We start from the raw sequence: 121,896 nt of genomic DNA on the forward strand, positions 1-121,896 counted from the left end.
TAACATTAATGATGTCAATATTATTAAGACAGACAGCAATATTTTTTTCAATGTTAGGTTCATTAGTAGCATAAATGTAATCATCATGAGAGTTATTTTTTTTCCATATGATATTGCCAAGTAGTTGAATTTGCAAAAATATTTCTAGAAGTGACCCACCCTTGCATACTAAATTTTTTATGTAGTTGCCATTCTAATCAACGTTAAGCCTACTTGTAAGTGTGTTGGAAGAGATTATCTTCTCCTAAATAGCATAAAAGGCTTTAATTAGTATTGGAAAAGTGAAAAAAAAAGTGTATTTCCATGCTGCAGTTTTGCAAAGCTGTCCTGATTCTTTAGTGTCTTTCACTGTAAGTTGCAATACTCACAGCCCCAAAGAAAACAGTAATGAACATAAGCAGGGAGAGAATTACAGCAGGTATATTTTCCCCACAGATTTCTCAGGCCAAAACCACAATCCAAGAGTCTTCATAACTACTTTTCTCCTTCAGTGCTCTAACAAATACACTGGCATCAGCTCACAGCTACCTGTTCTAGAGCCCACTGATGTTATACAATTCATCCAAGTGATCGTAATTTACCCTTTGAGAAATTCTTTTCTTATCTGAAAGAGTAAGTAAGTAAGAAAATATAAATTGCATTCCCAGGAAAAAAGAAAGCTTTCAAAATATTCAGAAAGGATTAATTTTTTTTTTGGACAAGGTTTTAGATGTCAGTGACAATCAATAAATGACAATGATACCTGGAGAGAAATAAAAGCCAAGCCTGAATAGCCACAAATAGCTTGAAATAGAACTATAAAAGTCTAACACATATCCCACTGTAATTGCCTCTTACTTTTTATTTTCCTGTTTTTTTCTGGTCCTGAATCTTTCACATATGAACTGTTCTGTATATCCAGTTCAAAAAACCTTAACATTTCTCTTCTAGGTAGCAGAGGAACCAGAACTCAACCTTTATTTGTCTAATGTAAGATGAATTGAACTAATGAGGTAAAAGAAAAGTGAGTTAATACATTAATGTCTTTTCCATCAAAAGAAAACTAAGAAGTCCAGGTCCCCAGTATAGCTTTAACATTTACACGTCTGAAATAACTGCATAGAAGCTTTATTTTTACAGAACTTATTCCAAGCTCAATAACACAGGATATTAGAAAACTGTGCAAGACCTACACACATGAAACTATTCACATATGTAAATATTTATGTAACCAAGGATACATAATATATGATAAAGCCATATTGGTAAGAAAATGTTGCCTAATGCAACTCCTTATGAGACCAGTTTTATTTATTTATAATTTTCTTAAACCGATCAGACTGAAGCTTTCTACACCAGCTGGGATCCCAGATCTCAGATTGAAATAAGATTGTTTCTAACAATGCCTAGATTTTCTTCTTTCCGTGATCTTTGCTTTCCAAAGAGAAAATTCTGAAACAAAACTGTTTATAACAACTTGTTCAATTGTGGCTTGAAATGCTAATACTAGTTGATTAGCTTATTTTGTATTAACCTAAATGTCCTAGACAGGGATGTTATATATTGCCATTTTTTCTACCAAAAAGAATAACAATCATTCTTATTTGCCCCATGTTGAAACTTACTGAAATCCGAAGAGTAGATATATAATGAATCCCAGAAAGCTTTACCATTTTATTATGGAACCAGTGAGCCAAAAAAAGAATCTCCTGGACAGAACAAGGGACATATAAATTTACTCAGGAATTTATGCTCCAGAGACAAAAAAGGTTTGTTTTTTTTTTTTTTTTCCTGAATATGCTAATAGGGCATGCCTGCAAAAGAAACCGGTTTTTCCTCAGGGTTTTGGAACTGGAAATGGCAGTGTTTAACACATTTGTTGGTGACATGGACAGCAGGAGCAGGTGTACCCTCAACAAGTTTGCCAATGACACCAACCTGTGTGGTGCAGTTACAGGCTGGAGGGAAAAATGCCATCCAGAGAGACGTTGATGGGATTGAGGGGTAGGCCCATGTGAACCTTATAGAGCTTAACAAGGCCAAGTTCAAGATCCTGCACATAGGGCAGGACAATCACAAGCACAACTACAGGCTGGGCAGAGAATGGATAGTGAGCAGCCCTGAAGAGAATTGAGGTGTCGGTGAAAAAGATGCTTATGGTGGCCCAGAAAGGTGGCAGGTTCCTTTCTGCTCTAAGGAACCTGCTTTGGCAAGGGGGTTGGACTTTATTTCTTGAGGTCCCTTCCAAACCCTATAATTCTGTGATTCTTTGATTCTATGAAATGTGCACTTGCAGCCCAGAAACCCAACAGTATCCTATGCTGCGTCACAAACAGTGTGACCAGCCAGTCAAGGCAAGGATGATTCTTCCGGTCATGAGTTCTGCTCTGGTGACACCTCATCTGGAGTACTGTGTACAGCTCTGGGGTCTACCAGTACAAGAATGATACCAAGCTGTGCAAGTGAGTCAGAGGAGGGCCACAAAGATGATCAGAGGGCTGAAGCACCAATCCTGTGAAGACAGGTTGAGACAGTTCAGCCTGTTCAGCCTGGACAAAAGAAGGGCCTCGTGAAATCTTATAATGGTCCTTCAGTACCAGATGAGGCCTGTCATGGTTTTACTTCAGCTGGCAGCTATAGCCCCATGCAGCAACTCACACACTCACCCTTCAGCAGAACGGGAGAGAGAATTATAAAAGTATGAAAGTTCACTTTTGAGATAAAGTCAGTTTAATAGGTAATGCAAAAGCCATGTACACAAGCAAAGCAAGACAGGGAATTCATTCACCACTTCCCATGGGCTGGCGGGTATCCAGACATCCCCAGGAAAGCAGGGCTCCATTATTACTTGGGAAGACAAACACCATCACTCTCAATGTCACAGCCCTCCTTCCTTCCTTTTCCCCAAGCACCTTGTATGCTGAGTATGGCGTAACATGGTATGGAATATCCCTTTGGTTAGTTGGGGTAAGCTGTCCTGTCTGTGTCCTCCTTGTGCACCCCAATCTACTCACTGGTGGGGTGGGGCAAGAAGCAGAAAAGTCCGTGGCTCTGTGTAAGCACTGCTCACATATAACAAAAACATCTCTATATAACAAAAACATCTGTACCTTATTAACCATGTTTTCAGCACTAATCTGATACATAGCCTCATATTAGCTACTATGAAAAGCATTAACTTTACCTCAGCTGAGACCAGGACACAAGCCATTAAAAAAGCTGGAGAGGGACTGAGGAAATGAGTCTCCTAACAACAGACTGTATCAAACACCAAGTCTACACTGTATATATTAATATGATTTGCTTTAACATTATCACTATGAGCTTTTCTCTCACCTCTCCTCAATTTAGGCTGTTCCCTTACTTTATCTTTCTTCCAGCCTTCAAGCCAGGATCATGCTAGAATGTTGTAAACAGGTGTTTTAAGTTAATGTCAAAATCAGCTTATTAATCTCATCTTTCTATGATACTCTTTAGACTTTTCACGTCATCTCACAAAACAATTAATCAATGTGTCTGAAATCAGGAATTCAAAACTTTTAAATAATAAATAAACTTTCAAAAGTTTATTGCTGTAGTATGCCTAATTTTTCATTGACTTTAAAGATATGTAAACTTGCACTATTTGAAACCTTAAAGCTTATGGGCGGGAGGGGAAAGATAAATTCTCCCTGTGGGACTTGGATAGATCTTATATAAATTTGAAGAACAACCCATATAATTCCCACCCTACAACAATTACACAAATGCAATCCACTAACCTAACTGTTCCGGGAAAAGGCTGCTCTCAATCCCTATGAAATATTTTCCTGGCTGCATTTTGTGATCATCTATAGCAATGTTAGTCCTATGAGCTGAACACACTGAAAGTTATCATGATTCTTTGTCATACACCAGGAATATTTGACGTTTGGCTCCTGATATCCAAGTGTGAACATTCCAGTTTTTAGAATATGTGGGTTTTTTTCAGTTCAGGGAAAAAGAATGTCAGTAACTGCAAATTTTTTTCACAGTAACATATGTGGATTAAGAAATTCATGGCAAAACTAGTCCAAATAGATCCTCCACCCTTAGGTAAATGTCCTAGAAGCTGTGGTGTGGATCCATATCCAGTCCTGAAGTGGCACACACAAGGAAGGCCTTGGTTTGATCACTTTGCTTACCTGATTTCCCTTGATTTAGTATGCAGCAGACTAGACTAGGTCCATACAATCCCAACACACTAATCCTGGCAAAGAAACCGATCAAAAAGTTCCCATCTTTCTTTATCTAATCCCCATTTCTGCCCATTTGTTGCTGTTTGTGCCTTCTTTCCAGAAGGTTATCTTTGAGGTTAGAGATGCCCAGTGATTCACTTTCTACTGAAGTCAGGAAAAAAACCAGCACAGTCAAAGAGATCGTGAAATCTTGAAGTGAGGTGAGAATGAGCAGTAGGAGAAGCCCCTTCATAAATTACTTAGCAAACTACCTTTGCTGCTAAACCCAGCAAATCCTGATGTACAGCCAAATTAGAGTGCACAAGAGAAACAACATAGTAGCTAAGCAGTCCTAGCCTGGGTCATCAATCAGGTGTTAATTGTCTTTCTGGAGATAAGATATATGACATGTGAATGCAAAAATTAAGCAAGCACAACATTCTGGCATCCCAGTAGCTGAGTGAACAGATCAGGGACGTTACAGCTTTCTTAAGGAAGAAACTTTTTCAAGACAGCAGCCAAAACAGCAAATATGGGTAAAAAAAAATAAATTCCTAGTACAACTGAGGCCAAAAGCAACCTTCTACAGACCTCGGCAGAGGTGTTTAAATCTTTTGTAATTTAGATGAGACTGGTATACTTCACAGCCTGATTTCATAAAGCTCTTCTCTTCCTACCATTAGAACAGATTTTCATGGACTGCTGAGCCCAAAATGTGTAAGCTTACAGCAAAAGGTTTTCAGAAGGAGATGGCTGTTATTTTCTAAGCCCAAAAAGAATTGTTCAGTCTCCTTCCACCCCGTGCTGCTCACAGAGAATGGTACGGATCCTGCTGGGATATTCTCAATTCCAAAATTACAAAGTAAAAAAGCTAATACATCCAAACTACTACCACTTTTTATTTCACATTTTTAGATAATGAAAATGTTGCCTTGCTATGCAGTAAATCTTAATGGGAAGATAGAGCTGTCTACAAATTAATCAGCAATGACAGATGCCACAATCTAATTATAGCACTGAAATGTGCAAAGAACTGTAATGAAAACTGATTAGTATCCCCATAATTTCTACAATTTTAATTATAATAAATACTTTAAATGACTGATTATATAAGTATGTCACATTTGCCTACTGCGTTCCTCATTACAAAAATTCTACAGCAGTATGGTTGCTATGCTCTATATTTTTGTTCCATTGGTTTACTTATTCCGTGCAACCTATTTTAAACTGCTTTTTTCTGAATCAGAAAATTTAATTTACATATTACTTCTGTATGAAGATGCTTAAAGTAAACCAAAATATATCATCAGTCTTTAAGTCACAAATAATACAGAAAAAGAAACTTGTCAGTCTTATGTCTTTAAAGATGAAAACAGTAAATGAACAACCAAAGATAAACAGCTTGCACAAGCTTCTCTCTTTTAAAAACCCTAAGAAAACCTAACAAGCCCTGATAGATGTCCAGAAAGTCACCATGAAGTGCTGATTTCAGGCTGTGTGACCAAAAATAGAAGCAAATCAGAACTCAGTAAATCTTCAGAGAAAGTGATATGTCATCTGAGTAAGCAGCGTTTTCTGTGCTATCTTCAGCTAAATCATTTGAGGATGGTGACAGATCAACAGAGTGGGGCTATAGAGCCCTGAGAGCTCAGAAAACAGAAAGATGCATATAGAACTGAAGGGAAGTTTCCTCCTAAAAAAAAAGAATGTGATGAGTTCCCTCTTGAAGGGAGAACTTGAAGGGAGAGCTTGAAGAACAATAGTCACCTGGGCACTGAAGTTCATTCCAAGTTAAACTCTCCCATTACTAAAGTAGGACACTCAAGCAAAAAAAAAAAAAAAAAAAAAAAATTGGTGGAGTGATACACAAAGAATCTCTTGTGCAGTTTAGGGACTAAGCATACTAAATTTTAAGAGAGTTTTATGGTCATCATGGAGAAAATGACTAGATAGAATCTCAAAAGGGCACCGCGTCCTTCATTTGTCACAAAATTAATTTCAACAACACCAAATATAAATAAAAGCACTACTCCTAATACACAAAGTGCATGAGCAGCATGTGCAAGCAGTGCCTAGGGAGCATGCATGCACAAACACACCTAATTTTTATCAAATCGGAACACCCATGCACAGTCTTGGACAGGTGGCTTAGGAACAGCAGTTGCCTTTTCCACCCCTCCTCCAATTGCTGCTGCATCCTGGCTCTGCATACACACACCCTCACATGCAAGGATTTTGTGTGCACATGCTTAATTCAAGCCTATATAAAAAAATGCCATATGGTGGTGTTGCCTCCAGCCTTAAGAGGCTGGACCATAATGCTTTACCACTTGGCAAAACAATTTCTTTACAAAATAGGCTTTGCAACTAGGTGAATAACTCACTTTGTAAAAATCCATCCAAATTAACCTATATTCTGCATATGCCAACATTTGCTCTGCACTGTGGGACTGAACAACCGAAGGGTGTGTTCTGACAAGGCTGGGAAAAGGGCAGGGAAACATGCAAAATATTTAAAGAAAAAGTTTTGAAAATATAGAAATCTAAATTGACCCAGATGCTTAACTGCTCTGAGTGTCCCTGGGCATACAGCTTGTGCCTAATGAAGCAGTATTAGTATAGCCTTTGGATGTACACAGCACATTCAGTCCCCCTGACTCATCACTGAAAATAATTGGACCACAATAAAGGATACCACAAGTGCCAGAGATATGTGTCATTCAAGGTGTAAATGTCATAATTACATCAAATAGGAGAAGAAATACCCAAAATACAGTCCTGTAAAGGCTGACAACATAAAGAGTGTTCTTATTTTGAAGACAAAAGCATTTTAAAATTAAACCGTTTATTTCCTCCTCAGAGTTGCAGTGTTCCATGTTTTTATCCATAATTTACTGTCATTCATTACTTAATTCATTTTAATTTTGGTAAATTAGCTTTATTTTCTAATCCTCCTTAGCAAGTCAATGTGACAGATGGAAAACTATCGGTACTAAAGCTGATACTCTTCACCGTTGAGGGATTTTCATGGGGTTTCTAAACAAGAGTGAGTGGAATAATTGTCCTGCTTGTACAAGACAATGTTAGATCCAGAAAGGAGCAGCAGTCGTTTGACAGCAGTAAATAAATAAATACATGCATACATAAACAACCAAATAAATAAATAAATTCTGTAGGGTAAAATGACATCTCTTCAATTGCTGTTGAACTAGATGCAAGTTTTGTCACCAGACAAACCCCATAGTTTCAAAGCAACATGGTGCTTCACCTCTTAAGAACAAATTCTGTTTCCTCAGTGCTCTCTGCAGCCAGAGTAATCCTGCCTGCTGCTCTTAAGGACAGCAAGGAGCCTACTGTAGCCTTGGAACAAGCAGGTGGCTGATTAGTAAAACAAACAACATTAGTGTTTGATTGTTTCAGGTGAAAAAGGTCCAGATATGATCCTCCTAGATAGCCACATCCCTGTGCAACTATTGTCCTTCACTTTGATGCATGAAAGTAGTATGAGAGACAATGAGCATAAATTGAAACAAAGAGGTCAGACTAGAAGGAAGTAAGGAGGTTCCTTTTCCCCACTTCGTGTAGGCGATTGGATAGACTAGGGAATTCCTGAGGTCCTTCCCAATCCGAATCATGGCCCTGCATATGTAGAAGCTATAGGAATATGGTTATTTCTAGGACTGGCTTTGTGCATTTGCAAGAAACAATGCAGCAATGTGTGCTACAACGCCATCTGAATCAGAAGAGATTACCTTACTTTTTGCTAAATTTTCTGATAAAAGTTTTACTTTGTATCACATGGAATTTTTAAAGCTTTATATAAACCATTGATCTTTATAAAAATAAACTCACATTATACAGACTAAATAATATGCACTGCTTGTACAACTTGAATTGCACATTCATTTAGTATTTCTTCAATGTTCATAAAAGTCTCAGATTATTTGAAGAAAGGAGATGCCAGGAGATTCTGACCTTGATTTGGTTTCAAATGAAACAAAAAAAATCAGAGCAAAGAGTCATTTCAGGTGCTATGAATTGTTTGAATCTCAAAGATATTATTAGGGTTTTATTTTTTTCCTGATGTAGAAGTTCCTCTCTCCTACTATTGTTTCACTGATCTGAACCATCACTGAGGAAAACTGTTCCTGGAGAACCTGTCAATGTGCCACAAATGCATAATGAATTCAGAAGTGGTAAAAGATTAAGTATTTTCTTAATCTTGATTATTAAAAAAACATACTGCTACATGGGAAAAAAACAAACAAAACAAAACAAAACAAAAAAAAACCCAATCGTAGCTTCCCAAATATTTTTAATAACATTTAATGTCATCCTACTTGTTTTTCAAGCATTCTAAAGAATTTTATAAAATATACATTATTTTCTCAAAAGGAACTGCTGACTCAGATTCCCAGAAGCATTTCTTTTGGCATGAGTGCATACCTTCACTTCTCTGTAACATGTAGACCTTGGCTTGGCTAGGAGCTCACTTTCAGCACTTAGATTTCAGCTCGTGTTAGTAAAACATCAATCTGGCGGTTTCTGCTGCAGTCCTCAATGCTGATCAGGGGTGTAAGAGGCTGCAGTGTCAGTGTTGGAGCCAGAGCCCTTTGTCTTGTGCACACTGCTTAATGTGACAGCAGCAGATGCACTCTGTGGCACTGCAGAGGGCAAGGAGAAGACCCAGGTTCTGACCAAAAGCTGAGATGTCAGAGCCTGCAGCATTGCAGAAAGCACACATCAGGGAGCAAAACTCAGGCCTAGGGGTGGTGGATGGCAAGGAGAAGTGTTGAGAATTACTGCATGAAACTGCATTTGGGTTTCACGCAGTAATTCTCTTTTGAAGTCTCTTTTTTTTATCCTAGAGGGCATTTTGATACATGTTGGCACACTTCCAAAGAATAACCTGTGCACGGAGCATTCTTCAAGTATGGGTGAATACGTGGGAAAACATCACAAGCAGCAGCAAGCCCTCAAACTGTGTCTTCCACATATAAATCAAATTTTAGCATTTGGTGTTCCCTGACGGCACTCTGCTAAATCACTAGAACTGAACCATAGTGTTGTCAGAAGTGTCCAAGGTAGGCTAGGACACTGTCTCAAAGGAAAAAAAGTCAAAAGACTCAAACTGAAGATATGAGACGAAGATGAACAGTAGTACTAGGACAACTGAATTTTAAAAGGATATTTTACTAAGCTTTTGAAAAAACCCTGACATTTTGCCTCAATGAGAGATTTAAAATCTTCTCATGATGAAGAGTTCCTGACTAAAAAAAAACCCCACAAGTTGTGAAAGTCATTCCTGCTTAAATTTTCAAAAGGATCAAAGATCTCTTTGTCTTCTGCTTCATGCTCCTGGAATTGGTTTCAGATTTTAGCACTTTCTGTATGGCTCTGAAAAAGGGCAATCATTGTCAACACAAATTAAGCTGCTGAATTTTTTATTTCAATTCCATACGAGTGATCAAAACGCTTCTCCTCTTGACAGAGACTTCTCAAGAAAGAAGAATGAAGCATTTACATATTCCATCAGAGAAAGACAATCAAAGAGAAGGCCAAGCACCCAGTAGAGTGCTCTGAGGAAAGAGATGATGGAGAGCACACGCTTCCAATTCTAAATGCAGAAACAAATAAATAAAATCCCAGAAGTTTATTAACTGATGTTATTCTAAAGCATTTTCTTTTGACAGGTGGAACATCTTGCAGTCACAAACTGGTAGCTAATGAGAATCCCTGTCCTGGTGTGTAGTTCCTGCTTTGGTACTACAATAGTCAGGGCACCCTGAGAGTCCCCTTAAAACTACAGGATTGTGTGTGTGTGGTGGGGGTTTGATCATTATTCAGAGCAAGCTATTCCCAGTTTCACCATTTGCTATCTCGTGTTTAATATTTACATAAAGTTCACAGAAAAAATAATAATTATACACCCAGTAAAAACCACTATGAATAAATGTTCTTCATAAGACTTTTTTACTAGTTTCTTCTCAGAAGTCAGTAACAGAAGAGAGATGCCCGAAGCCAGAAATGTGTTAATTAAGGTGCACAGATATTAATCAAGAGACTTATGAAGAGAAAGGAAAGTAATTTTTTCCCTGTGTTGGAAGATGATAGCCTCGTGCTAATTCATAGGAAATGACGACCAAGGAATACACAGTAAAAAGAAATGCAGATAATTTCATTTGGGACTGAAGGAGAGAAGCTGTGCCCCAAAGCCTAACCCGAATGACTTCAGTAAACTCCCTCCAAAACATAAGCAGGAGAATTCCAAGAGGTGTTCCAATGCCTACATTACTTTTCTGGCTAGTTAGCCAGCTTTGAAGGCCAGCTTAGATGCTGAATCTGCTAGGGAAAGATCTTTATTGTTTTTAATATATTTTAATAATTTTAATGATTTTTTTAACCAGTCTGATTCATTTTTCTAAATCTATGGTCTTAAATCTATTTTAAGTCCTAATGCATGTAACATGACTGAACAAGCAAGGCATTCCTCCACATAGAGGTGGCAATTTCGTTATAAACATCCTGCAACATCTCCTGTTTCCCCCAAGTACAAAGTCATAACAAGTTTTTCTGCCTGTGAGCTGCAGAGCTAGGCTCTGTACAGATGCAGCCCTCCCCAGGGATGAAGGACAAGGAAGGAAAGCTGCTGCTTGCAACAAGGCATGCCAGGGGAGACAGGGATTTCCAAAATCTCGGTCTACAACAATTCAGTGTTAAAAGTGGTACCTCAGGGAAAACCTGAAGGGAAAAGTGGCTCTTTACTACCCCATAAAAGCACCTAACACATAAACACTCAAAGAATAAGATGGAGGCTAATAAATAAAATACTATAGAGATTCTGGCCTTTGCTACAGACGGCTGTGGGAACAGGTCAGGAACTACACTGTGCCTGACACAGAGCAGCACTGATGTTCTCCAGTTTAACTAGCAAAACTTCCTAATCTTCCTAAACTTCCGGGTACCTCTCATCTAATAAAATGGTTGTTCATGTAATTTTATACATCACTAATCCCTACTCACACAAGAGTCTTAGCTTTGATCTCTCATATCTCTGAACAAAGTGTAATTCTGTTAAAGTAAACAATTACAGCAGAGATGCTGAAATCATAAACGGGCCAATTGATGTGAGTTTCACATAACTTCCATCAAAGAACCAATCAAGTATTTCTAATGACTGCAGCCTCATTCTCCCATTTGTGTCATTTTCTTCCTCCCACCCCCCACAGTCTTTGTTATGTGCAATCCACTAATCACAACACACCTCTTAATCAGACTTCATCCTAAAAAATTACATTCTTCTGTGATACTCCTAAATACACTGCTAAAATGTTTGTAATAAATTCAAACACTTTACTTTCATTGGTGCAGGGTAGATACAAGTTCTGTCTTCTCCCTGCTGGTCTTAAAGATTCTCGGTATTGTCATGTAGCATCTCCTCCCAATCCACAGCCCACTATCTTTCAGTGGACATCTTCTAGGATGTCAGACAGAAAATGCTTTTCTTTTAAAACATAAAAAAAAATGATAGTTTCCTGGTATTGGACACAGGCTTAATGATCATGTACTTAACACAAACACTTAGAGCTGCATAATTCTTTTAATCATATTTGCCAGATAACTGATGTAAATGACTGAATTACATTTGAAGAATCAAGCTGAATATTTGTTTAGAGAAAAAAAAATCATTTTCTCAGCAGGAGGTTGGAACTTTCATTTACTCTTTTTATCTTAACAATCTTTTATTTTCATTTTTTTAAATTATGGAATAAAAGGCACACAGTCTCCATCTCATAACCTGGTTAATAAGGTAAACACACAGGAGATTTGAGTTTGAATCTTGTGACTAGGAGGAACTGCAGTTCTATCTTCTTTGTCCTGAATGCATGCTTGATACTCTGCCTCTATTTCAGGGGTGATATCTATCCCTAGTGACGACAATTCAAAGGAAAGAAGCTTCCATATTTAAATATTGTCCAAACTGATGCATTTGGCACACACTGGTAACACTTATTGGATCCATGACAGACAGAGACGTACCTAAGCTTAACCAGGCACAAAACTAATTTGAGGTGTTTGGTCTTACTGAAACTAAAGCTTTTCTGCGCATTTCCAGGCAAGTCTTTATTAAAAAATGCTGGAAGCTTAAGTCTCACAATCCAAGTGAAAAATCAACATTTTGAACTGATTGAAGCCACAGAAATCTTAATTTATGGGAAGGTTGGGATGATGGTTGAGGAATGACATAATTAAAATCTAATGTATTCTTTCACAAAGAAGGCTACTATGGATGAACAAGTAAGAATCCTTGATGTCAGAGACAATAAAATATAATTTATTTTAGAAAGTTTAAGGGTTTTCTTTAGCCATTTTGACTTATAATATATTCATATATTCTATATACAGAAGTTAAATAGTAATTTACAGAAAGCAGATTCAGTGTAGGATGCTGAGGCACACTTCAATTATAGAGCCAAGGAGTGTGGAAGGAAGGACTGGGGAGGGGGGGGGGGCAGGCATTGGAGGGGAATACTTTATGAAAGTCGGGATAATGATATTGATCCAAGAAAAGCTGAAGTTTGCTGTGCAGATTATGGCTCACTAAGAATGTTTCCTCTAGAGGTTTTCATGCTGTATTTGTTCTTAAGTCTGACATGCTCAGGCATCAAAATAGCCTCCAACCAGAAACATTAACTTTTTTTTCTGTATCTCCTGACTGAGGAGACAGAGCTCCTCCACAGGTACAGAGTATGATGCAGGACATTTTACCCTGTGAATGAGGAAGATACACAAGGTATACATGGCCTAAAAAGAAGGTATAAATCTCATAAATTAATGCAAGAGGAATAGATGAGAAATACTAATTATACTTCAGTATAATTTGAAAGTAGGTCCTAAAATAAATATGTTTCACAAATTTACAAATATTCTGGTGCATGTAACTCAGGTTGCAATTTGACAGAATAAGCCTGGTCTTCTAACAACAATTACTAAAATTTAGCAAGCAAATGCATTTAAGTTATCATGTTATTATGCTAATTATTTTAGAAAAGTAATTACCTTAGCCAAAGACAGACTATAGTTTCAAGGTAAGATCACAAGAAGGACTACATTCATAAATTCAAAAATAAATTCATCAGATAATCAGATTAAATCTGAGATTGGTGCTAGAGCGCAAAGGATCCTGCATGCTACTTTTTGCTTTTACAGAGTACGTTTTTCAATCTACTCCCCTTCAGGAACCACCTTTATAGTTTTGGATTAATCAAGTGTTTAAAAAAAATAACCCAAAACCAACCAAACAAAAACCACACACAAATTGAAATTTTCTTATGTCTTAAAGCCAGTTCTACTGAGAAGTTTAATTGTTTGGAAAAAAACAATTCATAGAATCATAAAATCATAGAATGGCATGGGTTGGAAGGGGCCCCAAGGACCAGAGAGCTCCAATCCCCCTGCCACAGGCAGGGCCACCAACCTCCAGGCCTGGATCTACACAAGGCTGCCCAGGACCCCATCCAACCTGGCCTTGAACACTTCCAGGGATGGGGCATCCACCACCTCTCTGGGCAGCCTATTCAAGCACCTCACCACTCTCTCTGTAAAAAATTTCCCCCTAATATCTAATCTAAACCTTCCTTTAGTTTTAATCCATTCCCCCTTGTCCTGCCATTATCTACCCTTTAAAAAAGTTGATTCCCCTCCTGTCTGTATGTTCCCTTCAGGTACTGGAAGCATCTATATATTAAGGAATCTTCTGAGACTAAAATATCTGAAACATATCTAAGGATACATTCTTGGGAGGCAGACACTTTCTAGCTGACTTCAGTGATTTGGAGTCAGCAGTAGTAGTTTGTTATTAAAAATACTTTTAATTAATGTATTTGCTCTGCTTTTGAACATGTCTGCTAATGCTAGTACTTTCAGCATTTCCTGACATGATTCGAATTACTGACTGATGAAAAACTAAGGCAAATAACAGCAACAAGTTCATTACTTCTCAGGATGGCATCTGTCCTGAAAATACAAGCTGCCTTTTATATTTTATCAAAAAGAAGTCTATGCATAAATAATTAAAGTTTTCCCAGGTTTAAATCATATTGGCCTGAAATCTCACAAGGGTATATATTAGTACTAGAGTGGCATATGGAATACTATCAGCACCTGGAAATTTTCAGAGAGAAAAAATTGTGAAAAGTACCCCTTTTATAATATATAAGATGGATGACATTCCCATCACAAGCAGAAACAAGCTGAACAGATGTCCACCCCAGAGAACCAACATCAAGAGATAGAGACATCAGGACATGCTTTAAAGAAAGTGCATTTCATGAGTCAAAAAAACTATGTATGATAGCTACAGATAAATCAGAGGCAAAAAAAAACCAAACCCAAAACAAAACAAACAAACAAACCCCCCATCCAAATCTAAAAAACAACCCACAACAAAACAATACCCTCAATACTACAAAAAACACCTAAACTATGACTGTATTTATTTGTCATTACATCTATCTCAAGTGTTTCAAGCTATTTCCAAGCCTTTAATTACCTTCTGGGGAAGGCTGTCTTTATCATATGAATATTTGGGGTGCCTAAAAAGCTACTTGAAACTATTTGTCCATTTGGCAAAACCAACATCAAACCTTTTATGCAATGTTTCGTATGTCAGATATAGACTTGTCTCCTAACAAAAGATATTAAAGATTTGCCATCTTACCATGTTTCCAGGTCAAAGAATAAGAATGCACAAAAATACTAAATAGAAATAAAAGAATCGTAAGACTATATATATATATATACATATATATGTATAGATAAAATTAGATTTTTCTGTAATGCTTTGGACAGATTATATGTCTTTGGTATTTTTCTTCCATGAGAAGACAATGGCAGCCAAAGTAGCTATCCAGCTACACACTGGATTTTAATATTATCAGCACATGAATTAAATAGTCTAAATATAAATAATTTACCACCCTTCCACTGGCCAGAGATTTCTTGACAAACAGGTGCCAGAACAATCTGGTTTTGAGGAACATCGAAGAGAAAACATTACTTTTATCATGAGTAACAATGAAATTCCACAAGCAAGTAACTGAGTTAGGGCAAATGTGACCTTGTCCCCGTGTACCAGACAGCTAGTTAAAACACCATAATGGAAGACAACCCTACCAATTTGTAGCCCATGGTACAGAGCAGAGCAGTCACCACTGATGGGACACCGGTGGTTCCAGCCATCCGAGCCCCCGCAATCTTGCTGTGCACAGAGCAAAAGAATCCAGTCACGAAGTATGAGTGCCTCCCTATCAGATGTACCTAACTGTGGCATAGGAAAAAACCTTGTTGAAAAGTCTTGTATTCGGACACCCCCTTCCCCATCTGTAGGGTTTCATAGCTTTTTCCACTCCAGAATTCTCTACACAGTCACTTCTGGTCAACCATACAGACTCTGCAATCTTGCAATCCCATGCAGTGGAAAAATGTTCACTCAGAATGATGGTCCTGCCAAGTAACACTAAGCACATGCCATCACTTCAAACAGCTCTGTGGGCACTCGTGAAATGCTCACAAAAGTTTGCAACAATTTACAACAACACTTGTCACAAATGGAAGACCAAATTTTAGATATATGGAGATAAATATATACTTTAAATTTACAAGAACAAGAATGAAGCTAAGTAAATTCACACTTCTCCATATATCTGACTTCAAATAGTCTGGCAGAGAGAAGCCTAGAACTGTTTAATTGAGCATGGTATAATATCACAGGGAATACCTGAAGCAGTACTGAAGTAGGATCAAAGGGATTACAAGGAGAAACATTTCATAAATGAAATGCAACATTTAAGAAGCAAGTTTCAGGAATGGAACTCATAAATCCAAATTAGAAGCCTAATTTCCCCATTGAATAAGAAGACTCAGACTCTTAAATACGGTTAACAAAACACATTATGCTAAACAAGATGACATTCCTTGAGATAACTGGAAACGTTGGAAAGCCATCCCAATTCTTCCTGCATATAGAAGAAAGTTTTCTTTTCATGTTTCAGCTGTCAGACCCCAGAGCTTGAACTAACAGAGAGGTGGCAGAAACATTTGAAGTGAAATTCATGTTCACTGAATTTAGAATGTATGGCTGATATATATATCTATTTATACAGGCTTATTGTATTCTTCCTGTTAAACCAGTAGAAAGAAACAAGCACTTACAAACATGATTCACTGGACTCATTTAAGTCATTCATACTAGCAACCAATCACCCATGCGTTAGAGGTAAATCTAGACAATTAGTTCTACTAGAAACATTTTAAGTTGGTTAAGTCAGATGAACCCTAAATCCACTATCAAAAGCAGAATGTGTACATCATACTGTCTATAACAAAATGAAGAAATTTAGGGAAGTAGCAAAAAACTAAGTCACGAGTAACATCATCAATATTCTGATTAGTAGATAGTTCTGAGATGACTCGTTTTACCAATTGTTGCCTTAGTTAGACTGCTGACAGTTCAGAAAGCCAGCAATTACATAGCCTGACAAGCCCTAGGAGGAACAAGTCAACCAAGGAGAACAGCTAGCAGGTTTTTTTAACCAATCTGTTGTGATATATAGGAGCATATTAATTGTCCATATCCTTACCAGGTGAAAAGCTGTGCTGGTTTTGGATGGGATGAAGTTAATTTTCTTCACAGTAGCTAGTGTGGGGCTGCGTGCTGAAAAGAATGTTGATAGCACAGGGATGTTTTTATTACTGCTGAGCAGGGCTTACACAGAGACAAGGACTTTTCTGCTTCTCACACCATGCCACCCGCAAGTAGGCTGGGGGTGCACAAGGAGGTAGGAGGGGACACAGCTGAGACACCTGACCCCAACTGACCAAAGGGATATTCCAAACCATATGATGTCATGCTCAGCATATTAAGGGCTTCGGGAAGAGGAAGGAAGGTAAGGTGTGGCATTGGGAGGGATGGTGTTTGTCTTCCCAAGTAACCATTATGTGTGATGGAGCCCTGCATCCCTGCGGATGGCTGAACACCTGCCTGCCCATGAGAAGTGATGAATGAATTGCTTGTCTTGCTTTACTTTGCACAGCTTTTCCTTACCAATTAAACTGGTTTTATCTCAAAATTGAGTTTTCTCACTTTTACTTTTCTGATTCTCTCCCCCATCCTGCTGTGGGGGAAGTGAGTGAGAAGTTGTGTGTTCCTTAGCTCCCAGCTGAGGCAAAACCACAACACAAGCTCAGGTTAGTTGTATTTTATTTAAATCCACTCTCGCCTGTGTCTTTCATGACAGGAAAAAATACTTCAGATGCAGTTTTGGGATAGAAGCCTTTTTATAACTTGCTGATGCTGAGTTACTATCTAAGTAGTGTATGTGTAAGTATCTATATGTAAAGTCATAACATTATATCTTGTAATCTATTTATTTCAATAAGATACTTGAAAGTACAATCTTACCTTTTGATTAGAAGAAAAAATATTGTGAAAGCACATTTTTTTATGTAACTGTTTTAGAGTAATTGCAGGAATTGACAGAGAAAGTTCATTGCAAGTATGCAACATTTTGGACATTTTGACACATAAAATTCTCAACCTTCTTTGCAGTTTTGACAAAATGGATCAATTATTTATCCTCTCTCCTGGCTATACACATTGAAATTCCTTAATTAAAAACAAACAAACATTCTTAATCTATAACAAACTTCCCGTTGATTGACTGTGGACATGAAATAATTACTGGGAAAAACCACTGCAACCTTTTACTCTATTCAGTTTTGGGCCCTTCCTTACAAGAAGGACATTGAGATGCTTGAGTGGGTACAGAAAAGGGCCACAAGGCTGGTGAAGGGTTTGGAAGGCAAATCTAATGAGGAGCAGCTGAAAGAGCTGGGATTGTTTACTCTAGAGAAAAAGAGACTTAGGGGAGACACATTGCTTTCTACAACTACCTGAAAGCAGGTTGTAGTGAGGTGGGGGTTGGTCTCTTCTCCCTGATAGCTAGTGACAGGACAAGAGGAAACGGTCTGAAGTTGCATTAGGGTAAGTTTAGTTGGATATTAGGAAAATATTCTTTACTGAGAGGGTTGTTAGATATTGGAACAGACTTCTCAGGGAGGTGGTTGAGTCACCATCCCTGGAGGTGTTTAAAAGAAGAGTAGATGTACTTGGTGATATGGTCTAGTGTTGGACCTAGCAGGGCTGGATAGATGGTTGGACTTGATGATCTTGAAGGTCTTTTCCAACTGTAACAATTCTATGATAATTTTGCTTGTATGCATTAAAAAAAACCCAAGCAACCAGACAAACAAAAACCTAAAAAAAAAGCACCATCTTTGTGGTTTTCAAGTTCCAATTTTTTATTGGCCTAATTAGATAAAACTTGACAGAGTGCTTCTCTCATCATGATACTCTAAGGCAGCAGATAAAGAAAACAGTAGAATTTGATCATGACAACGTAGAAAATTCAACACTTTTTTGCCACAAAATAATGGAATCCATCTTTTCAAATTTGTTGCCACTGCTGTGCATGGCAGTAGAGATCAAGATGGCATTTACAAATGATGGAAACCAGAATGCCAGTAGGCATTCATACTAAATTTTCACAGACATGCCTGACTAGAAAGATGAATTTGTAGCTAAGGATGCTTTTTCTGCGTTTGTTCTTCAAAGATAACTGCAAGATATAATATACATGAATAGTTGTCAGTAGAAGGATGAAGCTGTCTAAGCATTGTTTTAAAAACAAAATTGAAGTGTTTCATGGCAAAAGGCTTAAAATGTTTTATGTTCACTTAGAAGCTTTTCTAACATTATAAAAACAATGTACAAAGGAATTTTTTCTATCAGAAAAGGTATTACGAGATAAAGGCTCATTCATGATTTCTGAAGATACCTCATTTAAAGTCTCATAGTTTAGCCTAAATAGTAAAGATGCTAGTAAAAAAATAATAAAAAAAACAACCTGAAAAATGATTGAGCTACATTTCAATCTTACTACATTGTAACAGAGTGAAGTAACTGTCCTCATGTAGCTGAAAGATATGTTGAAAGATAAATTCTTTCTTGAAAAAGTTCTTTAGTGTAATGAATACCAGGTTTTAATGCATATGGTAATCATGTAGTTTAAGCATAATGAAAAACCCTTGGGACACAAAATTTTACTAGACCAATGAAGTCTCATTTGACATCTTAAAATTTGAATTATTTTAACTTATAAATTATTCATTGTGAATACTTTGCAGCTGTGTTAAGCTGTTGAAATTTAGGCAAAGGATTTGTTTTCTTTATGAGACTTCCTATGACAAGCACATAACCAATATTACCTTAAATAAATATGTTATAATCTGTTCTTTTTTATGGTATGGCCAGACCTTGCCGTAATGTCTCCAAAAGGATAAACTGCTCTTCCTTGCTGATATGCTTTTTTTGTTTTTAAATCAGAGAATAGAGTGATAATGTGGAAAAAAATAGAAATATTAGAGGGAAAAAAATACAGAAATTAAATTCTCTAGCAGATGTAGTGAATGGCCATAAAACCCCTCTATATCATGCATTGCACTCTGTGCCTATGAAATATTGTTATTGAACCATGGCACCCTTACTCACTAGAGCTGAGCCTGTGTGAGTTATACTCATGTAAACTAGGGTCAAAATGCAAATAAGGGGTGATGTTATTCCATACTGCTGACTTGGTAGACAGCTCTGCTGGTGGCACTTTTACACACACAGATGCGTGCACTCACACTCACACACACACACACTCACTTTGCCTTTCTTAGATTTGTACTATCTTCTTTATGAACTGCAGTGGGTCTCGATGATAAAAATACATATGTAAGAGGTTGATACTGAACTAGGAAGCATTTGAAATGCAAGGAAACAGGTCTTTGTTAGATTCTCTGCATTCAGACCATATGCCCAATGGGCTGTTTGTTGCCATATTTTCAAGATGGTATATGAATGTAAATTCTGTAGCCAGTATAATTTCCTCCAGGAACACAATAAAATTAAAACAGGAGAAATGTCCTGGGTACCAAAGATCGCTTGTCTGGCTACTCCTAACTTTGTGGATAGATAAATTTCCTTGACAATCTGAGAGAGACACAAAGAGAATTCAAAGTCCCAACAAAGAGCATGCGGGATAGACAGTCTACTCTTACTGACTAATGTATTCCACTACCTTATATCAACTCCCCACCATGTAAAATTCAGCCTGCTTTGTCACCTGCCAGGGAAAAAAAAAAAAAAAAACGAAAAGGTTGGACTTGTGCAAGTGTCTTGATTCAACATGTTTGTATGCTAGGACATTTCTGTGCTCCCAAAGAATTCCCATTGATCTATTAGTTTCCATCTGGAAGAATGAAATTACAATGAGGGAGTTAGGTTTTTTGGGTTTTCTTCCTTTTCTGTAGAAATGCAATAAATACATTTCCACAAATAAATAATTTAAAGGTACCATTCACAATTGCCTTTCAGCATGAAATAGAACGCATAAAACATTTTGGAACATTAGTCTGGTTTCATACAGTGCTTTTCAAATGCTGTGATACAAGGTCTTTTCAAAATAGAAGACTGTGTGATGGAAATGTATTGACTGAAGGCAAGATCTGCCTTTTTTTGTTATTCCATATGTCGTTACAGGCTTTTGACATTAGAACAAGTTTTATATAAATGATATACTCTGCAAGAACTGCCCTTACTCTAAGAAAAATATCAGAAGCCAGTCAAGATAGCAAGGCAAAAAGCAGTCTAATTTAAAATCTGTCAGAAATACAGAGCCTTCCTGGTGAGATTCTCTATGACAAGGTCTTAGATATGAGATCACATCCAAAGCCCAAGTTCTGTATAGAAGTTACAGCTTCAACTCAATTGCTTTTATAGCCCCTCACTTGTACTGGAATTGAATTATATCAACTAAAGAGCAAACTTTATCACTCTCTACAGCTGAAGAAGCAAGTGCTGCTGTATTGAATAGAGACTTACACAAGACAGTAAAGACAGTAACCAGGGCAATTCACTTATAAAGTGTTCATCTGGCGAAGACAGCAGAATACTGTAATCAGATTCAATAGGATTACATTAGCAATTAGCCCAGAGGTTTAGAGTCTCTGCCATACTATACTCTGTAGAGTTGTACATCTACAAAATGTCTACATGGGAGATTTTAAACAAGATCAGTATGGTAGCATTTTACATCCTTTTTTAGGCAAACCACAGTACTACAGAGACTGTATTCCCTTTTGTATAGCCTTTTTGGACACCTTACAAATATTACACACTTTTTTTTTAAACTAATATACAGAAATCTGGGTTTTATTTATTACATAACCTTCAAAGTATTTGAGGTTCATTAACGGGTATTGAGTCTTGCTACTCTTTCACATAGATCCCAGAGCCCAGAAGTTTCCTCTTTATTCTGCTGTTCAGCACAAGCATTTTTCCATTATAATGGAGAAAAGCAATCATTTCAATGGCACGCTAGAGACCACACACTGAATCAGCAGCAGAGAAAAGATGAGCTCTCCAGCATTCACAGAGCCACTTCTGTTTGACTGAAACCTCTGGAGACCCCCACCACAGTGTATGTTCCTCACATACACTAACCTCATTGCATCATCTCCCATGAGGATTACTAGGGTGCTCTAGAAGGACATCTTGTTTTTCAAGATCTTCAGAAGTATCTGGCAAAGCAGAAATGGGCCTTTAATCCCATGAACTGTCCTTCCTCAGATTTCTCATCTCATTTTCCTCTAAACTCAGAAATGGAATGGAAAGCATTCATATACTTGACAATTTTAGAATGGTTACTTCTTTATTCTTATATCCTAATCCTATTTTCAACAGAAGGAGCCTGATGCAGTAAATCATGGTTTAGATGTCTAGGTTTTGAGTGTCTAAACTGTAAGAACTCTCATGGTCAAGGTACTGTCACTCAGAAATAAGTTCCTCCAATAGTAGAATTCATTGTATCTAATAATATGCTTTGTCCCCAATACCACTTTAATGCTACTAATTTCATTGCTTCAAATGTGGAATATTTGAAGCCAGACTATGAGATGGCATATCAGTGAATTAACAGTTTACGAAAACAAAACCCAGTAATAAACCAGATTTCTTCCTTCCTTTCTTTAGCTGTTTCTGTGCCATTGTTGGCCTACAGATTTTTGAGCTCTGCTGTCCCAAAGAATCTGAAGACTTTAGTTCAGATGTTTCTTTAATCAAACAGTTTCACCAGCATGAGAACAGGTGACAAAAGCTCAAGTAAAGCCTTTACAACACCATAGAGCAATCTCACATTGTCATCACCGTCAATCATAGAATCATAGAATGGCATGTGTTGGAAGGGACCCCAAGGATGGTAGAGTTCCAACCCCCCTGCCACAGGTAGGACCACCAACCTTCAGGCCTGGATCTACACAAGGCTGCCCAGGACCCCATCCAACCTGGCCTTGAACACCTCCAGTGATGGGGCATCCACCACCTCTCTGGGCAGCCTGTTCCACCACCTCACCACTGTCTCTGTAAAAAACTTCCCCCTAATATCCAATTTAAACCTTCCTTCCTTTAGTTTTAATCTATTCCTCTTGTCCTGCCATTGTTTTCCCTTTTAAAAAATTTGATTCCTCACTGTCTGTCATGGCAGACAATGGGGGAAACAAGGACCTACTCTCCTCCATATCATAAATCTGTCCTGAAACTTAATAGCACAGGTACTGTCACTCACTAATTTTGAGACAGAATAAACCATAAACCAGAATTCTGGCACGGGCAAGAGGAGTAGAAGGGGATCTCAGTTTTGAACTAAGAACTCCCGCTTTCTTGTTCTGGATAAGAAGGTGGTGAGGCCTTTTATTTTCCTCCAAAACAATCACTGATTTTTATGGCAGAGCAAAGAAAATCAAAGAGGGGAACTTAGGAAAAAAGTATAACCCCACTGTACTACGACAACATTATTTTACCTTATTTTTATGAGACTTCTAGGTAAATAACTCAGAATTCAATTCCAAGAAATTACATAGGTGTTGAGAAGGCTCAAGCAACCTGCATGGCCATGTAATATTCCCGGTGCATGACAGGTACCCACCAAGCCGCTCTATCACTCTTCTCCTCAGAAGGACAGGAGGGGGGCAAAACAGATGGAAAAAACCATCATGGGTCAAGAAAAAGGAAGTTCAATAAAGCAAAAGTAAAGGTCATGCATGGAAAGAAAGGAAAAACAAAAGGTTTAGTGTCTAATTCCCATCAGCAGGTGATGTCCATCTGCTTCCCAGGAAGCAGGACTTCACTATGCACAGTGGTTGCTCTGAAAGACAAATGACATAAATAATGAATGTCCCTTCTTTCTTCTTTTTCTTAGATTTTATTGTTAGCAGACATTATATGGTATGGAATATCCCGTTGGTCATTTTTGGTCAGCTGTCCTGACTGTGTCCCCTCCCAAGATCTTGCCCACCTCCGGTCTACTGGCAATTGTGGTGGTGGGAAAAAGTTGGAGTGACAGCCTTGATGCTGTGCCAGCACTATAACAGCCAAAACCCATTGTGTTATCAACACCTTGCTGGCTACCAAAACACAGCACAGCACTGTGAGGGCTGCTCTGGGGAAAATTAACTCTATCTCAGCCAGACCCAATACAGAGCCCAGCAGGAACTCATAAGGCATTGCGCAGAGCAGAAACAACAATTATTCTTAACTGTAGACCCAGCTGGCTCCCAATCTTAAAGCAGCAAGAGTTTTGCTAATAACCATAGCAATAGAAGAAAAATAAATACTTTTGCTCAACACAATCATTATTTACTTCTATCTACCCCACTGGTGCAATTTAACATGGAGTCTTTATTCTGTCTGCTCTCTTCATGTCTCCCAAACCAGGTATCCGGAACATATGACACTAAAGTATATTTTGAATACATTCTCTTCTACTACACAGCAGAAGTGGAGCTAAGAGCACTGAATTAAAAGGACATTCATGAAAATGTGTACAAGTCCCTCAATTACCTTTCCTTATAGACTGAAAATATACTTGTGTATTGAGGTAAGGAATATCATCAGTGACGACAGCATTGAGTACTGTGATTTCTGTCAGGAAAGAAGATTTCAGAGCAGGTATCTAGAATTTAATTTTTATAACATGAATTAAATGAAACACAGTTTGCCAGTCACAACAGTAAAGTTTTCAAGGAAGGAGAGGAAAAAAACCTGAAATCTGAGTGCAACTGAGTCATGATGTGAAATGTGAATGTCTCCAGGCCGTTAATTCAGGAGAGTATAGACTGGCAATTGCTAGAAATTAAATGGAAAGTAAGTTGTGACATTCTGTCAAACTCCACCTGCAAGTGCAGAATATTTTAAAAAATAAACTCAGCTCAACCTTTCTGTTTCCACAAAGCATGAAAAATAGAAGATTGAGGTTATTTTCTCAGTGTAATAAAAATGAATCTGTTCAATACATCCAAACTGAAAAACATGTTTTGCAATTCTAACTAGTGTATTTATCACACTTACTATATTCAGAAATGTAGAGTAACATTTTCAAAAGTATCTAAGATTTTTCATTGGCCAGACTTGTGTTCCCTTGAAAACTTAGGGTTTATTTTAAATTAAATGTGCAGAAGAGCAGTTCCCAGCAGTCCCTGGTCCTTGGGTAACAACTCTGTGAAAGCAGTGTTTTGAAAGGAGCCCTGAATTGTATCCATCCCAATGTGCTAACCTTTCAGTTTCCTCTGACTGGTACATCACAGCAGCATACACAGCATTCCCCCACAAGCTACAGATTAGGAACTGATGCTCTAAAATAGCTTCAAGAGATAAAAAAACCCCAAAAATGTGTTAGATATGTTAGTTTTACTAAAAATATCTTAGACTACTAAAACTTTACCTTTTACTGTTTATATCAACTGTTCAAACCACAGTCCTGCAAGCTGATACATGCACATGGATTCTAGTTTTTAGTTTTATATTAAACCCCACTGATTTCTGTGAAGCTTTTTTCAAGCGTATAGTCATATGACTAACACAGACTTAGAGCTTTTAGCACCTCATTCTTTCTGAGGCAAAACCAGATAGTCAAATACCATTTGTCTCCATATTTGTTTTTTATTGGCTCTAACATAGCAACATTACCCTGAGATTCATTGTATTACCTTATGTTTGTTTACACACAAAAAATATATGTACTATAATGGAATTCTTTAAGATAATCACCAACATGTTTCTCTTCATATAACACTTCTTCAGCTCACTCTCAATACGCACTTTGTTGTTTTTTTTTTCTTTAGAGTTTTGCAATAACACTTCTTAAACTTTTTGGTATAATTATTTGGCAGAATACTCTTGTACTGACTTCTGCAGTCTGCGCAAGATCTTTGGAAAGTATTATATATTTCTGGAAAACAGAACTGACCTAGATGAGTGAAGGCCACTTGTTTGTTTGAAAGTAAAACATATTTAGAGAGGAAAAAATATCGCACTTTTTTTCCCACTCAGACTGGGGAGGAAGGGAGGACACACAAAGGATGTTTTAGAAATTTCCCTCAGATGTTATGCACTCTGCAGCCATTTCTGGTGAGATGTTAGTACACAAATTAATTATTCTCAGAGAAGCTTTGACCCTTTCTCTACCTAAGATTTTACTGGTACAATTTGCAGTTATAAGTAGTTTACTGATCAGAATATGGGCACATGTTATTCCATATATCTTGTATATAATTATATGCTTCTAATAATAGAGGAGAAACTGAGATAAGTGGTTCATTGCTTTACTTATTGCAACAACCTTAAATCAGCATAAATTTTCAGTGTATGCAACACCTTACCTGGCTTCAGCAATCACAACGTATCATGTAGGAATTTTTCACACCATGGTAGGAGCTAGACTGTTCTATACTCTTGCAAGCTCTGAGAAGATTTTGGGAAAACAGACTGAGAAAGTGCAGCAATAGGTGACACTTTACAAGCTAACAGCAGAACCCTTATTGAAAAGGACCAGTCAATCACAGTAGATTATACAGCTAAAATGCCCACAAATACTTTGGCTTTGGGTATAAGAAAAGTATAACCACCTTTCATTAAAAAAAAAAAAAAATTAAGATAACATTATAAGGGCTTCACCTGAAAATAAGACGTCTTTCATTTAATGTAGCTGTGCAGCATCTACATTCCTAAAGGACGGTTAGATCAAATGCCAGAGTAAAGTGATCTAAATCTCTGTAGATGATGCAGAAAGCCAGAATTACACTACTAAAATGGAAACATATCCTGAACATGCTAAATTTGTGAGAAATTAGGCAGGCAAACACCTGCCTTTATTCCATTTTTTGCAAATAGTCCATTAAACTGTTTGCAAATAGCATCCATCCTCTCTTCAGAAGGAAAATAAAAAATAAAAAAGTACATTAAAACTATCTAAAATAAGGAAATAACAGAATTAAGGTTGCCCTTGATAAGATACCCTGTGTATGATGGCCAAGACCAAAAAGTTGTTGTGAATGGAGTTTGTGTCCAGTCACACATGGTGTTCCCCCAGGGCTCAGTACTGGGGCCAGTTCTCTTTAATATGTTTTTCAGTGATCTGTATGAGAGGATGGAGTTCATCCTCAGAAAGTTTTCAAATGATATTACGTTGGGCAGGAGAGTTGATCTGCTGGAGGGTAGGAAGGCTCTATAGAGGGATCTGGGACAGGCTCGATCGATGGGTTGAGGCCACCTGGATGACATTCAGCAAGGCTTAGTGCTGAGTCCTGTACCTGGGTCACAACAACTCCACGCAACACTACAGGTTTGGAAAAGAGTGACTGAAAAGCTGCTGTCACAGTTTTGCTTAGTTGGGTTCTGGTGGAGATGGGAGGGCTGCAGGGGTGGCTGCTGCAAGAAACAGCTATAGGGTCTCTGCTGGCCCCAGAGAGAAAACATCTCTGATTCAAGGCCAGAGTCACTGTTGACCAAGGCCCAGCCAATCGGCAGTGGTCACAGCGCCTCTGGAAATCATATTTAGGAGAAAAAACAAACAAAAAATGCAAGCAGCTGCATTTTGCCACCAGAGAAAGGAGTGAGAAGATGTAAGAAACTCTGCAAACACCAAGGCTGGTGAAGGAGTGGAGGAGGTGCCCCAGGTGCTGCCCCTGCAGCCCATGGAGAAATCCATGGTGGAGCAGGTGTCCCCCCCACAGCCCATGGAAAAGGCTGTGACCCCACCTGCAGTCCATGGAGAGGCCCCACACTGGAGCAAGTGGAGACATACAGAAGATGCTGTGATCCACATTGGAGCAAGCCCCTGCCAGGACTTGCAGCCCATGGGGAGAGACAAAGATGCAGAGATGAGCGAGAGAGAGATCTGCTCCACAGCAGGTTTGCTGGGGGGAGGCTGGTGACTCCATGGAGGACTGGGACTGAGAGACATTGTGATTTATGACTGCCCACCATAGCAGTGACCCACGCCAGGGCAGCAGGTGAAGAGCTGAAGCCCTGTTGGAAAGGACTCATGCTGGAGAAGTTTGTGAAGGACTGTCTCCCACAGTGCAGCAGGGGAAGGGTGTGAGGAATACCACCCCCCACTCCCCTCTCCACCCCCACCCCGCTAAGAAGGAAAACATCTCATGAGGAACTGACTGAAACCCCCATTCCTGTCTCCCCCTGTGACACCTGGTGGGGAGGAAGGGAGAGAAATCATGACTAAAGTGAACTCTGCTAAGCAGGGAGGTGTGGGGGGAGGTGTATTAAGATCTGGTTGAGTTTCTCATTATCCAACTCTGTTTTCACAGGGTGTAGTGTAGTGTAATAAATTAGAGAGTTTTCTTTCCTTATTCTGTGTTGAGTCTGTTTTGCCCATGATACTGATTGTGGAATGATCTCTCCCTGTCCTTATCTCAACTCCTAAGCCTCTCAGTAGATATTTTCTCCCCTGTCCAGCTGAAAAGGGAGTGATAGACCGACTTTGGTGGGTATCTTGGCCTCCAGCCAGGATCAAACCACCACAATCCAGTTAAATATCATTCCTGTACAATTACTGACCCTCAGTGGTTTTGTTTTTCATAAAACTCTCATATATCTTCCGCTGAAAACAATTGACTTGTGTAAAAATTTAAAAGGATGCTGTCACACATTTAGATTCTACTGTTAAACACATAAAAATGGAAGAGGTTGATGTTGAGATTGTCATACACATAGGAAAAGGAGAAATACACATACACAATATATAGACCCCCTTCTAAAAAAAATATTTCAAATTATTTCCCAGCAAAACCTTAAGTACACAGTTCTTTGGATTTATTGCAATCCATGAAAATCAAAAACCAAAGAACAGTTTTGTTGTTTACAGTATACTTGAGTATTTGGAAAAATATAGTAATACTTCCATTGCTCAGGGTGTCTTGGCATTAGTAAGTATAACAAATTCCAAACCAGATAGTTTTTAAAGATGTAATAGTTTTAAATTGTGATTTTTACTTGCAAGCAGTTTGAATCAGAAAGATTCTACCATATGGCAATGAAAGTATATGAAACCATATGTATCCAGCACTGGGACTGTGTTCCTGAGAAAAACCAGTTTGCTATTTTTATACTGGCCAACAGGTGTCAATATCCCAAAGTGAAGAAGCTGCCCAGCAGCCAAATACGGTTAGAAAGTGTGAAGGCTGGAGCAGGGATTTTATGTACTTTTTAGATGTCTCACTTTGAAAGCTGACTTTGTGAAGTTCTTCTGTGCTGTATCACCACCAGGAAGGAAGCCATCTTCTGAGGGGAAAGGGAGAAGGGAACTTAATCAACCCTTCCATCCACAAAGAAGGTACCTCAGTTTCTTTTCCTAATGATTTTAGTAATAGTATTTTTATTCCTTGTTTACACAGCTACAAAGCTCTGTGGTCTTTGATTTCATCCTTCAAGCCCCTGTGTTTCCTAGACAGTCTGGGTGCATCCACCCAAACACTGAAAGGGGCTAAGAGTCGGACACATGACTCTTTTGATCAGTGCAAGGGACCCTAATCAAAGCTATCAGGTGCTATCACACCCTAACTTTTTTCTCCTAAAGGTGATATTCTAACACATACTAATGGATATTTTTCTATCTAAGATCATACTACCTGTCATCTGCTGAAGTGAAAAAATCTGAAGTGCATATTTTTTGACGACAATTCCAGCATTTATATTATCATGTGTAAGTAATGTCTTTTTCAACACATTGTAGATTTTCATGACATAGATTCTTGTGATATCTTGTGTAGCTACATGACACATCCTCCTTAGATTAGACATTAGATTTTTTCAATTAATAATAAAAATATCCATTGTTTCATATTATTATTATACATTAATAAATATAGACAGACTGAATGCCTCTCAGCAAAGATATGTGATTCCTTGAGACATTTTTTGGTTTCTTTGGTTTTGGCTTTTTTTTCAGATTTCCAGACAGGTAGTGCCTACAGGCTGTATCCTACTGTTTTAAACACATAGTAACTATTTTAATGAAATAATAATAACCATTGTTTTCTGTCAGTGATTGTTTAATTAATTAATTAATCAATTAATTTTTACTTTTAGATCACTTCTCAAGCTAGGCTGTTTTACTTTGGAGCAGGGTTTTTTTGTTATCTGACAATCAAAGACTTGTTAAAAGCTTACGTAACTTAGGCAAATATAAAATTTATCATATTACTCTTGTAGTCTAGGTCTCTGTCTATGACTCTTGATAAAATCCTGCCTGAAAGTGGCTGTTTTGAGCTATTGAAATTCTGTCCTTAACTTCTACCAGCTGCTATTTTACAGTGAGCTGGTTAAGAGCTAAGAATTTACATACTCCATTTTTAATTTAATCAAATGTTGTCAGTCAGCATCACATTAGATACTATTTCCATCAGAAGGAACTTAAAAAACAACAACCTGAAAGATTAAAAACCTCTGCTTCTTGAAGATAATAATCTTAGTGAATTTTAACAGATTGCTTTAGCAGATGGAGATGTGATATTCACTACAGTAAATTACATTAACATGCTCTCAGACAGAGATGTCACATTTGCCACAGTAATTTACATTAACATGGTTTGAGACAGATTTGATTCTCCAAAAAGAATTAGAAATAATGTTTTGACAATTCACTTTGCCTTGCCACTTCTTCAGATAATTGTCGGTCTGGAGTGGGACATGTTTTTACCAATGGATGGCATAGTGAATAGGAGAGAAATACTGTTTTGCCATGGCATTCTATAAACAATGTGATATACAGGCTCCTGCATGGTACCACACCAACACAATGTACTAATTATTGGTACAGAGTAGTAGAAAATAAATTGGCTTTGATTTAGCCTAATATAATAATTTGACTCCTGGAAGTAACATTTGCACTTTTGTATCTCTATGTAGCCTTCTACAACTGCCTCTAGGAGATCTTTTCACCCACTGTAACAGGCTGATGGAAAAGACTATGGAAAGAAATTTAACCATCTCTACTGCATGTTAACATCTTCAGCCAGAGGACTGTGTGGGTGCAACTTACCTGTCATCCCGTATCATCCAGGGGATGTGGGCAGCGAGTTTATGATGGCAACTGCTATAATACTTGAAAGAAACTGTGCCTGAATTTCTCTGTACTATCTGACATATTTTATGGTCCCAGGAAGTCATTAATCTCATTCTGAAACCAGAATAGAACATACAGAACCTATGAGCAGCAAACATGCCTAATAAAACTGGGACAAAATGAAGCAACAGTCTGAAGCTTTACAGAGATGTTTTCAAGTTCTGTTCATCTAATTATTTCTGAGTAGCACAAGCAAGAGCCTCCAAAGATCCTGCTATGAAGTTTCAAAGTGATTATGGAAGGTTAGAGGGCTGCCTTGGAAAAAATGCTTCAGAGATATTTGAAGTGAGTACCTTGAGGCTGTGGTGAGACCATTTCAAGTGATCATGATTTGACTCAAAATAGATCTAATTACTGACCAGAAAAGTTTGTGAGACATGATCCTTTGGCCTATGAAGCCTTTATATCTTAACTGTGAGCCTGCTTGGAGCAGCTAAAGATAGATTTTCTCAACTACACAATCCTATAGCAAATAAAATCCTTTATACAATGTCTTTAGAAAAGGTGTTGCTGGAGTGAGACAGTGTTTTACTGCATAACTCCATGAAAATCCTAATGCCTCTCCAAAATACTGCCAGAAGACTGTATGTGGTGGCACACGTGAGAGTTCTCTAGTTTTTGTGTTTTCTTTTTTTTTACTTTAATGTAGGCAATCATAATTGTTAGTTCTGCTTCCACTATTCATAACATTTTTTCTTAGGCATCCACTTTTGATTATTCTCAATGACAAGATATGGAGTCAAACTGCCTTCTGCTTTAGTCCCATATGAATATTCTTAATACTGTAAAATATCTATTAATGAATGCATGCTATCATGAGTAAGTAAATGCTGTGATTCTATGACTAGCATCTTCCTGTTTGCAACTTTGGGATGGGGACAGATTCATTTGTATTCTGTTCTGATTCCATTGAAATCTGAACATCAGAAGAATTTTCTACTTAATTCTACATCAAATAATATCTCAGTAAGTGTTTTCTTTAATTATAAAGAATAAAGCTTTACATTAGATATTCCACTATTGGCACTTCCTCACCTTTTTCACTGTATGTTCAATACTCAAGATAGTAAGACAAACATATTAAGGGTGTAAATTCAGTTCTCATCTTCTTCATACGTTAAATCCCTGTACAAACTCCTCCATTGAAGAGACTGAAGAATGGAACATTTATAATTAACTGCAGAATAAACCTTATAAAATTGGCATTGACTTCCTGTCAGTTTTCTTCAATATTTCTGAATGTTCTTGTATAAACAAACCTTAAGAAGGGTTAACTTTGTTCCTCTTAATCTTTATTTTGGATAAACTATCATATTCAGAGAGTATAAAAGTCGATTAGCCATGCTGATGAGGAAGATTGTAATCTGATTCTCATCATATTTTCACTGCAGGCTAGATGGAACGACTCATTTCCTCCGTTTCATCTCCCTTCATCTCATCCAAACAGTCTGAGCTACTGTAAACTGAAATGGCATGACGCATGACTGAAGGAACATTGCAATGCAGAAGATTTTTAATGCCAGATATTTTACACTTTAATTTACACAAAATCTTCTCCACCTTTACTAGCATTAGTAGACCAATTTCCTACTCTATTTCATGTGAAGAAAGAGGAGGAATTATAGTCATTGCTAGACAATGAGAGGCAGGTATCGAAACTTTACTCAGAATGAGAGAAAAGGGGAAGAAAGGAAAAAAATGATCTTTGCTATCTTCATGAGTGACAGTAAAACATTTAAATAAGCAGATAATATAAATCTGCATTATGAACAAACAGAAGTGTCGCTTTTCTCACTGTGAAAAACTCGTAGACTGAGATGGGACAGGACAAAAGAATCAATAATATGCATGAGATTAGTAAGGTGAGGGAAAGAAGAATGCTGAGAATGAATAGTGGTCACAAGTGGGTGAGCTGATAGACAACAACCTCAACAATCAAAGCCATTCTGTGTTTTGTCAAACTTTCATAGATGGAAGAAACATCCTTTCAATGCTCCACAGGGATTGAAGAAGTTTCTTCATCATCATCAAGATCTACCCATATAAACACTCTTACAATAGAGGAATAAATAAACTCCAGAAATTAACTGATTCATTGCAATATCACCTCATGTGAAGGAAATACTGATTAGTAGCTTAGTAGAAATACAAACAGAAGCCTTTGCACAGTAAGTACCAATGCAGAACACAGTATGCGATACAAATGACTGCAAACCACCATGCCTGGAAATACAGGTTTTAACTTACATGAATCACTCTGTTGTTCAGGATGTTCTTCTCACTTGCTTTATTTTAATTTGCAATTCTTTCACTTATATGGTCAGAGCATAACACGCTTTCACCCACATGGTTGGCACCAGTTTCCAGGTCTTGCTGAAACCAACCAGATTTGTTAGAATGAAGGTAAGAGAAAGTGAATGCAACACCATGACATCTGGAGAGCTAACTGAATTTCCAGCCTGGTTTTAGAAACTCTGACAAACCAAATGCTCTTTGTTATCATTCTGTATTTCTTAGCTTTACCAGTCTTGCATTAAGAGGAGAGGAATGGCACTTGGTTTTGTCACAGATTGAAGAGGCTCAGACAACACTCAAATATTCTTGCTTTAAAGAAAAGAGTTCTGAGAGCACTGTTGATTTACTAATGTTTCTGTCATCACAGTTACCCCTACTGAGACAAAGGAACAAGGTATGAGCAGACGCACGAGTTTAACACTGTTATTAACCCAATTCTAACATACTGCTTGAAACCTGGTAGTATCTCACCTCAGTTTATAGCATTTATTTCCACAACACTCCTTCACAATGGGACAATATTATTCCTCACATTATTTTCACATTCATTAGGATGGAAGCAAGATGTTTGTAGTTTAAAAAAAAAGTATTAACCACCGTGTTAAAATGAAGTGATATGGTGGCATGGAAACACCTAAGTGTTTCCTAGTGCCGACTACTAACACTGTACCTTGAGAAACATTTTCATACCTTATGTTTTGCAAACACTATCAGAATTCTTGGTTTCCTATCTGTTTTGACAATTGTGATCCCTGGTTCACATGCAGGCCTGTTTGGGGATCACAAGCTCCAAAGAAATGCTAAGAGCACACCACCAGTGCAGAACTTCATACAAAGCATAGCAGTTTCAGCTGTTCCCATTGAATACAGAAAAAGAAAGATGTGGTTATCAAAGTCTGTTCTCATGCATAGATTGGGAGCTTTTTTCAGTAACTACTTGATTTGAAATGCATAAAATACCCTTAGAAGCAAGGACTGGGGACTGGCACCAGACCTTTCCTCAATACATACCTTAACATTGTTGCAAAGGCATGCTTTCTCATGCTCATCCTCTTCTATTGTCCCCCGAATCTTGTGTTCCCAGCTACATAATGGTCCAGACTCAGCAAAAAGGAAGAGAAGCATCACACTAAAACAGGTGTGCCTAGCACACACAGGAGCATACAGACCTTAAACTGACCTTTTTTTTAGATAACCAGGAATTTATTACATGCCCCAAATAATATCACTTTGGTATCCATTAAAGGAGACAGGGACAATACAAAAGCATATCCTCAGTATGTAAACCTAGGTAAGGCAGAATTTAAGCAAGTTCCTGATGCATGGCACAATCTGTTGGCCTATTTAGGCACCTGGAAATTCAGCATGTGCTTGTGAATCTCAGGTTAGGTCCTGACTTAACTGAAGGTTGAGATTTTCTCTGGCGGATTCCACCTCCAGGCTGAGTTTTTGCAGACATGCACATCACAGTACTTAAGGTTCTTTTTGTATCCAGAACTTCTGAAACACTTACTAATACCTCTTTTGGTGTATTATCAAGCTGAGTTAAAAATCAGAGTTATTAATTTCAACTGGTTGGTCCCACAATAGACTCTGAATTATCTCTCTGTTTCAGTAGTTAAGAATTTTAAAGCCTTATTTTAATTGCCCTTAGATTTTAATTTTTGTGTCTCCTTAACATTAGCTATTTGAAGAGATATGAGATTGACAGAGAGGAGAGAGGAACAGAATGGATTTACAAATGCAATAATAGGACAACTTTTGTAACAAGAAGGGTAATTTTTATATTTGTATTCTGTATTTGATATATCTCTCTGCATGCAGACTCTGCTTCTTATACCTTTCAGGATTTCCAGGATAATTTTTTAAATATGCACATTGGCCTTATGCAAACAATATAGGGAGAAAGAGAAAAATGTTTAATCTGTTTAATATTCATTTCAATCACTGCAAAGGTTTCATGCAGCCCACAAAATATATATTAAAATGAAGGTTGTTAGCTTATATTGGCGATGTGAGGTATAATAAAGTATCTATAATTTATAAAATGTGGGCCTATACATATTATTTATCCTTTTTTTTCTGATAAAGAACACAATTTTAATGAAACAAGGCCTTTTTATGTCAATATGTAGTTCTTGCTTTCTGAAGCACTTCACATGTAGTAAGGGAGAGAAGAGGGAAATGAAGACAAGGGAATCAGAAATTTATACCTAAGGTTCCAGCCCGTTGAACCCACTAAACTGTTCTTGCCAAAACTGCTTGAAGAGATGTGTGTTGGCTTGCACCATGTGGTTCTTGGCCTTTGGGCATGACAGAGGAGGCAAAGATCAATGTTCACAACAGAGTTGCATTTACCTGTAGCTATAAGCCACTGAAACGTTGTACCGGCCCTGTGTGTGGAAATTTATGGCTTTTTTTTTCTGCTGCAAGGAAGTTTTGCCTAGAGTATAACATTCACTTTTTCATGTTCTGACATCACAAAAACCCCTACACTTATTATGGCATTTTTGTGTTTGTGAACGCAGGTTAAATTAAGTGGTTTAACCACTACACTTGATTGTTCTCAGCAAATGAAAGATTAAGACAGAATTATGATTATATAAGTGTCTTGGATAAGTATTTCCATACTCTAACACAGCTGGATCTAAATTTATTCCTCTCTCTGAACTCCCTGGGTAAACAACATTTGGCTTCCTAGCAACATCATTTGTCCTAGGTCATTCAACCACATTATTACAACTCAGTTCTAAAAGAGTTTAGTATGAAATTATAAAAATACCTGTGTCGCAGATGTATAATTTCTTTTGTTGAGAACTGCTTGCACTCAGCAGCAGAAGCAAGCTGGAAGAGATGCTTCAGGCAGCATACTCTGTTAATTTCTCTACTGCTTCTTACATTCAGTAAAAGGATGTTGCCGGCATAAACCAGAAGAAAAACAAAACTATCCCTTGCCCTTTGTGTATAACAGAAGCCTAAGGAGGGATACGGAGATGTGACACTGAAATAAATCCAACAGGCACTACGCAGATGGACAGTGGGCTGAAGCTAAGGGCTTACAGAGTGAAGCTAAGAACCAGGTTTGTTCAGTTTTAAGGAGAAGGCTCATGGTGGTGTAGCTGGAGATTGCCCCTTAATAGGGCAGTGAGACGATGGAGTCAGACAGTTCTTGGTGGTGCACAGCAGTAGGGTGATGAGTGGTAGGCACCGGTATTAGGAAAAAATATCACAATGAAAGTAATGATCCATGGGAAGAGCTTACCCAGCTGAATAGTCTCCATCCTTGAAAGTATTTAAAAATTGACTGAACATAGTCATGAGCTAATGCCCTAGGCCATCCCTGATTTGAACATGGGCTAGGTGAGATGACCTTAAGAAGTTCCTGCGTTATTCTACAGTTCTACCTTCTCTATATGCAACTGTTGCTGAAGCAGCTGTATTTCAACTACAAAGACCTACTAGGTGTTACAATACAGAGAGGGTCCCAGACCCACATCAGAAAAGTTCATTTGGGGTTCTGCAAGTGACTTCAGCAGAAAGAAGCCCTAGGCTTCAGGTCTAATTATTTGCATCAATTAATCATTTCAAGTTTACAAGTTCCGAAGCTCATAAAGAAATGCTTGAGGTTGTTTCCTAACAGTTCTGTTTCATTTGAAGCATATGCAAGTAATCCAAATTCAAGTGACTTGAAATTACCATTAATCTCTCCCCACAATGAACTACTTTGTTTCCTCTCAAAAACTAAATTAATAGCTTTTCTTTTGGCTTCATTTGCACCCATGACTTCATTTTTTTCCCATGTTTTTTCCTCTGACACTTCAAACAATGAAAATAGAGAATACAGTGTAAATCAGACTGTTTTCTTGGGAAATCTTCCTTTAAAAAAAAAAGAACAGAATTTTATGGTTTCTGTGGCTGTTGCTATCCTATTGAATCCTATATCCCAAATGATCTCTTGTAACAGTTGAAAGAAAATGCCAAACATGGGAATTAGTGTACTTCTAAGCCTTGGTTTATTACATTTGATATTGCAATTCTTGGATTATTTGTTGCCATTGTTTTATAGACAAGTCTCAAAACCTTAGTCAGATGTGAAATGGACTTTTGCAAGCCACATAGACTTTAGGACGTAATCTTTTAAATGTAATGTCTTTTGCATCTTCTTTAAGGACTTCAGTAAGTTATCTGCTTTCTCCCTGCTTTTTAGTATGATATGATAGAATATATGCAATCTGATAAGGCATGCATTTGGACACTGTAGCTCAAAGTTAGGTTTTGTTTAAGTCCAGTATTATTTTCAATCTGAAAATGTTTGTAAATAAGGTATTTCTGCATGGGTAATGTGTTACTTATACCAATTAATGACATTTTTAAGTGGCATCTAATTTGTTTCTGGTTTGTTAAGTAATTTTCAGTTGAAATTTCGCTGTTCCAAATTTCACATTATTTCCCTTAAAAAATGACACTGTTCTGGTTTTTGACTGGGATAGAGTTAATTTTCTTCACCGTAACTAGTGCAGGGCTACATTTTGGATTTGTGCTGAAAACATTGTTAATACAGAGATGTTTTCAAAAGGATATTCCATAGCATATAGTATCATGCTCAGCATATAAAGATAGGGAACATTTGGAGTGATGACATTTGTCTTCCCAAGTAACCATTACATGTGATGGGAGCCCTGCTTTCCTGGGGTTTGCTGAAGACCTGCCCATGGGAAGTGGGAAATTCCTTGGGTGCTTTGCTTGCATGTGTAGCTTTTGCTTTACTTTTTAAACTGTCTTTTTCTCAACCCACGAATTTTCTCACTTTTATTCCCCCAATTCTCTCTTCCATGCTGCTGGGGGAAAGCAAGCCAACAGCTGTGTGGTGCTTAGTTGCTGGGTGGGGCAAACTCACGACAGTAACTTTGAGAATGTCTATGTAAACATTTTCTCAGTACAGTTAGACACCATAATTTGTGGGATATTGCATGCAAACCTCACAGGTGTAGCTATGGGTATGGTTCTGACTATGCTGCTCTCAAGAACCAGTGTGTACTGGAAGCCAGATGGAATGGAGCTTTTCAACATTGGTAGACCAACATGCCTAATGGATGCACATCTAGTGGAACATCTGAGGTAAGGATTTCAAGGTATCTATGCATCACTGTTCCCTGCAGTCCAGGTTTTTCAGCTGAAAATGCAAAACCTGCTGAATTTTTTTGCTCCCAGTAACTTACCCTGCCTAGTTCCTCCATAGGTATTTTGAGTATTTCTGCATTGCACTGTACCCTGGCTTACAGGTGTGTCTGCAGCTGGACCACATGCTACTGGGGCAGGAATTAGCACCATGCAGTTTTAAGGATGAAAGTATTATTATTATTTCTACTACCCAAGCCTACCCTGCACTAGGTGGATCTTAGGTAGTAAAGAGATCGCAGGACAAACTGTAATGATAACAAATACTGCTTTAATCAGAATTGAATTTTTAATGGTGACAAATTAGAAATACACAGATTTTTTTCAGATGAGGAAGCAGAACAATTATGCTATGCACACAGTGCAAAGAAAATTGAGAAATAGATCTGAAACCCTTGATCCTGAGGTACCTGGTTTACATGCAAGACTACTGCTCTTCTCACATTAAAAAAATGGTAATGACCATCTTTTAAATACAGAGTTGCTGGACAGATGAAGAGGAAGCTGTATCCAACATTAGCAGGACTAAACATTCCCCTTTATTTTTTTACATTCTCTTTTTCTCACTTAAGAAGAGTGAGGAACTTCATATGCCTATCTGCCGTCCTTTGGATCTCAGTGTGCAGAGCTGCATATCTCACCTTTAAATGTTTTGAACACTAGCAACTCAAACTGCTAAGAACTGCCTTAGGTAAGTATAATTTTCGGGATGTGACCAATGTATTTACTCTATTGACTGTACTCTCTGAAGTGAAGTGCGGAGAGAGATATCCTGCAGAGATTAAAGTAACTGTATCTACTTCCCATGGGTAAAGCTGCCTTTTTTATGTTTTTTTTTTTTTAGTTGCATTAACTGGTCTGATTACTGTCAAAATGGAGCCACTTTTACACTGGAACAGTTCCACCATCTTCAAACAAGGTTGTCTTTATTTAAATTTAATCTGAGGAGGACTATCAGACTCCAAACATGGATAGGATGATTTTATTTTAATGCACAGAAAATCATAGCAGACTTAAAGTAGGTCAGTTTAAATGTTAAGCAATTTGATCTTGTCTCTCTTGAAAGAAAAAAAATCTTTTAGCACTGAAGAAGTCAAGAGATTTACTCATCATAATTTGATTTACATAGACTATTTTGTGCACTCTTTTCTCCAATATTACTAATTTCTCCCAGTTTCCTGGTTTTTTACTCTACTTCAAAGGAAATGAAATTAGCACTGAACAAACTCTGTATTTTACAGACTTGGGGTCTCATATACAACATATTTTTCCAACATTTAGCAGAAATTCTCCAGGGTTATATCAGGTATTACAGGACTTTATCAAGGCAGAACTCCAAAACAACTGGAGAAGATTATTCAAAATAAACTAAAATTAATCATGAACTGTAGTACTTCTATGCCTTATATTAGATACACTTATTAGACTTCCAGGACTTCCTTTTCTCCTTCCAAAATATTCATGTGATTTTCTACGTGGAAACAATGATTTTGAGCTTTGAAGGCAGAACACTTGCTCCATAGACCAAATTACTACGAAAAGATATAAGGCATTGGATGAAACTCCTGAAAAAAATATTCCTAAATTGATACATTTCTGTATTTAATTGTTTTTTAAAAAAAAGCAAACACAAAACAAAACAAAACAGCCAACAGAAAAGCCAACAACAACAAAAATATCCAAACCAAAACAAACTCCCCCACCAGTTGTGGACATCATTTCCCAAGCAGAAATAGAAAAGTGATCTCTGTGTGTCCCACAGCACCTCTCCCAAAGACAGTAAATTATATTTCCCTGTCCTCCTCCAGATCCCAGATGTGTGCTTCGTCCTGCCCCACCACTTTGATCAAGCACAAAGCCATCATAGAGTTGGTTGATTCAGAGCTACAGACAAACTGATAAGTATTCATAGACTTTTTGGCTGGCTGTTTTCTCTTTGATCAGCTCAGGGCTAACACCTGCCTGCAGTATCAGCAGGAACACACATTCAGGTATCAATGTAAATTTGTAAAAGCTTTATACCTTTATGTTTTGTCAGATTTTGCTAAACTGGACAACATAAGAAATTATCAGGGTGAACCAAAGACAGGCAACATAACTGTAGAACTCTGATTTTATTAAAAAAGGCTAAAAAGTCATTATCACTTTGTTATTGCGAGCAATGCTGCTCTGTTACACTTTGAGTCACGTTTGTATTCAAACTGCAAAATCACAGAACTCCTGAACAAGTATATTCTGTAAAACACAATAAAAGATTATCATCCTCTGAAAGTACTTTCATCTCCTGGTTCCGTGAAAACTTTCCACAATGTTCCAAAATCTTAATGCTACACTGTGAAACTTTGACCTTAAATTAAGTAGAACAACAGAAATGCTATGTTTGCAGTATTATTTATTTGACCTGAGAATGCCTTGGAATTTATTGTGAATTTGGAGGCTGCAGAACTCTGGAAGAAGCTTTTAGCAATTTGCTAATTTACTGTCTTTTGACATACCCTGAAAGGTAGAGATACTCAATTTACTTACTTACTTTTTTATTTTTTTCTCAGACTTGGACTCTTTTAGCTTACATTGGGAAACACAAAACCATTTGTAAGCAGAAAAAGAACAACTTTACAAGAAATTAGTGAGGCTCACAGATGAAAGGGATAGAACAGTTGCCTACAAAGGACTGTATGTATGACTATTACTTAATATCACAGTGAGTGATGTCTTCAGAAAAAAAACCTTATTGTTCAGCATTAGAAAATAGAATAGTATACATGAAGACTTTTAAAAGCCATGGAAAAAGGAGTACTCTTATACAGCTGCCGTTATATAAAGCAATATTCAGCTTATCCATGGTGTGTCAACTGGTGCACATTTCCCACAAGAACTGCTATCATCACTCTCTCTATCAATTCAGTTCTATGGTTGAGTGTACTTTTCTTAAAAGTTTGTATCATGACTCAAGGAGATTAACCCATTTTTAAAAAGACTATATTATTCCTGATATAGACTCTTTGCTATCCAGTTCTGATATTTATACTAAATAGTTTAATTGTACTATGAAATTCTTAAATATTTCCTTCATTGTAGCAGGAATTCTTGCTTTTAGAAAAATATGAAAAATCTGCAGCTACCTTACAATAACCAGGAGCTGCGTAGTTAAGTGTGGGGGGAGGGGGAGGGGGCGGGGGGCGCAGCGGGGTGTATGTGTAAAGACTCAAGTTTCTGCATAACAGAGTCTGGAGACGCCCCTGAATCTCACCAATAGAAAAATGAGAGGAGTTATTGTCCACAGAACTGAATGATTCTACTTTCAAATGCCTGTCTTCCTTCTGTAGCCCTTTTACACAGGTTATTAACCAAGATGCAAATTTAACCCCCATAACCAGAAGCAACCTTAGAAAACATAAATAGAACCAAAAATAAAAATAAAAATTTGGGGATTGTTTTGGGTTTTTTAATCAATCTCTCTCCTGCTCTTTTCTTGATTAAAAAATTCTTCACTCACTTAAAGAGTGTTGTCTGTCATATTCTGTATGTGCTTTTCTGGGTAAAGTTCAGTTTTGTGGAAGCAACGTTTTCTCATGGAAAAAAAGCCTTTCCACTTTAAAATTTCCCACTAGCTCTAATTCAATTCCTTTCTTTGGGGTCATAATAAAAGTCACAATATTCATTTCTGCTATGCTTTCACCAGAACTTCAAATTGGACATGTTGCTCTTCCAGAAGCGTTATCCCGGGTCCCTTAAATTGCTGCCCCAGAGGTACTTTGCCATCTGAAAGCCAGATAAAGCTGAAGTTTTTACTCTCCCTGTATTAAAATGCCTGCTCTTGAAGCTGATGTGAGCTGCAGCCACAGAAACCAATTGATGTGACTTTGAGAAGTCCTAAAGCACTACAAAACTCGGATGCGGATGCGAGTCCTTCAGCACCACCTCCTGCCACGCAACACGGTCCTAAGTGTGCAGAACAGCTCTGGGCCTCAGAGTGGTGGCAGTGGGGCTGGATGAGACAAGGCACAACCTGTTCCCCTCTGTCCCCAGCAGTGGTGACTCTTTCAATCTAACACAGCCACCCCAGGGATTTGGGGAAGTCACAGTAGTGAAAGATTCCCACCCACTCCTACTTGCAAGGCAGTTTTTCTTGGCGAAGAAGCTGCTGCAAGGCAAGACAATGGAAAGATGCATTTCTTCAGAGCCTGCTTTCCCTCACTTACGACTTCATTACAGCTGAATTCTGACTTTGTGTCGTTGCAAGCTCTTACAGGTTCATGCTGCCCATCTACATCAGGATGTCTGCACACCCCTAGAGGTAAGCTGGAGACAGAAGAGTGCTAGGCTTTGTCTCCAAATTTGTGACATAGTTAAAAGAAAGAGTTGTACTAGGTACCAAATCAATCATTTTTCATTGTCACACATTCAAGAAACAAGAAAAAAGAAAGAAGTCTATTGTGAAATTGAACAGAGATATATTACCATCCAAGTTCAATCAAAAAAGACAAGAAATTCAGTGTACAATCAGCAGCATTTTACGACTTTGCATAGCTGGGAGATGTAAAACTATTGCAAATATAGTACCCAATAGATATATGGTATATGCAATACAAAAGCTTATTTATGTGACGGTGGCCTTAACAATAAATAAAATGGACTTGACAAGGACAGACTTAATGATGTGGTGCTCTCATTTTAGCTCCTATTCTGTCTCAGGACAGTGGGCAAGAATTCATTCACTCCTAAGTGGGTTCTTCTAGTGAGAACTCCCATTAACCTCTTGTGAACCTTTTATAAACTGAGGAGTATTGAAAATGCTCTAAACCAGTTAATGCTGAAAATATGAAATAAATGTTGCAGAAACACAAGTCTGATGGGAGTAATTCTCTGAAATCTTTCACCTTGCACAAATTTGGAGACAAGGACTTTTCTTCATAATAGGCATAATTTGAGTAATTGATTGCATGGTTGAAAATTTAATTCAGTATTTTTGAAATACGATTCTTTCAAGAACCCAATATATTTGAGCCTGCTTTTGTTTGTGGCTCAGTAACTGGTCCACTAGCTTGCTTTCAAAGATGCAGAATTTTTTTCCCTCTGTTTATTGACAATTTCTCTAGAAAAATATGTATCTTGATTAATTCTTTTCTTCTCCAAATCTCTTTCAAGTAATTTAAAACTTTTTCTTTCAAATAAACAAACATACAGGAAGAAATCCTATAAAAATCCTTATCCCAAGAGATTGTAAGATTTATGTTCCCATCCCAATACAAATTCTCCTCAAAAACTCAGTAAAGTCTATGATTCACAAATCCTATGGGATTATTGCAAAGCATTAAAAACATATACACAGAGGTGTACTTTTCATTACTAAAACTACAGAGAACAGAAATCAGTTTCAAGGATGCGAATCCAGAGTTTATGGCTTCATAGAATGAAGCAGAATCCACAGAGAAAGAAGTGTTTTATTTTTTTAATTTACTCTTATTCCCAGGAAGACACTTGCTGAACAATTAAACAAACCCCAAAACAGTGGGAGAACCCACACACTCTGGCTCTAAAGCACAGTAAAAATGGAGGGACAGTCTAAATTTAAGACATATTCTGGGATTAAAATACCACTGAAAGCAGGTGTAAAGGTGGACAAGTTTCTTCCTCTTGTCAGCAGTAGAGTAGATTCTGAATTCATTACGACTGTGACACTGTCACATTTAGCTGTTACTCCTAATGGGCAGCCATGTGTAATCATCATGGGAGCTCTAGAAAGTTCTCCCTTCACAATATGTAAATATCTCAGCATTTTTAACTTCAAAGTTCTGTGAAAATTGCTCTCATCTTGAACATTTTGTACTGAACTTCCAAAGAGCCTCTCGGCTATCCAGTCTTCACAGTCTCATTTTCAATGGCTTACTTAATTGCAACCTCTATTCCCCTTTTAATCATTCATGCCATGTTCAACCCATGCATGGAATATAACCTACTCTTCAACTACGTCTCTGTTAAAATCCTATTTCAAGTTAGAGCTCTTCATTAATTTCTCCACTTATCCACATATTTCTTGAATTTATGAAAATATCCCTCCCTCTTTGTTCTTCTTTTATACCATTAATTCTTCTTAGCAGACCATGTTTAATTTGTCTGTTCAGAGTTATGGAATTAATTCCCAAAGTTGAAGAAATATTTGTATTTTTGATAAAAGCTATATGTTGGATCACAACCTGAACTCCATTTTATTTCAGTATTGCATAGATTTCATGTATTTTTGAGCCTCATGTGTGTGTTTGACAAAGCGTAATGGTTTTAAACTAGAAAAGGGTGGATTTTAGGTTGGATATTTGGAAGAAAATTCTTCAATATTAGGGTAGTAGATCGCTGGAACAGGTTTCTCTGAGAGGTAATGGAGGCCCCATCTCTGGAGATATTCAAGGTCAGGTTTGATGGGGTTCTGTGTGACCTAATCTAGTGAAGATGTCCCTGTTTACTGCAGGGAGGTTGGACTAGATGCCTTAAAGGTCCCTTCCAACCCAACACGTTCTATGATTCTATGATTTGGCACACTGATATTAGGAAGTATGGTCTTTTAATAGATGGTACCTTTTGAACAGGTGATCAAATGAGAAAATAAGTGATATACCAGGCATGGATATTATGGGGATTTTTTTTTAGTCTCAGAAAGTCTCAGAAACTGCACTTTGGAAGTCTGAGACAAGCAACCAACTGAGAGGTACCTAAGAAAAATAGGTAGTCATCCAAGGCAGCATGACAATGCCTCTTACCCTTCCTACACTAAGATATCCTGACTTTGAGGAAGCAATAAAGATGTATGTCAGCTACTACTAGGAGTGAAGGGAGATATCTCCCAAAAGTAACCACAATCCTTCCATCTGTCCACAATGCAGGAGTGTCAAACTCAACCATCTAGTGTGCTCTCATTCCATCTCATAACCTTGCCACAAGAATATGGAGTAGATCCTCTTTCCTGAAGAAGCAAAATTCAATTCCAACTTTTCTGATTGACTCAAAGGCAACATTTTCCCAATAATAATACAAGTATCTATGGTACCTCGAACATATTAATTCATTAGATTAATCTCACATTCAAAAGCAGCAACTGTTACAAGTTTACTTTTCCACATTGATTTTTCCAGATGAGAGTACAAGAAAAGCAAGAAAAATCCTCATCCCCAGCATCCCTCCTAATATTCTTTGAATTATCTCACAAAGGCAAACAAACAAATATTGAACAGCAGCCATGGTCTTCCACTGTACAGAAGGGAAAAGGCATATAAAGGTGGTGCAGGAGAACTATAAATTATGCTAAGAGCAGTGCTTGGTGACTCAGTCCAGAACACAGAAAAGCTGTGCATCTCCTAAGATGGGAAGGAAACACTGAAGGACACTCTTTTCCCTGGGTACTACTGCAGTATCACTCTTTCTGTGTTATGATTTATTATAGATTTAACATGCACCACTAAACAAAATTTGCCTATCTGCTAGAGAACTCTTTATATTTTCATGGCTTTACTACCAGACTTCTAAGAAACCATGAGAAATGAGTTCATCTAAAGGCAGTCATCTGAATTGCCCAACCTAAGAATTCAGTTGTCCTGATTCCTTCCATAATGTCTTGAGAAGAAAGGCATAAATAAACCTAAGCTCCCTTCAGGAAGGCTATTGCTCCCCCTCCAGATAGTGGGGATGAATCACACTCTTTACATTCAGTTTACCAGTGGTACTGCTTTAAGACATAGCAAAGAGAATAAACATAGCACAAGATGGGTGTGTAACTCAGATATTGTAATAATAGGGTCTCAGAGATGCTGAGGAGAAAGAAACACAGGGATAAAACTAAGGACAAGTTTATGGAGAATGTTGCAAAAAAACCCCTTTCCCTCACAAAACATTTTGTTTATATGAAATACAATATATATTAGTGACAAGTGACAGGAAAAGAGGAAATAGTATCAAGTTTAGATTGTTTATTAGGAAAAAAATTCTTCACAGAGAGGGTTGTTAGGCAATGGAACAGACTACCCAGGGAAGTGATGGAGTGTCCATCCCTGGAGATATTTAAAAAACAGTTAGATGTGGTGCTGAGGGATATGGTTTAGTGGTGTTTGGCAGGTTAGTGTGATAGTTGGACTTGATGATCTAAAGGGTCCCTTCCAACCAAGAAAATTCTATGATCCTACATACAGATTTCCAGTACAACCTGAAAACTTTTGTTCCTAGACTATTTCTATGCTCTGACAGCAGACTTGAACCATTACCATTCAAAACACATCTCATCATCCACCGTCCACAAACCAACAATATATGTAGTACAACAGAGAAGAAAAAAATACCTAAGTATCTCATAAAATTATAATAACATGGAAACCTGAAGCATAAGAAAAATTTAGCAGTCAAAAAAGTGATTTGCATACCTGAAACTTGTATTTGAAAAATAAATATATCTCAAGGCAAACACACCTTCCTAGGATACTGCTGTGACTGTATACTTGCAAAGCAATCTCCTTGTTTGAAGACTTTTTTCTGACTAACAAATAAAGTTTGAAGAAAATTTGTTGGGTTATAGAAGTAAAATAAACTATATCAAATGACAATTTTTAAACACAGTGCTTATCATCAAAGTAATCCTTTTCCAAATGGTCTTTTTCAAATTCATTGGACAGGTGTGTGACAAAGAGTAAACCAACATAAAAAGGAGAGCCAATAAAATACACAGCAGGGTTAGGAAACAATTAATAGAACACAAAGACCTGGCAAGAAAGTGACTGATGATTTGGAGCCTGCTATTTATCGAAGGCTAAAGCATAGTAGGTGGCTGAGGTTATTGTATTTTTCTAGCAGTGACATCTGGTTTCTTGGCAGATTCTGTAGGCAGTAAGCACCTCAAAGCCATTTTCAGCTTTGCATGTAGTTAGGTGACTGAATCCACTGGGGAATGCATAAACTTTTCTGTGTAGCTCATCTTATAGGACATATTTATCTCGTGATATTGTGCTACAGAGCAGTAGAGCAAAACTGGTTTGCTCCTACCCAAAAATACTTACAGAAGCATCCGTATTAGAATGTTTGTGTATTCAGTATAAACTCCTTATTTCATTTAGAAATAGCAAGATATATTTTTCAGTTAAGATATGTTAAAGAAGCTGAAGGGGATGACACGATCTTACCAAACAGGCTGCTCCTCCTGTTAATCTAGTATCATACCTTCACACTTAGAAAATATTTGTTACTTTTTTTACCTCTTTTGGTCCTTCAAATCCAATACAGCTGAGGTGAACGAAAAAGATTACGCTTTTGTCCGGCTGATAGTGATGCAATTATCTGACAATTTCCCAATCACTTGTGCCTGAGGGCACCTCTAAAGCAGGAGTAGTGCTGGAAACAGAGCTAGGTTATTTGTAAGAAATGTCAGGACAAATCAGTAATTTAACTAAAGGATACTCACATTTTCAGAACAACTTTGGCATAGGAGAGTGGTAGCTGAAAGTTTGAGTAATGCCTAAGATGAAGTTTGACTAGTTTCCAGAAGACTGTGATATGCAAGAAAGACCTGATGACATGAGACCTTTACTCCTACAACAATATCTGCTAGAATAAGTTAATACATGGACAATTCTAAATACTATCTAGCAGGAAAGTATTGACTGCAGCAGGAGTCTCTGAACCTATAGCATTTCCTTGTAAAATCACCAGACCTAGTCCCTAAACATTCAGGATTGCATTCACAGTAGGCATTTATGTGTGGCTCATACTGTAATAGTCATTTAGTATTTACTGACTTTAAAGGGAGGTAAGCAATGAAACCTCTTTGTAGATCTAGCACTTAGCACTTCTAATTTACTGGTATGAAAAGGAGGAATGAAGCTACGAAAGTCAATCTATTATTGGGGCTTAGAATTACCTTCAAAACCGCTTGGTGCCTGTACTGGTAAATAGCAGGACTCTTCAACTCACAACCCACTACCTACCTTTGGTCAATAACCAGAAAAAAACATAGCTGGTGAACCACTGTCATCCCTTGGTCAGTCTAAACAAAGTTCTCCAAACACCTAGCTGAAGAGAACCAGTTGAGGGTACCAAAGGCTGCTTTCTCTATGACAGTCTTGACAGAGCAATAGAAAAGAGATTATAGAAGCTTAACAGAAAATAAAGTAGAGTCAGGAAGCAGATAAAGGACACATTCTTTACCATTAAACATGATTTTAAACAGGACACAGTGCTGAGGCACTGACTGAAGAAGCAAGAGAAGTCTCATGGTCTCACAACAAAGTGATACTGAACGTCAGATTCTCTGGTGTTGTCATGGTAGGAATCAAGATAAAAGCATCTAAGGAAGAATATAGTATTTAGTGGTTATGGAGAAGCTGAAGAAGAAAATCCAGAGGTTTAAGATGACATTCTCATGGGAATGAGGTAAACAGGACTTTTGTATTTTATACAAGTGAAAATGAATAACTATATGACTGATAGCAGGACCTATGAGTTTTCTGTTTTGACAATATGTGGGGCATAAAAATATGGAAGAAGTTTTTCTAAACTACACAATGTCAAGGATGCAAAAGACCAGGGTAACTGGAGGTATGAGTAGACACCACCCTCCACGCTCACACACACGCACATAGAAGGAAGTAGAAGAATTGGATCATCCAAGAGCTCACAGTACTCTGCTCCTAGCTCACCACCACCACCAGTCAGTTGTCATTAAAAATAAGGGTTCTTTGCTAGAGACCAAATAGTCATTTATGAATAAGCAGGAAAGTTGTACCTAAGAACAACTTTTCCAGATTTTATCTGAAAGAATACTGACTGCTGGACTGCTGCTTTAGAATGCTGGAAAAACTATAATTTTAAAGTGAGACATAAATCTTCTGCTTTCCTTGATAAAATTTACTGGTCTTCATAAACTGCTTAATCACAAACTTGCTAGTGCTTTTGATTAATGACTAGGGAAAGAAAAAAACTCATATTTTATCTGAATAAGAAATGGCAGTTTTGTAGCAGTGTGAGCTATAACCAAGCTAACTCTATAATAGAAGGGAAATGGCTTCTTTCCAGCTTTTACAGCACTGATTGAGCTTTTAAATACTAAATAAATCTCTTTTCCCACACTGCTAAAACTTTCATTCTTCCAAGAACAAGCTTAAACCTGAGATGATATCAAATACATTAGCAAAATCTAATACAGGAGGGAGGGGGAAAGCCATATTTTAACCACTCCTTTAAACCTTTCAGGTGTTCTGGTTGGGGGGGAAGGAATTGTCCTCCTTAAATAGAAGTAGACTTCCAGCACTAGTTACCTTAAAAAAGCAAGTATTTTATTGTCTTTACCCAACAATTATATCGCCTTTGGAATCTCTTTATGTGGGTTTATCTCCAGATAACAGTACTTGGGAGTAAAAGAACATTCAAGTAGAACTCCTAACTGTTAAGACACAGTCTTGTGGATATAGTGGATTTTAAATAGATTAGTAATTCTGTAAAATTCTTCCCTCCGCCCACCCCTATCCCCCTGCCCCCACTGCAACTTCAGTGAAGGAATTCACCTTTTTTGGAGTTAGTCATATGCACATATCTCAGCAGCCCCAGAATCAAAAAGCGTAACAGCTGATGCTCTTTGATCACTACAGAAGGATCACTACTGTAAGCAACTGTCCTGCACAGCTGTTGTATGTATATAAGAAACATTCTGGTGTTATGTGGGCCAGAGAAGACAGACTGGTATTTCAAATGGATGCAAGTTAATTTCAGTACATTGGATTACAGAAGGTGAGATTACCCTTCTCCCTAAATTATGTAACAGCTCTGTAGAGGTAAACTTAAAAACCAAGATGCTTTTGCAGAGAGTTTACAGTACTGAGGTTAAAGAGAGAATCAACTAAAATTAAAAGAAACCAGTTAAGTTTAAGAATATTGTGGCTAGCAGGGCTCCAATGGGTCTTGTAAGATTCCCCTGTCTACAGGATGGAAAAATTAGAAGAATTATTTTTGTAGGAGATCATGTGCTAGTAATAATCTATCAATTTAAAATTTACAAGAGGAAGAAGAGCTTTTCATCTGCATTGCCCTGAAAATCTAAGTAAAAGGGAGCATTAATTCTTCACAGCATTAACTGAGGATAAGTAAACTCCTTGCTGTGGTTATAAAGAGAATATAGTAGGTGAGTCAGATCAATAACCAACATTTTTGCCATGAAATTATCTTTTTTAAACCTCACTGTTCAGTGGGAGTGACTATTAATGGTGAAATACTAGCCTCTACAACTTCACTTAGAGCTGATGCATGTTATCAGAAATATAATCAATGTTGTATTTGTAAACAACAGGTCCAGGAGAAGCAAGAAGTGGAGTTTGACTTACTCAAAGAGTTATCACTCTTCTACCTTTTCTCACTGAATCAGATGAGTTGCCAAATCAAACCAAATCACACAAAATCAATCAGAGAGTCACTAGGTTGGAAACGACCTTTGAGATCATTGATTCCAACCGAACCTGTCCTCTATTAAACCATATCCCTAAGCACCTCATCTACCCATCTTTTAAACACATCCAGGGATGGTGACTCAACCACCTCTCTGGACAGCCTGTTCCAGTGGCTATAACCCTTTCATCAAAGAACTTTTCCCTAGTGTTTAATCTGAACCTTCCCTGGCGCAGCTTGAGGCCATTCCCCCTCATCCTATCACCTGTCACTTGGGCAAAAAAATCCAATACCCACCCCTCTACAACCTCCTTTAAGACAGTTGTAGGCAGTGATAAGGTCTCTCTTCAGCCTCCTCTTCTCCAGGCTAAACATCCCCAGCTCCTTCAACCGCTCCTCATATGATTTGCCCTCCAGCCCCTTCACCAGCCTGGTTGCCCTTCTGTGGACACACTCCAGGACCTCCATGTCTTTCTTGTAGTGAGGAGCCCAAAGCTGAACACAGCACTCAAGGTGTTGCCTCACCAATGCCAAGTACAGGGGCACAATCGCTTTCCTGGACCTGCTGAACACTGTTTCTGATACAAGCTGCCATTAGCTTTCTTGGCCACCTGCGCACACGACTGGCTCACATTCAGTCAGCAGTCAACCAACACTCCCATGTCTTCTCCACCAGGCAGCTTTCCAGCCACACTTCCCCAATCCTGTAGTACTGCACAGGGTTGTTATGTCCCAAGTGCAGGACTCTGCACTTGGCCTTGTTGAATATCATCCTGTTGGTCTCAGCCCATCAATCCAACACTTTTAAGTCTCTTTGAAGAGCCTCCCTACCCTCAAGCTGATTGACACTTCCTCCCAGGTCAGTGTCCTCCACAAACTTACTAAGGGAACATTCAATCCCTTCATCCAGGTCATTGATAAAGATACTGAACAGAACTGGTCCCAGGACTGAGCCCTGGAGATCACTTGTGATCAGCCTCCAGGTGGATTTAACTCCATTTACCATGACTCGTTGGGCCCAGACGTCCAGCCAGTGTTTTACGCAGCAGAGGGTGCGCCTGTTCAGGCCATTAGTAGCCAGTTTCTCAAACAGAATGCTATGAGAAACAGTGTCAAAAGCTTTGCTTGAAGTCCAAGTACATCCACAGCCTTTCCCTCATCCACTAAGCAGGTGACTTTGTCAAAGAAGGTGATCATGTTAGTTTGGCAGGACCTGCCTTTCCTAAACCCATGTTGACTGGACCTGATCACCCAGTTGTCAAGCATGTGCTGTGTGATGGGTGCAACATCTGCCAGCCTCCGGTCAAGTGGAACTTCCCCAGTCAGACAGGACTTCATGTAGATAATAGAAAGGGGTTTGGCAAACATGTCCGACATCTCCCCTAATATCTTCAGGTGGATCGCATCCAGCCCCCTTGACTTCTTAACGTCCAATTGGCCAAGCAGGTCTCTAACCATATCAAACTCTAACTCAAATCAAATAACACCAGACCCTTGTGAAGTGCAGGTCAAACAGGCCTGAGTAATAAACAGTCCAGTCTTAATCAAAGCATTTTCCTTTTGATTTTCATGTGTTTTATCCAATAAGTTGAAATCAAATTGTGTGTACAAAATTTATTGTCCTTATAGTAGAAGTTGCTTCCTTGCTCTGCCCTTCCCAAATGATGGGCTATTACTTGCTCTTCGTCTCCCTCTTTTTGGTATTTCGGTTAATCTTTGAGCTATAATCTCTATAACTATACTGATTCAACAGGAGATATTGAGAATAGTTCTCACCTTTACAAAAGGTCAACCTGGTATTTCAGAAGAGTGGGAGCTGTGAATCTGAATCCTTTTTCTGTCAGAGATCAGAAATGAAGCATCTCCGTGTTCTCTTTAAAGAGAAGATGATAATAGAAAGAAGAAGCCAACACAACACTCTGAAGGAGTTAATAAAGTTAGACACTACTTTTCTGAACCAAGCTACTAACATAAAAGTGAAAGTTTGCCTGACATCTGGTTATTGTAACACACTATCTAATCAGAGTGAACTGGGATGCCAATTTGCCTTAAAAGTACCATTAGTAATGGATTAAAACCAATAAGAATTCCTATCCTTTCCACCAGAGGTTTTCCCTATCCAAACAGCCAATTTGGCAGTCACTACAACCGCAAGAGCATAAAAAAAGCTAGAATCAAAACCAAATAGGTTGGTCTCTGTCCATGCATGGCAGGGAAAGCCTCCTCAGATAGTAATTACAACTCTATTTTTAAGTAGAGAAAAATGCACAAAGGAAAACCATAAAGGTTTGATGGACTCTGCATTTAAAGAGGGTTTTTTAAAGAGGGTTTTGGGCTTTTTTCTGCCGTTACTGCTTGTGCAGTGCTCGGATCTCAGTTTGTTGCTATGCTGTTGACTAGATTAGATAGCTTGTGTAAGTGTCATGCTTTAAATATTTATGTTAGGAAAAACATAAGGTTTAGCATCACTGCAGTGGGAAGTGGATGCTCTGAGGGTACATAAAAAATATGATGGGTTTAGAGGAATACATTACTCACTTCTGAGAGCCTTCATTCTTTTGATAATATAGTGAATTTCAGCTTTCCAGAGATGAAATTTATAACCAAATTCCTATTTCCATTTCCCTCAGATAGAAGTGTTAACATTATACAAGCGTTAACGGTACTGCCATGAAACACCCTAAATGCATCTCCCCATGATTACCATTTGCTTACAAGACCGTATAGGAAAGCAGTGGCCACAGATGTTTGTCCTCCATGTTTATTTCTATTCTTCCCCACAGGTGCCTGCCTTGCACCTCTGGGCCCTTTTTCATTGAAATTAAGCCATGTGTTCATCTCCCCAGTCTCTCTTCAGAAAGTATGTAAATTTTGTAAAACAAAAACAATTGAAAAGTAAAGTAGCCTTAAGGAAAAAGTAACGGGATTGCACCACTTAAGTTATCACATTTTCTTTTGTTTCTTAAACTTCTCAATTTTATTTAAAAGGGAAGCTGAGGTACAGGTTACAGTCCAGAAGTCAGCCTTCTTGAAAGGAATGGTTGTCTACCCTCCCTATCTTTTTCCTGGGGTTTCCTTCTGATGACACTCAGCAGATGAACCCTTGTTACCTTCCCTACTGTAAACATCTGCAGAAAATATTCACAAGAAATTTAACAGTACAGAATGGCATTTGAGCTTATCTCCTGTATTTTGAGAAACTGTAGCACTTGAACTTCTTATTTTGAACAACTACAAGTCTTCCAGAAGCAGTTCACACACAGAGGGCTTCCCATAGGAAAAATCCGCAAGATCACATACCGGTAATTTCTGCTACAGGATGTGGCAGAGTATCCATTCCCTTCTATAGTAACCCCTTCCTTTCCTTGGAGATCCATGAAAAATAAGAAGACAAATGGGACTATGACCTCATTAGTATAAGATTGCTAAATGACTACACATGGCATGAGAACACCGGTTTTTAGGTTGTTTGCTTCTAACATGAGGATGACCTCTAACACATTCCAAACCAGTACATCTTATCAACTAAGGTGGTGAGGTGACCCAAAACTGCCATAGTTCAAGATTATGTGGTCTTCCAGGTGGGGCTGCAGGAGGCCTAATTGTTCCAGTGACCTAGCCCATGGCTGAGACCCCTCTAGACAGGTCTCATGATTAACTTTCTGGAGGGGCCATTCCTTTTTTCCCCTAGGTACAGAGGTTTATTTTGGATATCCATCTCAATGAGAGCGCACAACCCTAGTTGATAAAGCTTTCTCACATCTGCATCATATTTTTAGACAGTAACATGCTGTTACTAAAGAAATTCTGCACATAAGAACTGTAAGAAATACAGGCATAAACATCTAGTAGTGGTAGTGCAGAAAAAAAATAGCCAGACGTTAAGGGAAGTGTCCTTTCTACTAGTAGTGAAGAACATTTCCCCACCTTTCATTATGCCTGCAGACCAGTGGCATAATTATACGTAAGTGGGTTACATTTTTCTTCTGTCTTATACCCCATTTGTTTGATTCACGTGTTATTTTCATCAAAAGAGGTCAGTAGCTAGAGGTGGCATCAGCCATCATAATTTTGGCAGGCTGACAGTCAATTTTGTCACCTCTTCCAACCCACCCATCACGTTATGGCATGATGATAGTATCACACTAAGGGCTAGCCAGTATCTGGGGAAGATTCCAGAAAATGAGTCTTTAGGATATGCCTCCTACCTTAACTAAGTAATTTTATATAGAGGAATGTGAAAACGAATAGGAAATATCAGCACCGTCTTTTCCAGCCTATTGCCACAGAAGTGTTCCCATCTGTTTTTTTCTTGTAAACTGAACCAATTCTGTAAGCTGAAAAAATCCTGTTAGTTGGATTTGACATATAAAACTGAATTTGAAGGGAAAAATTAGAATCTGCATTCCTTGAAGACCAAAACAATCAAGATTATTGTACATTTCCAGATTCCTTCAGACCATAAAGACCTATTACTGCCGCAAATCTAGGATGCAGAAGCTGATTCTGGTACATTTGTGCCAGTGTATAAACTGCAACATAAGAAAAACCTCATGAATCAATCCAAAATCAGCTATATCAAAACAGTAAAGAATCATCCTTTAAATAACTTTTGCTATTTCTAAAGATTCCTCACTGAATACTACAGTTATAATGCATACATGTATCCATCAATCTGATAATATGGTTAAGGAGACATATTCCCATTAGAAGCTTTTTTAATTTTTTTTTAATTGAGGCATAGTTAGTTAGATGACAGTATCACCTGTGTTTAAAATAAGAAGATATTGAGTATATAGGGGAAATATTAACTCCAGACCATTTGGGTTTTTTCCCCTGAGGAAAAAACAAGTCTTTAAAAAAGTCCCCAAAATTAAGGAAGATAGATAAAGTAGTGCTATCATTTTTTAATCCATGAAACCAGGCAAAATTTTCAAATCTTACATGGCGCAGAGGAAAAAATCGTAAGGTCTAGATTCAGCTGCTGTCTGACTACTATTGCAGAGCTCTAAAGAGAGATGTACTATTCTTAGTTGTCAAGATCCTTGAATCATGAAGAGAAACAGAGGAAAGATACCTGTGAAAAAAATCTGCATGTTACATTTTGCATTGTGGGAAGACCTGAATGGAAGTGAAACTCAGGCTTTGATCTTTTTAACATGCTACACCTGATTTAATACAGAAATAAAACTTCAGATGATGTCTATTGATCTGTACAGTCAAACAAATGGAGCAACTGACACTGCCTGATGAGGAATGCAAAGCAGTCCTTGGCATTCATTCTATGCCTATTAAATACACTGGTAGTTAAATCTGGGCTTTCGTGCATTTTATACCAAGTACAAAGGGGAAAAACAAACAAAAACAAACAAAAAACCCCACCCAAAGACCAAACACCTCCAAGAACAGCTCTGAAGAAAGGAATCTCTTCCTCATCTTTCAGAAAAAGGAGTCATTCTTCCTTTTATATTTTCTTGTGATTTAAGAACTCTTTAACACAGCTTCAGATCGTGTGCTGAAAAAGAGTCCTACCAATTGTTTTAGCAGTGATTACAAATCAAGTGAACATCCAGCATTTAAATTACCTCAGTTTTAAAAGACCTGCTATGTTTCATTAAGAATAACCTCTTGCAGAAGTCTAGCACAAAAAATCCAGTCTACAAGTTCCTTGTTAAAATTTTACTTTTGGATTTAAAAAAAAAGGTCTCTGAAAAAGAATTTGTTATCCAAAATTTGGAAAGCCTATGGATATGTCACATTTTTAAATGGGCATGCATCATTTTCTTGAGGAAAAAAAAATGGGAAAAGGAATACAAAGTTAATAAAATAGGGTGTACTCCACTTGCATCTAGACAAAGTATGAGACAGGCTTGAAATCCCTGTACCCTGTAGGTTTCCCGTAAATATAGTATATGGTAAGCACCAGCCAAAAACAACGTAGATAAGGAGCTAACTGGATACAGGCTATCTGCTTTGCCACCGCACTCTTAATCTTCTTACCTAACAGTGCATGGTGATAATCAATTAACTGAAGTGCTTTTAGCATGTTCAGAGACTGACAAAAATAACTAAATTGCCATAGTGCATAGAGGAGAAATGAAATATTGAAGCAGATTAATCATTTTACCATGGTCAAGAGGTGAACTTGTACCTCCGTTGGTATCAAAATATTAGGGCTGTTGTGGTCTGGTTATTATTTACAAAATCACATCATATGAAGGGGTTTCAAAAATTTATTTAATTAGTCACAGGCTAAACCAATGTAACATTCATTAACCGTGGATATCAATAGTTAGTAACAGGTTCCCAAAGGCACTTTTCTTTTAATGTCTGCTACATTCCTTTTGCATGCCTTTTAATTATAAATTAAAATCAGCATAAATAATGTAATAAAATAAAAGAATCAAAACATGTTTATGTTTGGCATTTTTTAAAAGACAAATGTGCATAATTTTGCCAAAGTTCTTAGGAGATACATATTTTCCTCTAATATGTTATAAATATTTACGTTATTCTATGCTTTATGCACAACTTTACAATTTTTAATAAATAAGGAACATTACTACATATTCTAAAAAAATAATAATTAAGATTTCATTTTTATTGAGAAAACAGTTACTCTCACAAAGGCTAGGTCTGCAGGTATAGTTTGCATATGGCAATCAAGTAAATTTGCATGCATTAAAAAAGTTAATCCACTAAAATTTCATATAGTAAAATAAAAAAGATTTCTTTTTTTCTCAGGTTTCTTCTGAGATTTTTCTGTTATGAGCCAATGTAAAGGAACACAGAGGCAGGATTTCAAATCCAAAAGATATGAAGCCACCTGTTTTCCAGAGCTGGATAAAGAAGTGAAAATACTTTAGATCTTAATTCATAATTTAGCCATTCAAACACTAAGCTTCAACACAGAATGAAGCATTAGCAACAATTGCTCTGCTTTTAAAGTAAACCAGAACACTGACATTAGTAAAAAGGGACGTTCCAAGCTCTTGGCTGGAGCTATCATTCATGTGGGGGGAAGGTCCCTGTTACAAGATTGAAATCCAGTTAACTAGTACAAAGACTGCCTGGTAAGTGTCAAAGCAGCAAAAAGGGTTGCAAACTAACTTATGAAAATTGTTGGTTCATTCCTACAGCTACTACTTTGTTAGAGGAAGGATTCTTGCCAGACAATAGAAGCCCCAAGGAGGCAGCCCTTGGGACATTTTCAATACTTTAATATAATTGCTAAATATGTAATTACAGAACTAATGCATAGGGCTAACTTTCTGCATTTCTGATGCCTGGATGACCAGCATAAATCAATCATAAATTGATAGCTAAAATTCAGAGCTTTAAAGTGATGGCATGGTCTTGAATAAAAGCAGAACTAAGGACACAAAGAGACTGTTAAAGATCTGTTAACAGGAATTGACTCAACATGACACTGGAGGCATTTGAAATTGAGTTTTATCTCTAAACTGAACCATGCTTTATTTTACAGATTTATAAGGGGTGACCCAAAACTTGTAGAATCTCAAAATAATGTCCTTTTTAAAAAACTCCATGAAAATGTATATTTTACTAATTTGTAGGACATTCACCTAAAATTTAATCTCATCAAAATTGTATTTAAGATTCTGCACAAAATAGTATTGTCTGTAAATCGAGGGGGAATTAAAAATGAAAGTATTCCTTTTAGGGTGGAATAAAACCAAGCATAAGCCTGATAAAACAAACCCAAACAGAAGACCTTTTAGTGTCATTCACTCAAAAAATAAAATAAATTTTAAAAAGGTTTTAAAAGTTCGGGTCTGTAAAGAAATTAAACCTCTTCAGATTTCATGAAATTTACTGGGTAGCTGGTGATTATTGGTCTATTAACCTTTTTAACTTCCTGGTGAAACTACAGGTGTAGTTTCATTATTCATCTCTAAATATTCAATTTTCATTTCTAAATATAACCGAAATGCTTAATATCAAATACATGAAAGATAGGATTTATTCTAACCAGAAAATGTTCACTCTTCTCTAAATTTGTATGTTAAAAATTTAGTTTGTATGTAGTATAACCATTAAAACTAGAAATAACTTAGTCTATAATATAAACCAAAAGTACTAATGGTAAGAAAAAGCCATCACTGAAACAGATTGTGCACAGAATTTCTTTAAGGCATTAATCAGACCTAAACCTGATTAAGTCCCTAATTGGCTTGATTACTGATGTCAAGAAGACATGTGCTGTATACCTCTTCATGGTAAAGGAGTTATAGAGGCTTCAGGAGAGTTGAAGGGGTAAGATGTTTAAAAAACTAAGAGCAGTATTTTCAAGAGCCAAATTATCACCTGAGGAAGCAGATGACAAGAATGAAGGTGTCTCTCCACCACCCAAGGCATCTACAGGCCAGGTATATTTTTTATTGTTTAGTATAGACTTAGTAATATTTTGTTTAGAAATTATTTATGAAAGAAAGTGTTGATGACTAGATTTTCAAACATACTTACTGCACAGCAAAATGAAATAAATGCCTTTAATCCTCTTCTGCCTTTTCTTTATGAAGAAAATACAGATTTCCTCCTTTTGTAAGTTACTCTCTAAACAGAGCCAACCTGCAATAGTACAGGCTTACGAGAGGTCTTGATCAACATGGCAAATGAGGAATTATAAATACTGGTATGGCTGCTTTTGATGTCCTCTTTATCTTGTTCCCTGATGACAGAAAATGTCAGTATATCCTTTCTGAATATCAGAATGGCATACATGTATATATCAGCCTGTCTCCCAATAACTGTTGGAAGGGTAAATTAATTTTATTTGGCCTTATTTTACTAATATTGCTCCTATTTGAAAAATACAGTAAGTCATATTAGTCTAAACTCTGTAATTTTTATTCAGTAGCTCTTTACTGTAAAAGTTAACTCATCCCTTTCATTTTAATTAATGGACTATTTTTAAATCAGGTAGAAGGATAGATACATCATTTCTTACCTTTGAATTTTTATCTTTTCCCAACAATGTCCTGGAGAGCATTTTGGTTTTTATCAGCTTGACGTAATAAAAACTTTAAAAAGCAAAATGGCAACAATTTAGGGTTTCACAAAATAACTAGGAAAGTGAAATGTGTTCTTTAGTATCAGCCTGAGCTAAGAATCTGAACTGATGCTTAACAGATAACTAAAACTCCACCTCTATAAACTTAATTTTAACTAACACTCATAATTGTCAAGTTCATACAAAGACTCGGACTTAACTTCTGAGGTCTTGAGTTATGTGTATGAATCTTACAGTTTTATGTAAAACTGAAATAAACATAAATGAATAAATAAATGTTTCTGAAGCTCATCAGCTCAATTTGAAGAACAGGTGTGGATTAATCCAGCCCAACTACAACTCAATTCTGATTTGTGATTATTCTAAATATTTAATTGTTTGATGAACAGATATTTCTGTACTGCCATCCACAGGCAATGACATTATATTCTGTATTTGATAAACTTCATACATTGCACACCTGCAGAAAAAGTATTGCTCATGTGTGTTTTAAAGATTTGGACATTGGTTTCTTGGGGTCAATAAAACACTCTTTTGAAAGAAGAAAAATCCTGAACCTCAACAGCTGACTTTGGTGTAGCCTGATACCTTACTTGGCAAAATATCTTAGGAAGAAATATGCATTTAGATTTCCCCGGAGACACGAATTACTCTTTTTCACCAGAATAATTTCATACATCAGTGCATCATATGACCATCAGTCTTCACAAATAGGTACCATTAAGATAGAGACAGATGAATGGGTCTAGAATTAAGACATTTTCTTTCTGCCTGCCTGCCAGGAGATACTATCTAAAGAGAAAAGAAGAAATCTGATAATTTGTTATAATCTGTTACAATATCTGATAACTGTAAAGGGCTTTTCTAACACTATTAGGAGGAAGTCTGAAACAAAGAAAACAACTTTTACAACTATCACACAAGTAAAATTATATATATCACAGAATCACAAGGTTGGAAAAGACCTTTGAAGATCATCAAGTCCAAACATTCCCATCCTAATCTAAACTTAATCCCTAAGTACCTCGTCTACCCTTTCAACCACATCCCTGGGCAGCCTGTTGCATGCCCTGACAACTCTTTCAGTAAAAAAATTTTTCCTAATGTCCAATCTAAACCTGGTCTGGCACAGCTTCATGCCATTTCCCCTTGTCCTATCTCCTGTCACCCAGCTGAAGAGACTATCGCCCACCTCTCTACAACCTCCCTTCAGGTGGTTGTAGGTCTCCCCTCAGCCTCCTCTTTTCCAAGCTAAACAGCCCCAGCTCCCTCAGCCGCTCCTCACTGGATTTGCTCTCCAGCCCCTTCACCAGCCTACGTATATGTATATATGTATATTAGATCTTCAGTGCAAGATTTTCTGTATAAAAGCAGGCAGGAAAAAACAAATACTTAGTTTCGGAAACTCAAAGAGAATGCCATTGAGTTGGGAGAACAGAAAAAAGTTCATGAAACCCTGAAATCTCTGAAAGTCAAATAATTTATCATTCTGACTAATAGAGAAAAATATTGAATACTAGGAAAATTAATTCTATCTGGGATAACAAATGCTCATGGGCTTGATTTATCTTATGTTTTACATAGTACTGTGAACACCTACAACTCCCCATGTGCTTCTCACTCCCTCTTCCAAGGGCCACTCTGTCAAAGCTAAGATGAACCATGGTATGGGTACATGAGCAGTTGGTTTGTGGATCTAAGCCAGTAAGTCTAGGAGGAAGTTAATTTTTTTCGGTGAAAGTTGATACTGTCTGTATTTTGTAAAGTTTGAGATCTGACATTGTGGTAGGGCAGATCAAAATATACCAGGTCCATTAGCCCAGCAGAAGAATGACTAATTCAGGGATGCAGAGTATCTTATGAGTGGCAGCGCTGACCATGTGAAGGAGGGTGTGGGAGTATGTAGCAGCAGAGCTGCAGGCTAAATAGGTGAGTTTGCACAGCAGATATGAATACATCAGTTTGATTTCAGCATCCAAATCCTTTTGTGGACCTATCTGGAAAGTCTTTTCCATGAACACAAACAGAACACCCAAGAACAAAGTGTAGCATGTGTAAACTTGGTTAATGAAATTCCTGTCTGAATGCTGCAGACATCAAAATATTCTTATTCTCAACAAAGAAGCATCTACAGTTTCTAATCCTGCTTATTTTTTTTAAGGGTGAAAACAAAAAGCCGGATGAACCACAGAAAGCAGAGGATGATAAAAAAGCAGAACCTGTTCCAAAGCAAGGTCAGTAATAAGCTATTTATGAGTATTCAAAGAAAGATTTTCTGGGCAAAATAGATGCATAATATATAGGTCTGTAAATATAATTGTTCATTCAAATTCTCTGCCAGGTGCCAAACTTTTGTATTTGTGGAAGAAATTAAGAAGTCTGAATTGCTATTGACCCTAAACCAAAGATTGGTTACAGAAATGTGAGCACCATCCAACAATAACAAAAGGCAACACACTTTCAAAGACACAGTCTGTTCATGAGCTTGTTCACCTTAATCAACTAGTCTAACAAAATCTATTTTCTCTTACTGTAAGCTGACTTCTTAGAAACCTTACTTTAAAATAAAGCTATTTAATAGCTTAAAAAACAAAATGGGATATGTTTAATGTATCTTCTCTGTATACTTCTCATGTGTTAAAAAGTACAAAGACAAGACAGACTTTAAATTGACATTCAAATCTTTCATCTAACAGCCATTCAAAACTTCAAAAGTAGATAGTTTTAAAAAGCAATGCCATTAAAATTATTTTCCATCACCATTCAGAAGACATCTAGGAACAGAACACAGAAAGGTGGAGCTCAGGGCAGAAATACAAGATAATTACTTGCCCGAGTGGCTGGTTTGCCACTGGCCATAGCTATTCTGCTCATGTGGTGTGTGTCATCTCTCACGCTACGTCCCAGTAGCCAAGACTGTTTTGCCTATACCAGAGCCAGAATGTCTGCTGCATCAGCTACCAAACTAAAGGTTCAAGATGGGTGAAGCAACAACTGTGTCTGGGTTGTGTTCCCTCTTCCCCCCTCCCTCACAGCATCAGTGGTGCAACCCTGTCCTTTTCCATCCTCCAGTACCAGAAACATCATTGAGTCAATTTTCCTGTAGCCTCATGCTTTTCCTCTGGGACAGCAATTCAGGTTCCTTTCACTGAAACAGCAAAACATAGGCTGAGGAACCTTCAGATTCTGTGATAAAAATCATTTAAGGAGAGAGGAGCAACTAGAAAGACTACAAGCACGCTAGTATAATCCTTACTTGCTTTTTGTGTAATACAGCAAGTATCACAACAATTCCTTTCATACAGTGAAACTTTTAAACAAAGACCACTAAATCTAGGCAAAACAAAATCTGACATGAATTAACCATAGCAATAAACCAACAATTGGAGGGGAAAAAAATCATCTCATATTTTGTGGCTTTATAGCAACTTTAAATCATAGGTCCTGTCCCATGACAGAATGGAATGTCATTATGGATTGTTTTGTTTGTTTCCATCTGATTTTACAGATTAATGTAATTTATTAATCTGTATTTTGGAATATTAAACTCTTCTTGTTTTATATTTTAGAAGAAAAAAAATGGTAGTGTAGAATCAACTACCTCATCAATTACTTAGGAATATTTAACAACATAGTCTCTATGTTTGTCTGGGTTTCTTTAAATCCATAGCTTTCTGGAAGGTGCTTCATGTCTCACTTTCAAACAGCTACAAGATAGTTTCTCTTTTTGCATTGGATATTAATAAGTTAGATAGACAACAGCTATATAAGCCAGAGAACTTACACAGGCAGCCCACCTCAGGAGAAGCTTCCTGTCACCTATCTCCTCACCGTCCCAGCTGAATAAGGAACTCCATTATCCCTGGACAGAAAAGTGAGGCTGGTCTCAAGCAGTCTGCAGTGAATCTAAATAAAAACTCCCACAAAACTTCTGAACTGGTGAACTTCATATCAGATCTAAAGCCAGGAGGACAGATGCTAGAATAAGAAAATAAGAGTATCTGTGGGTAACAATAGGATAAGAGACCAAAGAAAGCATTTTGCAGTGTATATACAATTTGGAGAGATTTAGTGTGCAGTCAGGCCTCAACCAGTTAAAGCTAGTTAGAGAAATGCCTTTCCAAGATGTGTCATTAGTTACTTCAGCATAACCAGCATAAGAGACCATTAAAACTTCTAACCAATAGTCACATTTTTCAGGTCCATAGTCCTGAAACACAAAACAACAGATCAGAGCTAATCTCCACCCCTTCTTCTCACATGGCCAGAACCAGGCATCACCTTCCCCTTTACTCCTAACACTTCATAAGGCAGCACAATGTTCCCTGCACAGATGAGAACTCAGCAGTAGGCACAATTGGTGCCTGTGTGGTTAGAACTTTGCCACTTACATTACTCAGCAACACTTGGTACTTTTGGCTTCTTTGTTGGCTACTCATTGCCTCATCTCCACCTCCTCAGTTACCCTTTCTCTTCACTAGCTTGCTTTGTTATTAATTCTCTGCTTAATTAGTTCACTCTCTAATTAATTCTCTGTGCTTAGTCAGTTTGTTCTGTAATGGATTCATTTTTTAATTTATTCCCTGCATTTCTTTATGTACTTAACAAAGTGTGATTCACCTAATTACAGGTTCTCCGTGACATTGAATCCAATTGCTATATTTTCTTTGCATATTTATCACCTCCTATAACTGGCTGACTATACAAATGCTTCACTTGTTTTACACGCTGTTGTTCAATAGCTCTGTTGGTGGTTATCCAATTAGAAGGCCGTATTCAGCCTCTACCTGCTAGCTGGTGTCTGAATTATCTGTATCACAATTTCTTTCATCCCCCAGCAGCTCTTTCCAGTACAATTCTTTCCAACTCATCCTTTTTCATTCTTTTTCACTAAACACTTCTCAGGACCACACTTAAGTACTGTTCTTCTGAAATCTGTCTTCATATCCTTCTCACTTTTCCCTCACTAGAAACTGTCTTGTTTCAAACATTCTGGTTTTTGATCTTCCACAAGTGTCTCAAAAAAAGCTTTTTCCTGATTCACCAACATGTTTATGCAGCTTTTAGTAAAGTCCAGATTGACATTGCTTTGTGTTTGGTAGGACCTGAATGAAAAAGCTAGACTAAAACTATCATAGGTATTTCTATGCATGCTATGTTTGCTCTACTGGATTGTAAAATAGAACTTTGCATCTTGGAGATTACCATGTTAATTTTCTGTGTTATTTAGTATCTTCAGAGCCCAGATGCTTTGAAAAGTACCCAGAGGACATATAAAAGGCTACATAATTTGTGGGCAGAAAAATGCAAGTGCCATTCTATAGTGTATGAGATATTGCTGCTTAAGACAATCTACATCCTAAGTGAGCAGCCCAGATAGAGTAAAACAAAAAAAAATCAACAGCAACAACAAAAATATCCACCAACCAAGAATTTTAATCAGCATCCCTGAATGTGTAGCATCTCAGAGGAAGGGCTGTTCAAAAGGAACTTCAGCCCACTCCAGACTCTCTCTGTGAGTACACTTTTGTTTAGATACTTGAGAGACATTCACTTTTCCACTAAATGTTTGGCTAAAAAAAGAAAAACAGCAGAAGCTGCTGATAGCTGCCACCTTTCCTATAATAGTCTAGCTGGTTTACCTCCACTCTTTCATAATGAGTGAGTTCAAACCTGTGTATCTCATGTTCCAGTAGCGTTCCCTAACTACCCACATAAAGTCTAGACTAGAGAGGTGTGGGAGGAAATTCTGTGGCCTTCCTAGTTGCTGGGCCACCGTGCAGAAAAGAGTGTAAAAACCTGTGAAGTCTGAGAAGATAAGAATACACCATGGAGCCTGGAATTAACGTGGCAGGTAACTGCAACACTAGCTTTGTGGGAGGAATGAGGAACTTTGATTTTGCTATGTATTTGTGTTACAACATTACTGGATCTTTAAAAAGAGGAAAAAATAAGACCCAGAGCCAAGGTTTCCTCTTCTCAGAGGAAAGCTCTGATCACTAGCTGCTATGTAAAAGGTGGTCACTCCCTCTTCCTGTAGATAAAAGTAAAGCAGATATATCATTAGGGGTACCAAACTTCTGTTGCTGCGATATCCTGACTAATTTCTGATACTTAGGCATCAACTAATTTTACGTGGATCACACCAAGAAATAAGCCCCTGAAAAGGAAGATTTGAATTCATTGTGAAATTTCATAGCTAAAGCCTTCCTTTGACCTGTTATGAATCTGACTCTTAAGCTGCTTTACAAAACCTGTCTCCTAGCACCTTGAAGTCCAGGGTTAAATAAGTACTCTGCATTTCAAAAAAATACAAAGTACAGCATTTTGACATACTAAGCTGCAGCTCCATGAAAGAAACCTGTCGATGCAAAGAGACTTTTATAAATAATAATCTCATCCCTTGTCTTCTTATCCTTTATAGTCTTCATTGGCTCTCAGTCAACAGGCAGCTATTATTCCCATAAAATGTATTCTTTAAAGATTACCAAGAACTTGAATATGTTTAATCAGCTTGTTTCCACTCCTGCTGATGTGAAGTCTTTTAATTCCTTTCACATCTTCATTTCTCACATGATTGTCAGGGTTAAATGCTAGGAAAACAAACCCAGCTTCTTCATACAATCATTCTTTCTTTACATGGAAAACAAAGTTCTAGAATGTCTTTGTTAGCCACTAAAGTTGAGGGTTAAGATGGACCTACTTACTGACTGTTTTTTCTTCAACCCCACTGATTTCTTAACTGTTTTCCCCTGCACAGAACACTTGCTCAAAAATTTTGCTTGTGAAGTCAGAGGTGTGTGTGTTTTATAATGGCTGAAGCCTCTTCTCTCCTTTGTCCATAGGTTTTCTGTGTGCTTATTTGTCTGACTCTATAGCCAAGTATTTATGAACATAGCTCAAGAACACCCCTCTGAGGGAACGACAATCAGGCAAATTATTAACTATGTCAGAAGTAATGTGGGAAGTTTCTGGACCAGTTCTCCTACTCTACTGCTTCAAAGCCAGTCTTTACTCATATTCTTTAAGAGAATGTTTCTTGGCAAGTGATTCTTTCTCTATGTTTCTTGGCAAGTGATAACATTTAAGAGCATATTTGAGACTTCTAACCTATTTTGAAACTTGAATTGGTTTGCAAAAACAGGAAATGAAAAAAACCTACTGATCTTAAGTGTTTAATTATGTTTCTAAGATAGATAGGTGACGGAGAAAACTTAAAAAAAAAACCAGATTACTCAAACACACTCTGCCTTCTCACATGTCTTTATGAAGAGTTTCCCATTTCAAACAATGCCATCTAACCTCAAGTGTTTCCATGTGCTGATAAAATTGCCAACATTATTGTCTCTATGTTAATTAAAATAGTTTTATCCTATCTGCAGAAACACCAAGCTACACGAGGTTTTCGGGCAACCATTAAAGTTATAGAAATATGGTACAAGAATAAACAATGAAGGTTGAATAATATTTACCTTTATCTGGTAGCATTGTCAACCTTACTAAAATAACATAAAATAATGATATCCCACAAATAGCCTTTTTTATTACTTTTTTGCCTGGCCTAAGTTTTTGCTAGGAGAACAAAGACCCGTGTTATAACTTGCATCTTGCTCCTTGATCCTTGCTATCCCAGGCGGATCACTGGTATGGTGAGTTTCAGCGGGCCTCTTAATAAAGCCAGCTATCTTTTTGAGGAATTCCATTAAACAGTGTTTTGCCCACAAAGTTATACTTCCACACTAGCACTTTTTCCTTCCATCGTAAAACAGAACCAGCAACAAATATCCCAAATCAATTTAAATTATTTTTATGGGGAGGTCCAATTATCTGGAATACGTAGACATGAGTGGGCTGCACTCCCACTGCTTTATCTACCTATATTTCAATATAATGGGAACAGAAATCATTTAGAAAAACTGAAATACTTTATTTTCTCAAGTGTGGATCTGTTTTGAAAATTGCTGTAGGTGTTGGTGTCTTGGCATAATTCTGCCTCCTTTTTCTCACTTTCTCTTTAGCATGACCAGAGTTATGAAAAGCCAATAGAAGATTTCTTAGCTGTCCTGTAAGCCTTGCCATCTACCTGACGGATCATTATTTATTCTAGAAAACATTGTTGTACTCTAAATGTTCCCTACAATGACTACCACATTGTTCTTAATGGCATTCTTTTGGCACTGGCCTCCTAATTCAGAAGGGTATGAACTAGATTTAAGCAGTGAATAGCAAGTAGTTTTTAAATGTGGCTACACAGATAGCTCTCACAACTTCACACAGAAAGAATGAACTAAAGCTTGACACACAGCTGGCAGTGGTGGTGGGCCATCCTAATGCAAATACGTCGTGTGCTGGTCCTGGAGACTTAGGAACTCTAAATACTTGTGGAAGTTTAGAATATTGATAGGGTTACAATGTTTTCCTGTCAGTTTGAATCCAGTCAACATTTAATGGTTGGTGTGGATTCAGACCTCAGATTGAGTACTGTGAGAGTGTCTAGCAGAGAGAGAAGCCATTACCTTTCTACAGTGGGATGCTTATGTATAAGCACCATATTTTCTTTTATTTTGTGGTCTTCCCTTCCCACACACATGTTGTCGTTCCGGACATGGATTGTCTTATTTAGGAGCCTGTTACGCTAAATAATATGTCTACACTGGCATTTTGTTTCAGATGAAGAATGCCTTTCTGAAACAGATCTCCTGATTGTCCCCCACTGTGCTCTGTTTTTTCACCAAAAAAACTCAAGGAATGCATGACTGTGTTCCTTTAGAATAAAACTAAACCAGAAGTTGTACTCTGTGAGTGAACTTAACTTTAGTGGAGCTGCTGATGGACATTAATTTCAGAGGATCACAAAATACCTGGTTTGAAATACAGCTGACTCAGATATAGCTTGATTTGGCATATCTTCACTGTTCTGATTGTTCCTGTCAGGTTGCATTGTCTGCTAGTATAGATGTAACTAGGGGGAATTACTATGGCAAAGAAAATTCCCAAAGTAGGTAATTACAGAAACATTGAGATTAACCTTGCTGTCACTCTTGAGTATGTGGCTTTTTGGCTGGGGATGTCAAGGCGGGGAGAACTGGGAAACTGGAAACCATGAATTCAGAAGGGAGCAGAAACTGCAGCAGATGCCAACATTTTTGGCTCCTGCATCTTCTTTTCTACATCAAGTCACGTTGACCACAAAACCACAGGAGGATTGTGTGCCAGGAAAAGCACAGAGTAGCATCAGTAGTATCATTTGCAGGCATCCCCTGGGGGAAAGGGTTAAAAAGAATTTTAACAGGTTAAGGTTCAGTAGCCAGACACACACATTAGTCAGTTATAAATAGGTCCAAACCCCTTTTATTTTCTGCATCTGCAGCTCCTCTGCAATTTTCTTTTAGAGGAAGTCTATGAAATTCCTAGGAGAAATAATTTATTTTTCACTATGAGAATGTATTCACTGTGCTGGAAGTCTGAAACCATTTTTAAATTCGTCTTTCCTTTAAAAACAAAAAAAGTCTTTTTGACTGGAAGTCCTAGAAAAGCATTTCAAACCCCTGTCAAATAATAAGAAACTCTTTCAGACTTTCTTGAATATTCCTGGGGACAGGACAGTCCTCCTCAGAGTTCTTACTTCCCTATATGTGTGCTATTCTGTACCTTGAAAATTCCCTGGCACATCCTTCAGATAAAATGAAACATCCCCTTATATTTTCAACAGACTTTTCCTCAAGAAAATATTGCAATACTAACTACTGTAGAAAAGTAACAATAATATGCATTTCCACTAAGTGGGAAACATACTGTTATCAATTTAAACCATAAATCCAATTGAATGCCAGAATTTTAAATGGAATTCCTAAAAATATCATCCTCGCTTGCAGGTGATAAGTAACACAAATCCTGCAGACTGGCTTCATACTCAATGCTACATTTCTTGAAGGGACTACTTGAAAATTAACCCTTAAACTTACTAAGTCAAAACCCAGTTGACCAGCAAGTTGGGAACATGAATTTCTTTGCCTTCTCTTCAGTTCCTTTTCTGACTCTGGCTTTATTATTTCTGGCATCCATAGATACCTCTGTCTTGGTCTTGTCTTTGATCCTGTTTAAGAAATAAATTCCAGGAACAGTAGCAGAGCTCACACTGGACATTCTCATTTCTTAACCTAAATACTAAAATAAAATACTAGAAATACCTCACTGATCTATCCAGTAAAAGTCTGGAAAATTATGTCTGTTAATAGATGCCTGGAAGAAAATATTATCCCAAATCTAAATAAATAGTGGTAAGAGGGAAGTTTGTTTTATCAAGTGCTATAAACAAATTAATCCACTGTCCTTCACTAAGTTTTGTTTCAGTGACATTTCAAACAAACACCTTTCAGCTGAGCAGCTTAACAATTTACTGTTGTAACTGCTTTTACCTCTCTGAAATTAGTAACAGCTCACTACATATGGTGACTATCAGAAAACTAATCTTAACAATATCTATCCAAAATACTCAGGGCTTGATTTCTTTAAGCTATCTTGAATTTAAAATGCACCACATAAAACAGGGCCCTGATTTATTTTCTATGATATTTTGCTTCCACGCTTTTTCCTCTATAATCATATTACTTAAAGTATTTATGAAGGCTGAGTTTGTTCCTCCTTTATGCAAAGTGTCAGACTGATGAAAGCTTTCACATTATTTTTCAGCATGAAAATTTAAAATAAAGATATAAGACTAATTGTAAAATTTAACCACATAAGGCCACTGAAATGGTAAGAATTTGCATTTGCATAGAATTAATTTCAAAATCTACAAACTTCCCACTTAAACTCCTTAAAAAAAGTTACTTGTAACAAAAATTAAGAAATAGACTAGCCAAAGTGCTACATAGTCACATCCTTAATGATATATTTCAATCATAATTTACTTAGCAGCAAACAGGACTGTCATGGCAGCTGAAGCAACAAGAGGTTTAATGCAATTCAAACACTGGAGTATAAATAACATCATTAGCATTTGCTATGCATAAGCAAATAAGTTGCTCTTCATTTTTCTTCCTGTATTTCTCAAGACATTTCTGGACAGATATATCTCTCTGCACTGTCTGTAAATTTTTAATAACCACATACTAAAATTCTATCATACTGCATGAGTTCCTGTCGCATATATAAATAGGGAAGCTCTGTATTGACCATTTTTGAGCTGGCTACAGATGCATTTTGTTTAAAAAAACATTAAAAAGTTATATATTCTAAAGTGTTACACTATTAAACATGTTTTGTACAGCTGGGATTGAAATAGATTTATGCAGAAAAATATTCAAAGGTCAGATGGCAGTATCAGAGTTGTGTAGTGCTTGTCCGCAGAAGAAGTAATGGCAACTAAACCATGATTCATCCAGACTTTTTATCCTAACATTTTAAAAGTCTTTAAAATAGGTATTCAAAATTTTAAAACTTTTTTTTAGACACAGCACCAGCAAAAGCACCTGAGCCTTTGAAAATGGAAAAATCAACTGAACCAGCTAACACAGTCAAACAGGAGCATAATCAGCTCAATGAAAGAAAAGAAGATCCTAAGTGAGTAAATTCAATTTTTAAAATTGAGGCTTTTCTGATATCCTGACTTAAGTTTTGTGTGCCATATTTCAGTGCTGTAAAAGACCCTTCTTTCCTGCAAGGTTCTGAAGAGGTTTATTTCAATTGTAAGTCAACCTTATATATGAAGTATTCATTTAGTATGTGTTTTTGATAGTTTGTCATGTACGTCATCCTAAATTGCAGGAATGAGGAAAAGGATTTGCTCAACTGATGCTAACAATGACACTGCTCAGTTATCATTACCCTCCCTTAGCAAAGGAGTAAATCCCAGTATGCTGTCCCAAATATCTAGAATGTTTGTCACATCATTCTGACTTAAAAGCTTTTTACCTTCCCTGTTTATTGGGGTTTTTTTTCTGAGTTATACCATTAAATCAGCATGAGTATCCACAATGAGAGCAGTAGGACTGCCTTCCTGAGAAGAGAGAAATAAATTAAACAGTAATGTTCCCTCAAGGGAAAATCTAGGGTCACTCAACCTTTAGAAAAATCTTAGGTGCCAGTTTGTTTTGCTAAAATAGGAAAAAAATACGAAGTCTAGAAAACAATAATCTTAGAATAATCTATTTTCTTTATAGAAGCATAGGGTCACAGAATCATTGAATGGTTTGGGTGGGAAGGGAGCTTTAAAGGTCATTTCATCCAACTCCCTTGCAATAAACAGGGACATCTTCAATTCAATTAGGTTGTTCTTCAAAGCTTCATCCAACCTGGTCTTGAATGTTTCCAGGAATGGGGCATCTGCCACTTCTCTGCGCACCTGTTCCAGTGCTTCACAACTCTCATAAAAATTTCTTCTTTATGTCTAGTCTAAATCTACCCTTCTTCAGTTTAAAGACATTATCCTTTGTACTATCACAACAGGCCCTGGTAAAAAATTTGGTTCCATTTTTCTTACAAGCACCCCTTTATGTACTGGTGGGGTGGTTTGATACTGGCTGGAGGCCAGATGCTCACCAAAGCTGCTCTATCACTCCCCTTTTCAGCTGAACAGGGGAGAAAATATCTACTGAGAGGCTTAGGAGTTGAGATAAGGATAGGGAGAGATCATTCTGCAATTCATGTCATGGGCAAAACAGATTCAACAGTTTTCTTTCCTTTATCTAATTTATTACACCACACCAGATAATGAGGAGTGCAACCAGATCTTAAAATATCTTCCCCCCATCCCTCCCTTCTTAGCAGACAACTTTATTCATGATTTCTGTCCCTTTTTCCCCCCACCTGTGGTATGGGGAGGGGCAGAGAATGAGGCAATGGGGGTTTTGGTCAGTTCTTCATGAGTGGTTTTCTTTCTTAGCTGGGGATGGGCATTCCTCACACTCTTCCCCTGCTGCAGCGTGGGGTCCCGCCAATGGGACAGTCCTCCATGAAGTTCTCCATGATTCCTTTCTGTTGGGGCTTCAGCTCCTCACCAACTGCCTCAACATGGCTCCCTTCCATTGGGTGCTGACACGTACCTCCAAGTACAATCTGAGTACATGTTCTCTGTAATACCTCATTGGGTAGTGGAACACTGCCATTACCTCTATCTTCTCAACAGTTCATCTCCAGACTAAATAAGCCCAGTTTTCTCAGGATCTCCCCATATATCCTGTGCTCTAGTCCCTAGTTATCTTAACAGCCCTCTGCTACTGTTGCCCCACGTGATCAGAGCCTTTCACGTACAGGTGGATACAGATGCAATGACATAAATATCACACAGAAGGAAACAACCACTCCCCTCAATCTGCTTTCACCAGGACCTCCAGGTTCTATTATGCAGAGCTGTTTGCTAGTCAGTCAGCTCCAAGCCTTTACTCTTGCATGGGGAATGGAAACTTGCATTTGCCTTTTCTAAGCTTCACTAAATTCCTGCCTCTGTACACTCTAGAATGTTCAGGCTCCTTTGAGTGGAAAATAATGTATATGCTCAATCCAGAACAGGGAAGAAACTCCTCCTGCCAGCTTTTGCTTTCTATTATTTTGATTACCCTGATGACACAAAGCAAAAGTCTTTCCCTGATACAGAGTTATTTAATTTGCAGAGAAGACTATCTATTTCCTCTCCTTCACCATGACAGACTTTGTACTGCAGTGGCAAGGAATAATCAAACAAAATATTAATATACATGCCTGTATAAAATAATATATGCAATTAAACAGCTCTTACTAGAATGCAATTAAAATAACTCTGACTAGAATGACTGGAGATGTTATAAATTACTTGGTAATTTGAATGTGAATCAATGAAAACCTAGATAAAGCATCTCTTTTTTGTTATTGTAGGATACATATATTATTAGATGCTTATAGTTCCACTGGTAAATCCCATAACCACTGTTAAGGTAATTACAATATGCTTAGGAAACAAAGTGGTATGTTGCTTATTAGTAAAAGAAAAAATATGTCTGTTAAAAGGAAATTAAAAATGTTAAACATTCTCTTCTCAGCACTGTTCTGACTCACTGTCGTGTGCATCCAGATATATCTCGTCAGTATAATTTGAGCAACAGCTTCTAAAAATACTGTAAATCTTTGGTAAATTGTACTGTCAAAACAGTTGCCCACTAAATTCTGCAGCAGAGCATGGAAGGTATGGCAGTGGTGTCACTGCAGTGGCGTGAAACTAAACTAAACAGATCTATTATATGGCTTTCAGAGCTGGAGGGAGAATCATTTTAAAAATGTGCCTCTGAGAGAATTTAATTAATTGCCCCTGAAGATTCATGGGAGACTATTCAGAAACCATTATTGAGTCGATGTGTTCAAGTTTAATCACTAGAATATTTTTAAGGAAATCAACTGCTTTTATCGAGTGAGAAAAGCTACATAAATTTGTGTGCATATGGAGACTTTGAGTCAAATAAGTACATGTAGTCTGCAAAAATAGCAATGAAGGAAATGTTCGGATCAGTCTCTAGCAATGAGGCCAACAAGAACAAAACAAAATGCCTCCTGGAGAAGTGTCAGTTGTGAATTCTTTGCTCAGTGCTAATTTCTAGGTATTCCAATATGTGGGAATTAGTTGGAAAAGTGATAGTTTAACTGCTCAAAACTACATCAAGCACTCTTTGTACAAAGAAAAAGGATAATCAACTGAGAGTCTCACTCTTCAGAAATTTTCCCTGTGTGTGGGTTTTGTCTGAGATAATGTTCTTCCTAGTAGCTGGTATAGTGCTGTGTGTGGAGTTCATGTGAAAATTTTTCAGTTGTTCCTAAGCAATGTTTACAATTAATTCAAGGACTTTTCAGCTTTCCACATCCTATCAGTGAGTAGGCATGAGGTAGAAGTCCATGGGACCTGATGAGATGCATCCCAGAGTCCTGTAGGAATTGGCTGATGTAGTTGCCAAGCCTATCTCTATGATATTTGAAAAGTCATGGCATTCAGATGTGGTCCCTAGTGACTGGAAGAGAGGAAACATCATGACCATTTTTAAAAAGGACCTTGGGAATTATTGACCTGTAAGACTCACGTCTGTGCCTGGAAAGATCATGGAACAGATAATCCTAGAAGCCATGCTGTTGCACATGGAGGACAGGGAGGTGATCTGAGAAAGCCAGTATAGCTTTCCTAGGGCCAAGTCCTGCCTCACCAATCTAGTGGCTTTCTGCAATGGAGTAACTGCATCAGTAGACAAGGGAAGAGCTATGGATGCCATCTATCTGGATTTCTGCAAGGCCTTTGACAAGGTCCCCCAAAAGAGTCTTCTCTCTAAGTTGGAGAGATGGGTGGACTGTTCAGTGGATAAGGAATTGGCTGGATGTTCACATCCAGAGGGTGGTGGTTAATGGCTCCAAGTCCAGATGCAGGACAGTGACAAGTGGAGTTCCTCAAGGGTCTGTGCTGGGACTGGTGTTCTTCAATATATTTATTAATGATATTGACAGTGGGATTGAGTGCACCCCCAGCAAGTTTGCTGATGACATCAAGCTGGGTGATGAGGTTAATGTGCCGGAGGGACAGGATACCATCCAGAGGGACCTGGACAGGCTGGAGAAGTGAGCCCAGGTGAACCTCATGAGCTTCAACAAAGCCAAGTGCAGGGTCCTGCACCTGCCTTGGGACAATTCCCTTTAGGGTTAGGGGTTGATGTGCTGGAAAGCAGCCCTGAGGAAGAGCATTTGGAGGTAGTCGTGGATGAAAAGCTGAACATAAGCTACCAATGTACATCGGCAGCCCAGAAGGCCAACCGCATTCTGGGCTGCGTCAAAAGGAGTGAGACCAGTAGGTCAACAGAGGTGGTTCTAGCCCTCTGCTCTGGTGAGACCTCACCTGGAATACTGTGTCCAGCTTTGGAACCCACAACACAAGAGGGACATAAACCTATTGGAGTGCATCCAGAGGAGGGCCACCAAAAATGATCAAAGGGCTGGAGCACTTTCCCTATGAAGACAGACTGAGATGGTGCTTGTTCAGCCTGGAGAAGGCTCCAGGGGGACCTTAAAACAGTCTTCCAGTACCTGAAAGGTGCCTATAGAAAAGCTGGGGAAGAACTGTTCACAAGGGCATGTAGTGATAGGATGAGGAGTAATGGTTTTAAACTAGAAATGGGTAGATTTAGGTTGGGTATTAGGAAAAAAAAACCTTCAATATGAGGGTGGTAGATCACGGGTTGTCCAGAGAGGTAGTGGAGGCCCCATCCCTGGAGATATTCAGGGTCAGGCTTGATGGGACTGTGAGTGACCTGATCTAGTGAAGATGTCTCTGCTTAGTGCAGTGGTGGTGGACTAGATGACCTTGAAAGATCCCTTACAACCCAACACATTCTGCAGGAGGTGTCCAAGAAGGTGAGAGGGGGCATAGACAGGATAGCTGACCCAAACTGGCCAAAGGGATATTCTCTACCATATGATGTCATGCTCAGCAAAGAAACTAGGGGGACTATTAAACTATCTTTATCTCAACCCATGATTTTTTTCACTTTTACTCTTCTGATTATCTCCCTCATCTCAATGCAAGTGGAATGAGCAAGCAGCTGTGTGCTGCTTAGTTGCCAGCTGAGGTTAAACTATGAGACTCTGACACTGTTTAATCTACATTTTGATGATGTCCAAATAGAGATGAGTAACAAGTGTTGTCCCCTATTTTGGGATCCATACTATTTAATATCTTAATTAATGACATAGACAGTGGGATGGACTGCACACTCAGCAAGTTTTCTGATGGCATCAAGCTGAATGGTGTGGTTAATTCACTGGAGAGAAGGGATGTCATTCAGAGGGACCTGGACAGACTTGAGAAGTGGGTCCTCATGAACATCATGAGGTTCAAGGCAAAGTACAGAGTCCTACACATGAGTCAGGGCAATCACCAGTATCAGTACAGACTGGGGGATGGATGGATTCAGAGTATCCCTGCACAAAAATGGTCACAGGGCTGGGACACCTCTCCTTTATAATCAAGATTGGTGAGATGGTTGGTAGCATTTTCTTAACTGGAATTTCAGATTTTGTCCAGCTGTATCTCAGGAAGCAGCAAGGGCCAGCTGCTCATTGAGGGAACGAGGGATGGGAGCCAAGGGCAACCCCAGCACAATCAGTGTCCTTACTAGAAAAGGTGAAGTCCCACAGGGTGTGAACACAGCAGGCAGAGCAGGATCCTAGTAACAGGGACTGTCAGCAAGGCAAAGTGATGAACCAGGTTTAAGGTCCATCCTAGGAGTCCAGTCAGGAGCAAAAAGAAACAGTCACCAGCAGGACTGGAGGCAAGACTGCAACATAAGTTCCAGTTCCATCCAGAAGACAGGACCAGTGACAGAACTGGAGCTAGACACATCTAGGCGTTGCTCAAGCAGTCACTAAGGCCTGAACTTAAGTGCACACTCCAGGACTATGGGCAGAGAGTGTGTGTGGAAGTCCCACTGGAGATTTCTCAGGGCATATAAGGCCTCTGGGTGTTCTCAGGATCCTGATATTATATTTTGACTTAGATTCTTTTCCTATGCTATCATCCTCCAAGAGTCAAAATGTAACAAAAACTCATTTGATCTGCACACTAAGAAATCATCAGTATGCCCACAATATGTAAGATACATAATAAGATAAGATTTGTGGATGTGTATCTATTCACAACTCATATACCTCCAGAGCACCTCAAGTTTCATATGTATTACCTTGACAGAAAGGGTTTCACCCAATCTTCTGTTACTGTGACTTTAACTTTTTTAGAATGCATCTGCACAGCTCAGATATATAGAGTAAGGAAGAAGGAAGATGGCAGATGTCCTATTTCAAAGAGCATACTTTTCATTTAGATCAAACTGGTGTCTGCCCATGCAGAATTTCAGGGCAAGGTAATGAGATTCCACATAAAGACTTTAGATTTTAAAATCTTAGGTAATATTACTTAATGAACAATTATACTAATGTAGCTGAATTATCTGAAATCAGTAAGATGACTTACATGTACAAGAGTTTGAAAGATTGTGCACCTGTGTCTTTCTTCCCATTCACCTTCATTACAGCAACTTTTTACTTATGGTGCAATACAGCCTGTATTAACAGGAAAACAGATTTTTTAACTTCCTCTGAAAGATATTTTTTTCTCTCTTATTAAGTGAACTACTTTTTTTCCCTGTACTTTCTCCTTCCTATAGAAACTGTTCATAGGAAAAAAGAAATATTTCTGGGTTTTCCCTCTCAGAATTTCCTTATTTTTAAAATACAGCCATACACAGCAGTGGATGTCAATAAACAGTAGAAAGACATGCACTGATCTCAGCCACCTGACCACTATGTCTGAAAGAGGAGACACACAATAACAGCTGATGTGCCAAGGCACTGAATTACAGCCAGGTAACTGAAACTTTGAATGTTTCCTAATGGCTTAGATAGAACTGCACACAAGCCAGCCCTGTTTGCCAATAGATTGTTTCTCCCCTCCATCTTCAGCTATAATGTAACAGAACGATAGGTAATTTCCATGAATAGCTATTTGTTGAGCGATAATAATCTCTGGGAGGGAAAGCTAACATTGTGCTGTCTCTACAAAGAAAGAAATGAGGGAACACAACAACACTCAGGACCTAATTTGCAATCTAAAAGACGACAACGGAGTACTATTAACAAGGAACTAGCATGAAACAACATTGCAGCCTTTATAATACATCAAGATTGCTTTCTCCTCATACGGCTCATAAAAACACGTATATGCATACACAATCCTGCACTCTTTTGAAGTGCCATGAAAGCATTTCACATGAGACACTGCGTAACACTTAAGCAAATATGGCACATCATTAGGGAGCTACACGGACCAGGCCCTGCCTCAGGGACAGGGAGCTGGCAATATGGCAGGCAGGGCTGGGGTTTCCCTAGCCAGAGCCCAGTCAGGAGCAAGGCGATCCGGGCAGGCCCAGGGGTGGCAGCCATGTCCAGCCCAGGCAAGCCTGCAGTGACAAGGCAGGCCCGGGGTCAAGCTGGGATGGCAGTCAGCTGGTCAGTGCGCTGTGAAGGGAACTGGAGTCAGGCATGGCACTGAGACAGCCAGGCAGGGCTGGGCTGTGGCTGGAAGGGATATCAATCTGTAGATGTGGGCCAGGTTCAGTGGTGCCCACAAGCTAGGCACAGGCACACCTGCAACTCAGATGGCCAAGCACTACAGCTGCCATGTAAAGCAAAGGTCTTCAGATAACCTTGCTCAGCACACAGAAAAATATAGTCACAAGAGAAAATGATAACATGCTTTGTGAGGTACTGTTTGGAACCCAAAATTTAATGCACATACAAAAAATTTTAAAAACATGGATTAGATGATCACATAAGAGAGACAAATTTGAAACCTTGCACAGGGAACCAACACAAAGCCCATGGCATGCAGTAGTCTATGAAGAGGAGGACTGCATAGTGTTTTGGAATGGAAGAGCAGAGGGGAGATGGATGCCTGAGGAACAAGTAGTAGTGGATACCTGGAATCAGAGGACAAGACAAAGAAGTTGCAGCAAGTACTAGAAAAAGTAGAGTATGGAAGAATGGTAAATAAAGCATCTGAGAGCACAGATCAGAGAAAATGGAGATGTACAAAAAGCTTCTATGACCTCTTCTCTGTGTCTTTAAAAGCTTTTAAGCCTGGCTAAAGTTGTAAGGGTGCTTCATCTTCCCAGATTACCAAGGTGCTTACAATGTACTATTTATACTAAGGCAGTACTCTGAAACCCCAGTCAAGGATCATGAACCCTCCTCTGTAAAATGCTGCGTAAAATGGCAATCCATATTCACGGGCTGCATATAAAGGAAAAAATATCATGGGCAACCAGGACTTCAGATGCTTTTAGGTTTCACCTCAAGATTTTACATTTTCTGAGTTATGTTTAGAGAGGAATAAAAATTATATCTGACACACCACCTTCAGAATCTAAGTATTATGAACAAAATATTTTCATATAAAATGCACAAAATAAATTTTAATAAAGTATTACAGTTATACAAAATAGCATTTAACATTCCTACCCAGTAAACGTACCCTGCTGATTCTGCTTTTGCAAACGCAGAACCCAGCTTTCAACATCTTTTAAAAAAGGGAGCTCTAGTGTTGCAAATTGACAGATGAGCACACATGGTTCAGGAAGTCCCAAGTTTTTTGCTCATAGTTTGCTTCATAGCCACATCCTGTTCTCTAGTAGTCTATACTAGTCCTTGTCAGGCCCATAAAGGAGATAATTTTTTCTTCTTCTCTAATTTGGCTAATAGCAAAAAAAAAGATAACAAAACAAACAAAGATTAAGAGGCAATTTGCTATGTGGTGCATAGCCAGGTTAATAAAGAGAACTCCTGCTGGTAGCATGTTCTTAGTGAGTAATGCACTTCATTTAGCTCAATTACCTCAACCAAGAAAATTACCGTGCTTATTAGTGCTTGCCATCCACTAGTTGCAACACATTGATTCACAAAGCAGATGCATCTTAGAGAAACTATGTCCTATCACAAGAACAAAATCTCAGCACCCTGGTGAAACAGACCCTGTATCAACCCTCTGCAGACTCTCAAGAAACCCTTGATTACTGTAGGAACACCAGGGACCCAAAAAGATGATCCTCATGATACTAAACTTAAATTGACTCAATATAAAGTAAAACAAGGCTAAACTGGGCACTTCTGGAAAATCCCAGTTTAAACATAGTTGCACAAACATTTTACAAGGAGATTAATACCTTTCATTAGTTGTTTCCAGTTAATCACTGCAGTAATTTGAATTATAAGCAGAAGGAATGCACCCAGTACATATTGTAAACCTGACTGAAAAGACATTAATGTATTAACCAATCAAAATACTTTTCTTAGCACTTGTATTCATTCTGCTTAGGTCTTTCTTTCAGAGCTTGTCACTTTTAGTGCTTGGATTTGAATTTCTGCAATGACTAAATTGAGAACCTGCAAATTAAATAGAAAGGTGATGGCATGCTGCCTCTACCAAAATGGATTAAATTTGCTGTAATCATTGCTGAGATGTATTTTCCTACAGCCTTTAAATTCTGTCTGTTCTACCGGATGCAGTTACGCATGCTATTTAATGCCACTCACTCTGCACAACAATCAAGTCGGTAGCCTGAAGTTAAAAAGGTAGTGATTTTGGAAGTTTTTCCTTGAAGACTAAATGAAGCAAGTAGAGGAACAGAAATGTCATTATACAGACTGAAATGCTGCTCTTCTTTTTCTTCCCTTGCATTATGTTAAATTATATGTTCAGAATATTCATATATATTTACTTCTGACTGTATAACTATGAGAAATTCTTTGGTTTAGAATATGTAAGACAACAAGGGTATAGTTTGTCATACTTTGCCACTGATTTATTTTTTTTAATTAAAAGAATTTTGTGTAAATCCTCCAATGACCTAACATTTTTCAAAGTAAGAAGATACCTTTTTTGTGAAGCAAGAAAAGATAATTTGTTAGAACTATTACCTCTGCTGTTATCTGTTGAGTAAATTGTGGGGGGAAAAAGCAAAGCAATGAGCATTGTGACAGGTAGACTACTAGTTTGTGTAATAAAATTGCACCAAAAAAATGCAAAAATTTTATAGTCTTTTTCACAAATCTAAGAGACAAATAAATCTAAGACATAATTCTTATTATCATTTAGTAAAGGAAAACTGATTATTACTTCATGACTAGTGTAAGTATTCATGCCTACAACTAATCTTATCCACTCCTTTTTATTAAAATACCCCATCTCCAGCATTTTAATTCATTTTCCAGATATTAAAACATCACATTTTGTGCAGCACAGGAGAAGTAGAGAGGAAACAGTGATAGCTGGAGATATGAAAATTGGATGAGAAGTCAGAGGGGTCTGACAACCCAGTTTTATTCTGTGCCCTGGATAACTGATATTTGAGATGTGTTGTCCACAGGGACCTTGCCTACTTTATTGCTGAATTTGGAGAAGAATGGGCCTGCAGAAGGGGAACGGGTGGTCTTAGATAACGGTAATTGAAAATCTTCTCAGAGGAATCAGTTCTCTCTCACCAAGTTTTTCTGAATACTAGGAAAGTACATAAAATGAGTTCCAGCACAAGTGGCTATATAGCGGTTTACTACTAACAAAGGTGAAATTGCCACAAAGTCATTTGAACAAAACTAATTTTATATAATTAGCATAGACAGTAGTAGTGCATGGCATGAAAATCTGCCAGGGTTCCTAACAGTGGAGCAATTTTAGTTACCACCCAAGCTGAAGCTATGCCACCACTTCCTCCTTTTTATTTTGGCCTTGCTAGCAGAATTAAAGCTTCCTGAAGTGTGTATCAGCTATAAGATTCTTATTCAGGTACTCACACTTCTGCACAATGAAAATTATAAAATTAACTAATATTCTTAGTCATAATAAAAATATTATGCTTTTCCCAAATCTCTTCCCTTAGCAAAAAACCACAAACAACTCTGCCCCAAAAAAGACCCCTAAAAACACCCAGTAATAGAAAATAAAATGTTCAAATGGCAAAAAAATTAAGATAAAAGGAAGGGACTATATATTTTATCTCGTGTTCACAGAAGATAAGACAAATTGTACAAAAAGAGATTTATGTTGAGAAAAAAAATTGTACAATGATGCTAGCAAAGCACTAGAACAAATTCTTTAAGAAGATTATGTAGTACTGATCACTAAACATATTTAAGAAGAGGTTAGAGAAGAATCTGTCAGGAATAGCACAGGTATACTCCCTCCTGCTTTGGGGACAAGGATTACAGGATATCTCAAAGTACCTATGCTTGTGTGGGGTTTTTTTTAGGATCTGTATGAAAACAGAAATGAAAGTATCTATTGAAAATTAAGTTTTTAAAATTTGAGACATGTTGTTGCAACTTTTAAAAAAATTACTGTGGGAAATACTATGGGTACTTTCGTTTTAGCCTTTTTTTTCCTGTGTATTAATAAAGACTGAAGAACAGAAAGTTTGATGGCTTTGTGCTATGCTCATGAACCCTGTAAAGCACTAGATCATGCTCTAAGACATTTTTTCCTTAGTCATAAATTATTATAAGCTTATGTAAATAAGTTATGAGTTTGCATTTAAATGTGTTTGAATCTAACAGATGTTATGTGTGTAGGATAAAAAATATCTTTAAAAACTCCTGATAAGAGGCAGATGCCCCAGACAGATTTAATCACTTACACATCAGAAAACCCCAATGACACATTAGCACCACATAGAGAAACAAGTGAGGCAAGGCTGTCTCACTTATTATCACATGGTTCTTTCTTAGAATATTATACTTTTGCTCTAAAGTGATTAGTGTCAGAAATGATCCTACCCTTATTTTTTACGCCATAGTAGATATCCAGTGCCATTAAACACCTTTATTTCACTAGTGACATTAAAGAAAGATGATTTTTCAAAGTTAATTGTTACTTTCAACATTCATCCTACTTTCTTTTGCACAGATCATACTGCAAAATTACTAATTAAAATTAAATCTTGTTCAAATTTTAATCTGGTACCTTAGTGAGAGTTCCATGTGCTCAGTGTTGAAACAGACTTCTCCTTAGAGAGTACTGCAAAGAGGATTAGAGAATTCAGAGCCTGTTGTGATTGAATAACTAGGAGGATTGTCAAAGAAGCTGCTGTGACAAACCTTTGAACTAAACAGGAGGAATGTCATGCAGCCCAGATTAGATTTCATTCTGCGCTGCAACAAGAAGTTTGTTCTGAAATCAATACTAGTAGATAACTCTAAAAGACAGTGGCTTCTTTGAATATTGTTGCTTCTCTATCCATTTTGCTGTATGAATGCCAGTTGAGATTTGGGAAATAGATGACCCCTGCATTTTATTTGAAGAACATTTGCTTAGGGCCAAAATTGAGCATAAGTTCTACAATGACTCTGAACTAAGGGAAAGTCATTAATTTAAATGCAAAGTTTTATTGTCGTGGTGTCCACATGAAACTTAGAACCTATTATTGCTTCTATACCTAACCAAAATCAACCCAAATATTATTACACTACAGTTTTTAATGAAAATATTCAAAACCATAGATAGTAGGACATTAGTAATTGAAAAGGGTTTCCTGTCATGATGCATCCATTCTCCTACATTCTTGGGAATTGCTGCCTACAATAGTTTTCTTGATCTTGGCTAATATAATCTTGAAGTCTGCCTGTCACACTTCTTTCAATTCTACTCACTGAAATACCAGTGAGTAGAGAGAAGGCTGTCTAGAATACCCATCTTTCTTCAGACCTTGACCTCATATTAATTTGTAGTGTTCCTGTTCACATTCATTCTTATTAAAATACTATTCCTTTGCTCATACGCTTCTTTCACCTACATGTTTCTCCACCAAAATTTGAATTCATAGGCAATGATACTCTTTCATACATTTTCCTATCCTTTTTAAAACCAGGTTCCCAATGGCTTTGATCATTCTTAGGTACTTCATACAGTTTCCTATATGAATCCACAGTGTATAGCTAGTCAGTATAGGTCTCACTGTTGGTTTATATACCAATATAAATTATTCCTTCATTGGTAATATGTCAGATGCATTCTAGGATTATATTTGCACCAGTGTTTTTCATAGCCAGGTTAAAGTATGGCTAAACACTGTTGTTTAGTAAAACTCTTGGGTTTTTATCCTTTTGTCACTTGCAATTCATGATTTCACCATTTATTAAAGAAATTCTTACAAATTGTTTATAAATATATGTATACATTACATATCATTAGATATGTTCTCATTTCTATTACTCAGCTTAAATAATTCAATTTTTCCTGTATAGGAATCAGTCCTACTTTTTAATCTTTCAAATCCAATGTCCTATCAAACATCATTAGCATACTACTAGATTTTGTACCAAGAGACAGATAGAGGGTTCTGGTTTCTGTGACATTACCCATACTGAGACTGTCAGCACAAATTGAGCATGTTTTTTGGTCAATACCTTTCATGATGCCTAGAACTACATTATTTTCTCACTGAAATCTTTCTCAGTTATACCATTATGCTTTGTGGACATTTGTATAGTGATGCATGGCCATATCCTTCTGAAAATTGGTAATTTGAATTAGAGATTCTCCATAATTTATTCAAGAGAACAAATTATTTTTTCAATACATGGGTTGTAAATGCAATCATAAATCATAATGGCAATGCTCAATAAAAGCATTGGAAGTTCTATTGCAAGATCAAGAATTTTATTTCCAGGTAGATAGCTGGAAGCTTCTTAAGTGCTTGAAAAAAAAGGGTTATACCTGAAATCAGCAAAACATGGTATAGATTTTTTTTCAGACAGCAGCATACATTTATGAAATACATTTTCTCAGGGGTCACCTGGTAGATAAAGGATGGAGTTGAACTCAAATATTTCACGTTCATGGCCAAAAAGCAAGAAAGAATTAAAGTTTAGATTGCAATTTAGAAAAGGGTGAACTTGATTTATTCTGAAATAAACTACTGCATTTCTTGATCTCTGTTTTTTTTTTAACTCTTAACACATAAAACTTCAAAGCCACAGTATTTAACAGATGTTACGTATGTTAGCACACTCAACACAGTATTTCTGTGGCCTGCTCTTTCAAGGCCATTTTCTTTCACTCTGTTATAGGTGTCTAAATCTTTTTCTCTTAGCATGCGGAGAATTAAGGCACTGTAATTTTATTTATTAAAGAAACAAGTTAAAATCTACAAGTTAAAAAGATAAACCCTACAAAATAAAAACATAAAGCATTATTATTCTTGGTGGTGGTGGTGCAGCTGTTATTATTTTTTACATGTGTTGCTGTTAAATAAAATGCAATTGAGATAATAATAAAAATGTGTGAGTAGTACACAAGTTAAGGTCCTGACTTCATTTCCTAGGCCATGTGAAATTACTACTTCTGCAGGGAATAAACATTTCCACTTCTGCAGGGAATACTCTGTAAAAGACTATATGGTGTAATAAATTTGATCACTCTCTGAAAGTTTTCATACATAGAATAAAACCAAAAAGAACCCAGTATGAATTCAGGACAGCCTGTAATTTTAACTGTGAAGTGAGAATTAATGGAATTATGAATTCATAATGAGGCATTATCTGCTTAACAGAGTGTGTTAAAAATATAAGTCAAAGTAACCTTTCTTACAGCCACAACATCGGAAAGTCTGAGGATTAGCAAACCTGAACCAGAAAACATTGAAATGTAGTGTGATAGACAAACGAAAAGTATTAAATATGGTCTCTTCAAAGAGAATTACCTTAGAAGAGTCTCTGACCTGGAAAATGTCCTCTTGTTCAGGCTGGCTGTCATGTTCTGCTGGCAGCTATGTGCTTATGTATATGAATTTATAAAACATATATTAGTAGAGTTAATCAAAAGTTTACTACATGAAAGAACTTGCACATAGTGAAAGAAACCTAGCAAAACAAAAAAAAAGAGAGGAGAAAAGAAAGGAAAGCACCTCAACTCTGCTGGGAAATGTTCTCGGGCCAGTCAGGAGGTGCTGAGCTAGACCAGTTCCCACCAAGAGTTCCGCATGGGGTGGAAGGCAGCTGCACAGCACCAGCATTATGCATTCATGGCAAAGCATCACCTAATACTAGAGAAAGAGTAAGGTTTGAACAGGCTCCATCATCTGAAGCAAGTCAAAGTGCAGCCCTACACAAAGCAAAATTACAATACACATCTTCAAATCCAAAGTGTTCAATGTAGAGCCTCTGCCATCTGTATTAACCAATGAAAATTTAAGTAAGAAAATAATAGAGGACAAGATCATGCACACCAATGAGAAGTAGGGCAAGGAAAATCAATTTCTCATAAACTGTGGGGCAAATATCTTTAAACGAATTCACATAGTTATTAATCAGTACCAGATACAAAGATAGTTCCTTAGGGCTACACTGCAGTGATAAAGCACCAAGTTTATGATAAAGGAGACCGTAACTTTTATTGGAAGGACGTGAAATAACAAAACCCCACACATCTTATAGCTTATCCTTAGAAAGCACATAGAAGGGGCATTGGCATGACACTTGTGATAAGTGTATTTTACTGTAAGATACCTAAAGCCCTGAGAATATACAGCAACAGCAAAGAGTAAGAATTACTTTAAATTCTTTGCATAGAAGCTGAAAAACTAATTGTGACATGTTAGCTCAAAACAAGAAAGGATTTCATTACACTGCTGATGGCCTGAGCAAAGGGAATATGTGACACAAAAGGAACTGTGATAAGATTACAAAGTATATCAGAACTGCTTGATTAATCTCCTGTCTGGGGAGTTTTAAGAAATAGACACTAAAGAAGTGTTAAATTAGAGGAATGATAACCACATCACTTCCAGGCTTCTGCTGCTCCTGCCTTTAACAGCTTATCATTTCATCCAAGGATTTTATTGTTGAAGGATTTTCAAATCTCTAAGTCGTACTTCCTTGGACACCATGATATGTGTTGTGTCTCCAGAAAACTGTATTTCTCAGAAAGCTACACACATCCCACTCCAACACTCTCCTTTTTTTTAGTTACAGCTCCTTCTGTTAAGTACTTCAAAATAGGTTTAAGGTCCTGAGGAGACACAGTTTTTTGTTCAAAGATCCCTTTGGAGCATTTTTTATTTCTTCCATACTCAAGATGCTGGCATACTGCTTTCCCTCTACTATCTTTGGGTAGGTCTTCTCAAGAATTCGGAAAATTCCAGCATGCCTCACTCTGTCATATCCTTACCTTGCTGTGATATCTGGGACAGAGCTGAAAAAAACTACAAGAAAGAACAGTTCTGTGCTGTATTGATCATAGCTGGCAGGGGTTTGGTATCAAAGTTTGACTTGTGTTGGAAGAGACATCAAGCTGCTCTGTGCCTATCACAGACATTTCCAGCCAGCTCTGACACCAGTGTGTGACACCAACTGAGAAATGCTGAGTCTAGGACACAGAAGAAATCCCATATCCTGGTCTCCACATAGAGGAAGCCCAAATGCATGGCCCAGCTGTGAGTTGGGCAGTACTTCAAAACAGACCCAGTTTGCATAATAAGACATTAGCAAGTAATTGAGGATGAAATTTCAAAAGAGTTGATCCAGAAACACCTTCAGCTAGATTTTCTAATTGACTGTGTAGTATGCAGAGATCCTGTAAAAAGCATTAGTTTCAGTGAAGAATGTGAGTGCAGGTGTTTGCAAATGAACAGTCTTCAGGTTTGAAGAAATGCTGTGAGTGATGGGATATCAGCTCATTGTTCTGCTCCCACTTGGAAAAACATGCATTTATATTTTTTTTAACCTCATATTAGCTGATTTGTGTTACAAAAATGAGATAAAATCACTTTTCTCAATACTAAAAAGCATAAAGTAAGCATAGTCTCTCCTCTCCTACCTTCATATCAGAGTCTTTAAATCAGTTATGTCCTGTCATCATGAGGCTATTACCATACAATAATTAATACATTGTTATGCACAGATGGTAAGAGCATGCCTTGTATCCTAACAAATACACAGGATAAACTCTAGATCTTACATAGCCACGGTAGAACTTGGTGAAAAGCAGCAGTTGGAAGTCATTAGTGTAGTGGGTGATACAGAGCACAGGGTACAGGACCTCCTGTGCCTGAGATATCGTGTTGTCTGCTGCATGTAGCCAGCAATGTTAGGTGCCTTCAGCAGGAAGCATTAGCAGTTTACTTAGGTGTCCACTTACCACGAATTAAGTGATGTGAATAATCACTGTGACCAATAAAGATCCAGTCTTAATGTCTGACTTCTGCTCAGAAGCAGCATTAGCACTGTTACCTTCCATTCATTTCTGGTACATAAAGCTATTTTCCTTTTGTTTTAATTAGCACACAGAAGCCAAAACCTTCAGGTTTCCAAAGAAATGAGTATGCTGATGCCCAGCTTCAAGAGATTGTCCGAAAAATGCGGGAAAGGGCAACAGTCTACAAGGAAAAGCTGAAAGACCCAGTGCTGTCCTCCCCTGAAGGCAGTCCTACAGCATGTAAGTGACTCTAGAAATAGCTGTCTAGAATCACCCCTGTCAAGCAGTTTTATATATTTTTAAATAGTTTCCACATAGGTTTCTTCGTGCAGATTAATCTGAAATACATGAAGAAACATACATATCTTATAAGTAGATATTAGTTGCTCTGAGATTGGATCTGCTGAGTAAAAGTAAATAAAATTTTAGCCATGGCAGCACTCTTCCAGATTTACTGAAGACTTTAAGTACATGTTTCAAATAGAGAAAACTCATTCAAAATTAAACATTTACTTTCGACAAAGTATGAAACATAAACAAGATAGGATATTTTTCCTCTTTAGAGGAGAGTTTGACTCCTGTTTCTTTTTCACAAAGAATTGTGTGGTGATTTTTATATTCTGACATTTTTTTAGAAGCTGTTTATTGCTTACCTGCTTTACAGTAAGCTGGAAAAAAATAGTGACTAAAGTATTATAAACATCTTTTTTTCTCTTTGTAGAACTTAGAATAATTTATTTCCTGAATCCTTATAGATCCAGTTTTCCAGTTTACTGCTAGGAATATATATATTCTACTCAGAGGTAAAGCCACCAGAATTAATGGGACAAATGTGGGGACAAAATTATCCAGCCTAAAGATAGAATCAGGCTCAAAGTAGTGTCACAAGATATTTTTAAGCCTAGAAACATACAAAACCATCAGCTTCCAATTAGTTCCACTTGCTGCATCTTACATATCAGTTCTCGGAGAGGGAAGAAATCAGTTCATGGCACAGCCATCTTTTCTTATCTCTCCCTAATTGCATGCCTTATTTGCAACAGTTGTGTAAAGAGAAATGCCCAATTGTGTAAATGCTAAATTATAAATTATTTATTGTCAGTGTTTTATGGCATTAGCTGTGGGTTCTGTCCAAGGAAATACAGGGGTTTATATATATATGTATATATATGTATATATATATATCACTCTGCAACATGAAGCACTCCGTTCTTGATAGATGTACATATTATATCAGCAGTGACTTTATTATCCAACCTGCCTTCTGATGTATTCAGTATGATAATGAATTGCAGTTTTAGTCACTTCCAAGTGTTTTTAACATGATGAGGTTCTTGTACATGTTAAAACAGGATGTAATAATAGAGTCATTATTAAAATGACACACTTTGTGGCATTCTGTATGGCTAGCACCATCAAAGAAGAAGCCTCCACCTCCACCAAAAGAAGAAAAAAAAGAAGAAAAGAAGGAGGATGCAGAAGTAAAGCCAGAAGAGGAACATTACTGTGATATGCTGTGCTGTAAATTCAAAAAACCTCCACTGAAAAAATATATTGAGTATCTGAAGCTACCTGACAGCATAGACTCATACACAGGTAAATTAAAAGCTGATACTATGGGGTAAAAGCATACTGAAGTGACCTAGTATTACATAGTACCTGTGAGTCACCATACAATCCATGTTCCTGTTTGAAACTGAGAGGGATGCATAGATCCTGCCTTAAAGAACATTTATTCCAAAGAGGGAAAAGAAATGAAAAGTGACAACAGTTGTAAAGATGGTTGCAAAGATAGAATCATAGAATCATTTGGATTGGAAAGGACCTTAAAGCCCATCTATTTCTAACCCCCTGCCATGGGCAGAGACACCCTCCACTAGACCAGGTTGCTGAAAGCCCCATCCAACCTGGCCTTGAACACTTCCAGGGAGGGGGCAGCCACAGCTTCTCTGGGAAACCTGTGCCAGGGCCTCACCACCTTCACAGTGAACAATTTCTTCCTAATATCTAATCTAAAACTACTTCCTTTTAGTTTGAAGCCATTACCTCTTGTGCTCTCCCTACATGCCCTTTTAAACAGTCCCTCTTTAGATTTCTTGTACACCTACTTACATACTGGAAGGCTTCTATAACATCTCCCCAGAGCCTTCTGTTCTCCAGACTGAACAAGCCCAACCCTTGCAGCCTGTCTTCATAGGAGAGGTGCTCCAGCCCTCTGATCATCTTTGTGGCGCTCCTCTGAATTTGCATCAACAGCTCCATGTCTTTCTTGTACTGTGGACCCCAGAGCTGGACGCAGTACTCCAGGTGGGGTTCACATGAGAGCAGAGGGGCAGAATCACCTCCCTTAACATGCTGGTCACACTGGTTTTGATGCAGCCAAGGATATGGTTGGCTTTCTGGGCTGCAAGTGCATATTGCTGTCTTAATGTTGAGCTTACAATATTGTATGCACAAAACTGTTACACAAACCAACCACAATAAAAACCCAAGACTTCTGATTCCTGATCTAGAATTTTTCACATTCAATGGGGATGAATAATTCTTTCATTAGTCATGTCATACACCAGCAGCATGCAAAATCTATCATTTCTTCAAATGCACTAAATTCTATATACTCCCATAAACTCATTTTTTCCCTTTTGCCAATTTTTGCATGGCTCCTAGTTCCAACCTATGTCATTTTTGCAGCCTGTGCTGTCAAAAAAGAGATAATGGTAGGTGTGTCTGGACAGAAATATTCCCAGACACTGCAGTAAATATGCCTAGAAGAATGAGAAAAGGTTGTAGGTTCATGCCTGTAAATTCAATGTTGTTTCTTATTTTTCTTTCAGATCGCCGTTATGTTGCATGGCTCATGCTTGTGACAGTCGCTTATAATTGGAATTGCTGGTTCATTCCCCTTCGCTTTGTGTTTCCATATCAAACCCCGAGTAATACAATCTATTGGTTTACCATAGACATCATCTGTGATATCTGCTACCTGTGTGACTTACTGATTTTCCAGCCCCGAGTGCAATTTTTGAAAGGTGGAGATATAATAGTAAGTATTGTAAGTGGAGATTTCCATGGGTAATTGTGTGTTAAAGTATATTACAGAAATTCCTCCTAATCTGACACTTTTTTTTCCTTCTTTCTCTATGTAATTTTTTTTATTTATCAAAGGATACCTATGTTTTTCTTCACTGACCTTCCATTATCCCATTTTGGAAGAAATATATCAATCTATCATTTTTTAAAAAAATTAAAAAGGCTTTTGAAAGTAACAGTTGAGAGCAGTCAGAACAGGCATAAAGCTCTTTCTCACCAGAAGTAAATCGGTGCAGTTTACCAAAATCAGTGATCATACACATGACTGGATACTCATACACCTATGCATGTGTTTGTACGTTTGTGTGAAACGTTCAGCATTCTATACACCTTGTGCAAGAATCATAGTTGAAGACAGTATATATTGTGCTAGGGTCTGACAGGATATGCATGTTTCGTTACAATTGTGAGATTGTGGGATTTTTTTTCCAAAATCAGAGCAAATCCTTGTAATTCCAGGATGTATTAAAAATAATTTATTTGAGATATCTTATTTTGGGAAAATATGTATTCTACTTTGCTTATTGCCATTATTTTTGTATTATCTTTTCATAGAAAAATTCAAGATAAAACTCTAAGCAAGTATCCAAAAAAAGGCAAAAGTTTGCCCTCGACACATCAAAAGGACATATAGAACATTACATTATCTGTTAAATTGTCTCTAGTTCTTTAGCTTTTTATAGAAGAAAGCCTAATGCTGAAAAATATGAGTTTAGATTGCTTCAGTGTAACACTACTGTGTGCAACAGACAGCAAATTCAAAATACATATCCTCAAATGGAATTGGAACTAGCTTTAGTTCAGTGCTTTTACATAAAATTTTACACATTGTGCATACAAGATATTACTGATACCTTTACAGAGGAATCTCGGATAAAACTGTGCAAATATAGTTTGGATAGATATTAAACACAGTGCAGTGTAATGCATTTTTCCATGCCAAGACATTCAGTAACTGTCAATCCTGCCTAAATCCCACAGAACTCACGTTTTATGAACATGGTTAAAACTCTAAAGTAGGAAGCTTACTTTGTATTTCCCTTGAAGCTGTTTGTACAACTCATAGATTGCAGTGCGTGAAGAGATCATCTACTGCCTGATCTCCTACATTTAGTTTAATGCTTAAGCAGATATTATGAAAAGTTATCATGAAAATAACCTTAAGATTTTAAAGCTATTTTCAAAGTGTCTCTGGTAAATACAGAGCGTATAATAATAGGTACATTTCTTTAGATACTTGTGATTGCTCTTTCCTATTAAGGTATTAGCATCAGTTCCCATGGAGAGCAATTTAAGAATAAATAGCTAATCATTACTAATGAACACAATGTTGATTATTATGATGCTAATAGTGCTAGCATGTTAATGCTATCTTTCAAAGAGCTAATTTTGTACACCATCAGAAGCGTTCTTCACATTTTTCTTGGAACCACTGAAGTCACTGAAGCTTTTGACCCTGAAATTGAAGGGGCTTGAGTCAAGCACCAACTGGCACAGATGTCAAGAGGGAAAATTTGTGGGAAAAATATAACATATTTTGTTAGACCAAGACCCAGACTTGGAAAAAAACAGACAATCTCAAACCTGATTTTTTCAAGTAGGTCTAATAAAATCTGGTCTAATGTAAACTAAAATAAAAATACTACTTCTTTATACAGATATTTCTCCATATGTACATTTAGATCATCGTTAATGTAGCTGCCATTATCCCTAATATCAGAAGATATTACTATCAAGTAGTAGAGGTTCATTCTTGACATTCTGTTCTTGACTATGTCTTTTTCTCCTTTCATTATCACTGTAGTCAGACAGAGTGGAAATGAAGAAATTCTACCACAGCTCTATGAAGTTTTGGGTAAGCAGATCCTGAATTACTGATGTCAATATGTATCTGGCTGTAGGATTTCACAGGATTCTATTTATTCACTGAAAATCACTGTTGGTTTGAGAAGATCATCAGAAAGCATTGACTTGATGGCATGTCAGTGCTCACCAGCTGAAGACGGCCATCTTCACAGTGTTTAACCATAAAACAGAATAATTATAAATTCAACTATAAATATTAATTCTGAATGATAATTAATCAATAAAATAGAATTAATAAAGTTATCTATTAGTGTATTTGTGGGAAGTTATCTCTGCACACACAGAATACCATAATAGTTTGCCAGCAATTCATTAAACAAATTAAAGTCTTGAAGTTAGAGGATAACTCTATTTGGTGAATTCTTATGTGTGGTAATAAATAGGCCATCACTTACATAAATAAACAAAAAACAAAACAAACAAACAAAACCCCTAATTTTTTTATGTATTTGATTTAGGAAAAATGTTCATTTTGCTCCTAAATACTGTTTTTGCCAACAAAGTCTACTGAATTCCTGATACACATAGAGCTCTATGAAGCTCAGACCACATCTCTGAAATCTCAGGGTTTTGTCCTCTACTGTAAATACTTCTCCACCTGGCTTTTTTTCAGAGTTAAATTTGTCTCAGTGTCTGTGGTATCACAATTTATATTCTGGAGGTTAAGCCATCCAAAAGTGCAGGATATGTACACGGTACAAGCACGTGAGTAGGACAGAGGCAAACTTACAGCAAGAGAACCGAGTGGATATGTATGGATTTATTTTAATTAGGTTCACACTTGCACTATGTTTAGTGCACTTGATTTCTGCAGAAACTAATGAGACTTGAGTGTTCTCAACAGATGCAAGATACAGATATGGGAATTTTTCCTACAATTAAGTATTAATTACTATTACTGATTTATTAAAGAACTGACTAAATTTTGTGCACCTCAGACGTGTCTGAAAGAGGGAAAGAGGTCATAAAAGGCTGTTTGTCCTCAATAAATTTTTTTGTTTGCTTTGCATTTTTCACAAATTTCAGGTATTAACTGCACCTTACTTGGTTGGAATAAAATGTCAGTGCTGCAGGCTAGTTGCTGCCAATGCATGTCATGTCTCTCAGGGGAAAGGCTTTTCTGATTACAGTGAGATGAAGCCCTCATTTCCACTTCCCTCTCTTGTTCCTAAATGATATCCATGACATCACATCTCTAAGAAGGCAAAGACAAGTTTGCCACAGCTTTCCTTGTCTCCACAGAATTCTTGGAAATAACAAAGTATGCAGATAAGAGTAATCACACTGTCGATGTATTGCAAGAAGATGTTGAAAATCTTAGTGATATGAGAAGGAGAAGCATCCAAATATAACAAACGACAATATCATTTAAAAAAAGAGCAATAGCGAAACTTAGCATCCTATGATGTATGTGTTGTTTGGAACACATGGCTCCTTCAGGTTGCAAGCAAGGACTCTAATTCACTGTATTCCCCAGACTGCTTTAGGCAGCATGGTTTTAAAAGCCATGGGACTACTAAGAAGTGCTTACAAAGTGCTCTCCGCACCTCCACTCGCTAGCCACATGCCTACCATTTGAGTCTTGTCAGAACTGCAATTGAAATAACAGAATGTATTAGTAAATATCTCAGATACCATTAATAATCCCCATGAAACAGATTAAAATCTCAGGCATGGGGGACTGAAAAGCTGGGCAGAGCTGTTGGAGTTTCCAAAGATAATCTTGCCTGTCAGTACTTTGGAAGTTACAGGTTTAGCATGCTGGCTGTTCAGATACACTCAATCTTGATTCAATCTTAGTAGGTTTTTGACACATAGTAAATGTATTACGATTATTGTGAAGTTTAAATTGACCTTTCTGCTCTTCAACAGCTTGATGTGATATCAGTACTGCCATTTGAAGTTTTATACTTCTTCTTTGGATTTAACCCAGCATTTAGAGCCAATCGGATGCTAAAGGTAAGATCTGTGTTGGTGATGGATGGCCAGCCATCCATAAATGTTTTTAGAACCTAATGAAAAAAAATTGTGGATAATATTTAGGAATATGGAATTTAGAAATTGGAAAATATCTTCAGGACAAGCTACAACATCAGTAAAAAAACTGACAAATACAAGGCTTAATTGAAGAAAATGAAACCCTTATCTTATTTTCCTTCTGACTTTGTTATTTCCTACTTTCCAAAGATGCGTTGTGATTAAGACAGGTTTGTTTCCATGATTTAAATTATATTATTTTAAAATTACCTGTTTATTTCTCAAAGACAAAAACCCCAAAAAATACCCATTAATTAATGGCAATGTATTTTCCCCTCCTGTGGTCAGGTGCTTAAAAGCAAAGGATTGCACAGCATAAACTTTACACAGCATATTTAAGAAGCAAAACCCCACTTTTTTTTTCCAATCTAAAGATATTATACACAGACATTTACCAAGCAAAAACAAAGAAAAAATCTACATGTGGATATCAAGGGCTATCACTAAAGATAAACTGCAAATAATTACATGAGGAAGTCAATACAACATCAGCTGTTACTACATAGTATTATCTAGTATGTGGCTGTTGATACACATGATCACTTACTGGGAATTACTGGATATTTATGTGAGTAATTCTCTCTAATAAAGATGTCCGAGCAATTATATATGCTTGAGGAAGTAGAAGCCATTTATCTGCAGCAGTCTGACCTAAACAGCAATGTTGTTTCTATAACCAGATTAATGGGACACTCTACACCCAAAACAGTGTTTAACTCAATTTTCATCTTTGCTTTGCAGTTCACCTTTTTGTTAAACGTTTAAATGTCAGACTACTGAAAAATCCATTATTTTTAAAATGCGTGTGTGAACTAATGTCTGCACTGTTCCAAAAAGATGTGTGGTGAGGAATAGTGATTGGATGACTTTTATTTGTTTTCCATTCAGCATAACACTTTCTTTGAGTTTAATGATCGCTTGGAAGCTATCCTGGACAAAGCATACATCTACAGGTATGTGCTTATTAAACTCTTGTAGCTTGCAAAGCTTGGCACAGAGTGCATTTCATTTGATTTCATGACTTGTCAGTGAAGCACTGGGTGGAATATGATATATCTTTGACTGTTCAATTTAAGGTTTTTTTTTTAATAACTGTTTTTATTGTAATCATTAAAATAATAAATGTAAAGCATCACTCACAGCTCAGTTCAGCTGGCCTGGTTTGGGTTCACCAAACTGAGGATCCTGACAAAAGTTAACGATCAGAATATCAGAAGTCTCTGATTCGAAGTCTCTGATGAATGAAAGAACTATATAATGGCTTCTTTAGGTTGCTAAGAGCAGTGCCAAATCCTCAGTAGCTGTTTATTTGTACTTAATAAGAGTCATGAGCTTGAGCCTGTGTCAACATTCTCTTCAAATACACTCTCACCGTGAACCTGCCATATACAGAAACTTGATCCTCCACTGCACTGACTAAACTTGGAATAAGAATAAATTCAACACAGATCTTAAATAGTGATTATAACTGTTGTGCGCTGCACTATGTTCTCACCTTCTATAGTGACTAGAATAATACTGGAACCAGCTCAAACAATCCTTGGACATAATTATGGTAAGTTCCATAGTTCCTTCAGTGCTGCTGCTAAGACCCAGTGAACCCATCTATTGTGTCATCATTATTGTCATCTAATGTCCATGTCATCAGCTGTAGTTTATACTGTGCAAATCTTACTCCAACAGTTTTGGGTTTTTTCTGTCCCACTTGTGGGACATGTATTGTTCCTGTGTGCTGCTGCAAAAGAAATAAGAATCTTGTTTCCCATCTTATTCTATTTCGGAAATCATAGAATCATAGAATCATAGGGGTTGGAAGGGACCTCAAGATATCAACAGGTCCAACCTCCCAAATGATTGCATTTAAATGATAGACTTGGTATGTATACATTGCAAATGAGATATTTTATGAGATTTAGAAACTACTTAATGCAAAAAGGAGTTTGAAACACAATCTTTCATACTATCATGTGCCTGCAAAATAAAACAAAACTTAGAAAGTTTTGTTTGAAAGTTCTGCTAAAGTACTTTGAAGATGATGACCTCCACAAAGTTTAATCTTATGTTGCCCTCTCACTTATTGAAGAGTCTTTTGTGTTTTGGTTTGGTTTCTTCATTATTTTTTTTTTTAGTTCTTGTTGGTACAAGAAAAGGCTTGTCTGAATTTCCATAAGACGAAGAAACTGCTTTTCAGTTTCTGAATCACTGTGTCACTATCCTCTCCGATGGCTAATCTCATCAAAAAGAATGAGTTTTCATCTCTCCTGCTTACGTTTTTAACTGTTACTAATGCTGAAAATGTTTAAAAATAATTAATTCCCATATTACTTCCTTTGCTTTGGAGTCATAATTCAATTACTATCCTGTATCTCCTATAATGTTTGCAGTAAGTACAGCAAAATATGAATTTTTTACATAGATGGTTTTGAATGAAGTAATTGGCTTGTATGTAACAGTAAAGTTGTGTAAATATGGCTTTCAAGAAAAAGGAAAGAAATAAGCAAATCCATTTTCACCCAAATAGGCAGCTTTGCAAGGAACAGACATTCACACTACATAAAAGAATTGAAAAGGGAAATTTTAAAATATTTGTGCGTCTTCAATTTCTCTTACTTTGAAGGATGTGGTGTTGATTTGTGTGTCAAAAAAACAGAAAAGGTGCTCATTTAGAAATACTAAGACTCACAGTGCAAGATCTTACTGTCCTGTAAAATGCATAAAGTAGCTGGAACGACAGAGACAGAAACTCTGCAAAGTTGTTCTGCCTTGCTACAGTTTTGTATCATGGTATTGGTTCAGTGCCACAACTGTGTTGCTGTTTATGTCTCTGCTGAACAGAGCTGTCCTGGAAGAATACCAACATTTAAATAGGGAAGTGACATGCATTTGTCAAGATCCTAGAGAAGAGTACACCTAAGTACATTGCTCAAGGGCATGCAAAGGCAAAAGAGGACACGCAGTGCCACCTGAAAAACCAAGGAGTGCACAATACAGAAGCAACTCCAGAGATATTATCTCCTATTAATTTATAGATGTAACTTACTTAGAACTTATTACATTTTCCACACATTTAGTTACTATGCACTGCAAAGAGCATTGAATTGTAGTTGTAGCAGATAAACACATTACACACCAGCCTCCCTGTGTTTAGGCAAGTCCTGCACTTTTCCTGCTTATTTATTCCTCTCCTGTATGAATATTTGAACGGAGAACTAAATCCAGGGGAGCTTTCTTTTATATCCCTATACACTGAACAGAGGATATACAATGAGATCATTATTGTATTAAACAGAAAGCTGCTTGGTGCTTAAGTCGTTCATCATTGGTGTTCTTCAAAGAACTGGCCATAAGCATAAGAAGGGGGATTAGGAATGATATAACTCCTGGTGCAGCCACTAAATCATGCTATTTAGCGGATCTACTGCAGGCTTCCTAGCACAGCTCTTGTAAATCAGTTCATTTCTGACCTCGGACATTTCTTGGCTTTGGTTCACAAGTTTAGAGCCTATCTTGAATAGTTTGGCAAAAACATTAACCCTCTAGCCTCATTAATATAGTTTCAAATTTCTCTAGGTATTCTTAGCCAATTAAAGAAGTGGATTATAAAGTCCTCAGGGAACTGTATTTCAAAAATTACCCTGTGTCAGATATCCTAGGAAAGATATTTACTTGACCTTGGACAAACATGAGAGACAGGTAACTGCCAGCTATTATTTCACAGAGTCAATACAGGTGGGGAACTACTTAGTGGATGCATAATATAAACATAGTTTTGATCCAAAAGAGCATTAGGTTCCATATTAAAAGGAAGAAAAATGTAAGTTGTTTTACAGAAATCTGTTGACTTTTATAGGGTCATTCGAACAACTGGATACTTGCTGTTTATCTTGCACTTAAATGCATGCCTGTACTATTGGGCTTCAGACTATGAAGGACTTGGCAGCACCAGATGGGTGTACGATGGCAATGGAAACATGTAAGTCCTTTTCTCTTGCAAGAGATTTTTGTTGATTTTGCTCCTCCCTGCATCATCCTTCTTTTCCCTTGCCTTTGCTCCCCCTGTATGCCCTTACTTTGCACTCACTTGGATGGTAAACTTTTAGCACTGTGACTGATGATTAGCACCTTTCAATATTAACACATATTTGGAGAGCATGTGCAGTAAATAATCAGTTTACCACTTTCACCTTTTATAGGCTGCTGAGTTAGTGCTAAGCACTAACTTAATTAAACATTTAGAAAGCAAAAAGGGTCATAAATTAAACTTACTGATTGCATATTCACGTGGGAACTGTTAGAAGGATTGCAGAACAATCCCTCCAAGGAATTAGAGACACAGATTTTTTTTTTTCTGCCACAGTACTGTGTCATTAAAATGCAACATTTTAGTTCCTCTAAACACCACGGTGATTAGTCTGAAAAAAATCCACCCACTATCTCTGATCTTTTGAGAAGGTCATGCTTAAACATGTGTCAGAATGTCTCCCACTCCTCTTCCAGTGGGGAGGGCTGGAGATTGGCACAGTTTTCCACAAACTGCTCTGACAGCAATAGGCTGGGTGCCAAATAATGACATTCATTAAGATGATGGATAGGAAGCAAGAGAAAATAGCAAACTCATCATATATTTTGTGTGCAGTTATATAAAATCATATCTAGGGGTTCAGATGTGTGAGTGTTAATTTCTTTCAAAAGCCACAGAAGCTCAATTTTATCATTAATTAAGTTCTTTGCAAAATCACGTATAATATGCTCCTGCTGTCATAAATCACCCTTTAAACAATGTTTCGCATTTCTCTTGGAGACACGTTCCTCTTGCTTGGAATTTTGTCAGACATCACAAGTTTGGTGTGAAGTCACTGTCTTGAAGGGTAAGGAAATAGCTTTTGAGAGCGAAACAGACTTTGTGTAAAGTGGCATTCATTTTTTGTAATTAGAGTTCCCTCAGAAAAATGACATGACTAAAGTTTCCACATGCCACTAAAATACCCGGTTTGACTACTGCAGTCAGACTCGTGGAGCTCAGAGGGACCACTTATGCAAGGGAAGTTGCACCCAGGTATTTATTTGCAGGATCAAGGCATCCAGAAATTTGACAAGAAAAATGCAGAATGAATTTCCGTTATAGCTATTTTTGGTAATGTCATTCTTGGGAATACTCACCTCATAATTAAAATATAAGGTAACTAAGGCTTAGAAACCTGAAAGCACTGAAAGTAGAGCTCTTCCTAAGACTTCAGATTTTTAGTGTTTCTTCAGAGCAGCCCAGAGAACAGGCAAGAAAGTCTTCCTGTTTTTCACGGACAAGAATATTTTACATTTCACTCAGGGAAACAATGATTTGTTAGCTTGATCACAGACCATGCAGTTGTGCCCAGAGGCAATAGTCAGGTTTCTTAATGTTTTGTGATACCTTTTCCATGAGGAGACAAAAACACTCCTCAAATGATGTCACACTGGAATGGCATGGGATTTAGGACAGGATTTTCTAATAAAAAATAAAAATAAACTGATGATTTAAGGTCTGCATTAAGCTGAAATGCTGAAATAAAATACATACTAAAATGTATCCATATAAGCCTTATTAACCTGTTAATCTACCTCATCTTGACATTGGTTAGTGAATGTATAACTTTATTCTTGTGCCTCATCCTGAATTATAAGGTCCTGCATACATGTAAGCCTAGAGAGTATCTCGTGTTGAGCTGCATGTCATAAAGTATAGCTTGGTATCTCACTAACAGCAAATGCTTTCTTTATGGAGTAGACATTGCCTTAGAGAATTGGGAATGGCATATTATCTGATTGCTAAATATTTGGGGATTTTGGACAGAGGGGCATTGTGTGGATGCTAGTTATTATTGGTGATCCAATGTGAATTTAAACATATTGGACAAGATGCTTCTAGGTATATTCATTTATCTGGAAAGCAAGAAAAAATCCCGGAAAAATCTGTCCAAAAAAAGTGACCATAACTGCAGTATATATTATGGCACAGCAGTGCAGATGTAATTTCCTTTCACATAGCAGTTAGGGTTGCCAATATTTGAAGTAAAGTATGCCATTGGTCTCACATAGAATGGGAACACATTCAGAAAGAAATTAAGACAAACATAACTTTCTAGTTAATTAAAAAAAAAAAAGACAATAAGCAATTTGACAAATAAATCAAAATTCGAGTGGTCTCAAATTACACTGACCCAAAGCAAATGATCTGGTACTAATTTAGTGGTATGAATGTTTTATGTAGAATCCCTGCTGTGTCTATAAAATGTAGCTAGTTATGGCCAAAACCAGTTCTTAAAAATGTCAACACTTCCAGGATCTCTTTTTTTTTCCTTTCCAGGCTAAAAAGAATACTCAGACAACAGTTTCTCTCATCAAATGTATTATATATATGTATATGTGTTCCTGAGCAGGCATACTAACTGGTAAACTTCAATTTGGAATTTACAGCTGCACACAGTACTTAAACCACAAGCAAAATTATCAAAGTAGGTCTTTTTGTAAAGTTCTGCTAGCTGTGCTCTTTTCCAGCTTGTGTCCACTCCCTGAAGTGTTAATTTACGTCCAAGAAGATTTGTGGTCTTTTTCATGGCAGCCTTCAATCAAAGCCTTTGACCTGATGTGCAAAAGGCAGTCAACTTTTGCCCCCTGCAATGCATCCAAATTAGCTACATGAGACAGTATCAGGAATAAAACTGCACTTGTGTGCTTGGTGTAATTAGGCCCTCTCTTCTAATGCAGAAGAATAACGCCCCTGATGCGACACCATGGTGTAGACCCCGTGTAAAAACGGCAGCAGGATAGTTAAAAGGTCTCTTAATTATAGCTAGGTGAACAATTTGAACTATGTGTGGTTATTTACCATCTAATTTAACTACTTAAATAAGATATTGGTTTCCCTAATTACTTAGGAAAACCTCTAGAAATTGATTCAAGGCAGGAACACAACGTCATTGTTCTGAACTGTCCCATGGAAGTATCTGTCTCTTTCATCACTGCCTATAATAGTTTACAAGGTCAGGTAGTGATAGGACACGGTGTAATAGCTTTAACTGAAAGCAAGTAGATTTAGATTAGAGAAAATGAAAACATTCCTCCTTGTGAGGGTGGTGAGGCCCTGGCACAGGTTGCCCAGGGAAGCTGTGGCTGCCCCCTCCCTGGCAGTGTCCAAGGCCAGGTTGGATGGGGCTTTGGGAAACTGGGCCTAGAGGAGGATGTCTCTGCCCATGGCAGGGGAGTGGCAACTAGATGATCTTTGAGATCTCTTCCAACCCAAAACATTCTGTGGTTCTACAAGGGAAACTAAAATTATGGAGCTGAAATTCCCATGTAAACCCCACAGGTCCAGAGTAAATTTAGGATAAAACAAATCATTCCATTTGCTCATGATATATTTTGTCTGCTCTTTGCAAGTCATCCACAAGTACCTTGTAAAATCTCCAGCATGTTTATTAATCAAGTCATCTATTTGCACCCTGATGATGTTTCTGTATAGCTTTGCTTGCTTCCTGCTCTTGGTACAGACTCAGTGGGTATCTCGTGCTATCAGCTATACCTTGCACTTGCAATAGGTCTGATGTGTCCACTTGCAGTGCTTGCTCTACAGCGGTAGTTTTGTACCTCCAGACAACTGCTGAAGGCACAGCCCAGCACAAGCACATCAGGCTTTCAGGTCTCCTACTTGCACCCACACTTTCTAGACAAAAGCTTTTGTAATTTACACCATCTTGTTTGAGATCATCACTCCCACAGCCACCTGATGAGTAAGTGACTTAAGAAAAAGGAGTGCAAAGGAGGAGGTCATGACTGTATCATATTATAAGGGCCACTTCTTTACTCTGCTTAAACCTGTCCTGGTTGGAATCTGAAAGGTGTCAAATATGACGGCCCTGAAACAATGCTTCCCTGGGCTAAAATGAATGTGAGAATACCACCTTAAAATCTGATAGCCACATGCACAAAGATTTGATTTACCTGTATTAACCAAAGCCATGTGAGAAGTTTAACATATTCTGAAACGGAATTTTATGAAAAAGGTATTTCTTTTGGTATAACATTACAAGATATCTTACTTGCAATGCTAGGTATGTTTTCATACCTAGGACTTATTTTAGGGAAAAATCCAGTAGCTTGATTGCCTGAAGGATAAACACACTCTTTGTGTTGTGCAGAGGGAAAAGTCCTTTCTTGTCTCATGTTGTTTGCTTCAACAGTAATTTTATAGCAGTCTAGCAAGCCGTATGGTGAGCAACAATGGTTTCCAGACACTTGCTAGTAGGAAGCAGAACTGCTAATACTGTTGAAATAGGAGTCTGTTTTCTCTGGATTTCCTTAAATAAAATTTACAACCTCTTTTCTTCCCTTCTTAGGGGAAAAAAAAATCTACTTTGTATTTCAACTGCGTAACTTTCATTTTAGATTAAAATAAAAACAATAAAATGCATAAACGGAGAAAATATAAAACCTGTGCCTCAGAGATAGTGAATATCATGTGACTGCCAGTAGAAAGTTTCTTTTGATGTAAAATTACAGAATACACTGCATTAACTACATCTGCTAAAAGGGGTGGGCAGACCTGAAAAAAATCTATCACATTTTGGAGATACAATGCTGCAGAGAAGAAAGTGACCCCTAAATCCCTTTAAGGAGCTGCCTTCATTTTTTGTAGACATTCTTAGAATGAAGATTATATTGTCTATCACGGTGGACTTAGCAAGCTTGGCATCCAAGGCCATTGGGAGTGAAGGAGTTTGTTAATTACTTTTGTTTCTTATAGTGACTAGCAGAGAAATAATGTTGATTTTTTTACATTTATATTCATAAATTATACAAGCTTCAAGCACTACAGCATTCTCAGTTATGGCAAATGAATATGATATTAATATACTTTAAATGGTAATTCTCCTCAGACGAGCTAGAGATATCATTTTATGCTTAAATCTGCAGTTCCTCCAAAACAGATCTGAGGCTTTTTCTTACTGTTTGTTTATGCCACAAAAGTCTAAGAGAAAGCTGCCACCAACACATACTTTGCTGGAAGCATGCATAGGTGATGATTTTCTTTGAAACCAAGTGAAAACATTATAGTGGTGTAATCTTGTTAATTTTGCAACCCTGAGAAGGAAAAATGGTATGAGAGCAGATATGCCATGATTTTTTGACTTAAGGATTCTGAATGAAAACAAAGAGATTTGGCTGTTAGAATCTAAAACTAGAAAACTACGGTTAACGTGTTCGTTGTTACTACATTTCATTAATCTGCACCCAAGAAAAAAGTGACTTCATAATGAAAAGCTAAAATCGATTGCTTGGAAAAGCCTGACATTTTAGGTGAAAGACTTGAAACAAGTTTCAAATGACTTTAAATGAAAACCCTCAATGGAATTGCTTGTTATTGTGACCTGATTTTCTTATACGTGTATAAAACTGACCCTCAACTGTTTTGTTATGCAGACCATTTATAAATAGGACATCTCATCTCTTAATATGAGAGAAGTTTAAAAGTGGAGGCCACCAAACTACAATGTGCACTTGAAGTGTGCAACCAGATCAGGTGGCCTCAGATTCAGAGTAAGTTTGAAAAGATGTATGCAAGACTATCTATTTCAAAACAAACATCTCCAGAAGTATTTCTGCTGTGTTGTTTTTATTTCAAACTCCATAAAAATCAACAAATAGAAGGAATTTCATTGGTTTTGAAGCAATAGTGATAGATGAAATAATAGAAAAATCTCATTGTACAATTAAAGAAAACAAACTTCCACTCCTAATCATTAGTGAAGCTGAAGTCTGATTGTACAGAGACTTAGGAAGTCAAATTCTAATCAGTAGGCGGCCTTTAAAAATATTCCTAAACCAATTACTTGTTAGCTCAGAGAAGGAAATGATAGCGCATTCATAACAATGATTTAAACTAATTACTCCCGGCTGCACAGTATGGGGGATGCTGCATTACTACTGGTGCCATGTTCTAGAACAAAATTTAAAACAGAAGCTTAGAGATGCCAAGGCACTTTTATACATATGAGAGCTAGTATGACTACCCTCAAAAAATTAAAAAAAAACAAAACCAAAAATTCTGTCCTGGTCTTTTGTTGCTTTCCTAAACTGGTGCTATCATACTAATAAAAATACACTGCTTGAAAGCAACAGGTTCTGTCATGCACAAGGTTGTACAAAGAGGGCTGTACAAAGAGAACAAAAGGTCTTTGCCCAAAGAGCTCACAGTTCAGGTATGAGAAGGAAGAGAGAGGAGACACATACAGGGAAGGAGAATATGTTTAACTTCCACTACATAAGTAACCACAGCCAATAACAAAAATGCTGTCTGTATCCACAGGTATCTGAGGTGTTACTACTGGGCAGTTCGTACTTTAATCACCATCGGTGGCCTCCCAGAACCACAAACCCTGTTTGAGATAGTTTTTCAACTGCTGAATTTTTTCTTGGGTGTCTTTGTCTTCTCCAGCTTAATTGGACAGGTACATCAAGACCTCAATAGCAAGATATGTTCAAATTACTGTAATATAGTGATAATATAGTCAATTTCATTAAGTTTAGTTATGGGAAAAAATTTAGCTTCCATCTGTACATCCCTGTACTTAACTGTCATTTGTACTTATTCTGACAAATACTTGGTTTTTTCTTCATCACAGCCAGAGACAACTTCTTAAAATTCACACTATATTGTTAATCTGATATAAAAAATATAATTGTAAATATGATATTAATATGTACAAATTACTGAATAAGTCATGAATAAGACATGCTACTGCCAATATAATGATCTTAATGGAAATCCCAGGATTTTTGTCAAACTGGAATTCTATTCTCTTCCATAAATTGTAATACTTTTGTTCACCTGAAAATTAACTGGTTTCTGTTTCTTTTGGTTCTCATTTGACAGGAGCAAAAAAAAAGCCCATAGCACAGGAAATCAGATATATTTCCAAATTAATATAATTGAAATATTTCTGGTTTGTAACTATTAAACTTGATCTATATAAAATACCTTGCCTACAGAAAATCAAATGCTACGGTTCTATTTGAGACAGTTTTATCAGATTCCAACAGAAATTCCAGACCTTTTGATTTGTATATGTCTGTTAGTGGAAGAATTATTAGGAAAAACAAAAACTCAAATTTAAACTTTATTTTGAATACAGGATTTGAAAATTCAATCAAACAGTTAAAAATTCCATGTCTCTTGCTGTTTAGAAGTGCAAGAAGAGATAATCATCACAAAACAGTCCCTTGCCTATAGGATTTAAAATTCATGCACAAACAAGAATTACCAAAAATAAAACAAAGTAGTTCATATAAAGTATTTATACTGAATTGAAGTATACTGGATTAAACTTTGGAGTGGCACATTTATAGTTTTTTTCTGAGCTGGTATAGCTGTCAATGAAAGCATCATTCCCAAAGATTCTGCAGATTAATTTTTGTAACCAGTGTAGTCATTTGCAGGCTCAGACCTTAAACCTTAAAACACAAACATCTTCACTGTGGCTTGGTACAGTTCCTGTGTGCAAAGAGCTCTTACAATTACTGACTTACTCCCAGTTTAGCATACTTGACTCCAAATTGTCATTCCTAGCTCTATAATAAAGAGATTTCAGACCACCAACACACTAATCCTTGGCCGCTGCAATATGAGGCCATTTGACTAAAACATGTCTATATGGTTATGCTTTTGAAGAAGGAATATCTATGGATGTTAACTCTTCCAATTACTAAGAACCAGATTACATTCATGTTGGAATTTGAAATTATGCTCCTGCACTAAAATCTCTAAGGACAATTTTCAGTCCAAAGTGCATTTTTAGAACTTAACGAGATTCACTCAATTATTTAAACATTGTCAGGATCTTAATTCTAGTGGTGCCAACTGATGTTATTAGAGAAATTCAACCCAGTTTGCTTCATTTCTGACTTGCTTTGCACACCAACTGCATAGTAGCTTGATTATGGATCTTTAAGAAAAGCATTATCTATACTTTTCATCCATATCCAGAAATATGAGACAGAAGAGTAAGTTGAAACCCACAAATTATTCCTTTAAAATACTTTTGAATACAATTAGATTAAATCTGTAATGCTTCTGAAACAGTGGATGAAGCACCTATTCAAAACACGTAGCTGAATGTATAATTAATTAATCAGTAATTCTGTGAAGAAGTGTTTTATTCTTTTTATATGTTGTTGATAAGATATTCAATCCAGGACTATTTTTACTGAAATGTGTAGTAAGACCAACTGATGCTTGCAGATGAGAGATGTAATTGGAGCAGCTACAGCAGGGCAGAACTACTACCGTTCTAGTATGGACAACACTGTCTCCTATATGAACACATATTCTATTCCAAGAATTGTCCAAAACCGTGTTCGTACCTGGTATGAATATACGTGGGACTCTCAGGGAATGCTAGGTAAGGCTTGCCAATTCCAGTTACACAGAAACTCCCAGTAAGAGTGGTTGTATAGATGCAGATCTAGGGTGGAATTCGTATTTCTTCTTTTCTGAATTGCATGTAAGGAGGGATTTCAATTTACTTTAGAAAAGAAACAGCTCCAAAGCAATATGATGCTTACTATTTCACATGTTTTATTAACATAGGGAGCATACAGACAGGAGGGGAATCAACTTTTTAAAAGGGTAAACAATGGCAGGACAGGAGGGGAATGGACTAAAGCTAAAGGAAGGAAAGTTTAAATTAGATATTAGGGGGAAGTTTTTTACAGAGAGTGGCAAGCTGCTGAAACAGGCTGCCCAGAGGTGGTGGATGCCCCATCCCTGGAGGTGTTCAAGGCCAGGTTGGATGGGGCCCTGGGCAGCCTTGTGTAGATCCAGGCCTGGAGGTTGGTGTCCCTGCCTGTGGCAGGGGGGGTTGGAACTCTATGATCCTTGGGGTCCCTTACAACCCATGCCATTCTATGATTCTGTGACTCTATACATAATTTTCTATATAAATATGGATATGCAACTTAAAAGACACTATCTTAGTAAAAACATATTGGCAGCTTCCTCATTTGAAGTCATTATGGCTAGAATAGCTCCATTAAGCTTTATTTTCTGTACAATGATCATTTTTCTTAACATCCTTTCATTCTTCCTTTGTATTTAACTGAGTGTGCTTGGTCTTTTTTCTTTTACAGATGAATCAGAATTACTGGAGCAGATGCCAACCAAAATGCAATTAGCCATTGCAATTGATGTGAACTTTGCCATTGTCAATAAAGTTGACTTATTCAAAGCAAGTAGTTTTACAGAATACAGAAATGCGTGGGATTCCTGAGGCAGAAACCTTGTTTTGTACATCTTGCAACACTTAAGAGCATGATTATTAAGAGCATGATTATTATACACAAAGCAAAATATGTCTAAGAAATATTTCAGTCAGTGGAGACATGTCAGGACAAAGCCAAGTACCCACCTGCCTTGGAATGTTTTGTGTCAGCAGGGATTTAAAACAAAAAGAAAAAAGGCAAATCAGATTAAGGCATAGCCCTGTTCTATTGACATATTAAAGCTAATGCTGTCGTCAGACTGTGATTTCAGAGTATAACTAATCCCAAGAGCTAAACAGCTAAACATAGAAGAATGTCATTTTTAATACAGTTCATTTGCCTTGCTGTGTACTGCCTCGCACTGCCTGAGAAACCACCAGCGCTATGTATTTGGCACCACGGTGCTGATGTAGTGAATGCTTCTCTTCAGTAACTTTCTCTTTGTTGTATTTTCCCAGAGATACAATTTACATGTGGTACTAAAAATTGGATTTTTAACAACAAAAGCACGGAGAAACTGCAATTTTAGAAGTAGTCTCAACGTACAGTAACCTTAATGCTAGTTCATTCATTAGGGTGATTGAAAAAAATCCAACCATATAATATCTCTGATAATCATTACATAGTGTCATGATTTCTGCCATATTTGCTGAAGCCATGGAATTCACAAATTCATACCAACATTTTTTATGTTCTGGTTTGGTTTTTTTTTCCCTTGGACCAGTAAAAAAAAAGTATGATGAGAGACCCATAAGGCTGTGAACATAGCACTAACTAAGCTTCTGCACCAAAGCTGGATGTACAGAAGCTTACTTTGCAAAAAATGAAGTGATGTTCAACCTAAAAGGAAACTTTATAAGTTTCTGAAATGACAGTTCTTTCAGTCTTTCCTCTGCTTTAAAAGATCATCCTTATGATGTTCTAAGATTGCATTCCACTTTCGAATCCCCAGACCATTCATGCAATTGTTGTTTTTTGCTGCCCAGTGTTAGCACTGATAGTCTCTTGTGTTACTAAATTAATAAAGCAATCAATTCTTACTATTTTAACAGGGGTGTGATACCCAGATGATATATGACATGCTGCTAAGGTTGAAATCCATTGTGTATTTACCTGGTGATTTTGTCTGCAAAAAGGTGAGCATTGTTTTCCCTTTCAATTAATAATTATGGTATGCATTGTAGAAAAATGGTTCAGATACCGGTCAACAGTGTATTTTAAATAAAATTAATCCTGAGTGAATTACATAGCATAGAAGTAATTAAGGTACTCTAACAATAACAAATATGCTCTTAGGTTTCCACCTGGAACAAGACAATATGGATTTTATTACTTACATTATCAAACATAAAATTATAGTGACATGGGAAAGTACTCAATGTAAATATGGCTTATCTAATGATACATCACGAAGTTTAAAGTGTTAAAATAAAGAAAGCTTATTTTTTTGTAGAAATATAGATGGAAACCTAGCCTGCAGAACTCACTGTATGATACGCTGCATGTGTTTCATTTGTGTATTCAGAAACTTTTAAATGGAGTTATCCAAGAACGTAAAAAATACACTTCATCCCCTACAGCAAGATCAGCTGCATCTGATCTAGGTCTCCCTACAATCACAGCTTTGAGCAATCTCCAGACTTCCAGCTCAAGGCTGTCACTCTGTCCCTTAGCAAAGACACCCATCTTTTCTCAGCCTTTTGGCTCAGACACGGCTCTATGGTATGGTAATAGCCCTGCTTCTGACCAAGTGAACGTAAGTCTCCTTTCAAAAGGCATGTAACATCCTCACAGGCAGCGATGGATGTAATTGCTGTTGGGTAGGAAGGATGGAAGAGTAGTTTAGGGTGTCTGGTTGTACAGTGCACAGTATGAAAGGATTTTAGGCTGCAGCTGGGACTCTGCCACAACAGAGATAATAAATGACACCTTGGAGCTATGTTGTCCTCGTTGTCTTTTACCAAGGAGGCTTCAACACACAGGCTTGGAGATGCAAGGGAAGGGATAGGAAGAGCAAGCCCAGCATTTTCAGTTCTGTCTTTGTTGCTGTTGCCTTTTCACTTTTAAAATGAAATTGCTGCTTTGTCTCAGTTACTCCAGCTGCACAAGTAGAAAAATATATATTTGCGTGTCTTTTGGGGATGTTGGGAGGACTGTTACAGTAATCATCATTGTGAAGGCCCTTATATTGCTCCAGCTGGCCTGGTTTTTGTTGTAAATTACATGTCATGCTTTGAATCCTAATAGATCATGTGAAGGATAATAAATAAACTAATAACCTCTTATACCATCCAGTGACTGCATAAAAGTAGAAAAAGTTTTGAATGATTGTTTATTCTTATTTTCCTTTTAAATTAGTAAGTGATGATTAGAAATAATAGTATAAACTGAAGCTTTTTAGAACATGAAGCATGGGCTTTTTTGCACTTCCCTGTTTTTAAATACACTGCTGAAGTACTTCAGTTTCCACCAGATCAGTTGATGGAAATGTCTACTAAAATCCTGATTATTACCTACTCTTCTTTTCTCAAGCTGGTCTAGGTAGTGATACTTTTGTTCAAATACTGTTCCACGCCATAATTAAATCTGCCAAAGTCAGCCCTTTGAGCTTATGCCCAGTGCTAGGAAAAGTAGCACAAATATTTATTTCTCCATCATATCAGTAAACATATTGATGAGAAAGTGGAAAGATATTTAAAGAATAGCTTATCAGATTATTCTAACAAAAAAAAAAAAAACAAAACAACCAACCATGCTGCTCAGCTAAAACATGAGCTATTTCTGTGTTTGTCTGCCCAGGGAGAGATTGGCAGAGAAATGTACATCATTAAACAAGGTGAAGTTCAAGTCCTTGGAGGCCCTGATGGTACAAAAGTCCTAGTTACACTCAGAGCAGGAGCTGTATTTGGGGAGATCAGGTAGGTCCTTTGATCTTTCTAACACTTTCTTTGGAACTGCTCAAATAATCCATGGATGTTTTAACTTCTTTGTGGTAAGCATGACAGCTACCACAGGGAGGCTGGAAAGTTGTTAGACACAAGCAGGATGACACTGAGCAAGGCAATACAGGTAAGAGAAGGAAAATCTAAGTGAAACATCAGAGACCAATCTGGCAAGATCTGAAACTACTGCTTTGAGCAATGTAAACAATGATATACAGATTTCTCTTTCAGCATTTAAAAGATTTAACACACCTTCCTGTTCTGAGGTCTTCAATGCAGCAGGACTAGATGCATTTTACTGCCCTTACACAGCAGATGGTAAAAATGATAATTAATTTCCAACAAAGGAGATAAAAAAGCATCTAAACCAGCAAATAAGCCTGGTTCATTTAGGAGCTGAAGTAGGGATTATGTTGCTGAAAATCAGGCGTCCACATTTGAAAAAGTATTTGTTTAAGAGCATACAAAACAACAAAAAGGCTGACAGACCAGGTTTTTGGATGTGAGTTTATCTGGAGAATAAATTTTTTCTCACGTGGTTACAAACACATTTTCTATTCTCCATGTGGTTGCTATGCAGAATCCATTAACTCTTATGGGCCACGCTCCCCAATTAGCCAAGTGCTGGATTTTAGGCACCGTGTCCCCCTGCTGTGGTTGGCCTGAGGAAAAGTAACAAAATACATGTGCTGCTGCATGTGATAAACTGGATTCTTGATTTCCTCCAGCTGCCTTCCTGTTATTGTTAATCCTCTTGCTGGTAGCTTTAATCTGCCTTTTGAAAAGCGGTAATCAGCTCTGTGCCAGTTTTACATTTATCTTCTACTCATGTCTCCTCTGTGGAAAGGGAAACATTCCTGTGTATCCACAGACGTGCAGGCAGAACTTGCCTAGACCTCAAGTGGGAAACACCTGATATATCCCACAGATACGGACATTTCTTTGCTGAGTGGGAAAGTGAAATTGTATCAGCTCCTTGAGAGGAGGTTATTTGAAAGGCATTTCTCTGTGTGACAATACAGTACCTGAGCAAAGCCTCAAAACAAAATGCCGTGCTGTAAGTTGTGTGGAAAGGCTGAGAACGCACTGGCTTTCAGTAAGAGCTGAATAATGAAAAGATAAGAGGAAAAGCTACTGCAGTCCAGATATTTAACACGCACACAGTTTTCAATTATTTATTAGTCTTGCACTCGGAGCAAGGACGTAATTTTTTAAACTGAGAAATGATTATGATTGGTTGCAAACGAGGAAGGGATTGTCAGACTTTTGATCTAATGCAGGTGAGTGCTTGTTTCCACGTGAGAAATACACAACAGCCTGTAAAGATTCATTTCCCAGAACATGCTGCTCTTCACATAATTGCACATATGGCCATTAAAACCCTCAGCAATGCTATAACTTTACACTTCCAGTCTTGTTTTATTCATTGCTGACCTACTGCGGCAGCATACCAGTTCAGACACATGTAATTTGCATATAAATGACAGGCACTGGATAAGCTGGAGGAGAAAATGCACAGCAACTAGCAGACATCCTCAAAATTGAAGAAAAGACATGAAGCGCTAAGTGTATCGGTGGAGATTTATCCTCTTCCTTGTGGCAAATAATGTTAGAAAATAATGAGTTTGTATAGTGCCTCTCTATGTAAGTTCTGTCAAGGTCTTCTGAATACCGTATAGCAGAAGAAAATGAAAGAACCCCATTCTTTAGTGCATGCAACATCACTCCATTTAGCACATCCAAGTTTTCCCCCCAGTATTCATAGTGTGGTCATCACCTGATATCAGGCTGATTTCCTTCTGATTTCTGATTCAAGATGTGTTTAGAGAAATACGCCGGCTTCATTCGGAGTGCTTTAACTACATGATTTATAAGACACTTGTTGTTCAATTTCGCCCTGTTCAAAATGCATGTAAATGATGCTTAAAAAGTCTCTGAGGGCAAAGGAGTTGAAGAAAACAAAAGATGTTTATTTCAAAAAAAAAATTCACGGAATTATACCAGAAGGCCGATGCAAGGCTGATGTCAAACAAGTCCTTTGCTAGTTTCAGCCTTGAACATTATTACAGAAACAGATTAAGTAATAGGACTTGCCTTCCAATTAACATCTTACCCTCGTCGCTACTTTCCTGTATAGATAATAGCAGTTTGGGTAAGCAAAATAATCTCAGATTCAGAGGCAAACAGATTGCTGCCCTAATGAGAGCCTGTCTGCACAGACAATTGAGAATGAGAGAAATTCAACTATAACACAACACCTCATTAGCCCAGATAAATTTACACTTTAAGCCAGATGTCCTCATTCATCCATGTACTGTTATTTCATTGGAACAATTTCCTACCAGAAAATGGTAACTCTGGAAAAATTAAAATATTTCTCTCTTACATGTAATTTTTTTGACAGGAAGATCTCTAAATGTTTGGTCTCAGCTTTAACCTTTCTACTATTTTGTAACTTTAACTTTTATTTAAAAAAAAAAATCAAAACTAAAGGGAGGCCTTAGCTTTGTGGAAGATTACTTCTTCCACTTTGCCCCAGGATTTCCCAGAAAGTGGCAGCTGCTGCTTTTAAATGAGTTGTGCCCTTTGGTGTTTAACATCCTGCTCAAAAGCAAGACCCAGGCCTATTTCCCTTATCCAATTTACCTGTTGTCTCCATAAGCACATAGGTGCCGAGCTGCCACAACCCTGCATGTTCAGGTGATGTGCTGATCAACCAGCTAATTTCAATGAACAGCAGCTTCTGACAGAGATCAGCTATTGAAAAATAAAATAGATAAACTGAGTCATTGCTCTGACAACTTTATACCTCTAAATTGAATCTGCTAGCATAAGAATTCAAAAGTTATTATCTCATGGTAATACTACATCATTGCAGGCTAACAACTGGAATAGAAAATGTCAGGTGAAAAAAGCAAAGTTCTTTATTAATGCCAGGATGACATTATCAAGAACCATTGCAAGGCAAATGTAGTTATTTTAAAAAATTTGGTCTAATATGTAACTCTTAGCACATTAGCCAAACCAGATGATTAAGTCCATAACACTGTCCTTAGTAAAAGAAGGTTCTTTTCGATCAAGGACTTTCTTGTAAAATTCACCTCACATCATCACCATAATGAAAAAAGTTGATCTCTTTAGTCCTAGTCTGCCTCAATAAAATGAGCTTTCTGTTAGGAAAGCCTGAAAATGATTGTTCAATGACTTGTTGAGAAGTGATTCATCAGAACTCAAAAGCTGTTTGCAATTTGTTTTAGCTGCTTTTCTTATTGTGCAAATAGTTTTATTCTACCTGCGGAATTGTACAGAATTGTTTAGAAAGAAGATCACATACCACATTTTCAGCTTGAGTTCATCTATTGATTGCTGTCTTGGGTTGCAGAAAAACCACTCTGCATGTGTGTGAGTATTTGTGGCATGTGCAGAAAAAATAGCCTTGTACACAGAGTTGCAGAGGTCTCAGACTGTCCTTTATAAAACATAATATATAATCTTTAGGATTTAATTTATGAATATGTTCTACAAAGATATTTAATATTAATCACAATTTTTATATACTTGATTAAAATTCATTCCTAGTTTATGGGGTCCATAATAGCCTTTATTAATAACTAATATTGTTAAATATTCTCTAACAATATTAACTCACTGCAAGATATTTATGGGACAAATTTTAGGGTAGATCTCATTGAATGCAGTGATAAAGCAGTTTAAGTACTAAAAGCAAAATGCAACCTCTCTTGCATATCACCATAGCTGAGAACTGAAGTCTCTCCATTTAATTCGCTTAATGCAAGATGAATCTTTTTGGTTTTAATTTGTACAACATACAGTGCTTATGTGGATACCCCTCCTATGGCCAACTGCTGCTTATTAAACTGGTCTAATGCCTTACTTTCAAACAAAACAGCCTTCTTTTTCTGGCAGACACATTTGTAACTGTCAGGTTGAAAGACCTTTCTCATCCATGTGATTCAACCTGCCAACATTCAAACGTGAGATGTGGTATGTGAGAAAACTGAAAACCAAAGTCCCACAGAGGTTACTCACCCAGGGAAATTAAAATTCTAGGAGAATCATTCTTCATTGTAAATAACTCTTTCAATAATAATGGACTTGTGCTGCTCTACTTCTGACGTAAATAATTTTCAACAATAAAATTAATGAAATGACAAGTTCACGTGAGGACTAAAATAAAGGCTGCTCTTGCTGTGGGGGTCTCTTGGGAGAAATTTCTCTATCAAGCAATAATTTTCATGTCCTTAACATAAACATATGCCTGACGATTTGCCTTCCTGAGGCAAGAAGGTATTTCTAATCCCAATTGCAAAGGGACTTTTCAGAACATCAGGTAGAACATTTGGGCATGTAAGTGAGCTTTAAGACTACTTTAACAGAGAGATTCCTCAGCCAAGAGATTCCTCACTGGGACAACTAACAATGTGACTGAAGATGCTTATTTTCATTCCAGCCTATTAGCTGCAGGTGGAGGAAATCGAAGGACTGCCAACGTGGTGGCTCATGGTTTTGCCAACCTTTTCATTCTGGACAAGAAAACACTCAATGAAATCTTGGTGCATTATCCTGACTCAGAAAAACTTCTCATGAAGAAAGCAAAGTATGTCCTAATAACAGGTTTTTTAGTCACATTATTTAGCTGCATAATGGACAGTTGTGGCTTCTGGACAGATTTGCGCTCCTTTCTTGGGAGAGTGGCAGATGTAAACACATTTGTCTATAGAGGTCGGATTTGCTGATAGTATCTGGTGGAAGATATGGTCTTGGCAGGGATTCCAAGGGTCGTGGAAATGTGGTAAGCAGAATGAAGCCCTGAATGTAGTTGTATTCTCCATTGTGTTTCAGGTAACAAAACAAGTAAGAGATACCTGGATACCCAGACTCCTTACATAGTCAAGAAAGAAACTGCAGGACAGATGTCAGTTAAGGAGTAGGTTTTAAAAGGTGCAAACAAACATTTGCAATGAATTCTACAGAGATATGCTTAAATGCACCCACAGACCTGAATGCATTTCCAAAACCTCAGGCAGTAGTTGGGAACAGATTTGACAGGTCCAACGAGATCCTACACAGATTAGAGAGGTGTGCATTTTGTTCTAAAGGATTCTGGAATGGGAATTTAAACCCAAACTGCTTTTCATCTTGCTTTGTCTGAAGCTTGCTAGGATCACCGTTTCCCCAGCTGTGAAAGGACAAAATATTGACAGATTTTTGCCATGGAATTACGAGAAAATTAGTACCTTGCTACCATGTAAAATGCCCAAATACATGAAACAGTTTGTCATTATTAGTATACTTTAGCACTCATTGTTCTAAGCAGTTGCCTTGCATTGCTATCAAAGGTTGGAAGGTTGCTCCCATACTTGAAATACCACTAGAGAAGACTAAACATAGCACAGGAGTGACATTTTGTTTAGGGAGGTGCTAGCAGATGATTGCATTCAGCATGTTTCAATAGCCCTGGCTGTCAAACAGCAGTATCTTGGGAGTCATCACATCCCTCAGGAACAAGGAACCTAGACAGAGAATGGGCTGGTTGCCCAATTTGCAAAACCAGTATTAAAGGTAGAAAGATAGAACAAATCCTCTGACTGATGGTCCCCAGAATTTATCCTTCCTGACTTTTCTCCAGCTTCTTTCTAAACCGTTGTATACCCTTCATTTCCTGGTAAGCCTCTCTGTCCCATACTTCCTTCTTTCTTGCTTGCTTTAATCATATGCTGCCAAGCCACTGAATTCTCCTTCCTCTACAGAGCATCCAGACCGACAATCCTTCATATCTGCATTCCCACTTGAGCCCAAAGCCCACTCTAGATATCAGCCTAGATATAGGATATTCTGCTTAATTTTAAGATACACAGTACCTACCCTATGCTGGAGGCCATGTATTCTGCTCACCTGCCTAGGCATCCACTAATTCTTCCAAAACTCCTGTGCTCAATCTGTGGTCAGCTGTGTCTCTAGAAAAACAAGGCACCACCAGGAGATTTGTGCACTACTTTGATCTGCTTTGATGAAGATTGCAGTTACATTGTTTTGGAACCAAGTTTTCAGCTGCTCTGCCCTGGAAGATTTATGTTAGAGTTCCCCTGTAGGATTGCATTGGCCATCCCACACCTTTAAAGGGCTCCTTGAAATAAACTCAAAGGAGTTATTCAAGCAAGAAATTAGTTCCATTATCACCTGCCTGATACTCACTGTATGGTCTTTACATAATAAATCCATGCAAGCCACTGAAGTGCACTTTTTAAATTCATGACAATAAAACTTTAAAAACTAAAGTCTTTACTTCTGAAATCCCCAGAGTTACAAAGCACAGGATGCTGGAGAAAATGACAGTATTATGGGATTTACTGCACTTCAGACTGCAAGCATAGTCCTTGGTCGTAAGAAAGCCTTAGTTCAGGGCTTTTGCAAGGACAGGGAAGTTGCCTTGAAAACTAAGAGTAACATAATAGAAATTGAAAGCCTCTGCTTTTCACTGGTTCCATCTATCTTGGAACTGTCATCTCATCTTTACCCTTGTCGTTCATTCTCACTTCTTGTCGTTATGGTTGCAAATCAGTACAGCTATAGAAGGGTGTGAAAATCTCATCTGCTACATGATTGGCAGCAATTTTTATATCTCCAGGGTATCTTCTTCTACTGAAGAAGACCAAAAATAAGTACCACTGTCTAATCTAACCTATGAGACATGAGCCAGGCTGAGTTAGTTTGGTAAACTATTACTTCCACAAGCATCAGCTGGATTTCAAATTAAGCACTAAATACAGAAGGCCAGGTAAGAGACTTCTATCTCAGGTATGAGGCATCTGTCCTCCTCCTTACCTTATAAAACTCTCATCTGCTTTGTGACACTTTAATTTAAGCCTGGACTTGTTTATTTTCCAGGATATAGGTAAGGAACCAGCTGCTTGTAGCTTGGACAGATGTACTTTTGCTGGGTAAAAAAACCTGGCTGGATGGCCAGGCCCAAAGAATTGTGGTTAAAGGAGTTACCGGTCACAAGTGGTGTTCCCAAGGACTCAGAACTGAGGCCAGTTCTCTTTAATATCCTTATCAATGATCTGGACAAAGAGATCAAGTGCATCCATGCTAAATTTGCAGACAACACCAAGTTGGGCAGGACTGTTGATCTGCTGGAGGGAGGGACTCATCAGAGGCTGGATTGATAGGCTGAGGCAAACAAGGCGGCTCAGTGCCTTGCATCACAACAATCCCATCCAATGCTAAAGGCTTGGGGAAGAGTGGCTGGAAAGCTGCCCTGCAGAAAAAGGACCTGGGAATGTTGAGTTGACAGCTGGCTGAACATGAGCCAGCAGTGTGCCCAGGTGGCCAAAAAGGCCAACAGCATCCTGGCTTGTGTTAGAAAACATATGGCCAGCAAGAGTAGGGAAGTGACTGTACTCAGCACTGGTGAGGCCACATCTTGAGTGCTGTGTTCAGTTTTGGGCCCTTCACTGTAAGAAAGACATTGAGGTGCTGGAATGTGTCCAAAACAGAACAAAGCTGGTGAAGGGTCTAGAGCACAAGTCTTATGAGGAGCGGCTGAGGGAACTGGGGTTGTTTAGGAGGCTGAGGGGAGACCTGAATTGCTTTCTCTAACTACCTCAAAGGAGGTTCTAGCCAGATGAGGTTCATCTCGTCTACCAAGTAACAAGTGGTAGGACAAGAGGAAATGGCCACAAGATGTGTCAGGGGAGGTTTAGAGTGGATATTAGGAAAAATTCTTCACTAAAAGGGTTGTCATGCATGGGAATGGGCTGCCCAGGGAAATGGATGAGTCACCACCCCTGGAGGTATTTACAAGACATGTAGATGTGGTGCTCAGGGACATGGTTTAGTGGTGGAAATGGCAGTGCCAGGTTAATGGTTGGACCTGATGATCTTAAAGGTCTTTTCCAACACAAACAACTCAGTGATTATGACTTCAAATTAAACAGTAGCCTCCAACTCCACCAGGGCTGGGGTAAAACCCCTGCCCTTTCCAGCTTTGCTCTTGCCACTGGACCTGGGACAAAAGCCAATTTGCTGGAAAAGTTGCCAGATTTTCATCCATGAATGTGACGTTTTATCTTTAGAGGAACTCTGCTCCGTTCACAGCACTGCTGCCTGTTCTCATTCCTTCCCATCTCCAGGGTGCTGCTGAAGGAGAAGGGGAAACCTCCTCCAGGACCACCAGTGCAACAACCACGGGGCTTGGCCAGTCTGTTTGGGCAGAAACAGGAAACTCCAAAATTGTTTAAAGCAATGCTTGGAGGTAAAGGAAAAGATGGCCTTGCTAAGCTGCTGCAGCTGAAGAGAGAACGAGACATTAAGGTAATGCCACAGAAAATAGATAAATCCGGTGCTGAAGAGGGAAATAGGAAAGGGCCTGGGCAGAGTGGACAAAAATGTAGCTTGTCTGCAATTAACGGCAAAAACTCCCAGTAGCTGAGATATGATCACTGTAATGAATCTCTGTAAACACTAATTCTAAAATTTGGCTTAAATCTTCCTGGATGCAGACTCTGTGCAAAGCAGAGAAAACAAAACCAGAGGAAAAACAAGGAAAAAAAGCAACCAAACAAAAATCCTCAAAGAAAGTAGGGATAAAACAGACTTTACAGGGGCACTAAGGGCATCTGATCTTCAAATTTTATGTAAACACCATTAAATACAGAAATATCCTAAGAGAGTAATCTGATCCAGCTGACTCAATCACACTTTGAACTTTCTGATTCAGAGTCAGATCTCTGGTTGTCAGAGATCCTGAAGACAGAAATTAAAGTTTGGCCCACCCAGCTAAAACTGATTAAATCTCTAATATATTGCACTTGTGAGAAAACTGTTACTTTAGTTCATGGAAAATAATCCCCACATTATACTCGGCTCTGAGAAATGTTAATAAGAACCTGCTCAGTTCTGTACATTTATCAAAAGGTGGCAGAACCCTTTTCTGTATTTATAGCTGAACTGTCAGTAATTTTTATTTATTTCTTTTTTAAAGTTAAATAAAGAACTTTGCTGACACAAATTACTGCAGCACTTTGATTGGAACAGAAACATTGCCCAACCTGACGTGCGAATGTAATAGCAAACAGGCTCGGCCAAGGAACTGTGGCGCTGGGCAGTATGTCAGGATTTACACAACACTTTTTCTTTCTATGCTTGTGTAAGTAGGTAAAGGAAAGGAAAGAAAGGAAGGGTTGTGTGCCCCTAAACCTGCACATTTCACGCCGCTGTATTAGTAAGAAGCAGATACTATCATGGCCCACAAGCTTTTCCCAGGTTCTATGTTGACTTTCTGGTTCTGAAATTGCATTTTTCACTTAGAAACTGATTTTCAGCATCTAAATACAAATTGCTGTGCACTGCAGACATTAATCACAGCATCCACGCTGTGCCTTTCCACTGCATCTGCAGAATAGAACTACTTCCCAAATTCCTGCAGCAGCACTGGAAAACATGAAACTTCCTCTTTCTAGGAAACTCTGACGGAAACGGAGCAGAAGCCTGAACAAGAGGAGAAGAAACCTGAAGAAGAGGAGAAGAAGCCTGAGCAAGAGGAGAAACCTGAACAAGAGAAGAAGCCGGCAGAGCCCACAGCCTCATCTGCACCCCCGGCACAAGAGGAAGAGCCGCATACAGATGCTAAACCACCTGCAGTTATACACAGAAGAACCTCTAATGAGTCTCTGATCATTAGCATGTCCCCATCCCCCAGAGCAGGAGAAGGAGAGATCCTTAAGGTGGAAATTAAAGAGAAAACAAAGAAATAGATGGTGCTTTGGGCTGTGGCTCCATCTGTTGACTTTCTGCATTCAGAGGGCTAGCTGACTGCTTTTGGGTACAAAAGATTAAAAGTAGAGAGTACTCAAGAGAAAAATCTACCCCAGCTCCTCTTCTTTCCCTCCCCTCCTGAGACAGCTGGACCAATTATTTATATACTCATCTCTTAGCCCTGAGCCTGAAAAGAGAACTTCTAGTGTTATAAGAATTAGAGCTTTGATTGTATTTCAGGACCACTTGTTTCTTGTTTGATCCATGCTCTCCTTTCTCTCCTACTCTGTCTTGTTCCTACTTCTCCTCTTCCCTCTCCTGTTTATCCTCACTTTCTTATTGCTGTTCTTGTTGCTCAGCTGGCTCTTAATTTTTCTGGGTGTTCTTTTCTACTTTCTTTTCTGGTTTCCCATAGTTATCCTTTTTCTTGTTACTGCCCTACTGCTGCTGAGGTTACTTACGTTTCTCTCGATCCTTC

General features: G+C 37.7%; 1 protein-coding gene across 1 annotated transcript; it reads left to right on the top strand.

Annotated features, from left to right (window-relative positions):
• Positions 1–58,917: 58,917 nt before the first annotated feature.
• Positions 58,918–121,417, top strand: CNGB3 (cyclic nucleotide gated channel subunit beta 3; the record flags this gene model as incomplete). The annotated part of the gene is made up of 18 exons (XM_084260589.1): positions 58,918–59,025; positions 61,831–61,903; positions 71,123–71,234; positions 88,496–88,650; positions 89,821–90,006; positions 91,245–91,453; positions 93,305–93,355; positions 95,239–95,325; positions 96,292–96,356; positions 99,254–99,376; positions 105,746–105,887; positions 107,678–107,837; positions 108,565–108,662; positions 109,749–109,832; positions 111,496–111,614; positions 116,110–116,256; positions 119,795–119,975; positions 121,124–121,417. 18 exons carry the CDS (start codon positions 58,918–58,920, stop codon positions 121,415–121,417), a joined length of 2,394 nt encoding a protein of 797 aa, XP_084116715.1.
• Positions 121,418–121,896: the final 479 nt, after the last annotated feature.

The sequence above is a fragment of the Gallinula chloropus genome (genome assembly GCF_964237585.1).
Source record: "Gallinula chloropus genome assembly, chromosome: 2".
NCBI classification, from domain to species: Eukaryota; Metazoa; Chordata; class Aves; order Gruiformes; family Rallidae; genus Gallinula; species Gallinula chloropus.